General features: G+C 42.0%; 2 protein-coding genes across 4 annotated transcripts; one reads left to right on the forward strand and one right to left on the reverse strand.

Moving 5' to 3' along the window:
- Positions 1–4816: 4816 nt before the first annotated feature.
- On the reverse strand, positions 4817–32497 carry LOC132896384 (tumor protein p53-inducible nuclear protein 2). Of its 2 annotated transcripts, none has more exons than XM_060937166.1 (4): positions 32209–32497; positions 20487–20855; positions 17609–18071; positions 4817–11823 (listed from the first exon to the last, which is right to left on the reverse strand). In XM_060937166.1, the coding sequence occupies exons 2-4, from the start codon at positions 20608–20610 to the stop codon at positions 11574–11576; spliced, it is 837 nt and encodes a 278-aa protein (XP_060793149.1). In that variant the 5' UTR covers positions 20611–20855; positions 32209–32497; the 3' UTR covers positions 4817–11573. The 2 variants fall into 2 exon arrangements, with proteins under 2 accessions (XP_060793149.1, XP_060793148.1); XM_060937165.1 differs by having other exon boundaries at positions 4817–11826; positions 32209–32496.
- On the forward strand, positions 28794–120788 carry snai1b (snail family zinc finger 1b). Of its 2 annotated transcripts, none has more exons than XM_060937168.1 (3): positions 28794–29069; positions 118703–119245; positions 119405–120788. In XM_060937168.1, exons 2-3 carry the CDS (start codon positions 118717–118719, stop codon positions 119584–119586), a joined length of 711 nt encoding a protein of 236 aa, XP_060793151.1. In that variant the 5' UTR covers positions 28794–29069; positions 118703–118716; the 3' UTR covers positions 119587–120788. The 2 variants fall into 2 exon arrangements, with proteins under 2 accessions (XP_060793151.1, XP_060793150.1); XM_060937167.1 differs by lacking the exon at positions 28794–29069 and adding an exon at positions 117227–117760.
- The last annotated feature ends 1108 nt before the right edge of the window (positions 120789–121896 follow it).

Consider the following 121896-nt stretch of genomic DNA (forward strand, 5'->3'; position numbering starts at 1 on the left):
AGAAGATCAGCAAAGCTTTACTTATCAGTCAGAATACTGTAGCAGAAGTGGTATGAAAATTTAAGAAAGATGGAACTGCAACCATCTCACAGAGACGTCCAGGTCGTCCACGGAAGTTAACACCTCGACAGGAGCGTCTTCTGATGAGAAGGGTTGAAGAAAATCGGCATGCAAGTTCACTGCAGTTATCTAAAGAAGTAGAAAGCCAAACTGGGGTGACTATTTCCCGTGACACAATACGGCGTACACTGCAGAGGAATGGCATGTATGGATACCGTCCATGAAAGAAGCCTCTCCTAAAGCCCAGGCACAAAAAAGCCCGCCTAGAGTTTGCCAGGGCCCATGCTGACAAAGATGAAGACTACTGGGACTCTATACTCTGGAGTGATGAGACCAAGATAAATGTTTTTGGAACTGATGGCTTCAAAACTGTATGGCGTCGCAAAGGTGAGGAATACAAAGAAAACTGCACGGTGCCTACAGTGAAACATGGTGGTGGCAGTGTCCTTATGTGGGGCTGCATGAGTGCTGCTGGTGTCGGGGAGCTGCATTTCATTGATGGCATCATGAATTCACAGACGTATTGCTCTATACTGAAAGAGAAGATGCTACCATCACTCCGTGCCCTTGGTCGTCGTGCACTTTTCCAAACGCACATCTAAGGCCACTGTTGGATTTGTGAAGAAGAACAGGGTGAAAGTGATTCAGTGGCCAAGTATGTCTCCTGATCTGAACCCAATCGAACACCTATGGGGAATTCTGAAGAGACGAGTTGAGCATCGCTCTCCATCCAGCATCCAGTCACTAAAAGAGGTCGTTGTTGAAGAATGGAAAAAGATCGATGTTGCAAAATATCGCCAACTTGTTCATTCCATGCCTAGAAGACTTGGTGCTGTCATTAAAAATCATGGAGGCCATACAAAGTACTAGATGTAGTAGTTTTTGTTGTGGGGTGTACTCATTTTTGCACCACCCTAATTTGAGTAAAACTGAAAAATGTGTAATCTAAGTTATATTATTAACCTTACTTTCCCGTTATAAGTTAAACAGATGTTATATTAAACTTTGTCTTGTCAACATTTTGGAAATTGTTTGTGTTCGTTGACATATTAAAATGTTACTTTTCAAAGGGGGTGCACTCATTTAAGCTCAGCACTGTACATTCACTTATTCAGAATCACTTTCTTTCTTCCTCAGTACACCTCAGACTCAGCGAGGAGATGTGGACAAAGCTTTTCTCACAGTTTAACCGCAATAATAATAATATACAGTACACACCGGCCACCTCATCATCTCTAGCCGCTTTATCCTTCTACAGGGTCGCAGGCAAGCTGGAGCCTATCCCAGCTGACTATGGGCGAAAGGCGGGGTACACCCTGGACAAGTCGCCAGGTCATCACAGGGCTGACACATAGACACAGACAACCATTCACACTCACATTCACACCTACGCTCAATTTAGAGTCACCAGTTAACCTAACCTGCATGTCTTTGGACTGTGGGGGAAACCGGAGCACCCGGAGGAAACCCACGCGGACACGGGGAGAACATGCAAACTCCGCACAGAAAGGCCCTCGCCGGCCCCGGGGCTCGAACCCAGGACCTTCTTGCTGTGAGGCGACAGCGCTAACCACTACACCACCGCATAAAATCATCTAGAGACAAATCAAAAGCTTCAGTTAATGTCGGGGTGGACAGTAACGAAGTACATTCACTTGAGTACTGTACTTAAGTACACTTTTTGAGTATCTGTACTTTACTTGAGTATTAATTTTTTTGGTGACTTCTGACATTTGAAAGACAGATATCGTACTTTTCACCCCACTACATTTCTATCAAGGTCCTCGTTACTATGAAGCGGCTTTGGATGTTTTTTTCTTTTCTTTTCTAAAACGTGATTGGTTTTTTCACAGGTGACACTGAGACAGCCGATCAGTAATCACTAGGGTCAAGTCACGTCCATAGACTATAAAATCAAGTTCACTTATTTCTCAGCAGCATTATTTGAACACATTCAGTTGATGGCAGAATGGAAGGAGGCGGTTCTGCTGGTAAATGCACACACCCATGGCTTTACCTGGAACCCATGTTTCAGTTTTCTGAAAGGATTAAAGATTCGTTTTGTTTTAAATGTTTACCGAAAACGAACCACATCAAGGCCTACAAAAACTCGTTGTCCAACCCGCGGAAGCATACTGAGGGATGAAAACGTTTTATTCCAAGAGAAAGCTTGCAATGAAGTTGTCTGTGCTTTTAGAGCTAGTGATAACGTTGCAATAGCCATGCAGTCTTGTTAGTCAAATGACTTTGTGGATTTGCCCGCCAAGTTGCCATAACCTTGTCCACAGCTAACGTTAACACATAGTTAGCATGTAAAACCGGAGTTACGCTAACATGAATAACGTTAACTTATCTGAAGTGCTTTCAGAAATGTTTAAGCATAATCTTGCCAAATAAACAGAATATAGAAATCTTTCTTTTCTAGTAGCGTTAGCTATACAATATGATTTCGAGTTTGAAAAGAGTTTGCTAGCACGTCAGGTGGTGTTTCACTGACTAGCTAGCTTAGCGTTAAACCACCATGATAGCACAGCATGCGTTCATTTTGTGAATTCACATTTCTGTCTTTGGTAACGGCATTAGGTATTATAAGTGTTGTGGCAATAATACAACAACGCATTGACAGAAAATGTACTTTTAAGTATTTTTAAAAGCAAGTACATCAGTACTTTAACTTAAGTAAAAATTTGACTGGACAACTTTCACTTGGGGGCAGCACGGTGGTGTAGTGGTTAGCGCTGTCGCCTCACAGCAAGAAGGTCCTGGGTTCGAGCCCCGGGGCCGGCGAGGGCCTTTCTGTGTGGAGTTTGCATGTTCTCCCCGTGTCCGCGTGGGTTTCCTCCGGGTGCTCCGGTTTCCCCCACAGTCCAAAGACATGCAGGTTAGGTTAACTGGTGACTCTAAATTGACCGTAGGTGTGAATGTGAGTATGAATGGTTGTCTGTGTCTATGTGCAGCCCTGTGATGACCTGGCGACTTGTCCAGGGTGTACCCCGCCTTTCGCCCATAGTCAGCTGGGATAGGCTCCAGCTTGCCTGCGACCCTGTAGAAGGATAAAGCGGCTAGAGATAATGAGATGAGATGAGAACTTTCACTTGTATCGGAGTCACATTTGACCAGCAGGATCTGGACTTTGACTTAAGTAATGAAGTTGGGTACTTTGTCCACCTCTGGTTAATGTTCACAATGTTCAAACATCAGAACGGGAAAAATTGTGATCTCACAGTGAAGTGTGACTTTCTTTCACTGTGGCATGGGTGTTGGTTTGAGCCAGATAAGTATTTTTGGTTTGAGTATTTCAGAAACTGCTGATCTCCTGGGATTTTCACACACAACAGTCTCTAGAGTTGACACAGAATGGTGTGAAAAACAAAAAACATCGAGTGAGTGAGTGAGCGACAGTTCTGTGGGCGGAAACAAACGCCTTGTTGATAAGAGAGGTCAGAGGAAAATGGCCAGATTTGAAGTGGTTCATCTCATCTCATCTCATTATCTCTTGCCGCTTTATCCTGTTCTACAGGGTTGCAGGCAAGCTGGAGCCTATCCCAGCTGACTACGGGCGAAAGGCGGGGTACACCCTGGACAAGTCACCAGGTCATCACAGGGCTGACACATAGACACAGACAACCATTCACACTCACATTCACACCTACGCTCAATTTAGAGTCACCAGTTAACCTAACCTGCATGTCTTTGGACTGTGGGGGAAACCGGAGCACCCGGAGGAAACCCAAGCGGACACGGGGAGAACATGCAAACTCCGCACAGAAAGGCCCTCGCCGGCCACAGGGCTCGAACCTGGACCTTCTTGCTGTGAGGCGACAGCGCTAACCACTACACCACCATGCCGCCCTGAAGTGGTTCAAGCTTTTTTTTTTTCCTGCCAGGAAGGATATAGTAACTCATATAATCACTCGTTACAACCGTGGTGAGCAGAAAAGCATCTCAGCATGCAACAGCAGAAAGAAGAACAGATCGGGTTCCACTCCTGCAGAATCAACAAGTTCCTGTTAAAGTGGCCGGGGAGTGTAGTGCCAATGTGATAAGAATCTGTTCTGCTAAGATCTTCATCTATTGAGCCAAACAATTTCATTTAAGTTGAGATTGTGGTTTAGGCACGCACTGTGCACTGGTAAACTGGAGGCTTTCAATAAGTGTTAGCAACTTTAACCTTTAGTTTAACTGGAAAAATGAAAAGTATCATGTCTGTGGATATGGACTGATGGACTGAATTTGTCAGTTGCATAAATTCATTTTTGGCTTAATAATCTCAGAGGGCATTTTATTATCATCGCATTGAATATTTAAAAATATTTTAAAATCAAATTATACTGTTTTCCTCCCTCTGTGTTTTTGCTTTCTACAATAACTTAAATCTGTATGACATTTATTGTTTATATTTTCTGTTGTATTAAATGTAAATTTTCATTTTGTATTTTATACCAACTTGGAAAACATTATGAATTCTTATTTATTTTTTTTTTACAGTACAGGTTTGCCCATGTGCTATGTAATAGAGAATGCCTTCAGGATATGTTTTTATCCATCTATCTATCTATGTTTCTTTTTTTGTATTTTAATTGCATTTTCAAGTTTGGTTATTTTTTTATTGGCACAGCAATTACACGCATATAAATCATCAGCTTTTTGGTATTAGGAAAGCAATTATTAATAAATTACAATATCATGCATCTGTGACTAAAAATAAACAATTCTTATACATTTCTTGAAAAAAAAAAAAAAGACAAGATTCAGGTTTCATCCTGAGAGGGTTTTTTTATTTTGTAAATTTTTTTTTTTCCCGGTCCCTGCATTTCTGAATGGATGCTGGAACCCCATCCTTGTATTTTGCATAGGTCTCTACTACTGCGTACGGACCAGGAGAGAAACATCAGCTAATCGCCAAAAAAAAAAAAGGGGGGAGAAAAAAGAAAACATGCAGAATAGTGAAAGGCACGATCACCATAGATATCAGATATGTTATTCTTTTTTAATATATTCTATTTGTGTTTTTTTTTTGAAAGGGGGTGTATGTAGGTTTCAGAGAGGACACCCCCCCATAAAGGTAAACCCCTACATTTGAAAAAGCTGCCATAGTTTCAGGGCGCAAGAACCAAACAGAAGTGTGCAGTCTCGCTGTTTGATGGTCCACCCCCTTCATTTTTCACAAAAAAAAATGACTATGAATGGTGAATAAAACAAAATTTGCATCTAATCATAAGGAAAAATACAAGCACACTTATAGATCTATTTTAGTTAATTAATCCCCCCCCCATTTACCTGCCCTGTTTAGGTTCTCGCATCAAACACAGTCAAATAAACCCCAAGCTGCCCTGAGGTGTAACACACTGCTCCCATAACCACACACATTTCATTACACACACACGGGGGGGAACAGCCCTATACAACAGGAAAGACAGGATGTGGTGCAGGGTTAAAAACAGAAGTAACATAAGCAGTGATGGATTTGTCGAAGGTAGAGGCGCTGTTAACTCCCGTTTGGTTTAATTGATGTGTATGATGTTGCGTCACCTCTGTACGGACTGGCACAGTAGGCGAGAAGCACCACGTTGATAAAAAGAGACACTCAAAAGGAACGCACTCTGGTAGCAAACTAATGTTTATCCAGTGTCTATTTTGGGCCTCCCATACAATGTTGCACTAAATGTTGGCAAAGGTGAAATTTTCATAACAACCCTGTAAACACTGGTCTACTGCTGGCCCAATGGTTATCCAACGTTCGCCAAGGCACACTTTTATAAACAACTCTGACAAGTTTGGGCCAGTGATGGTTAGATAGATCAAAAGGTGGCTAGAGGTTGGCCCTGGTGGCTCAGCATTACATTGTGTTATATTACGCCAATGTTGGCACCCAGTGTTGACCCCTAGTGGCATGGCTGACATTTGATCAACATTGGCAAAGTCAAGTTAAAAGTGGCTGAAAGTCTGTCAACCCCAGTAGCTCAATGTTGGGCCAACATTGGGTTAATATAATGGCCAACACTGACCCAACATTGGCAAAATGGTTTTCAAGTTGACCAAAAGCCTATCACTTCTAGCAGCCATGTTGGCCCATCACTTTGACCCAAGACTGGCACCCAACACCAATTTGCTACCTGGACAGGAAGTGCCCTAGTTTTTTTTTGTTTTTAAAACAAAATATCCCAAAACATCCACCTCTGACATTCATCCATGAAGAATAAAAATGTGCATACAAACCTTTTGGAAAGAAAGAAAAAATATACGGGAGAAGAAAAAAAAAAAAATCTCTGAATATGTAAATATCAATTTTTGTGAATAGATTTCCTTTGTGTTATACAGAAGATCATCTCCGCAGTCAGGTTATGTCTAAATAGCCCATTACATGCAGGTACATAGTAAAAGAATCATATGTAAATTTTCAGGTACACCCTTATTTCCAAAAAATAATAATCAAGAAACAAACACCTTCTGGGGTCTAAATCGTTTGGAGAAAAAAAAAAAAATTAGGTTCAATTCTGTGTGTTGAACTTTAGTTTCTTAAAGATATTTTCGAAAAATGGCGACATCATTCAGATTAAACACGCATCACTCAAACACTGTACTGTAAATAGCTGTGCATAATATGTACATAAATGTGAATAATTTAAAATATTTTTCCAACTCATGCACATCAGCATCACCCGCTCATTCATATTGATGTTTAAAACAAACAAATCGCACACAGCTTAAAAACAAACAAAACTAAATTCATCATAAAATGTAAGACAATGCAAACATACATCCAAGTTGAACTTTACAGTCAAACATCTTCAGCACCATCATTAATCTAATCAGCATCAACGATACGTGTGACGCAGAGGATCTCATGGAGGAACGGAACACAGTGATGGAGGAGGAAGGATTCTGCACATGGACATGCGTGCGTGTGTGTGTGTGTGTGTGTGTGTTTACATCCCACAACTAGTGAGAACCATCCTGGTAGCACTGATGTACACACACATGAAGAGCTCACATCTCTCTCACACACACACACGTTAGAAAACATCCCAGTGGTACAAATATGTTTAAAAGCTGTGATGTCTAAATTTTCTGCAACATCGAACCAGGACTGACCAGTAGACAAATCACGGCATCCTTAATGGAATAAATTACAGGAATGCCTTGCAAACTCTGATGTCAGACATTTGCTGTTACAAGTAATGAAGGTCTATCTCAAGTATGCATTGTAACGTAGCTGAAAGCTGTGATGTTATGAAGGCAGCCATCTTGGAGAACTGGAATCGCTTGGGATCATTCAACGTCAGTTTAAAAGTGGACTTGTAGTGGAAATATTGCTTTACTTAACCCCGTTTCCTTCCAATTTGGCCATTTTCCCAATTCCTATGCACTAGCTAGCTCTTGCCTAACCAAAGAAGGTGAACACTAACACATGCTTCCTTAGAGATACATGAAGCCACCACATCTTTTCAAATTGCTGTTCATGCTACATCATGAGCAAAGTGCTGTCTGCCCTCTTCCTCATCCTTCCCAAAGAAAGCATGGCCAGTTTTAGCTCTGAGCTCAGGATAAGCTCAAGCTTATGATTTCCAAGAACTTGCTCGCTACATTAGGCAAAATATGCTTGCTTTCTAATCAGCTATATTTGAGCAAACAGGAAGTATCAGTAACGTTCATCACTGCTGACTGGGACAGATTTCTGAGAATGACATGAATAATTCAATCTAGTGCCATGGCGACTGATTTGATATGAGGATGGACGACTTTTGAGATCTTTTGTGTCTACAAATATGATCACATTGATTTTTTTGGGGGGGTTTTAGATGCAGGTCTGACACTGAGCATGGAGAGGAAGCTCAAGAACATGCCTCTGAAAGGGGACTGCTTCGCCACTTATGCCCCTTTTCCACCAAAGCAGTTCCAGGGCTGGTTCGGGGCCAGTGCTTAGTTTGGAACCGGGTTTTCTGTTTCCACCGACAAAGAACTGGCTCTGGGGCCAGAAAAAACGGTTCCAGGCTAGCACCAATTCTCTGCTGGGCCAGAGGAAAGAACCGCTTACGTCAGCGGGGGGGAGTTCTTAAGACCAACAACAATAACAAGACCGCGAAAGATCGCCATTTTTAAGCGACGAGAAGCAGCAGCTGTACAAACGTGAAGTCATCCATTATTATTGTTGTTGTTGCTGCTTCTTCCGTGTTGTTTTTGCTTCGATATTCGCGCCAAGGTTTATGCAAACGTAGCGACGTAACTGACGTATACAGCGACGTAACTGATGTGGCTTCCCTTAGCACCGCGAGCTATGGAAAAGCAAACTGGTTCTCAGCTGGCTCGCAAGTTGAACGAGTTGTGAACCAGCACCGGCCCCGAACCAGCCCTGGAACTGATTTGGTGGAAAAGGGGTATTAGAGGTGCAACAGGTTTGCAAAACAATTGATTGTTCTCTCAAATCAGAGTCTGGAGCTCATTCGCATCCCCTTTGTGACGCCAGATTTAAGTCAAGGATTTGCGCAACCTAGTTGCTGTGTTTATTTGTTCTGTACCAACTATAGGCAGCGATTCAATTCTTTCATCCTTATCCTGGACCCTCTATAAACCAACAAACCCTGTAACCCACAGCAGCCTCACACCGGCTCTGAAAAATATTGATGATGATGGCTTTATACTCCTCTTTCTCGGCTGGACATCCATCTATCAGTATGTGACCAGCACGTATGCACATAAATGGGAAAAATGCCTGAAACTGGGTGAGATTCAATGAATATACCATCCATCCATTATCTCTAGCTGCTTATCCTGTTCTACAGGGTCGCAGGCGAGCTGGAGCCTGTCCCAGCTGACTACGGGCGAGAGGCGGGGTACACCCTGGACAAGTCGCCAGGTCATCGCAGGGCTCAATGAATATACATTCAACGTAATTAGATCTTAAGCTGTAGTTGCTAACTCAGCACCCAGTATTCAATATTACATGCATTCTTAGCATAAAAAGACGACTGATTAGGCATAACTGGAAAGTAAAAAAAGTAAACTTGTGTACACTTGAACAGCATCTGTATTATTGCCATTGATACAGGAAAAGAACCTGCACATGTGTTTAAGCTTGTACATCTTTTCTTGTCTCGTTCGAAACCTGTAGCTTTCAACTCTGATTTATGAAATCTATTTTTTTTCTTGGTTGACTTTTTCAAAAAAAAAAAAAATAAATAAAAATCGGTCATTATGCTGATTTTTGCCAGCGTGCCTTTATTCAAAATATAGAATTCGTTTAGCTTGGATTTTACTGTTGGAAAACTTAGTTTTCTGCATTGCGGGCAGCTCGAGTTAGCTAGCATATTAGCAAATACAGTACAAACTCATAATATGGACTGATCTTACCTAGCTGTAACATTTTTTGGCCACAATGGCATGAAATCAGCTATCAATAATCTGAGCAAGTCACATGATCTCAACTCCTGACCAAATTATTTTACTGCGTGCGATTTTTGTCTGCGACAGTAAAATCAGATAAAAACCGACTTTAGTCAAGAATTACAGCGCAACTCCGCAATAATGAACTCCTTGGGGGACGGCCAAATGGTTCGTTATACTGAAAAGTTCACAAAACTGAAATGGAGCCACTTGTCACGCCAAATGCTCACTCTTACGTAAAACAAGACTGTGTGTCTAATTTATATTTATGCTTAATTCACTTACAGTACATATTTATGAAATAAAGGAAATAAGATAGACTTGCTGTCGTTTGCTTGCTGCATTTTTTTCCCCCAGCCCATCATGTTGATCGCAGTTATGGACGAAGTCTCAGAGATCTTTTTCTTTAAAAGTTGAAATTGAATTTTCAGGATACTGTACTCTTTAGACAAATTTGTTGCTTTCTCACGACGCCTTAGATGCTCCAGGATATGTCTAAGTGCAGTGGCGCACCTTGAACTGCTGCTCACGTGCACGCATGCATCGCCATTAAGGCTAATTGCCATGCACCTGTTCCAGATTAGAGAGCAATCACAGCGTGCGCTTAGAAGGACTCTCAGTAACACACAGACTTTGCGAAGTATACGCACTGTACCTTGTGTCTCACATTACCAATCCTTTTGTAGCACCATGTTAATATTCTGGTTTCTGTTTCGTATTTTGCTCTTTGTCTCTGCCTTTGAGATCATGTTTGTGCCTCGCTTGACCATTACCAGTTTCTTGACTCTGATATTTGATCGCTGATTTGGATTTGTTTGCTAGTGTGTTTTTAAATAAAACTCTTCCAGCGATTACATCCGTCTATCGCCTGCATTTTCTGATAGATGGAGAGTATCTTACGTTTACAAGTAGCCATGACAACAATGCTTACGGAGTAAAGATTCGAGTAAAACTGCTTTTAGCTCATGAAATAAAGTCCTTTTAAGGGATTAAGTCAGTGATCGCCGTTTTTGACAATTGTTACTGATCAACACCTAAGCAAAGCTCGTTAAGCTTTTCTTTTATGGCGTAAACAGTGTTAACTTGACTGTGGACTTGATTACTTATTGTTCGTCTCTGGTGAGAAGAGGAACGCATGGCTCAGTGATGGTTTTTTTGAAGACTCTGACTCAGTTTGTTATTTGCGAAAGTTTGTAGTAAGAGTTCATTATAGCACAGTTGCAGTGTATTTTGGAAAATTAAAACTGCATTAATTACGACTTGTTGATATAATCAGTCAGTCAGTCAGTCATAGTGGCTTTGGTTTCTTAACCTTAAATTGACCCAAACATGTTTGAGGAGGCACCAAAGCATTTTAATGGAAAACGCAACATACTGAGTTGCGTAAATTAATATACAAAATGCAAGAAAAGAATTAAAATCTAAATTCTCAATCCATAGTAGGTTGGATTTTCCCTTTACGATGCTACGGCAATACCGTGAGCTATGATACTTACTTACACCCTTTTCAATTCTCCACCAACATCCCACACTCTAATCTGTTTTATCCTCACGTTCACTTTCATCAACCTACTTTACCATTCTGTGCGTTGTTAAAGCCCTTTTCTCCGTCTCAGAAACAAGAAGTTAGCGTTGTGTATTTTCTCTCTCTGAAGTGATGTTTTAACTTCACAATATATCTTAGCCTCTATGGTATTTTCGTTCACTCTTACAAAAAAAAAAAGAAGAAAACTGGACTTCCAACACAAATGTAGGATGAAAATTTGGACTCAGACCCTTGTTTGAGTTCTTCCACATTAATGCTCAGTGTCTATGCTGCTGCCGATTTTTTCGTTTTGACTCAAAATCTATGCTAGTTTTTGTTATTAGCCATTCTCACTTTCTTCTGGGTGTCAACTCGCTGATTTTTGAGACATCAGAAAATGCTGCGACTACTGAAAGAGAGCCATGCTAGTTGGAAAAACAAAACGGTTTGACCATAACAGATGGGGTCTCAAAAATTTAAGCTAAAAATACTCCTGCTTGTGACTGGAGTAACGACAAAACTAATATAAATTGAGGGCTTTGGTGAAAGACATGGAAGACATGTTATGGGAGGTGATGTGGGATGATGCCGGGATAAGGTTGGATCAATGGTAGAAGCCACGCTGGCATGGTTGGTGCAGGAAGGAGTTGCGTGTGTGAGCCACGTGGCATGGGATCTTCTGGCGGATGCGGTTTTGGCGCTGTGTATGACCACGCCCCAGGTGACGACGCTCCATGCGAGCTTTGGCCCTCTGAACACGGCTCGCCTGAGTCACTTTGGCAAGAGGAACTGCCTGACACCCCGATCCTCGCACCAGCCGAGGGGTAACAGGGGCTGGGGCGGATTCAGACATCCTGCTGAGAACCCGAAAGAGAGGAAAATGATCAGAAATTGAACACGTAACTGCCAGGAAATATTAACCTCCATATTCAGAGCATAAAGAACCAAAAGTCTGATTCCACAACCAAGAACTTTTTTTTTTTTAAATCACTCATCAAAATCTAAAGCTGTGTTCATTATTCAGAATTACAGAAATTATAAACTGATAATGTTTACAAACTCATCAATAACAGTTGCTAAATCTTTTTTTATTGCTTGCTTCCGTGAATTTATTTTCTCTTTCTTGTTCTTTTCCTTTCATCTTGTCTGCATTTGCTTGTTTATTTTCCTTCTTTCATTTTTCTGTTCATTTTAAAATTTTAGATTTTTTCTTGCATTTGTTCGCTCAATTACTTGTTTTCCTTCTTTCATCTTATTGCAGCATTATTTTAAATTTCTTTCATCCATCCATCCACAATCCCATTTCCAAAAAAAGCTGACACACTAAGCTAGAAATAAAAACAGAATGTGATAATTTGCCTAGATTTCATTATATGAAGGCAACACATCAAATTTAGAAAACTGACAACTTATTGATTTGTTTGTTTGAATACATGCTCATTTGGAATTTGATGTCAGCAACACAGTTTCAAAAAAGTTGGGACAGGAACATGTTTACTACTGTATTGCATCAATTCTTCTTTTAACAAACACTTCGTAAACATTTGGGAACTGAGGAGACCAATTGCTGTAGTTCTGAAAGAGAAATCTTGTCCCATTCTTGCCTAATATACAATTTCAGTTGCTCAACAGTTCAGGGTCTCCTGCAGCAGGCCAGTTTAGCACCTAGACTCTTACTATGGAGCCATGCAGTTTTAATATGTGCAGAAAGCGGTTTGACGTTGTGTTGCTGAAAGAAGGAAGGCCTTCTCTGAAAAAGATTTTGTCTGGATGGCAGCATATTGCTCTGAAACGTGTTTATATCATTCAGCATTAATGTTGCCTTCCCAGATGTACAAGCTACCCATATCATGTGCACTAACGCACCCTCGTACCATCACAAATGCTGGCTTTTGAGCTGTGCACTGATAAGCCGGATGGTCCCTCTCTTCTTTAGCCTGGAGGACGTGGTGTCCATGATCTCTAAAAAGAATTTCTACTTTTGATTCATCAGGGCTCAGGACAGTTTTCCACTTTGCCTCAATCAATCATAAAAGAGCTCAGGCCCAGAGAAGGTGGTGGTGTTTCTGGATATTGTTTATATCTGGTTTATATCAGTGATTTCCACTACAGACACGTGTCTGCTTTTAATGCAGTGTCTCCTGAGGGCCTGAAGATCACAGTGTCCATTTTCAGCCTTGTCTCTTGCATACAGAGATTTCTCCAGATTTTCTGAATCTTTTAATGATATTATGGACCATAGATAATGTGATCCCAGAATTCTTTGCAGTTATACATTGAGAATGTTACATCATTCTTAAATTGTTGCACTGTTTGCCCACGCAGTCTTTCACAGAGCAGTGAACCCTGCCCCATCTTTACTTCTGAGAGACTCCACCTCTCTGGGATGCCCTTTTTATACCCAATCAATCATGTTAATGACCTGTTGCCAGTCAACCAATGTATTTGTTTTAAGCATTACACAACTTTTTCTGAAACGTGTTGCTGGCATCAAATTCAAAATGAGCTTTCAAAAAACAAAATTTCTCTGTTTCAGCATTTGATATGTTGCCTTTGCACTAGTTCAATGAAAGAGTTTCCATGATCTGCAAATCTTCACATTCTGTTTTTATTGACAGTTTATACAATGTCCCAACTTTTTTGGAAATTAGGTTGCATCTATCCATTTTGTCAACACATTTGTCCATTTATCTTTCAAAGTGAGTATCATTAGTATGTCTGCCCTGATTCGGTCACCCTTCACCTTATTGTGCACCTTCTCCGTTTTGTCTTTCTGTCCCTCGCCTCTGTCTCTCAATTTCTGTTCCCTTCTCATGAACACTCACTACTTATAAACTCTCTCTCTCGTATTGTGTGTCTCTGGTTTTGACCCCTGTCTGGTATTTCTTTTTTGAGAAGTTTATGCTTTTTTTTTTTTTAATTAACCCTGAACTCATGCATTGCACAGTGTGCACTACTGCATGCAAGGAAAAATTCCCCACCAGCATCTTGTTATTACAAGAAAATCATCTTGTTACGACAACTCTAAATCAGAAAAAGTTGGGACGGTATGTTGAAATTGAAATTAAAACTGAAAACAATGATTTGTAAATAATCTTTGACCTGTATCGCATTCAAAATAATACAACCGCACGTTATTTGATGTTCTACCTCATGAATTTTAGACTTTGAGGTTTCCATTCCTTCTCACAACACTTAAGATGTTTAGGGGCTGAAGACCCCAAGTGACGAAGTGTTTCAGGTGTTATTTTGTCCCGTTCTTCCTGCAAACTGTCTTCACTGTCATGTTTTTCATTTCTAAATTCTCCACACATTCTTTATGGGGTACAGAGGAGACACGCCCTCTTCTTCCACAGCCACACCTTTGTAATGTGTGCAGAATGTGGTTTTGCATTGTCTTGTTGAAATCTCCCTGGAAAAGATGTCGTCTTGAAGGCAGCATACAGTGGGGCAAAAAAAGTATTTAGTCAGCCACCAAGTGTGCAAGTTCTCCCACTTAAAAAGATGAGAGAGGCCTGTAATTTTCATCATAGGTACACTTCAACTATGAGAGACAGAATGGGGGGAAAGAATCCAGGAAATCACATTGTAGGATTTTCAATGAATTAATTGGTAAATTCCTCGGTAAAATAAGTATTTGGTCACCTACAAACAAGCAAGATTTCTGGCTCTCACAGACCTGTAACAACTTCTTTAAGAGGCTCCTCTGTCCTCCACTCGTTACCTGTATTATTGGCACCTGTTTGAACTCGTTATCAGTATAAAAGACACCTGTCCACAACCTCAAACAGTCACACTCCAAACTCCACTATGGCCAAGACCAAAGAGCTGTCAAAGGACAACAGAAACAAAATTGTAGACCTGCACCAGGCTGGGAAGACTGAATCTGCAATAGGTAAGCAGCTTGGTGTGAAGAAATCAACTGTGGGAGCAATTATTAGAAAATGGAAGACATACAAGACCACTGATAATCTCCCTCGATCTGGGGCTCCACACAAGCTCTCACCCCGTGGGGTCAAAATGATCACAAGAACGGTGAGCAAAAATCCCAGAACCACACAGGGGGACCTAGTGAATGACCTGCAGAGAGCTGGGACCAAAGTAACAAAGGCTACCATCAGTAACACACTATGCCACCAAGGACTCAAATCCTGCAGTGCCAGACGTGTCCCCCTGCTTAAGCCAGTACATGTCCAGGCCCGTCTGAAGTTTGCTAGAGAGCATTTGGATGATCCAGAAGAGGATTGGGAGAATGTCATATGGTCAAATGAAACCAAAATAGAACTTTTTTGGTAAAAACTCAACTTGTCGTGTTTGGAGGAGAAAGAATGCCGAGTTGCATCCAAAGAACACCATACCTACTGTGAAGCATGGGGGTGGAAACATCATGCTTTGGGGCTGTTTTTCTGCAAAGGGACCAGGACGACTGATCCGTGTAAAGGAAAGAATGAATGGGGCCATGTATTGTGAGATTTTGAGTGAAAACCTCCTTCCATCAGCAAGGGCATTGAAGATGAAATGTGGCTGGGTCTTTCAGCATGACAATGATCCCAAACACACCGCCCGGGCAATGAAGGAGTGGCTTCGTAAGAAGCATTTCAAGGTCCTGGAGTGGCCTAGCCAGTCTCCAGATCTCAACCCCATAGAAAATCTTTGGAGGGAGTTGAAAGTCCGTGTTGCCCAGTGACAGCCCCAAAACATCACTGCTCTAGAGGAGATCTGCATGGAGGAATGGGCCAAAATACCAGCAACAGTGTGTGAAAACCTTGTGAAGACTTACAGAAAATGTTTGACCTCTGTCATTGCCAACAAAGGGTATATAACAAAGTATTGAGATGAACTTTTGTTATTGACCAAATACTTATTTTCCACCATAACTTGCAAATAAATTCTTAAAAAAAAAGACAAATGTGATTTTCTGGATTTTTTTCCCCTCATTTTGTCTCTCATAGTTGAAGTGTACCTATGATGAAAATTACAGGCCTCTCATCTTTTTAAGTGGGAGAACTTGCACAATTGGTGACTGACTAAATACTTTTTTGCCCCACTGTATGTTGTTCCAAAATCTTAAAGTACTTTTCTGCATTAATGCTCCATCACAGAAGTGTAAGCTACCTTTGCCAAGGGCACTGACCCAACCCCATACCATGACATACCATGACACACCTTGGCTTTTGGACTTGTTCATGATGGTCCCTTTTGTCTTTGGTCTGGAGCACACAGCGTCCCTTTCTTAAAAAAAAACAAAACAAAAAACCCACACCCGGAATATGGATTCATCTGACCACAATACATGTTTCCACTGTCTGATCCATCCCAGATGCCTCCAAGCCCAGAGAAGTCAATGGCGCTACTTCTGGACACAGTTATCATCAGACTTCCTTTTTACACAGTAAAGTTTTAACTGGTGTTTGTGGATGTAACTCTGTATTGTAGCTTGATAAAAGTTTGCCAAAGTAATCCAGAGCCCATGTGGTTCTATCAGCTGTAGTTAAATGATGGTTCTTGATGCAGTGAGGAATCAGAGATCATGAGTGTTCGGATTAGGCTTGAGCCTTTGCCCTTTACACACTGAAATTCCTCCAAATTCCTTGAATTGTTTAAATGATATTATGCACCATAGAGGGTGAAATATCCAAATCTCTTCCTATATTTCTTTGCAGAGCATTGTTTTTAAACATTTCAATTACTTTCTCATGCATTTGTTGATAAACTGGTGATCCTCGGCCCATCGTTGCTCCTCAAAGTCTAGCCCTTTCTTGGGTACTGATTTTGTCCCAAATCATGATTACAGTCACGTGTTTCAAATCACATCATTATTTAATTGTTTTACCTCATTACGAGCCCTAAATTTCCCCCGTCCCAACTTTTTTGGAATGTGTTGCAGGCCTGAAATGCAGGAATGGATGGATATTAACAAATGAAACGAAGTTGACTGACAAAACATGAAATATCTGCAGACTGAATGAACCGGAATGAAATACAAGTCAAAGTACATTTAGAAAAATCACTGCTTTCTTTCTTTTCACTTTGCATTTTCTATACCATCCCGACTTTCGCTGATTTGGGGTTGTACAAAAGACCTCATTATTATGAGAAACAGCTTCTTGATTTTTCAAGAAAACATTTCATTTTTTCAAGAAAAGTATATGTTTTGAGAAAAGCATATTTTTATTACAAATCAAAACATCTCATTATTATCCGACAAAAGGAAACTATTATTCTGAGAAAAGCTTCAGTTTATGACGTGAAAATGTCTTATTATTACAAGAAAAGCATCTCATTACTACAAGAAATCTACTCATTATAACAAGAAAGAATCTCATGGCAAGAAGTTATCTTCTTATAATTAAAAAAAAAAAAAAATTATGACATGAAAAGCAACTTGTCATTACAATATATCAGCTCATCCTGATGAGAAAAGTACCTTGTTATTATGAGAAAAGACTCATTACTATGACGAAGCATCTCACCATTTATCTTCTTTTTTCTGAATTTAATCAATATTTCTTTCTATAAGAACAATTCTTGGTAGTGTTTTGAACCAGATTGGAGGTTGGACATGGGGGGTGATGCGGAAGCGGCTTGTGCGTGAGGGGCGACATGGAAGCAGGTTGTTTTTGTGATGCTGAAGCCTACCTCATGCTGTCAGCCATGTTAGCTGTGCTCTGCTCCAGGTTGGATGAGGAGACGTAGACGGACATGCTAGGATGCTCGATGAGCAGGTCCTCCATGGGGCTGGTCTCAGCTGGCGCTCCCTCTGCAGTGAAACAGGGTGGAGGAGTGATGAACCAGCTCTCATCCAACCCACAGGGGGTGGGGTCAGACGGCACATTCGCTCCACCTGACCCAAGCGGGGAGGGAGAGTCGAGGGAAAGCGGGGAGTGAAGGGAACGAGACGAGGGAGGACACGCCGCCAGAGAGCGGCCTGCTCTAGTCCTGCGCCGTTTGCATGAGAAAGGGGCGGCGTCACCTGTACGAGAGAGGGGAGTGGCTACATCACATCCAGATTCCACCCTCGGACACTCACTATGTGGAAGAGATTGTGCTATCGATGGGACCTCCGCCCCGTCCTCACCCAAAGGGGTACAGTTGCTATCACCTGATGGGGGAGGGGTGCAGATAGGGGTGCAGGGTATAAAGTAAAGGGTGGAAAAGGCAGCAACAGGAAATAAAAGCCATGCAAGTAGGGGTTGCCATAAAACATCAACATACAAAACACACAGCAGAGAGAGGAACAGAGTCAAAACGGGGAGACAGGAGAAGGTTAAAAAAAAGAAAAAGAAAAAACAAAACATAAGACATAAAATTGTCATTAGTTAAATGAAGTGTTTGTGATTGTTTTACAGAAATCTCAAGTGAAAGGTTGCACCTTCTTTCTCTTTTTCATACACCCATCATTTAGCTTTGACTAGGGGTCGACCGATAATCGGCCTGGCCGATATATCGGGCCGATATTCTGCATTTTTAGGGTTATCGGTATCGGCCATAACTTCCACCGATATGCCGATAACATGCCTTTTTGCAGCCATTTCATTCCTAACACGACCGTCACTGCACGTCCTTTCCTGCACTCGCCTCTCTGAGTTCAAGAACACGGTCCTGCCCACCACAACATCTGATTTGTTTGGCACAAGAGATATAGCCAATCGACACGTGTAGCTAAACGCTGTGAACTGTTTCAAGGCGGTCGTACGGGCACTCGGGCAGAAGCGGCACAAGGGATACAGCCAATCAACACGCGTAGCTAAACGCTGTGAACTGTTTCAAGGCGGCCGTATGGGCATTCGGGCAGAAGCAGATCCCACTTCAAGGTAAGGACACGCTGCTTTTGCCGCAATAAGTCACAAACACACAAGTTGCAAAAGCACAACATCATTATATGTTTACATTCTTCATCTACTACTCGTTAAAATTGTCCGTTTGCATCTGTGTAGCCAGGCAAACTTCGCTTACGGAAGGAAGCACTTGAATTAGCCTACAACCAACTAGTCTCGCTGAAACTACATGTAATGCTTCCTTCACTACAATATAATCCTCCTAAATTGGGAATATTAGGCTTGGGCATTAAAAGCATTAGAATGTAGACGGTTACTTGTTAAGTTGTTACACAATAGGGAGTGATAGCCGACTTTGTTTGATTTTACTTTTTAAAAAATGCTGCAGGCAGCTCCCTACACTTGATTTGTTATTTAAAAACTACTTGAAGTTGGTAAGTCTTACTTAGTTCTTCGTGTAAAAGAATCCAGAATGAATTTTCATTTATTTTCCACTGAAAATGGTGAGCTGTATTATAGTAGGGAGTGATTTATTTTTCTATTGGTGAATATTTATTTTATTATTTTATTTCTCATTTTATTCTAACTAATGTTTGACTTTATTGTACAAATGCTGCTGGCATCTCCCTGCACAAAATTTCATGTTCAATTTTACAATTAAACATACATTTCATGGATATGAAGGTCTGTGTCAGTGTGTGCTATGTTTAATTTCATGAGAATTATAATGTTTACATTTATCGGTTATCGGCATCCCAATTCCATAATAATCGGTATCGGCCCTGAAAAAAAATATATATATATATCGGTCGATCCCTAGCTTTGACCCTATTCTGCATTTTTCTCCCTTTTATCGGTTTCTGTTCTTCATTGTTTACTTTCATCCATCCTACAGTCTTTCTTTCCAAACACTCTTGATTTAGCTTCGTATTTCTTCTGTCTCTTTCTCCATTTTCCCACACCCATCTTCCCTTCAAGCTTTCTTTCTTTCCTTACTTGTACAGTTGCTCATTTTCCTTCATCTTTTTTTTATTATTTCAATTGATTCTATCTATCTATCCGCTTGTTTTCTTTCCTTCCTTCTACACACCCTTTATTTAGCTTTGACTCTCTTCCGTCTTCTTTCTTTGGTCTCTTTCTGGATCGTTTTCTACTTTCCCACACCCATCTTGCCTTCAGGCTTTCTTTCTTTCTTTGCTTGTACTCATTTTCCTTCATTGTTTCATCTTTTTAGCATTATTTTAATTGATTTTTTTTATTAATTTATTTAGTTGCTTGTTTTCTCTCTCTCTTTTTCTTTCTACACACCCTTTATCTTTGACCTTCTTCTGTCTTGTTTGTCTCTTTTTTTTATCTCTCTCTCCCCCCTTTCCCACACCCATCTTGCCTTCAAGCTTTTTTTCTTTGCTTGCTTGTACGGTTGCTCGTTTTCCTTCATTCTTTCATCTTTAGCATTATTTTAATTGTTTCTTTTCCCCTCTTTCTCACAGTGGGCCGAGTGAAATAAAGTCAACCATACAATATAGTGGATCAGTCATGACATGATCTCATTCAACAGCCCACTGTGGACATGTCCCAAACCAAACACTCGGTGGAATGGAACATTGCACTAAAAACAGTGAAGATGCTGAAGTTCTGGACACATTATTACTTTCTACCACCATGGTACTGACCCCTAAAACCTGCGGCTGGTTCCACAACCAGTATTTAATGCCACTACCCATGATCCACCTACTCACCGGGGACGCTGACCAGAAGCCATCCCTCATCGTCCACCTCGGTCACACAGGGCTTGGGTCCATTGAGCTCAGCAGAGACGTCCTCCACCGCGCCGAACAGAAGGTTGCTAAGTCGCTGGAACATGGCCGCTTTGGAGGTCAAAGGGCAGATTGTGTAGGTATCCTGAGGGAAAGCTGCCTTGGAATTTGTCTTGGAAGAGACACTGGATCTACAGTTACTAATGCCGATGGTCTTCTGTGGCGGGTTGTGAAGAATCAGCACAGTGCGTTATTGGCGTCTTTTGCTTTTCAAGCACTTGTTGGTGGAAGGAACCTTGGAAGAGTTGATAAATTTTGAAGTGCAAATTTATGGTCTTTTACTGCAAAGGCCTGCAGGACACAAAGATGGAGGAAAATGTTAACATAAGAAGAAAATTCTCCATCTTTCAAAAAAAAAAGTTTTTCACACAAGATGGATTTCAATCCTCTCAAATTAGCAGTGCATCACTGATAGCTTTGAAGAAACATTGAGAACAATCCAGAGGAAAAGTTACTTACTTAGAATTCTCAGAAGATTTGATAGTTATTCTTACTTGTAGGGAACAAGAACTTTTTTGGGAAGCTAAAAACCCTTAACTATACAAAGAACCCTTGAGAACCCTTTTTCTAATGCCGCTTTTCCACTACCAACGCGGCTGAGTTGGGCTGAGCCGTGCCGTGCTGAGTCGGGCTGAGTCGAGCTGAGTGGGGCTGTTGGAGTTGCATTTCGACTACAACCGCGCTGAACCGTGCTGGCTGGAAGTGGGTGGACACATTGGGTGGAGTTAGCGAAAGTGGGTGGACGTCACGTGATGTCGTTAGGCGGCGCAAACAGTGACATCAGTGACCTTTTAAGCAGTAGTCTCACGACCCGAATAGTAAACAATAAACATGGAGGACATGGAGTCGTTAGTGTTGCTGGTCTTGGTGCTGTGGCTTGTTGTCACCGACAACGCCAACAGATACTGGCAAGAGCGTATAGATGAGGCGAGGCGCATAAGGCTTCAGAAATTCTCGTAATTCTTCTTCCGGGTTTACAGATCCCAGCGTGCTCGCGGGGCGTGTGGGCATGTGAGGACACTCCTCCTCACCAATCAGTGCACAGGGGAGTGTCTCCTCATGCCCCTAGCCCCACTCGGCTCGGTTTGGCTCGCTTCAGCCCCACTCCAAAACTGTACGAGTTTTGGGTGCTAAGCAGGGCTGAAGCGAGCTGAGTCGTGCTGCTCTGAGGTAGTCGAAACGCAAGCCGTGTCGGGCTGAAGTGAGCTGAAAAAGGGTAGTGGAAAAGGGCCATAAGAGTATACATTTGTAAAAGAACTTCATTCCATCACTGGTTGTATGATGTGATGAAGTGGCGTTACTGTTACCACCCCAAAGTTGATTTTTTTTCCCTTTAATAACACATCAATGAGTGGTTTTTCTTCTTTTTATACCACAGCAATTTATTTATATTTATTAAAATTTTATTCGTTATCCATTCATAGCCATGTTTAATTTACAAGTTACACTTACTCCTGTGTGTGTTTCTCATCGAGTGTACTTGTCTCAACTTCATGAGTATGCTTTAGTACATTTGGTTAAGCAAAAGAGTGTCTTGAATACACTGGACACAAATTTAACTTGGCAGATAGGAGCACAGAAATGTGCGATAGGTGTAATGTTCAGGTCAAAAAGAAACGACTTGGCATATATGTTTGGCATTTGAAATGAGCCAGGGAAGCTTTTCTACATAACAGAGCATCTATTTAGGGCCCGAGCACCGGAGGTGCGCGCCTGCCAGTGTCCACCAGAGGGCAATGCACAGCGGTGCAAGGCCCTATTGTTTTTCTAAGGATTCTTATTCTTCAAGACTTGGTCATTTTTGAGGTGGTTCCCATGAATGAAAATTCATAAAATTTGGTACACCCATCAGTCCTGGCCACTGCTACTCAGTGATAGATGCTTGGCCCCGGGTGTGTCTGGGAGCTCCATAGCCAGGGCTCTACAGTGCGCACATTTCACTCGCATTTGCGAATTAATTTTTCGGCATGCGAACAACGAAAAAAAAAAAAAAAAAAAAAAACCCACGCGCATTTATGCGAGGGCTTCTTGCGGCCGACAATTTAGGAAAGCACTGAGCACAGACGCGACGAGTTTAACATTCTAAAATGTATCAAACGTTAAACTGCAAAGTACAACCCCGATTCCAAAAAAGTTGGGACAAAATACAAATTGTAAATAAAAACGGAATGCAATCATGTGGAAGTTTCAAAATTCCATATTTTATTCAGAATAGAACATAGATGACATATCAAATGTTTAAACTGAGAAAATGTATCATTTAAAAAGAAAAAAATGAGGTGATTTTAAATTTCATGACAACAACACATCTCAAAAAAGTTGGGACAAGGCCATGTTTACCACTGTGAGACATCCCCTTTTCTCTTTACAACAGTCTGTAAACGTCTGGGGACTGAGGAGACAAGTTGCTCAAGTTTAGGGATAGGAATGTTAACCCATTCTTGTCTAATGTAGGATTCTAGTTGCTCAACTGTCTTAGGTCTTTTTTGTCGTATCTTCCGTTTTATGATGCGCCAAATGTTTTCTATGGGTGAAAGATCTGGACTGCAGGCTGGCCAGTTCAGTACCCGGACCCTTCTTCTACGCAGCCATGATGCTGTAATTGATGCAGTATGTGGTTTGGCATTGTCACGTTGGAAAATGCAAGATCTTCCCTGAAAGAGACGTCGTCTGGATGGGAGCATATGTTGCTCTAGAACCTGGATATACCTTTCAGCATTGATGGTGTCTTTCCAGATGTGTAAGCTGCCCATGCCACACGCACTAATGCAACCCCATACCATCAGAGATGCAGGCTTCTGAACTGAGCGCTGATAACAACTTGGGTCGTCCTTCTCCTCTTTAGTCCGAATGACACAGCGTCCCTGATTTCCATAAAGAACTTCAAATTTTGATTCGTCTGACCACAGAACAGTTTTCCACTTTGCCACAGTCCATTTTAAATGAGCCTTGGCCCAGAGAAGACGTCTGCGCTTCTGGATCATGTTTAGATACAGCTTCTTCTTTGAACTATAGAGTTTTAGCTGGCAATGGCAGATGGCACGGTGAGTTGTGTTCACAGATAATGTTCTCTGGAAATATTCCTGAGGCCATTTTGTGATTTCCAATACAGAAGCATGCCTGTATGTGATGCAGTGCTGTCTAAGGGCCCGAAGATCACGGGCACCCAGTATGGTTTTCGGGCCTTGACCCTTACGCACAGAGATTCTTCCAGATTCTCTGAATCTTTTGATGATATTATGCACTGTAGATGATGATATGTTCAAACTCCTTTGCAATTTTACACTGTCGAACTCCTTTCTGATATTGCTCCACTATTTGTCGGCGCAGAATTAGGGGGATTGGTGATCCTCTTCCCATCTTTACTTCTGAGAGCCGCTGCCACTCCAAGATGCTCTTTTTATACCCAGTCATGTTAATGACCTATTGCCAATTGACCTAATGAGTTGCAATTTGGTCCTCCAGCTGTTCCTTTTTTGTACCTTTAACTTTTCCAGCCTCTTATTGCCCCTGTCCCAACTTTTTTGAGATGTGCTGCTGTCATGAAATTTCAAATGAGCCAATATTTGGCATGAAATTTCAAAATGTCTCACTTTCGACATTTGATATGTTGTCTATGTTCTATTGTGAATACAATATCAGTTTTTGAGATTTGTAAATTATTGCATTCCGTTTTTATTTGCAATTTGTACTTTGTCCCAACTTTTTTGGAATCGGGGTTGTATGTAAATCCAGCACTGGATAGCCTACCTAATATAGTGTAACGAGTAACGGCCTGTATTGTTGTAAGTGTGTGTGTGTGTTCAGTGTTGTGTACATGTGCTCTGCCTGCGCCTTGCTCCCTGTCTGTAGTTGCGTGCATTGCCTCTGTCTTGCACTGAAAAAGTTACTTTTTTTGCCGTTCTGCCATGCTAGTGCATTTTACCGGGACATGAGATTTCAGCATTTTTATTCTTCTCGGTCTGTAGCTTGAATAAGTTTAGGCTACTGAATAACACCTTCAGTTAAAGTTGAGTCTGGTGCTTTTGTGCTAACGCTACAATAGCCTACTATCACAATAAATATCCCCCGTAACACTTCCCGTGGGCGGCACGGTGGTGTAGTGGTTAGCGCTGTCGCCTCACAGCAAGAAGGTCCGGGTTCGAGCCCCGTGGCCGGCGAGGGCCTTTCTGTGCGGAGTTTGCATGTTCTCCCCGTGTCTGCGTGGGTTTCCTCCGGGTGCTCCGGTTTCCCCCACAGTCCAAAGACATGCAGGTTAGGTTAACTGGTGACTCTAAATTGAGCGTAGGTGTGAATGTGAGTGTGAATGGTTGTCTGTGTCTATGTGTCAGCCATGTGATGACCTGGCAACTTGTCCAGGGTGTACCCCGCCTTTCGCCCGTAGTCAGCTGGGATAGGCTCCAGCTCGCCTGCGACCCTGTAGAAGGATAAAGCGGCTAGAGATAATGAGATGAGATGAACATTTCCCGTTTTCTACTCATCTTTCTGTGATTGCCCCTCTTTCCCACGGTTGTATGTTGTGGGTGTGGCATTAGGTGGGAAAAGTGCTTTTTAGGGATTCATCAGATCATTCAACTGAGAGATGACTGAGAGCTGGTTCGGACCGAGCTGAGAAATATATTCGCTATGCAGAGAATAACGACGTTTTTTAAAAGCAATGATGGTGGAAACAAGAATAAAAGAACGGACGAGGAAGAATGTGTAGTGAAGAAAGCTAGAACGACGGGAGAAGGTGCGGGAAAATTATATAAGTTCAACCCTCAGTGGTTAAAAGATTTCGAGTGGCTGGAATATGATGCTACTACTAATATGATGAATGAACAAACAGTAGCTAAACAGAGAGCAGAGCTTACGCTCTGCTCTCTGTTTAGCTACTGTTTGTTCATTCATTCAGTTGTTCATTATTCATTTGTTTGTTCATTCATTCATTCTCAATTGAATTTTGCGTTTTATGTGTTGGTGTGTCTAAGGTTTGCGCTGCAATAAACCTTTAAAATGAAAACCTACTTGTGCTTGTGCCCCCATTTTTTTCCATGTGCTCCTAAAATTTTTAACTTAGGAGCATGTGTGCTCCTGAAAAAAAAAAAAAAAAAAGTTAGTGTAGAGCCCTGTCCATAGCACCCCCCACATCATTGAGACTTTTTCCTGGTATATAGTTTCACCTATCCGTGTTAAATTTGGTAGGTGTGTGCGGTGCCCCAAGACAAACAAAATTGTAATGTATATTGTATTACATTCATCGTCACTTGTGGCTATATTTATTTTTAATGTTGCCGGAAAATGATAAAATCATGAACAGTTTTCAGTTTTATTGGATACGTTTTCTAGCTAATCCGTTTTTTGTTTTAAAAAAAAAAAGTGCAAGAGAAGTGCTTTGCCATTTAAAAAAAAAAAAGTTAGTGCTAGCATTTGATTGGTTTATACCAGTGTTTCGCAAAGTGTGGTCCGCAGACCACTGGTGGTCTGCGAGAGACCTCAAGTGGTCCGCGAGGTGATCTACAAATGTAGTCAGCGTTTTCAAGATAAGCTAGCGTATGCTTTGTAACATTATTAGAAAGTTAAATTTATCCAATCTTGTTTTTAACAGCAATCAAACGGGCCTGTAATTTCATCATTATTATTATTTAAAAAGCGTTCTGCATCTGAATTTGCACCACATAAAACTGGGTTGACAGGTGGTCCCAGAAATTTTTTTTTTGGGACAAAGTGGTCCTTGGTCTGAAAAAAAAGTTTGAGAAACACTGGTTTATACTTATCAATGCAAGTTACAGTTATATTCATGCATTATTATGCACAATGGCACCAATATGAATTTTGGGTTAATGCACTTGGTTGGGTGAGCGTCATTGGCATCCACCGTTCGACCTTTTCTGTCCTTTATGTGCCGTTGATTATTAGTGATGCACTTTCCAATACTCATATTTTTTATATGGGGGGGGGGGGGGGGGGGGGAGACACCAAAACAAAACTGGAGATTATCTGCAAATGATTTGATCTCCTTTGGGCTGTTGTGACTAAAATATAGTCCAGATGTTGGATAAGAGCAGGCATTTTTCCTCTAAATGTTCAATGAATGTAAAAGAAAAAATAATAATCCTGGTAACCTGTGGAAAAAGACACCTGCCAGTCAGGAGAGGTTTCCTGACAGGAAGTGACTCCGACAGGTCCAGGTATTGGAACTAAATCGAGCAGAATGACTAAGCATTATATATAATTTAGCATGAAAGCACATTTACATGTTGGGCCCTTTAGAAATGCTCTTGGCCCTCAGCTGTTCAGTCACTAAAGCATCTACCAAATCAATAGATGCAAATATTTTTCCAAGCCACATACCAATCCCAGCCTCACCCTGTCAAATTTGCATCAACATGTTGGCACACTCGCTCACTGCCTGCGCTTGATCTCATGTCTGATGGGCTTTAGATCCGATTTAATTGAATCTATGAATTTGAAATGATCAGGGTGTATTGAATAAGATATGGAAGTGTTTAAAGAATTACATGTGCAAAGGAAGCATGGACTTAAATTCAGCACATTTGCAAGGCAAGAAGAGAGGACGCAGAGGGTGGAGAATGCTACTTCCTGATTAAAAGGCTAACAGGACACATGAGGACAGAAATAACATCTTCCTCATGACAGCCATGACTAATGCTGCACTATGCTAATGCTGCTGTACACGCAAATCTAGAACCATTCATGGTTCTCTGGTCTGATAGAATCCCTAAAGGTCCAGGAAGCTGAAAAGCCTTGATGAACCTTTTGAAAAACCCTTAAAGGAAACATGTCATGGCAAATCAGTGTGGTGTGTGAGGAATAAAACATGTCATGTTGTGCTGTTGGCGTTGCATTTCGACTACAATCGCGCTGAACCGTGCTGGGTGGAAGTGGGTGGACACATTGGGTAGACGTCAGGTGATGTCGTTAGGCGGCGCAAACAGTGACATCAGTGATCTTTTAAGCGGTAGTCTCACGACCCGGATAGTAAACAATAAACATGGAGGACATGGAGTCGTTAGTGTTGCTGGTCTTGGTGCTGTGGCTTGTTGTCACCGACAATGCCAACAGATACTGGCAAGAGCGTATAGATGAGGCGAGGCGCATAAGGCTTCATAATTCTCGTAATTCGTAATTCTCCTTCTTCCGGGTTTACGGTGTTTACAGATCCCAGCGTGCTCGCGGGGCGTGTGTGGGCGTGTGAGGACACTCCTCCTCACCAATCAGTGCACAGGGGAGTGTCTCCTCACGCCCCTAGCCTCACTCAGCTCGGTTTGGCTCGCTTCAGCCCTACTCCAAAACCATGCGAGTTTTGGGGGCTGAGCAGGGCTGAAGCGAGCTGTGTCGTGCTGTTCTTAGATAGTCGAAACGCAAGCCGTGTCGGGCTGAAGTGAGCTGAAGCGAGCTGAAAAAGGGTAGTGGAAAAGGGCCATTTTACCAAGGTTCCAGACCTTAATTAGCTTATTGAGCTGTGGCTTGTTCAAATTCTTCGTTAGGAAAGGTCAGATGATGCAGATTTCAAAGCTGTATAAATTCTCTGACTCCTCAAACTTGTCCCTAAAATCAACAGCCATGGGCTCCTCTAAGCAACTCCCTCGCATTCTGAATAATAAAATAATTGATGCTCACAAAGCAGGAGAAGGCTACAAGAACGTAGCAAAGTGTTTTCAGGTAGCTGTTTCCTCAGATCGTAATGTTATTAAGAAATGGCAGTTAACAGAAACAGTGGAGATCAAGGTGAGGTCTGGAAGATGAAGAAAACTTTCTGAAAGAACTGCTCGTTGGATTGCTAGAAAGGCAAATAAAAACCTCTGTTTGACTGCAAAAGACCTTCAGAAAGATTTAGCAGACCCTGGAGTGGTGGTGCACTGTTCTACTATGCAGCGACACCTGAACAAGTATGACCTTCATGGGAGAGTCATCAGAAGAAAACCGTTCGTCCTAGCCACAAAATTCAGCGTCTGAAGTTTGCAAACGAACATCTAAATAAGCCTGATGCATTTTGGAAACAAGTCCTGTGGACTGAGGAAATCAAAATAGAACTTTTTGGCCACAATGTGCAAAGATATGTTTGGAGAAAAAAAAGGGTGCCAAATTCCAGGAAAAGAACACCTCTCCAAATCTGAAGCATGGGCGTGGATCAATCATGCTTTGGGGTTGTGTTGCAGCCAGTGGCACAGGGCACATTTCATTGGTCGAGGGAAGCATGGATTTGAATAAATACCAGCAAGTTCTGGAAGGAAACATCACACCATTTGTAAAAAAAATAGAAGTTAAAAAGAGGATGGGTCCTACAATAAGACGATGATCCAAAACGCACATCAAAATCTACAATGGAATACCTCAAGAGGCACAAGCTGAAGGTTTTGCCCGGGCCCTCACAGTCCCCTGACCTAAACATCATTGAAAAATCTGTGGATAGATCTCAAAAGAGCAGTGCATGCAAGACAGACCAAGAAACTTGTAGAACGGGAAGCCTTTTGCAAGGATGAAAGTGTGAAAATCCCCCAGGTAAGAACTGAAAGATTATTAGCTGGCTACAAAAAAAAAAAAAAAAAAAAAAAAAAAAAAAAGTGTTTACAAGCTGTGATACTTGCCAAAACTTTTGCTTCAGGCCCTTTGTCATTTAGAAAATGTAAAAGATGAAAATTAAAAAAATTGTTTTTGCTTAAAATATTAAGGGAATGAGTCATCTTTAACTTTATGCCTTTTGGAGATCATTTCATCTTCAACTTGCTTAACTGTTCACAGTAACAGCAATTTTGACCAGGGGTGCCCAAACTTCTGCAGACCACTGTATATAGATACAAACAAAAAGTACCCAAATTTATGAAAACAATTAATCGATTTCCTCATGACTGATATATAGAGATTTGTGTCATGGTTTTGGTTCTCCATGTCCTGGATGAATGGAGCCTAGATGAAAAACACGAGTGGCGTATTTTCCAGTAAAAAAACACTCGCATCTATATAATAATACAAGACTTGATTGTCATTGTAGTTATATAATGAAACTGTTTGGTAGCACTTAGAGAACAGTAACAATAAAACAAATATAAATAAAATACACAATAAAATTAAATCTGCTTGACCTATTATCCCAAGGAGGTAATAAGTGTCATTTTGGGAGATTTTAATGAAGATACTTTAAAAACTCAGTGCCTTATTGACTTTATGGGAGCCAAAGACGTCACACAGTTTGTTTCAGTACCTACCACTGAAGCAGGTACATTAATAGACCATGTATATGTGAAAAGAACATGCATTTACTGTGTAAAAGCAAAGGTTATGCCAGTGTACTTTAGTACACATGAAGCTATTGTGTGTACATTTTCCATTTAACAATATATTTAAGGTTCAACTTTCTAACATTTTTGCTTAGGTATATATTTGTACTTCTGTATGTATGTATGTATGTATGTATGTATGTACGTACTTGTGTGTGTATTTGATCATGTGTATGTGTAAAATAAGGACTGGACTCCGTATGAGTGTGCACAGAATTGTAACAGTATCAGAATCAGAATCCTATTACAAGATATCGAGTTCAACATTCAGCAATATCTTGGCATATTATGTTATAATATTTCAACATATCAAAAATCCCTTTGCAATTCAACTTCAGCAATATCTTGGCATCATGTTTGCCAAGTTTGACATGAATTTGATGAACCGTCTAGGAGGAGTACGTTAAAAATGACCATGTGTAATTTCACTCCAAAATGGCCTTATGACATCATCACTCCAAAGTTCTACCCATTCATTTCAATGGGGAATAGAAAAAGGGGCGCTATGAAGTCCCTGGGCCATGCCTGGGGCCAAACGTCTGTGGCTAAGTAGCGATTACAATGACTGACGTGTGTATCAAATTTCACGAGTATTCGTGCATGGGAAATGTCTCAAATAAGACCAAGTGTGACAAGAAAAAAAAAATCTTTCAAAAAACAATAGGGTCTTGCACCGAACGGTGCTCAGGCCCTAATAAGTTAAAAAAAAAAAAAAAGTGCAGTGTGAAGAGATCTCATCTCATTATCTCTAGCTGCTTTATCCTGTTCTACAGGGTCGCAGGCAAGCTGGAGCCTATCCCAGCTGACTACGGGCGAAAGGCGGGGTACACCCTGGACAAGTCGCCAGGTCATCACAGGGCTGACACATAGACACACAACCATTCACACTCACATTCACACCTACGGTCAATTTAGAGTCACCAGTTAACCTAACCTGCATGTCTTTGGACTGTGGGGGAAACCGGAGCACCCGGAGGAAACCCACGCAGACACGGGGAGAACATGCAAACTCCACACAGAAAGGCCCTCGCCGACCACGGGGCTCGAACCCGGACCTTCTTGCAGCGAGGTGACAGCGCTAACCACTACACCACCGTGCCGCCATATGGAGATATTACATAAAATTGTAATAATTATATTACAGTCCTGAATGAATAATTTTTATATTGAGAAACAAATACAGTAGGTATTTTTAACCTAGATATTTAATGAGATGAGATATCATGATGCTGTTTCACCTTTTAATCAATCAATGTCTAAATTGTCACTTTATGGTCAGTGATGACAGTTTTGTAGTTCTGTAATCTTGGAACTTTTCTTAATATGCCGTTTGTCCTTAAAATCCTGAAAATAAAGGGCTTTTTAATCAGTAAACCTAGATCACACCAAACCAAAAGCTTGGCACAAACAGCCATTTGGGATTCAGCCAAAAGCAGCCGTGTGGGCGGGGCTTGGCGGGGGCGGCGCACAGTATTGACGTCATTGTCGCAGTTAGCCCCGCCTTCCGGAGGCCAGAGGACGGAAAAATACCCAGGACAAAAAGGAGAGAGAAAAATGGACGCATTTTGAGATAAAAACAGTGCAAAGCGTTCATCTCGTATGATGATGCGAGGGAGAAACAAATCAAAAACACTTTTTAGGTTGCAATTGACGATTTTGTTTAGACAGACAGAGAAAGAAAGCGGAAAACACTTCCACCGGCAACCCCAGTGTTTACATTTCTGGAGAATAAAAAAACAAAACAAACAAAAAAAACCAGGATATAGACAGATAATCGGAATGATGAATCTGTATTTACAGAAGGGATGTTCCTGTATGTGCAGGGTGACATGTTAGGGGCTAAACGGCTCAACAATAGCTCAGATAAACCAGATTACAGCTGACCTGTAAAATACACACGTTCAAATTACACGAACAGTTCACACACACACACACACACACACACACACTAATATATAGATAGATATATAGATAGATATATCGAGATATATGCTATAGAGGTGTTGGTGCATAAATGTTGCTCATCACACTGAAACGAAAAGAATAATCCCCAACTGTAAGGTTTATCTGAGCTTATCTAAAAAAAAAAAAAAAAATACACAAGGTGTTAAAAAAAAAGGACATCTGATATGAGATCAGGTTATTCTAAGGCAACGCGAGAGCACTATAAAAGGCATATCGACGCCTAATGATCAGCAGCAGATGATCTATCCATGTATGGCAAAATATTTAACACTTTATGGCTCAACACACACACATTAAAACCATAATGCTTCATTCTGACCTATGCATATTACAGCCTATATGAGATCAGGATGGAACGAGAAACAAATATGTATAAACGAAAAAAAACCAAACCTTACCTGCCTTTGCTCAAGCACCTTGTAAACGTGTAAGAAACAATAAAAAACACGACTAAAGCCCAGGTTCAGGAGCCTTTCTGTGAGGTAGTGTTAATGCACCAGGATTATATTAACATCAAAATCCTTATAATAATAAAAAAGGCTTTCTTCTTAGAAGAAATGTCTTTAAACTACACGACAAGGTGGGTGTGCAGTCTTTATTTATCCTTGCGTTCTTCTGTTGTTGTTGTTGTCCTGCTTGTTATTGCTTCGCCCAGCTGATCCGCAGATCACAGCGTAGACACTCAGAACAGCTGATCGTGACGTAACGAGGAGTCAAGCCACGCCCATGTCCCCGCCCACAACATGTCCTTGAGCCAATCATGATGTTCCACAAGGTCGCAACGAGGCTCGTGCACAATAACAGAGGAGACGAAGGGGGAGGGGCGAGGAGCTTAGCAACCTGCCTTAGATGTTGTGTTGTATTTAAATAATGAACTGATATTGATAATGAATATAAACTTAAGAGTATTATTATTATTATTATTATAATCATTATTAGTAGTATTAGTGGTGATATAAGTATCATTATACACACTCGTTTATGCAAATATCCAACCAGCCAATCATGTGTCAGCATTACAGTTATACAGTTACAGATAACATCAAAGTGAAAAAAAAATCTCAGTGATTTGTCAAAAAACAACAATTATTCTCCAACCTGATGAGCTGTTTTTTTCCCCTCAGAAACTTCTGCTGGCGGCACGGTGGTGTAATGGTTAGCACGGGCGATTGCTCTAAGGGCCTCTGCGTGCTCTTGCGACAAGGCTTTCGCAGATAGCTTTTCGCAGACAGTTGTAATTTATCGTTGAGCGGGGAGTAATAGGCGTGCGCGACGTTATTCACCGCCACAACGCAAGGGGGCGCGAAGTCACGAAATCGCTAGGAGTAGTTGGTGGGTGTGGTTAGTGGAGTGTTTATCCTCCGGTTACTTATAATGACTAGAACTGGAGTCGTATAGATGTACGTACTTCCTCACTTCCTCGATCAACCGCTCTTCGTGCTGCTCCATCTTCGCTCGTGTTTTTAAAAATGGCAGTAGTGAAAACAAACCAAACCGGGAAAGTAGGGAAGCGGAAGTGCGTGTACAGCGGATGTAGAGTGGACCAATCAGAGCCCTCTTGTCTGCGACGCTGTCTGCGAGGCTTCTGCGGTGGTCACAATTTTTGGGAGGTGCGCGCAGAGCGTCTGCGAAGGGGGGGGGACTACGCAGACGCCATCTGCGATGCCATCTGCGAGGACTGGGTTGTCAGCATAAATTGGCCTTAAGACAACGAAGGAGGCTCAGCCTCCTCTAAAAATGGCGAACATCGTGTAGGATGAATTGCGCTAGGCTTATGTTATAGCCGACCTTATAATATTGCTATTTCAGATCCAGAATCATAGAAATATATGTGCTCAACCCAACTACAGTGCAAAATCATTCCCTTATAACTTATAATCCCCAGTTCGCCTAATGTGTGCGTGAGTTTTTCCCCCTCGTGACAGCGCGATGCAGCCCAGCCTCGGTGGACTTCAATGGCATTTGGGAGCTCTGCGCTTTTCAATCTCAAAATGCAAGACGATTATTGGACAAATGCTGCGAAAACGCCCGCCCACCGGACTCCCAGCCTCACAGTGGGAGCTTTCCGCGAGGAGACTTCTGATTGGTGAAAGCGGCCGGATATTTTCTTTGATTGACAGCTCGTTTCAAATATAGACAGGCAGCGGTGAATCTCAGTTCAGTCCCATGCGGATTCGCAAGTGCTGTGGTGTATTGTAAGAGATCAGCTTACATTTCGATTTCATTCATTACATACGGTTTCTACCAGCTTTTTTAATTTGTATATATTTTCATTGTAAATAAAGTGTAAATATAGTGTTGTCAAGTTTGCTATCTTAGTTCCAGAAATTTTGTTTATTTGAGTGACTGAACTTGAACTTGAGGGGGCTAGTCAGCTAGCAAGAAAGCTGCGCACGGATGCCGAGCATTGCTGATTTAATTTTGGCAAAGCCATTTGCCAGTCTTCCTTTCGAGGAAAAAATTAAAATTAAAGAGCAGGGTAGACCAACGCCTCAAATTGACTTGGTGAAAAAGGTAGGGAATAATACTCGTTCCTTTCAGCTCTCCTGGTACGAGAAAGTGAATTGGCTAACAGCAAGTGACCCACATCAACAACAGTAAATAGGCTACTTTAGTAATATGTCATGGATGGACCAAAAATATAGAATCTATTTAAAATGTTTATGCTGAGTATATTATATTGGAATATATATTTCTCTGGATATGAATTAAACACAGCTACAATTTGGAAAACATTTTAAACAAAAACACAGCTGAGAACATTTCACACTACAGACCTGGATTAAAAGTGAAGGGTTATCAAAATTGTCAATAAAACATTTCTCAGTCAAAATAAGTAAAATATAGGGAAAGTGTCATTGAATGAAATGTGTGGCCCCCAGCTCTATGTTTGGCTCCCCAAGGTCAGTGCTTGTGCCTATTCCAGAACACTCTGCTGTTACTGCTGAGGTTCCTGACAAAGAGCTGCTTTCAATAATAATCAATTTTTAAACAACATGCCGCAATTTTAAAATATAAAATGTTAAAATATACCCCCCCCCCCAACACCACCATCATGTATATTGGACAGTAGGCTAATGGGCCAAAAGAACCTGTTATTTCACAGTTTGTGACCCTGCCAACAATCAGCCAGATCAGAGGCAAGAGTATGGGCAAAACTGATGTGTTTTTTCTTTTTTCTTTTAAAATCTGGAAATATCGTAACCGACCAGCCTCCCCTGTTTGAAAGACTACCAGCCACCACTGGTAGTTAGCGCTGTTGCCTCACAGCAAGAAGGTCCGGGTTCGAGCCCCGTGGCCGGCGAGGGCCTTTCTGTGTGGAGTTTGCATGTTCTCCCCGTGTCCGCGTGGGTTTCCTCCGGGTGCTCCGGTTTCCCCCACAGTCCAAAGACATGCAGGTTAGGTTAACTGGTGACTCTAAATTGACCGTAGGTGTGAATGTGAGTGTGAATGGTTGTCTGTGTCTATGTGTCAGCCCTGTGATGACCTGGCGACTTGTAGTCAGCTGGGATAGGCTCCAGCTTGCCTGCGACCCTGTAGAAGGATAAAGCGGCTAGAGATAATGAGATGAGATCCTGGGATCTTCACACACAACAGTCTCTAGAGATTATACAGAATAGCAACGGGAAAAGACATCTAATCTGTTGGAGGAAACGCCTTGTTGATAAGCGAGGTCAGAGGAGACCAGCCTGACTGATTGGACCTGACTCATATAACCACTCTTTACAACCGTGGTGAGCAGAAAAGCATCTCAAAATACATGACATAGCAAACCTTGAGGTGGATGAGCTGTGACAGGAGAAGGTTTCACTGAAAACTGGACAGATGTGTGACATGTTAGGGGCTAAAGGGCTCAACAATAGCTTAAATAAACCAGATTACAGCTGACCTGTAACACACACAAGTTCAAATTCCACTAACAGTTCACACAAAAAGTCCAGGTGATGATGATTCTTCAGTCTTCAGAAGGTGTTTGATAAGCATAATACACACAAATAAAATATTACACAGACACGAGTGTTTTACTGGGAAATATGCCACTCATATTTTTCATCCAAGCTCCATCTGATACATGGAGAACCAAAACCATGACATAAATCTTTATCTGTCACTCGTGAGGAAATCGATGAGCAAGTTGTTTTGATAAATTTGTGTATTTTCTTTGTTTGTGAATGTGTCGATAAAATAAAAAGAAAATCACACGTTGACTTGAAGAGATGAAGTTTATCTTCTTGTGTTGAAAAATTTGCATTTTTCATACGAAATACGTTGCGAATCTGAGTGACGCATTTAAATAACATTGTCTGGCTTTTTTTCATGGTATATCAGATATATTCCATTCAGCGAGCATGATAGTGAACGAGTCGAAATCGAGTATCTGAATGGAATATATCTGATAGACCACGAAAAAAAGCCAGCCAATAATATTATTACTATTATTATTATTATTATTATACATATATGTTCCTTTTGGGTATTCAACATGTCTTTCTCTTTCAAAATTCTCTCAAAATCTTCCGTATTTAACGACGCAAACCTGGCGACCATGTTTTTTGTCCAAGTCACTCGCTAGCGTGGAAGTTTTACGTCTCTGACGTGTGACATCATGTTGTCTTGACAACCATGCAATATCATAAACCATATTCAACACTCATTCTCCACTGGGTAGACTGACATAATACACATTGGATAAGCGATATGCTAACAATATTGCATGCTTTCGAACTAAATGAATGAAACCTGCTAGAAGGAAAGAGCATGTTTTTATTCCAACGGAAAAGTGTCCTGTATGTATAATAATTCCCGATATTTCACTCCAATGATGTCACTTCCAGTGTTTTCCCACTGCGTTGTCAAAATGGCGAACCAGTTCAGAATTAAAATTCTTTTGATTAACTTGCGTTTTGTTGTGTGTGTGTGTGTGTGTGTATGTGTCCATATGATATAAAGAACATTACACAGTGGAGCGAAGATATGAAGTTTATCTTCTTGTGTTGGAAAATATTTTCACTCGTTCACTTGACTCGCTCGTGATATGTACATTCACCACTCGAAGATAAACTTCATATCTTCATGCAGCCATGTAATCTTTTCTATGTCTTAATGAAATATTAATATAATTTATATACAGTAATAATTCCACAGTTTCACACATACATTACTGAATGAAAGTATGCTAACGGACATGAGAGAAATTTATCAGCATAGATATGTTCCGCACTAGTTTTCCTTCAACATCATGAATCCATTCATAAATTAATCATTTTATTTTACAGCACAAGTTCATTTTGGATAAAAATGGCTCTACAGACAATTCGCTGGTATAACCCAATGTTAGCATAAACCAGTTTTAGCCCAATTCACAACAGATTTTTTTTTCAAAAAGTTGGCATATTGAAGTGTTTGCCTCAGAGTATTACTGACTGAGTACTGAACATTGAATACTTTGCTCAGCACTACACTGCACGTTTCTTCACAACCTTTATATTTATTATAATATTATTATCAGTAATCATTTCCAGTACAGCATATAATATTATTTTCATCGTATTTAAATAGCCCATTGATTTGATTTGATGTTTATATATGATTAGGACCAACATACTGTTTAATATTTCTACACAAGGAGGGTTTCCATTAACCTGGGCCTGAAGGATAGAGAAGCAGCCTTGGGCCCAAAGGGTCACCAGTTTGATTCCTGGGACCAGAAGAAAAAATGTGAGGGGAGTTGAATGAATGAACAGCACTTTCCCCTCCCTCTGTATCACGGCTGAAGTGTTCTTGAGCAGGGCACCGAACCCCCAACTTCTCCCTGGGCGCTGTAGCATAGCTGCCCACTGCTCTGGGTATGTGTGCGTGTTCATTGCTCACTTGTGTGTTCACTGCTTCAGATAGGTTAAATGCAATTTCACTGTCCTTGAGTGTATGTATGACAAAAATAAAGGCTTCTAATGTGCAATTTGAAACTGCAAACTAAAAAATTAATTATGGAAAATAGTGGTGAATTCTGAAAAAAAAATGTATCGCAAAAATATCGAAAAAGTTTATACGCTTGCATGAGGTGATCCGTGAAGATCCCTGGAGATCCGTCACCATGTTTAACTGGAATGACTTTTGCGAGAGGAGAAAACTCAGATTTAACATCGCTCAGTGGAAACACAGAACATTTGCAATTGTGTTTTGTTGATTTAAAAAAAAATAAATTCTATTTTGTGCAAAACTGCAGTGGGAACCTGCCTAGAGTTGCGACAAGCAAAGAAAGAACAACTTTATTCATCACACGCTTGTGAAATTCCTCTCTGGATTTAACCCATCTGAAGCAGTGAACACACACATGCGCACACACGTGAGCAATGAGCACACACACACACACACACACACACACACACACACACACACACACACACACACACACAGAGCAGTGGGCAGCCATGCTAACAGCGCCCGGGGAGAGCAGTTGGGAGTTCGGTGCCTCGCTCAAGGGCACCTCAGCCCAAGGCCGTTCCATATTAACCTAACCGCATGGCTTTGGACTGTGGGGGAAACCGGAGCACCCGGAGGAAACCCATGCAAATATTTTAATTCAGTTTGCTTTTACCAAGTTACAAAATAGCACAGAAAGGAGATAGATAGAGATAGATAGATAGATAGATTAAAAAAGAAAAAATTCCAATAAAACAAAACAAATGAGCATTTATTTCCTTTTCAGCTTTCCTTAGCTGTGTGTGAGTCCTGTCTCTTTAAACAGCATCTACCACCTTTTCCTTACTGTAGGAGGGACTTCACGTGCCACAGCAGTATTTCAGCCAATCACAGTCCCTTGTATGTATGCAGCATTACACCAACCAATAGGATTACAGACATTTGAAAGCCCTTGACTGTTGACTTTGTTTCTTTGGCTTTTTTTTTTAAATAATTTTGAAATGTATATTTAGTCACTGCATAAAATCAGAGCTCCTGATGAGTTTATGAGCAAACTATACCATGGTGCTTGAAAGTTTGTGAACCCTTTAGAATTTTCTATATTTCTGCATAAATATGATCTAAAACATCATCAGATTTTCACACAAGTCCTAAAAGTAGATAAAGAGAACCCAGTTAAACAAACGAGACAAAAATATTATACTTGGTCATTTATTTTGTTGTTTTTTGCTCATTTTCTCATGAGAATGAGCAAAAATCCATGTTAAATATATGAACTAATGAATTTATCTCTAATGGTCAAGGCTGTGGCGATGGTGATGAGGAAAAAAACTCCTGAGACAACATGAACAATCCAGACTCAAGAAGGAACCCATCTGGCTGATAACAGATATCCATCCATCCATTATCTGTAACCACTTACCCGGTGCAGGGTCACGGGCAAGCTGGAGCCTATCCCAGCTGACTGTCGGCAAGAGGCGGGATACACCCTGGACAAGTTGCCATGTCATCACAGGGCTAACGCATAGAGACAAACAACACTCACATTCACACCTACGGTTAATTTAGAGTCACCAATTTAGGAGCTAACCTGCATGTCTTTGGACTGTGGGGGAACTGGAGCACCCAGAGGAAACCCACACAGACACAGGGAGAACATGGAAATTCCACACAGAAAGGCCCTCATTGGTTGCTGGGCTCGAACCCAGGACTTTCTTGCTGTGAGGCGACAGTGCTAACCACTACACCACCCTGCTGCCCTGTGATAACAGATAGTGTGATTATAAATAACTCGCTTCTATGACTGTATCCTATAGAGTCACAAAGTACAACTGTGTAACCAGGAAATTAATTCTAGTTTTAGCATGCAGTCTGTTTTGTTGAAGTTATTAACTGTTCACTGATGGAGACTTGAGTGCAAAAGTGTTCATGACACTGAAATGTTTACAGTGAATTACACATGCATTTTATTATTTTCAATAATAAAAGTGTTATTTTGAGCTTAACGACATCAGATGCTTTATGTTTTAAATAAATTGCACATGTTGGTTATTAAAAACAGGTTTTTAATGGTCACCCAGACATCCTGTCGCCTTCTCAGTCACAATTTGTTTCAGTATATAAAAAATAAATTTAAAAAAGTATTTTATTTCAGTTGACTGAGTGAAATATTTGAGTTATTGTGTGCCAAATGGCATGCATATATATATATATATATATATATATATATATATATATATATATATATATATATATAAAACCCTGATTCCAAAAAAGTTGGGACAAACAACATATCAAAATGTCGAAAGTGAGACATTTTGAAATTTCATGCCAAATATTGGCTCATTTGAAATTTCATGACAACAACACATCTCAAAAAAGTTGGGACGGGGCAATAAGAGGCTGGAAAAGTTAAAGGTACAAAAAAGGAACAGCTGGAGGACCAACTTGCAACTCATTAGGTCAATTGGCAATAGGTCATTAACATGACTGGGTATAAAAAGAGCATCTTGGAGTGGCAGCGGTTCTCAGAAGTAAAGATGGGAAGAGAATCACCAATCCCCCTAATTCTGCACCGACAAATAGTGGAGCAATATCAGAAAGGAGTTCGACAGTGTAAAATTGCAAAGAGTTTGAACATATCATCATCTACATAGCATAATATCATCAAAAGATTCAGAGAATCTGGAAGAATCTCTGTGTGTAAGGGTCAAGGCCGGAAAACCATACTGGGTGCCCGTAATCTTCGGGCCCTTAGACGGCACTGCATCACATACAGGCATGCTTCTGTATTGGAAATCACAAAATGGGCTCAGGAATCTTTCCAGAGAACATTATCTGTGAACACAATTCACCGTGCCATCCGCCGTTGCCAGCTAAAACTCTATAGTTCAAAGAAGAAGCCGTATCTAAACATGATCCAGAAGCGCAGACGTCTTCTCTGGGCCAAGGCTCATTTAAAATGGACTGTGGCAAAGTGGACAACTGTTCTGTGGTCAGACGAATCAAAATTTGAAGTTCTTTATGGAAATCAGGGACGCCGTGTCATTCAGACTAAAGAGGAGAAGGACGACCCAAGTTGTTATCAGCGCTCAGTTCAGAAGCCTGCATCTCTGATGGTATGGGATTGCATTAGTGCGTGTGGCATGGGCAGCTTACACATCTGGAAAGACACCATCAATGCTGAAAGGTACATCCAAGTTCTAGAGCAACATGTGCTCCCATCCAGACGACGTCTCTTTCAGGGAAGACCTTGCATTTTCCAGCATGACAATGCCAAACCACATACTGCATCAATTACAGCATCATGGCTGCGTAGAAGAAGGGTCCGGGTACTGAACTGGCCAGCCTGCAGTCCAGATCTTTCACCCATAGAAAACATTTGGCGCATCATAAAACGGAAGATACGACAAAAAAAGACCTAAGACAGTTGAGCAACTAGAATCCTACATTAGACAAGAATGGGTTAACATTCCTATCCCTAAACTTGAGCAACTTGTCTCCTCAGTCCCCAGACGTTTACAGACTGTTGTAAAGAGAAAAGGGGATGTCTCACAGTGGGAAACATGGCCTTGTCCCAACTTTTTTGAGATGTGTTGTTGTCATGAAATTTAAAATCACCTAATTTTTCTCTTTACATGATACATTTTCTCAGTTTAAACATTTGATATGTCATCTATGTTCTATTCTGAATAAAATATGGAATTTTGAAACTTCCACATCATTGCATTCCGTTTTTATTTACAATTTGTACTTTGTCCCAACTTTTTTGGAATTGGGGTTGTATTTTATTTCAGTTGATTGAGTGAAATGTTTGAGTTATTGTGTGCCAAATGGCATATATATAGTTGTTTTTTTTACTACAGTTTTCTTTTTCCCTTTAAAAAATAAAGGTACCAATAAATGTACAGTTGCATGGAATAGGTGCAAAGTATTTTCAGAGGGTTTTTTTTTTTAAACTCTGAACACTGTTCCATTGTAGTGCCTGGTTTATTTCTGTTGAAATTAACATAAGATTAAAACACTGAACAAGGTTTCTAGTCAGGCCTCATCCACATGCCGAAAACTTTATCTATGTGTGTGTAGTGAGACTCATTAAAATTAAACACTTCCTCATGACTCAAAACAGTGCCTCTGTTTCATCAGACTGCAGCACGGTCCTGTTTAAAACCCTTAGTTCCTGCTCTGGCGTCCTTGCCCTTTCAACATATTTGAAAAATGCATGTTTGGGGGTTGGTCAGGTGTCAAAGTGCGTGTGGAGGCGGGGCTTAGTGTGTGATGAGTGTACAGAATTGAAGGCGAGATAAAGGGATGGTTAGTGGCTCATACTGTACAGTACATCCTGAAATAACAGAGATAAGTTTATTCTGTCTACAACGCTGCTGAATCCTGGATTGTGATTGGTCAGAAGGTGTTGATTAGTTTTCTATAAGAGCAGCTCTTCCAGGTTGATATTAATGTTCTCATTTAAATGCATTACCGTTTCTATAGGAACAGCTCACTGGGGGTACGTGTATGACTGACGTGGCGTGTAAATGTGTGTAATTATTTATATGGTGACGTTTTTCTGTAAGGAGAAATGCATTTATTTAATATTTATGGCGTCTCCAGTGTCAGCGCTTTGTAACCATCAGAGATAAAGCTGTAACTTTAAGGAGTTTAAGTTTCCAGTGTCTCAGTAACACGGAAAACTGTGGGTTGTGTGGGTTTTTTTTTTTGGTCTTATTAACTTCATGAGAGAGAATAAAAGAGAGGCTGGTGAAGGAATGACTGTTTATAGCTGCTATAACATCAGTACGAACAGGAACTAATGTTCCACATCATGAAATGTAGCTATAAACAGATAAAAAATAAATTACGTATCATTCTCTCATCAATCAATAAGAGGAATAAAACACTTGAGAATTTGCTTTTTATGTTTATATTAATATTTATATTCTTTTTTTAATATTGATATTTAATTTCATATTTTACCTTTGTGCATGTTTAAAATCTCCTTACACTTAACAGTTATTCCACGAAATCGAGTCGTACATGAGCTGATAGCCGACGAGGCGCGTAGCACTGAGTTGTCTATAATCCATGTATGACACGATTGAGTGGAATAACTGTTTTATTCTCTCCACATTCACTGGATTTTGAGAAACAGAGCAATTTTATTTTATTTTTTGCGAATTCATTAAATAAAAACTTTATACTAAACGTCCGACAAAATAATTTCTGCTTAGAATGTAAACAAACTGGCGAAATGACAGGAGCAATTTGTGAAAAATGTGATAATAATAATTCTTGAAAAATTTTTTTAATTGTAATACTTTTATTCCATATATATATGGTTTTTTTTGGGTTTTGTTTTCGAGGAGTTTTTATTTCGTCCTTGGTTGGTTCAGCAACACTCTCTGCCATTTTGTTTTTCTCTACTCATGGTATATGAGCTGATATCCTTGTAGTAGAGTAGCCAATCAGAGCATGCGATTGCTCATATCCAGTGAACGTGGATAGAAAAAATTTTTTTCTTTTTTTTCCACTTCATCTTTTATTGTATTCTTGTGCACTCTACTATATTATGTTTTAATAATTTAATTTTTTTCACTACTTGATTGCACAACACTTGAGCTACCACAAGTATGAAAACTGTTCTTATTATACTGTATAATATAATTGTTTAATTCCTTCAAACTATGGAAGAATTCAGGCCAGGAGTCCGATACCGAGAAAGAAAATGATTCAGCTTCAAGGTGGAGCTACGACAGGCTGTAACACTCTGATATCTTTTTTTTAAAACTGTTTTTAAGTTCCTCTTAATTATAATAAGTCACCTTGAAGGTCAAGTGGTAAAACAGCAGGACACTCCTAATGACAAATATGTCAGGAACACTCCTGAGATGGATCAGAGTGTGTTAGTAATTAATATTCTACATAAGTGGTGTTGTTTTCAGTTCGTGCCTGAACACGTAATGAGACATGCTGCACCTCGGTGTGACCCCGTCTCACCACACCTGAGCTCACGGAGCAGAAATGAACAGCAGGACAGGAAACCTGAGTCTTACACCTGTCGAGTACAAAGGTGGTTCAGAAAAGTCAGAAAAAAAACGTCGAGCTGCGTTAAGTCAACAGTGGGAGCGTGGAATTCAGAAACACAAATTATTTACACACTCTGTTCACTTGAGTCGGGTTTCTGTGTGGATAAAACTGTACACTGTACACATTCAGTCTTTATATTATATCTCTCCTCCATGACAACTACCACAAAATACTTAAGAGACTTTTAGTTCAGAAATGTAAGAAGAAAAATTGCTAAAAAACTAAGAAAGAAAATAAAAATCCATGCTCTGTGCAAAAAAATAGGTTCAATTAAACATAATTAATATTATTCTATAGCTGTTGCTAATATTAAAATATGAAGCTAGACAATAATTTCTAAAATTACTGTATATTTATATTAGTGAGTAATTAATAAGTAACAGTAAATTCTGACGCCAGCTAACAAGTCGTTGTAGGGTCTGATGCGAAACACAGAGTTACTGTTACCATCACGAATTATTGATTATTTTCTTTTAAAAATTAATTAATTAATCGATCTATTGAATTAATTTTTTCTGAATTAATTTTTTTAAAAAGTTGATTATTTTCTTACAGCAGCATTGTGTTTTATTCCTTTTGTACCACAGCAACAAATAAAATATTTTATTACATATCAACAATTTAATAAAACATTTAAATTCAACATTTTTAATTTTTAATATTCAATAAAATATTTAATTTTAAAATATTAAATCTCTCATCTCATCTCATTATCTCTAGCCGCTTTATCCTTCTACAGGGTCGCAGGCAAGCTGGAGCCTATCCCAGCTGACTACGGGCGAAAGGCGGGGTACACCCTGGACAAGTCGCCAGGTCATCACAGGGCTGACACATAGACACAGACAAACATTCGCACTCACATTCACACCTACGCTCAATTTAGAGTCACCAGTTAACCTAACCTGCATGTCTTTGGACTGTGGGGGAAACCGGAGCACCCGGAGGAAACCCACGCGGACACGGGGAGAACATGCAAACTCCACACAGAAAGGCCCTCGCCGGCCACGGGGCTCGAACCTGGACCTTCTTGCTGTGAGGCGACAGCGCTAACCACTACACCACCGTGCCGCCCCTAAAATATGAAATATTGAATTAAATATTTAAACAATTAAAATATTTTATTTATTAAAGAACAATCATACTTTTTATCCAAAAGTTTGGACACACCTCAGTAATAATAATAATAATTCAATGTTTTCTCTTTATTTTTTATTCATTTAAAGTCACTTCATGTCTTAAAGTGATGATGGATGTTGATGGAATGCACACACGCGAGAGTGTGTGCATTCCATCAGTAGCTCTCATAGCACAGTGTGGGAGGTGACTGAACTGGTATGACATAGAAATAAACAATACACAGTACTACCTGTCAAAAGTTTGGACACGCCTTCTAATTCAGTATTTTTTCTTTATTTTCATGTCTTAAAGTAATGATGGATGACTTTTCTCTTTACTTAGTCGAGTGATTCTTGACATAATACTGTATGGATTACTGTAGTTATAGTGTTGAAGAGGGCTATTTTATTATTTGTATTTACTATTTGATCTCAAATGCATTAAGAAGGAAAGAAACTCATCCACTAATTATCTTTTGACGAGGCATACCTGTTAATTGAAAAGCATTCCAGGTGACTACCTATGAAGCTGGTTAAGATAATGCCGATAGTGTGCAAAGCGTCATCATGGTACACGCTGGCTACTTTGAAGAATCTAAAGTATCAAACATTTTTTGTTTACCACATAATTCCACATACGTTCCAGATTGTTCTACAAGTAGAAAATAGTCACAATAAAGAAAAACCTATGAATGAGTAGAGTAGGGGTGTACAAACTTTTGACTGGAACTGTTTGTCTGTTAAACAAGTTAGTTCGTGTTGTCACTTATGTTATAGCAGCTATAAACAGTCGTTCCTTCACCAGCTTCTCTTTTTAAGTTAATAAAACAAAACAAAACAAAACATAGCTTGTCATGTTACTGAGAAATTGCAAAGCGTAAACTCCTGGGTCCTGAAAATGTCGGAAAACGTAAAGTTCCAGCTTTACCTCTGACACTGGAGACTCCTTCCATAATATTAATAAACAAATTTTTCACACAAAATGTCACCATATCAACAATTTACACACAGATTTAATCTGTTTAGATGGAGAGTCCGCTGTATGATTCCCTACGAATGAGTTGTTGCTGTAGAAGCAATAACAGTCCCCTCCCACAATGTCACTGTAACCAATCAGAAACCAAGTTCCTGCCCACAATGTCACTGTAACCAATCAGACACCAGGTTCCTGCACACAGCGTCACTGTAACCAATCAGATTGTAATCCCGGGGCGGCATGGTGGTGTAGTGGTTGGCGCTGTTGCCTCGCAGCAAGGGGGTCCTGGGTTCGAGCTCCGGGGCCGGCGAGGGCCTTTCTGTGTGGAGTTTGCATGTTCTCCCCGTGTCCGCGTGGGTTTCCTCCGGGTGCTCCGGTTTCCCCCACAGTCCAAAGACATGCAGGTTAGGTTAACTGGTGACTCTAAATTGACTGTGAGTGTGAATGGTTGTCTGTGTCTATGTGTCAACCCTGTGATGACCTGGCGACTTGTCCAGGGTGTACCCCGCCTTACGCCCGTAGTCAGCTGGGATAGGCTCCAGCTTGCCTGCAACCCTGTAGAACAGGATAAAGCGGCTACAGATAATGAGATGAGATGAGATGAGATGAGATGAGATGAGATTGTAATCCCACCCACAATGTCACTGTAACCAATCAGAAACCAAGTTCCTGCCCACTATGTCACTGTCACCAATCAGATTGTAATCCCGCTCACAATGATACTGTAATCAAACAGACAAGTTCCTGCCCACAATGCCATTGTAAACAATCAGATTGTATTCCCACCCACAATGACACTATAATCAGTCAGAAACCAAGTTCCTTCCCACAGTCATTGTAACCAATCAGAAACCAAGTTCCCGCCCACAATGTCACTGTAATCAATCAGATTGTAATCCCACCCACAATGACACTGTAACCAGACAACAAGTTCCCATCCCCAATGACAATGTAACCAACCAGACAAGTTCCCACCCACAATGTCACTGTCACCAATCAGATTGCAATCCCGCCCACAAGGACACTGTAACCAATCAGACAAGTTCCCACCTACAATGACACTGTAATCAATCAGATTGTATTCCCACCCACAATGCCACTGTAATCAATCAGACAACAAGTTCCCACCCACAATGACACTGTAACCAATCAGACAAGCTCCCACCCACAATGTCACTTTAATCAATTGGATTGTATTCCCACTCACAGTCTCCCTGTAACCAATCAGACAACAAGTTCCCACCCACAATGTCACTGTAATCAATCTGATTGTAATCTCACCCACAATCTCTTAATTTCCCTCTTAATTTCCCTGAGGGAACCCGCCCAAAGGGATCAATAAAGTTTTATCTAATCTAATCTAATGTCATCAATCAGACCAATCAGACAAGTTCCCACCCACAATGTCACTGTAACCAATCAGACAACAAGTTCCTGCCCACAATGTCACTGTAATCAATCTGATTGTATTTCCGCCCACAATGTCACGATAATCAATCGGAAACCAAGTTCCTGCCCACGATGACACTGTAACCAATCAGACTCCTCTGTCCTGAAGATACTGGAAAACTTAAAGTTACAGCTTTGTTACAAAGCGCTGACACTGGAGACTCCTTCTTACTGAAAACATGCACGATTTTTCAAGCCCTTTTATATGAATCATCCACCATAAAACTCCCTGTGATGAGCTGTTACTATAGAAACGATAAAGTATTACAACCAGCGCATTAAGATAAACCTGCACCATTGTCAGAGCTGCTGTTATAGAAAACAAATTAACACCTTTGGACCAATCAGAATCCAGGACTCAACAGCTCTGTGGTGTAAAGCTTCTGTATGTATTGGTATAAAGCTACTGTTATTGTTAGAGACATAAATAACCATCTTTAAGACCAAGATCCAGAAGAACAGCGCTCTGTGGAGGTCTGTGTTCAGTCAGTGCTCACCTGCTAACAATCTGCTCACTGTGCAAGACGATATTCAGGCCTGAGCTGATCAACCAGCTGAGTCAGGACTCGGTTACCAAGTGCAACACAAAACCCCAGCTAGCATTTCCTCCCTCCTGACAGGATAGCGCAACGCCATTAGTGCCCAAGGTGAGAGCAGTTCTGTCTTTTCTAATAATGATGAAGGTCATGGTTTGTTGTGGAAACAGATTCTTTATCGGCGCTAAAGGGTAACTCTTTACCTCGAGCGGTAGGACAGTGAGCAGAACAGTGAGGTCTTCTGGAACTACGGCGTTTTATAATGTTTATCTGGAAATCACGAAGCCATATCATATCAGTTATAAAACCTCAAAAACACGAAGTATTTTCAGTATTTTTTTTCCTATAATGTGATGCATTTCCATGAAAAACAGGATTGAGTCAGAATCATGAAAGTCAGGGTGGACTTAACCATCAGGACTTTTGTTCATTACATTATAACAATTCAATACAATTAAAGTTAATTCAATAAAGAAGTTCAATACTTTTTTACAACCCCGATTCCAAAAAAGTTGGGACAAAGTACAAATTGTAAATAAAAACGGAATGCAAAAATTTACAAATCTCAAAAACTGATATTGTATTCACAATAGAACATAGACAACATATCAAATGTCAAAAGTGAGACATTTTGAAATTTCATGCCAAATATTGGCTCATTTGAAATTTCATGACAGCAACACATCTCAAAAAAGTTGGGACAGGGGCAATAAGAGGCTGGAAAAGTTAAAGGTACAAAAAAGGAACAGCTGGAGGACCAAATTGCAACTCATTAGGTCAATTGGCAATAGGTCATTAACATGACTGGGTATAAAAAGAGCATCTTGGAGTGGCAGCGGCTCTCAGAAGTAAAGATGGGAAGAGGATCACCAATCCCCCTAATTCTGCGCCGACAAATAGTGGAGCAATATCAGAAAGGAGTTCGACAGTGTAAAATTGCAAAGAGTTTGAACAGATCATCATCTACAGTGCATAATATCATCAAAAGATTCAGAGAATCTGGAAGAATCTCTGTGCGTAAGGGTCAAGGCCAGAAAACCATACTGGGTGCCCGTGATCTTCGGGCCCTTAGATGGCACTGCGTCACATACAGGCATGCTTCTGTATTGGAAATCACAAAATGGGCTCAGGAATATTTCCAGAGAACATTATCTGTGAACACGATTCACCGTGCCATCCGCCGTTGCCAGCTAAAACCCTATAGTTCAAAGAAGAAGCCGTATCTAAACATGATCCAGAAGCGCAGATGTCTTCTCTGGGCCAAGGCTCATTTAAAATGGACTGTGGCAAAGTGGAAAACTGTTCTGTGGTCAGACGAATCAAAATGTGAAGTTCTTTATGGAAATCAGGGACGCCGTGTCATTCGGGCTAAAGAGGAGAAGGATGACCCAAGTTGTTATCGGCGTTCAGTTCAGAAGCCTGCATCTCTGATGGTATGGGGTTGCATTAGTGCATGTGGCATGGGCAGCTTACACATCTGGAAAGACACCATCAATGCTGAAAGGTATATCCAGGTTCTCGAGCAACATATGCTCCCATCCAGACGACGTCTCTTTCAGGGAAGGCCTTGCATTTTCCAACATGACAATGCCAAACCACATACTGCATCAATTACAGCATCATGGCTGCGTAGAAGAAGGGTCCGGGTACTGAACTGGCCAGCCTGCAGTCCAGATCTTTCACCCATAGGAAACATTTGGCGCATCATAAAACGGAAGATACGACAAAAAAGACCTAAGACAGTTGAGCAACTAGAATCCTACATTAGACAAGAATGGGTTAACATTCCTCTCCCTAAACTTGAGCAACTTGTCTCCTCAGTCCCCAGACGTTTACAGACTGTTGTAAAGAGAAAAGGGGATGTCTCACAGTGGGAAACATGGCCTTGTCCCAACTTTTTTGAGATGTGTTGTTGTCATGAAATTTAAAATCACCTAATTTTTCTCTTTAAATGATACATTTTCTCAGTTTAAACATTTGATATGTCATCTATGTTCTATTCTGAATAAAATATGGAATTTTGAAACTTCCACATCATTGCATTCTGTTTTTATTTACAATTTGTACTTTGTCCCAACTTTTTTGGAATCGGGGTTGTAAAACAAGACAGTATTATTTTAAATTAGTTCATAATTAGCCCTGTGATGACCTGGCGACTTGTCCAGGGTGTACCCCGCCTTTCACCCATAGTCAGCTGGGATAGGATCCAGCTTACCTACGACCCTGTAGAACAGGATAAAGCGGCTAGAGATAATGAGAATGAATGAGTTCATAATTAGTTTTATTCAGTGCTATAAGTGCATAATATTGTAATGCAACAACGATACAGATTTTTCTTTGTTAATTAAAAGCATTCTTTTTAAATTTGTTTATTTTTTATGCTTAGGTTACGTCCTGTGACTGTCAGAGCTGCTGTTATAGAAAACTAATCAACACCTTCTGGCAAATCTTAATCAAAAACTCAACAGTGCTGTGCTATACACTCACCGGACACTTTAATAGGAACTTGTTGTTGATTCTAAGATCCCTGTTCTTGGCTGCAGGAGTGGAACCCAATGTGTTTTTCTTTCTGCTGTTGCATGCCGAGATGCTTTTCTGCTCACCACGGTTGTAACGAGTGATTATATGAGTTACTATATCCTTCCTGGCACCAACCTTGAACCAATTTGGCCATTTTCTTCTGACCTCTGTTATCAACAAGGCGTTTGTTTCCGCCCACAGAACTGTCGCTCACTCACTCGATGTTTTTTGTTTTCTGCACCATTCTGTGTCAACTCTAGAGACTGTTGTTTGTGTGTGAAAACCCCAGGAGATCAGCAGTTTCTGAAATACTCAAACCAGTCCATCTGGCTCAAACCAACACCCATACCACAGTGATAGTCACACTTTGAGATCACAATTTTTCCCTTTCTGATGTTTGAACATCATGAACATTAACTGAAGCTCTTGATTTGTATCTGCATGATTTGATGCATTGTGCTGCTGTCAAGGGATTGGCTGATTAGAGAACTGCATCAAACAGCAGGTGTACATAATGGGTGTTCCTAATAAAGTGGCCAGTGAGTGTAATTGCTCAAAACATTTTTGATTAGTGAACAGATCTGAATCTCTGATCTCAGTGCAATCTGAATCCAGTCACAACTAACGAGGAGGAATTCCTGCCAGTCTCCAGCTGAAGGTGGAGGATGGGAAAGTGCGTGAAAGCCAAGAGCTGCGATGGATTGTTGTGGATGCCATTATATTTGCTCATGGTTATAAGTCATGACTATAAGTAGTTATTCTGTTTTGATTGAGTGCCTCAGTCTTCTTGGCCTGTGGTTTGAGCTGCCCCCAGCTGATGCGATATCCCAGGCACTGCACCTTGGTCAGCCCCAGGTGGCACTTGTGAGCCCACCAGGGAGCCACTTGTGACAGGAGGCCACCCTGTCTTTTTGTTCTTGCATTTCCGTCACATGCTTGATGGTGGTGCGAAATGGTGATGGCTGCTCCTTCCAGGTCTCTTCCAGTAGGCCCCAGGGTCTTCTCCCAAACAAGAGCTCAAATGGGGTGAACCCAGTGGAGCCTTGTGGGGTTTCATGCACCGCAAACAAGACATAAGGGAGGAGAAGGTCCCAGTTCCTGCCATCTTCATCCACCATATGCCACAGCATCCTCTTCAGGATCTGATTGAACTGTTCTACCAGACCATCAATTTGTGTATGGTAGACCACGGTGTGGATCTGCCTGACCTGCAACAACTGGCACACATCTGCCATTAACTTTGACACAAAGCATGTACCTTGGTCTGTGAGGAGGTCTTTTGGGAGACTCATGCAGGAAAACAGTAGAACCAGCTCCCTGGCGATGCTCTTTGGCATGGTCTTCCGGAGGGGGACATGGTTGGCATAGTCCATGTTGACCAGGATGTACTCGTGGCCCCAGGAAGACTTGGGAAAGGGACCTACTTGATCCATACCCACTGTCTCGAAGGGGACACAGATAATGAGCAAAGGTATGAGTGGAACAGGTGCTGGCTTCTTTGGGACAGTGCGCTGACACTGAGAGCAATGTTGCAGACGTTTTTCACTTTGGCATTCATCAAAGGAAGTGGTCTCAGTTCCCTTCTCAGGTCATCTGCTTATACACAAGAGAGAGGGTTAGTGGTGGTATTCAACTGACCTTCGGCGGCTTGGTCTGCGTCATCCTTACAGTTGCCAGCCATGCACACACAGCGGAGCGGCGGAGCAGAGACTGGGTGGCAGCTTGATGTCCTCCTGTCAGCTCCTGCATTACCTGCTGCTGCTGGAGGCTGGTCTCGAGGAGGTGTTGCAGGAGGGGACTGTGGTCTGATTGGTTGTAATGACACTGTGGGAGGGGACAGTGGTCTGATTGGTTGTAATGACATTGTGGGAGGGGACTATGGTCTGATTGGTTATAATGACATTGTGCGTAGGGACTGTGGCCTGATTAGTTGTAATGACATTGTCGGAGGGGACTGTGGTGTGATTGGTTATAGTGACATTGTGGGAGGGGACTGTGGTGTGATTGGTTATAGTGACATTGCAGGAGGGGACTGTGGTCTGATTAGTTACAGTGATATTTTGGAAGGGGACTGTGGTCTGATTGGTTATAGTGATGTTGTGGGAGGGGACTGTGGTCTGATTTGTTACAGTGACATTGTGGGAGGGACTGTGGTTTGATCATTTACAGTGATGTGTGGTAACACAATCTGATTGGCAACAGTAACATTGTGGGCGGGGACTGTACTGGGATTGGTTAGTACAGTGTTTATCATTTTGGGCAGAAACTCATCTCATTATCTGTAGCCGCTTTATCCTGTTCTACAGGGTCGCAGGCAAGCTGGAGCCTATCCCAGCTGACTACGGGCGAAAGGCGGGGTACACCCTGGACAAGTCGCCAGGTCATCACAGGGCTGACACATAGACACAGACAACCATTCACACTCACATTCACACCTACGGTCAATTTAGAGTCACCAGTTAACCTAACCTGCATGCCTTGGAAACCGGAGCACCCGGAGGAAACCCACACGGACACGGGGAGAACATGCAAACTCCGCACAGAAAGGCTCTCGCCGACCACGGGGCTTGAACCCAGACCTTCTTGCTGTGAGGCAACAGCGCTAACCACTACACCACAGTGCCGCCCATAAATGAGGATAAGAAATATAAATAAATCTAGATTTTGAAACCTCTACAGAGCTTCTTTCTGAGGTGATAACATTAATATTAGCAGTTTAACACAAATGTGTGCATTTGGATTTCAGTAAAAGATCCATCATTATTGCTGAATGAGGTTTTTTAGGTGAGTCTGTTCTCCATTGTACCAAAAGATCTTCATGTTCTCCTAAAAAATGCATGTTGGTGTGAATTTAAACAGCAAACAAAGCTCTGTTTAGAAAGTAAATACCAGCACTGGTTCCGTCTCCTTGTATCCTGCTCACGCAACCTCAGGAGCCCTCTGAACCCTGCAGCTAAAAAAAGCCTCGGTGGGATTTCCAGACAACAATCCGAGCAGGAACTTGGTCTCGCCTGGGGGAGGAGCTTCAGCTGCCCCGTGACATAACATTGTGTCCAAGAGGGCATGAACAGACACAGCTCCTGTACAGTCCTGCGTGAGGAACCAGGCTTCATACTTTTTGACCCATTTGCAACTAATTTGTTTGAATATTCCTGTGATTATCTACCTGTGAGGAACGTCTCACGCTCATATCTATCCCTTGCCCTCTCTCTCTCTCTCGCTCTCTGTTTCTATATTCCACTTTCTCTCTCTATGTTTTTCAGTCTCTCTCCTTTGCCCCACCCTCTCTCTCTGCCTGCCTGTCACCCCCGCCTGTCTGTCTATCTATCTGTCTGTCTGTCTCTCTCTGCCTGTCTGTCCCCCGTCTCTCTCTCTGCCTGTCTGTCCCCCATCTCTCTCTCTGCCTGCCTGTCTACCCCCCGCCTGTCTGTCTGCCCCCCCTTCTCTCTGTCCCCCCCTCCCCTGCCTGTCTGTCTGCCCCCTCTCTCTCCCTCTCTCTGCCTGTTTATCCTCTCTCTCTCTCTGCCTATCTGTCGTCTCTCTCTCTCGCTCTCTGTTTCTATATTCCACTCTCTCTCTCTGTCTTTCAGTCTCTCTCCTTTGCCCCCCTGCCCTCTCTCCCTGCCTGCCTGTCTGCCCCCCGCCTGTCTGTCTGTCCCCCCCGCCTGTCTGTCTGACCCCCCTCTCTCTCCCCTGCCTGTCTGTCTGTCCCCCTCTCTCCCCCTGCCTGTCTGTCTGTCCCCCCTCTCTCTGCCTGTCTGTCTGTCTGTCCTCTCTCTCTCTCTGCCTGTCCTCTCTCTCTCTCCCCTCTGCCCGTCTGTCTGTCCCTCCCGCCTGTCTGTTCTCTCTCTCTCTCTCTCTCTCTCTCTCTCTCTGTCTGTCTGTCCTCTCTCTCTGCCTACCTGTCCTCTCTCTCTTTCTCTCTCTGTCTCTCTCTCTCCCTGTCTGTCTGGCCCCCCTCTCTCTCTGCCTGTCCTCTCTCTCTCTCCCCTCTGCCTGTCGGTCTGTCCCCCTCTCTCTCTCTGCCTGTCTGTCTGTCCCCCCTCTGCCTGTCTGTCCTCGCTCTCTCTCTCTCTCTCTCTCCCCCTTTTGCCTGTCTGTCTGTCCCCCCCTCTCTGCCTGTCCTCTCTCTCTCTTTCTCTCTCTGTCTGTCTGTCCCTCCCGCCTGTCTGTCCTCTCTCTCTCTCTCTCTCTCTCTCTCTGCCTACCTGTCCTCTCTCTCTTTCTCTCTCTGTCTCTCTCTCTCTCCGTCTGTCTGTCTGCCCCCCCGTGTCTCTGTCTCTCTCCCTGCTTCTCTGTCTCCCCTCTCTTTCTCTCTCTCTGTCTCTCTCCCTGCCTGTCTGCCTGCCTCCCCACCTGTCTGTCCCCCTCTCTCTGCCTCTCTCTCTCTCTCTGCCTGTCTCTCTCTCTCTCTGCCTGTCTGTCCCCCCCTTTCTCTCTCCCTCCCTCCCTCTCTGAGTGTGAGTCAGTGATAAGACTGAGGCCGGCGCTTGTCATATTTAAACCTGTCTCTGTTTATCGACGTGTTTCACAGTGTTGTATCATGAAGGAAACATGTTTCAACATCATCCTCATTAACCAGTCACTCACACACAACTCTCTGTCTCTCTCTCTCTCTCTCTCTCTCTCTCTGTCTTGCATGCTTTATAAACCAGGAATCAGGTACTGAGAGCAGAATATGTTTGAGGTTCAGTGTGTGCAGACTTCTCTGAAGGACACACTGCATTCACTAGGGATCACAGCTCCTCAAGTCTGGAGCCCTGGATATGAACGCACACACACACACACACACACACACACATACACACACACACTTACATCAGGGAACATTTTCAACATAACCAGTGAGCTATTTTAATGGCCCAGTGGATCCAACTATCACATATCACAGCTGATGGGAAAGAGTGCGCACACACACACACAAAGTTTTTAAATACCTGGAGTTGCTTCCCGTAACAGTTAAAGCCACATTCAAAATAAAGTGTACAGAATGACAATTCAATTATAATTAACACCAACAGGAAGCACTTTTCATACTCGCTGTAGCTCAACATCAACACCGCAGTGTGTATAAATATAAATACAAAAACAAGTCGAACACTTAAATTCCTTTAAAATCTACTTCGAACAGGAAAGAAGCTATTGAAGAAAAACTACTTCAGACATTTGACTGACATTTGCTGAGACCTTGACCCTGTTTGGATCTGATCTGATCTGATCTGATCTGATCTGATCTGATCTGATCTGATCTAATCTAATCTAATCTAATCTAATCAGTTCTTCTGCTGGTTATGATGATAATTCCACAGAAATCCTACAAACATTAAACCGCTCCTTCTTGAGATATCACACTAGATATCAATGAGTGGTGGAAGGATAAGTGTAAGGAGATTTAAAAAAAGTATGTGACTATCGAAATATAGAATCAAAACAATAAACTTGGCCACTTTCAGAGAATACGTTATGAAATTTTTCACTTCCAGACAGCAGCAGTGAACCGTTACTATTAGAGCTGGGACTTGAGCTCAGCCAAAACTTAGCCAGACACCAAAAAAGCAACAGGGCAAAGGATTTTGTAAAGGATTAGTGGCAGGCTGCCAGGTCGCTCTGTTGTGTGTAGCTGTCGATGTTGATTTTAAAAGTAACTCAGTAAATTACGCAAGGAAATGAATACTTAAGTCTGAGTGTAAAATACTGTAGCGAGTGTGCAGCTTGGAAGAAGAGTCTGGAGACAGAAATCTTAGGGTGTATTCAGACCAGGATAGTTCGATAGTTCACTTGCTTTGGTCCGAACCAAATGTTTTTTTTATTTTTTCATTTTGGTGCGGTTCGCTTTCACACTGTACATTTTAGTAAGCGGACCAAAATCTGTCAACAAAGCCACGCGCCCTGAGGTCGTTCAACTATTGGTCAGAGATGACATGCGCACAAAGCGCTGTTCTGGGGAGCGCATGAACCCCTTCTCCTTCATTTTCTCACTGAAAACAGCAAACACGTCGGCATTTTTGTGTGTATTCTCCAAAAGCTCAGATATGTGAACATCTGCCCATATATCCACAAGGGTACGCGTTTCTTCCTCGGCCCACGTTTGCCCCCTACTCATTTTTTGTACTCTGTAGTCTAGCCTACCACTGGTCTGAATGACTGAACGACTGTTGTAAGGTTCCCTTGACAACCGAAACAGTGTTTGCACTTTGCGGTGGAGTGTCAAGACTCTGTTTCCCATAATGCTCGACAAACGACGGAAGCTCCTGAGGTACAAAAAAGCAAAACTGTCGGATTAGGTCCGGTCTGCTTTCACACCTCCAAAAGATCCGCACCAGGGTTCCTTTGGTCTGGACCGAGTCCGACCTTGTAGCTCGGTCTCGGTCCGCTTGTTTGGTCCGGACCAGAGTTCGGTGGTTTGTATTCAGACCAACCCAAAAGGTCCTGACCAAGGGAAATTTGGTTCGTTTGGTCGTTTGGTCCGGACCAAACAACGTAGGTGTGAATACGCCCTTAGTTTCTCAGTCGTTAGCTTGTAGCTCTCAATAGCGCTAATACGAATAATGAACGCTACACCGGCTGGAAGGTGACTTCACTGCTGTGTTGACAGCACCGACTCGTGGTTAAGCTCGCGTTGGCCTTTGGAAAGGCTGAGGGTGATAAATTTTTGGTCCTACCCAATATAAATCAGAATCTGATTGGTTAATTAATTCATCTGTCACTTCCTACATAAACATACACTGCCATGGCCTTCTGTCCCGGCAATGAAGTCCGAACCAATGAGTGAGCAGCTCCAAACTCTTCTCAGCCTAGAGACAACATACAAAACAATCTCATTGGTTGGATAACTCAATTTTAATGTTTTCAGGACAGTCAATTCTGTCCTTTCATTTCTGAAGCAAATTTGACAGAAAATGAGGCCAAATTAGAATTCGAAGAGAATAATTATTATGAAATTATGAAAGAATGAAAGAAATGAAAAATAAAATTTGAAATGCTGATATGTTTGGGCTTCTCTGAAGGCACAAAGAGAAATGTGTTTATGTAATATTTACGGAAGGAGTCTCCAGTGTCAGTGTTTTGTAACAGTCAGAGGTAAAGCAGTTTCAGTATATTTTAAAGCGCTGATGACACGTTTTTGACATCTTTGGCGATGTTTTATAACATAAAAAGTAATTCCCGATGATCCATATATTAATTCACGAAGGCGCCTATTTTACAAGTTATGATAAAAAACGCGGCTATTTGGGTAAATTTGACGGCGCTGCAGCACCCAGGAGATGAAAGAGGAGGAGGAGCTATATGACGTCAGCGAAAGAACCTTCCTCCTAACTTACCAGTTTGTTGTTGATGCGGCAGGTGTTCAGTTTATCATTATTAGTATTTTTATTATACATTATTATACATTATATATATATATATATATATATATATATATATATATATTATGCCTTCGTGTTGTGTTGCCGGCTTTTGCTCCAAAACCCACAAGGATGGGGTAAGTTTATTCAAGTTTCCCAGAGATCCCGAGCTGCATGCGAAGTGGGTGAAGCAAGTCAGGCGCACTCGTGACAAGTGGGAGCCCTCACCAACATCCGTCCTGTGCTCTGAACACTTCGATTTGGATTGTTTTGACACCCTTCCCAGCTTAAAAGAATCTCTTGGGTGTTCAGTTCAGAACAAACGTGTGCTGCTACCATCAGCAGTGCCTACAGTATTCCGGAGGGGGTCTACTAGTAGCTATGCCGGATCCAGCAGTCGCCTGGGACAAGGCGACTCCTCCAAAGACAGTCCAACTGTCAGAACATGTGTTGAGAAACGACATAAGATAAAGGTACGTAGAGCTATAGAGTGCTCCGACATGATGCTAAAAATAGTAACCATGCGGTCTGCGCGGCCATCTTGGAAGTGACTCGCTCCAGAGCGCTCATAGAGTACACATCATAGAGTACACATTCATGATAATCATAAATGTAATCATAAAGTCGGCGTGATATCAGTCATGTATTTGCTTGTGAAAGCTTGCGGCTTTCATGTAACTGCCGCCTAGCAACGAGAGGCAAAGGGTAAAGAGGGTAGGCTATCATAGATTGCTTAAAAATTAGGTATTTTAACAATTTGCATATGTTTTGTGATTATCGTGACACTTGTGTGTTCTATAGAACTGTATGTCTTATCAGCACATCGAGGATCTTCCACCGGAGGCTTTAGCAAGTACTCGTAACAACACTACACTTTACCCTTTGCCATGCGTTGTTAGGGAACGGTAGCAAGTACCCCGATGACCGACTTCAAGAATATGTAGAAAAAATTTAGAAATTATACTTTCCAAAAGTCATTTGAGCTTAGTGTATTGCATTTCCATTTATATTGTAGGTTCTTGCTGATGTTTTTGCGGAGTATGACGCAGCTGCTGAATCAGAAGCTGCAGAGTTTGTATGTACTAGTTGTGAAAATTCACATTATTATCAATCTCATTTATTTAAAATCAGATAAAATCATGCCATCATGATCACTGCTTAAAGTACCAGTATTTGGTTGTTGAAGAGCTAGCACTAGAAAGTTCACCGGCGTTTTCATGCGCCATTTCCATTGAGTAGAACCAGAGTAGAACAGCCAGTGAACCGCAGCGTGTTCTTCCGCTGACGTCACAACATGGCCGCGAGCCACGGACCCAGTTTTCTTGTGCTGTGCAATTAAAAGTTGGATATTCGCGTAACAACAGCTTCTTTTCACGTAATTATAACAGAAATCTAACATGTTTGCCATGTTGTATAGTTTATTTAAGAAATTGCATAGAGTCATGTTCGTGTCATCAGCACTTTAAGTTTTCTGACATTTTCAGGAGAGACGAGTTTACGCTTTGCGATTTCTCGATAACATGACGTGTTTTTTTGTCTTATCAAGTTGGAAAAAAAGACAAGCTGTTGAGGGAATGACTGTTTATAGCTGCTATAACACAAGTGAGAACAGGAACTAATTTGTTTTGTGGTCGTTCCTCATCTCATTCTCTTTTTTTTTTTTTGTTTCACCATTATTGATTTGTAGGCATATCAGGTGAAAATTCAAATTCAGTCCAAACTGCTTGAAACTGCTCTCATTGAATTCAGAATTGAATGCAGAACAACATTTACAGGATTAAAATATGTTTATCCATTCTTGAGATATTACAAATCAAAGACTGAAAAAAAAGGCTTAATTTTTTTTTAGAAAACTGCTGTAATATTCTGTATGAGCATCACATGGTCCAAAATGGGCCTCATGAACCAATGAGATCAAATGTTTTTTCTTAATAACTTTTCTATTTTTCAAAATATTTACATGGAAATTGGCAGGAACATAGATGGTTGGGTACTGAATACAAAGTTTGAAAAATTAGTAAAAAAAATTATGCAAATTAGTATTTAATTAGTATTAATTATCCGAATTAAATACTAATTAAAATGTCAAATCGGTACGCTCTCTTCTTCAAAGTTTCACCAAATGGCTTTATTTGTGCAATATAAAACTGATCTTAACTCTCATTTATACATCACAAAGAAGGAGAAATCAGTGTTAATTATAAAATATGCACAAATAAGCACTGAATGTCTCACATCTGCCATTCTCTATCAAAATAAAAAAGTAATAAAAGATTATTTCTAATCCCCTCTTTATGCTCTGTAGGCCTTTGTATTTCTAAGTCAGGCCTACTCGTGTTTATATGAAAGAATATAAATTATTATTTCGATTAATATTCACAGCTTTCAATGCGAACCTCGAAAAAACTGTCTGATCCACATCCAATAAACAATTCACATTAACTCGACTGAAATTGACGCTCGCATTTCTGACTTATGGTTTTTTAAAATCTCATTCCGACCACTAAGATCTCAATATTTTTCATCAAAACAACTCCAGTTATATTCTAAAATAGTTATTTATTTACAGGAATCGGTTTGATTTGAAAAAAATAAGTAGGTAAAGCTATAAAAACTCACTTCAAAGTCTCGCGTGAATCATAACATCAAAACTAGCAGAAGGAAAATTTTGCTGAATACTTCATCAGAAACAGTGAGAGTGAGAGAACATCCTTAAGTGATCTGATTGATATTGACGAGTAATCCAGTGGGAAACCAATCAGGAGAGAGAGAGAGAGAGAGAGAGCGAGCCTGAGCGCTTTCCCATGACTCAAAAAGAAAAGCACCAGCAGTTTCCTGACGTCCCGTGAGCAGAGTTTTTACTCTGTTGTACCGACTTCAACCTGCCATTACTCCCAAAGTACTGAACAGATCTTAACCAGATACATTTCTTTGGAAAGCAGAGATTATAAGATTTTTTAATGATCATATTCAGGATAGAAAATATTCAAGAGTTAATCAATGACAGACTTGGAAACTTAGATGAGCGTCTGGATGGACAATTTTCACAGCACGGCCAGCGAGCGTCTGATACGTCTAATATTTGTTCAAATAATTTGATAAAGTATATGAAGGTCTCACAGTTAACATCTACATTAAACTATTCCTCATTCTCTGTTACTAATCCGTAATGTCTGGTAACGTCACCGGCCACCGCTTTTTCAAAAGTTTGACCTACATAACAAGAGCAGTAATGAAGCGTAATCAGGAAATATGTTGTGTGCTCCAGCTCAGAAATTTTAAGCCAATTGCTCAGCGAAAGATGGTTATAAAGACTGATCTTTTGTGTATACATGTAAATAGGCTTCCTTCAGGGAATACTACAAAACACACTCACACACACATTCTGCAGGCCTTTTTCTCTTGTTCTTTGTGTGAACTTGAGTGACCTTTCCATGAGTTCACCAAGTGCACTGTGGGAACATGAACTTTATCCAGGACACAGTGTTGGGGTAAAAATAGTACATTTAACCAGGAATGTAGACTTTACTGTCTCTCCGTCTGTCTGTCTGTCTATGAATGCTTACACAGAAGAACAGAACAAACACATATCAGTATACACTCACTGGCCACTTTATTAGGACCACCCACGAGGTCCACCTGCTGTTTGATGCAGTTCTCTAATCAGCCGATCCAAATCAAGAGCTTCAGTTCATGTTCACAATGTTCAAACATCAGAACGGGAAAAATCGTGATCTCACAGTGAAGTGTGACTTCCTTTCACTGTGGTATGGGTGTTGGTTTGAGCCAGATGAGTATTTTTGGTTTGAGTATTTCAGAAACTGCTGATCTCCTCCTGGGGTTTTCATACACAACAGTCTCTAGAGTTTACACAGACAGAATGGTTCGAAAAACAAAAAACATCGAGTTGAGTGAGTGAGGGACAGTTCTGTGGGCGGAAACAAATGCCTTGTTGATAAGAGAGGTCAGAGGAAAATGGTCAGATTTGAAGTGGTTCGTGCTTTTTTTTTTTGCCAGGAAGAATATAGTAACTCATATAATCACGCTTTACAACCGTGGTGAGCAGAAAAGCATCTCAGCATACAACAGAAAACAGAACACACTGGGTTCCAGTCCTGCAGCCAAGAACAGGGATCTTAGAATCACCAACAAGTTCCTATTAAAGTGGCCGGGGAGTGTAGTGCCACTGTGATAATCATCTGTTCTGCTAAGATCTTCCTATACGGAGCCAAACAATTTCATTATTTTGGTGAATGGTGTAAGCCAGTGGGAGGGGCTACAGCTAGCTTTAAGCTGTATGGACCCTTTTCACTCACGTGACCTTCGTAAGCGCGACCGCCATTTTGGACATGAAGAAATAACGGTTTATGGCACAGACCCTTTCGGCTCTCGCTCATCTAGCTGCTACAATGACTGCTTAGACTGCAACAATAATACCTAACACACATTAAAGTGTCCGTCGTAAAGACGTGAAACTCGTCGAGTGACGAGTGTGTTCATTGATAAGCTAACACAATCTAAAAGTAGACATACCATCACACTGCCCTGGCGCTGTGTACAGTTTACCTTCTATGGTTTGTGCACTCACTATTTGCCATTACCTTCTCCAACCTAGTGTTTGAACTATGCCGATATTTTCGGGGGGTCCTTTTTTTCCCTTGGGTGTGTGTGTGTGTGTGTGTGTGTGTGCTTGCGCTTGTCTCAGAGCGCGGATCTCCAAACACATGAGAAGCCTATCTTACGCACATATCACGCGGACTCCACACCTCCACACGCATCGCGTCTGAAGTCATAACTCATCAGGGGAAATCGTGTCCGCATTGGCATGTTCAAAAAACAACCTCGCGTCAACAATGATACCACACGCAAGAAAAAAAAAAACAGTCAGGCTACTCAACACATCTGATCCACAGCAGCACCAAAGCATCACTGGAAATCATGTCAACAACCAATCTTCCATTTCAACACGCGTCAACAAACAAATGGCACCACAAACATGAACGAATCGGTCAGGCTACCGATTCCAAACCCACAGCAGACGAATAATTAAATGCATCTTACCTTAAAGCAGAATCGACCACAAAGGAAGTGTGTTGGCACTGTTGGCACACTTCCTTTCTACTAGTTTGTGTCCCCAACCTGGCAGCAGCAGTCGTTGTCACATCGGTTTATTTTATCTTTGATGTAAACACAACACTTCGGATATGCAAATGCTTCCCGTTACACACGATTGCTATGTCAATAAACATCATTTTGCCAATATTTTAGAGACCATCCATCTTCTCCGTCGGTCAGCATCTGTCGGGATCCGATAAAATGATAAATCTTGCCTTGTGTGTTGATGGTTACTACATCCAGGTGCACAACAATATAATGGCATTATGGAAGTCTTGCTGAAAGTAAAAACTTTCTTTGATGGCTATATTCCTTTCGATGCTTCGCCGTCGTTCCTTGTTGTTGGCTGCGGTAGACTACTGGTAGTACATGTCCAAAATGGCGGCCGCGTTTGTTGTGACGTCATGTGAAAAGGGTCCATAGACCCCTTGCACTGATGTCACATTTACCTTAGCAAACATCGCTACCCTATACCGGGGGGCCAAGTGAAATTTGTTTACATACTGAAGCCAAGCGAAGGTGTCTGGCGTCTGTTGCTGTTGTCCAAAGAAAACCACAGCTAAAAAGTTCTACGACCAGATTACTTGGATAATCTTAGTCAGAAAGAAGCGAAGGATATATATGGGTCTGTCTCAGAAACTGGGTACTGTGGGGGTCTCATCTCATCTCATTATCTGTAGCCGCTTTATCCTGTTCTACAGGGTCACAGGAGCCTATCCCAGCTGACTACGGGCGAAAGGCGGGGTACACCCTGGACAAGTCGCCAGGTCATCACAGGGCTGACACATAGACACAGACAACCATTCACACTCACATTCACACCTACGGTCAATTTAGAGTCACCAGTTAACCTAACCTGCATGTCTTTGGACTGTGGGGGAAACCAGAGCACCCGGAGGAAACCCACGCGGACACGGGGAGAACATGCAAACTCCACACAGAAAGGCCCTCGCCGGCCACGGGGCTCGAACCCGGACCTTCTTGCTGTGAGGCAACAGTGCTAACCACTACACCACCGTGCCGCCATCTACAATTATCACTAATTGTATTTTAAGTTGTAACTTTATACACCTAAGGATTGGTGCGCTCACAGAATAATCATAACCGTAATAAAACATCACGCAAAATATTTGATCACCGTTGTAACTCCATTTTCCGCAAACCCAAAACCAATACAATCGTGTGTTTTGATCTAAATGGAAAGCCTCAGGGTCAAGGTCACGACCTCACCAAAAGTAGCAACTTAAAATCACTACGCCATATAAACATTTAGTTATAAACCTGCAATTTTGTTTTTTAAAACGAAAGCTGAAAGTTAGGTATAGAATATGTTTCTTACAGAATATGTTACGATGGTAGCTGGTCTTGTATGAATTTCTGAGCTATAAAATGAGTTGCGGTCTATTTTTTACCGTAGCGTGTTATTTGTGTGCGGGGAAGGACACACATTAACAATTTGCATGTGTCGAATGGAATTTTCCACTCCAACAGTTAGAAGTTGATCGTGCTTCCATTTGCGGTCTTTCTGTTACGCGAGTGATCTGTTCGGATGTTATCGCTGAAAAGGTGAGTTTTGAGAGTTTTATTTTGTTTTAGTCTTGCAGTATAAGGCAATAGAATGTTTCTTTTTCATCTTACTTTCTTATTTCATAGTGTTTGCGTATTTTTGGCCAATATTTTGCAACCATGGTCAATTTAGATCGAACTTTTGATAGAATCTACGGCCAGTCATTTTGCCCCGCCTCGCGCTCCGTCCGGTGCGGTAGTGATGTCCCGTTGCTCGCGCGCCGCAGCAGAGACCCGCACGACCTTCAGCCGGTACAGTCGCTGTTCTTTTACCACCGCCGTTATTCTCATCTTTCCGGTGTGTTCTTGATTTTTCCATTGTGTCCTATTTCACCATATCAAATACCCAAAATGTATCATATTATTCATATTTAAGTGAAAAATCAATTCAGTCATCATAACTTGGCATTTTTAACCCAAGCAATCAAAAAGAGGAAATTATTCAATATTTTCACTCCTCTGTGAAGGAGCGGCTTTAATTCTTCATGATGGAGTTATTTTATATGGAAATCAATTTTACAAAAGCATTTGAATTGTAATAAAAAAAAAATTCCACAGTGGAGGCCAGATAAAGCAAGATACTATCTTTATTCTTATTAAACATGACAAAAGAAACATTGAGTGTTAGGTAAATGCAAAAAAAAAGAAAAAAAGTAAAATTAGAAAATGTATTTTTTGACCATAATGTCCCAAATGAGAGACCCGTTTCTGAGACGGACCCATATATGCAGAAATTAGAATTTATTAGCGGTTATGATCCGTACAAAATTCCTCAAAACGACTGGAGTGACGGTGTAGATTTGTGACCTAGCGTTAGCATTAGCTACATGTTGGAATATACATTCTTTTGGTCTCATTAATCCACCAAACATTTTTCCAATAGCCTTCTGGCTTGTCCACGTGATCTTTAGCAAACTGCAGACAAGCAGCAGTGTTCTTTTTGGAGAGCAGTGGCTTTCTCCTTGCAGCCCTGCCATGCACACCATTGTTGTTGTTCAGTGTTCTCCTGATGGTGGACTTATGAACACTAACATTAGCCAATGTGAGAGAGGCCTTCAGTTGCTTAGAAGTTACCCTGGGGTCCTTTGTGACCTCGCCAACTATTACTATTACTATTACGCGAGCTCACGGATATGGTGAACACAGATATTACATATATGAGCTCACGGATATGGTGAACGTGTTCAGTGTTTTGAAACAGTGAAAATGGTATTGAGACAAGTGTGAAAATGATTGTAAAAAAACCCACCCTGTAATACTCTGTGGATTAATTTGTTAATGACTGACCATTTTTAATTCTTTTGTTGTGGCTGTCAAGCTAACAAGTTGATTAGCCGTTGCTGATTGCTGTCAGTTAGCAAAAGTGCGTTCACATGGCGAAGCTAAAATAACTGAACCTGATTATATTATACAACACAAACCACATTAATCTAATAACAGACTGAAAAAAATGTTTATTTTTAGCACCATGTTCTTCAGATGTCCATGAGGACGAGAAAAGCACAAGGCATGACAGAGGAGCTGGTGAAAGAACACATCTATCCACTCAGCACTGTACTAAACTGAACACACACACACACACACACACACACACACACACACACACACACACACACACACACTTCTTGCTGACCTTCACACACACACACACACACACACACACACACACACACACACACACACACACACACACACACACACACACACACTCTGCAACCTGATCACCATTGCTGGCCAAAGTGTGTGTGAAGTGAGGTGTGTGTATGGAGTGTGTGAGGTGTGTGTGTGTGAGGTGTGTATGGAGTGTGTGAGGTGTGTATGGAGTGTGTGAGGTGTGTGTGTGTGTGAGGTGTGTGTATGGAGTGTGTGAGATGTGTGTATGGAGTGTGTGAGGTGTGTGTATGTGAGGTGTGTGTATGGAGTGTGTGAGGTGTGTGTGTGTGAGGTGTGTGTATGGAGTGTGTGAGGTGTGTGTGTGAGGTGTGTGTATGGAGTGTGTGAGGTGTGTGTGTGAGGTGAGGTGTGTGTATGGAGTGTGTGAGGTGTGTGTGTGAGGTGTGTGTATGGAGTGTGTGAGATGTGTGTATGGAGTGTGTGAGGTGTGTGTATGTGAGGTGTGTGTATGTGAGGTGTGTGTATGGAGTGTGTGAGGTGTGTGTGTGTGAGTTGTGTGTATGGAGTGTGTGAGGTGCGTTTGAGGTGTGTGTATGGAGTGTGTGAGGTGTGTGTGTGAGGTGTGTGTATGGAGTGTGTGAGGTGTGTGTATGGAGTGTGTGAGGTGTGTGTGTGAGGTGTGTGTATGGAGTGTGTGAGGTGCGTTTGAGGTGTGTGTATGGAGTGTGTGAGGTGTGTGTGTGAGGTGTGTGTATGGAGTGTGTGAGGTGCGTTTGAGGTGTGTGTATGGAGTATGTGAGGTGTGTGTATGGAGTGTGTGAGGTGTGTGTGTGAGGTGTGTGTATGGAGTGTGTGAGGTGCGTTTGAGGTGTGTGTATGGAGTGTGTGAGGTGTGTGTGTGAGGTGTGTGTATGGAGTGTGTGAGGTGCGTTTGAGGTGTGTATATGGAGTGTGTGAGGTGTGTGTATGGAGTGTGTGAGGTGTGTGTGTGAGGTGTGTGTGTATGGAGTGTGTGAGGTGTGTGTGTATGGAGTGTGTGAGGTGTGTGTGTGTGAGGTGTGTGTGTATGGAGTGTGTGTGAGGTGTGTGTGTATGGAGTGTGTGAGGTGTGTGTGTGAGGTGTGTGTATGGAGTGTGTGAGGTGCGTTTGAGGTGTGTATATGGAGTATGTGAGGTGTGTGTGTATGGAGTGTGTGAGGTGTGTGTATGGAGTGTGTGAGGTGTGTGTGTATGGAGTGTGTGAGGTGTGTGTGTGTGAGGTGTGTGTATGGAGTGTGTGAGGTGTGTGTGTGAGGTGTGTGTATGGAGTGTGTGAGGTGTGTGTGTGTGTGTGAGGTGTGTGTGTATGGAGTGTGTGAGGTGTGTGTGTGAGGTGTGTGTATGGAGTGTGTGAGGTGTGTGTGTATGGAGTGTGTGAGGTGTGTGTGTGTGTATGGAGTGTGTGAAGTGCGTGTATAATCACAGCAATTTGCCAACAATGTTATTATTTATTAAAATATCACACGTCATACTTTTTATCCATTTATAATTACATTACTCCCATGTGATATCCCGCTATAAATGTTCCTTCCCTCGCCAACCATTTTTTCTCTCTTGAAATAAATGCACAAAAAAACACAGTTTGTCATGTTACTGAGAAACCGCAAAGAAGCGTAAACTCCTCTATCCTGAAATGTTTTATCTCTAGAAAATTCTAGAGTTCTACAAAATGAATCAATACCTTCGGACCAATCATCCAGAATTCAAACATCACTGAATATAAATTTAATTACATTCAGCTCTCTGGCGCCTCCTGGTGGCGTAAATATAGCTGTTATTATTCCTCACCACCAGATGGCGCTGCAGCACTACAAATACCACACACACGCCATATAAATCTGTTGTACATGCATTTAATGAAAAATTAAATATAAAAATAGAAGTATTATCAATTGGTAACTCACAATTATGATACATATTTGGAGTTTAGATTAATTTGTATTGAGTAAGCACTGAAACAAACACGAACACACAGCCTGTATCAGCACAAGATTCTGTTTTTGGCAGTTTCTTGCTAATTTTATATTTATCCAAACTGCTTTCCAGTTTGAAATTAACATTTTAAAGATCCTTTAAGGCAAATCTACTGTAGGCGAAGCTGGATCTAGTTTCATGGGCAGCCTGCAGTACCACAATGAACCACTGGGGGGAGACAGACCACAGTTTTAAATACACACAAACTATTATTATTATTATTATTATTATTATTATTATTATTATTATTTCTTCTCAATAACCTTGTTAGTGTTTGGATTTCAATGCAGGTTTGTGTCTGTACATAATCTACATACTGCATTCATAATAAACAGGAAAGCGCAATCAGGAAAATTAAAAAATAGAAAATAAATTTTAAAAGTCATAATGACATACAAATGGTGTGCATCAGTAATAATAAACCAGACATTTTCTCGTCACAAGAATCTGCCTTTTTAAAGCTGTAATATGTGTCTTTTATCTTTAACGCTTTACTCGAAAAACACTCCATTTAAGCAACTTAAATAATTTTTAAAGTTACACTATATTCACATTTCCAGGTGAAAGATAAAAATTAAATGTACAAAAGGTAAGTGTACCACCTCAGCAACAAGATAAGGTCCAGTTTAGTACCTGAGTATTTAAGGAAATCGGCTGGGAGTTTGTTTTTCAGCATCTTGGAGAACATCCACAGTTCTTCTACAGGCTTTGTCTTTCTGGATTTCTTCCTATCTTACTGTCTCCACAAGGTTTTTACCTTTAAACACCTTTGTGCAACATTGGGAAATTAAATTAATTATCTACTTTCTACTGATTCTTGAATTTCTACTGAGCCTCTAAGTCAAACATGCATAAACAAAACATCACAGACAAATTTTTTTTTTAAATTACTTTTATAGAATATTGGAGGGCGGCACGGTGGTGTAGTGGTTAGCGCTGTCGCCTCACAACAAGAAGGTCCGAGTTCGAGCCCTGTGGCCGGCGAGGGCCTTTCTGTGCGGAGTTTGCATGTTCTCCCCATGTCCGCCTGGGTTTCTTCCGGGTGCTCCGGTTTCCCCCACAGTCCAAAGACATGCAGGTTAGGTTAACTGGTGACTCTAAATTGAGCGTAGGTGTGAATGTGAGTGTGAATGGTTGTCTGTGTCTATGTGTCAGCCCTGTCATGACCTGGCGACTTGTCCAGGGTGTACCCCGCCTTTCACCCGTAGTCAGCTGGGATAGGTTCCAGCTTGCCTGCGACCCTGTAGAACAGGATAAAGCAGCTAGAGATAATGAGACGAGAAGAGAATATTGGAATCATGAATCACCTCATGTTTCATCATCTCTCTCACACACACACGTACAGTTGAGGCCAGAAGTTTACATAAACTCATCATGGACGTGAATGTCATGGCAGTATTTGGGTTTTCAATGATTTCTTTAACTGTTCTTTTACTGGGGCAGAATGATTGTACGACTTTAATAGGGGAAAAAACAGAATTTGGTGCACAATTTTTAAGTTATTTTGGATTTTCTGAAATTAACATAGGGTCAGTTGTGTTTATTATACATACACTCACTTCCTATTATTAATTCAGTGGTGCTGAAAGCTCCAAACTGTCTTTTAACTTATCAAGACATCTTAATTTCCTGTTCGTCATCATGACTGATTACAGCTAGTAGCTTCTCTGTGCAACATAAAAAGTGTCTGTTTGACAAATATAAGTTATTATGAGGTGTAGCCTGGAAGAAAACCCGAACTGTCCCCCTCAGCTGAAAGGAAAGTAGTTCAAATGGTCAGGAACAACCCAGGAACCACCATGGGAGAGGCCGACTATGAACTGGAAGCTGCTGGAACACCAGTGTCACAGTCATGGCAAGTTTTACATCCCCATGGAGTGAAAGGCTGCCGTCCAAGAAAGAAGGTCCTGCTCCAAAATCTATGCCTCCATCTTTACGGCTGACAAAGAAAGAGACTTCTGGAGGAACGTTTTATAGTCCAATGAGACAAAGATAGAGTTGTTTGGAGGAGTAAAGGTGAGTCATTCAATCCCAAGAACACTGTAGGAACTGTTCAACAAAGAGAATGGAGTAATGAAGAAGGCCGACCTCAGAATTTTTCAGTACAACTTTAAACCATCAGCTAGATGGTTGAAATTTGGACTCAACTGGGTGTTCCAACACACATCAGAGCTGGTTGTGGAGGAAAAAGCTAGACGAACATTAAACTTAAAGCAAATTCTGATCTCAACCCAATTGAAAATATGTGGATTGTGTTCTTAAAAGTCGAGTGCATTCCAGGAAAAATGTACGTTTTTATTGAACCCTAGCAATTCTGTCAAGAAGAGTGGGCAAATATCCAACCAGAATTCTGCCAGAAGCTTGTTGATGGTCACCAAAAGCCAAAGTGTGGTCAAGGTGAAACTTAGGGACATTTATCCAAATATTATGTGTGCTGTATGTGTATATATGTATATTTTTGTCCCTGTGTTCACCAAGTACAATTATGAAGAGCTGAATCTTATATGATTTTCTCTGGTCATTGTTTTGTTGGAACCCGACTCTTAATGCACCGCGTATAAAGTGGATCTCTTCTCTTTTTCTCTACAATTTTCTCTCAAATCCGTCAGTGCACCTGTGAGGTTCAAAGCAGCTGTAACTCAAACACATAGCCTTCTGAAACGCCGACAAGATGCAGACGACACCGGAGTGCACTTGTAGTTGCTCACACACACACACTTAGGCTACATCCACATGACAATGGCAACGAGATTTTTTTTTTAAATATCGCGTCCACATGGGCAACGGATCAGTAAAATATCAGGTTCATATGGCAACGCAACGCTTGCTGAAAACGATGCAATACACATGCCACACCACTACGTGCGCTGTAAGACGGTCCCATCGGAGACACCAGAACAATAGAAGAAGTAGACGCATGCGCATAAACCCCTTCTTCTGTAGCATCAGCCACATAAAGTTTTGATTATTAGTCAGTAGCGTAAAATAGTATCTATTGTCTAAGACACTTATTTATATTTCATATTAAAACGTCTATGTAAATTAATACATAGAAAGCCTGGCCAGGCGCTGAACGTTCTTCTGCCTTCACTTTAAGAGAAATTCAGGGCGAGCATGAGCCTGGGTTCTTCCCTGTCACTGTCACACGTGCACACCTTCTCACTCCCTGTCCTATGGCTATAGTCCCTTTAAATCACGTGCTCGTTTTTTGAATGGAGACACGGAAAGAGGAATGAACAGGGGTAGATGGAGAGAGAGAGGAATGAACGGGGGTAGATGGAAGCCGGTACGCCAACATTCTGATATCCTCCAGAATTCTTTAATGGTCCGGAATAAATTGAATGTTACACGTTGATGGATTACTTTGTTCTTCTACGCCCTTTTTGAGGAATGTATTGTCGGACTTAAACCAACATCTGAAGAGGTGAGATCGCTCCTTTTTTTTCCCTATTTTTGCTGGGGTGATTGTCATGTGGTTGTGACGTCATCGTAAACAAATACATTCTACTCATCCAGACGACTTCGCAACAGCGCCATTGCCAGATTTTTCCACTCTGGAACCCGTTCTCAAAAGATTTCGTTTTGGGGCACCCAAAGCGCCGGTGCCGTGTGGACGCCAGGCTGAAACAATAAACAATTTTATCAGATTCACCTGAATCCGTTGCCGTGTGGACAGGGCCTTAATTACGGACCGGCAATCATCTTTACCTCGTCTCTGGCACCCGAGTAAAGTTAAACCACTGATCAGATTCTCTTTGTTGATTTGAAAGCAAATTTTTATTTATTCACTGCACAGGGCTAGAGTTAGGGCTAGTGTGTGTGTGTGTGTGTGTGTGTGTGTTTATATACAACTGAGAACCAAATGTCCCCACGAGGATAGTAAAATCTGACAATTTTGACGTTGTGGGGACATTTGGATGGTCCCCACAAGGAAATTAGTGTTGCTGTGTTTAAAAAAAAAGAGCTAAAAAGTTTTCTTTTCATTACTGAGGTTAAGGTTCAGGGTTAGGTTTAGGTGCAGGCACAGCATTAATTAACTGCAATAATAATTGTCTCAATGGAAGGTCCTCACAAGGATAGTGAGACGTGTGGGTGTGGGTGTGTGTGTGTGCTAACTCACTTAGCTTGTTTTCTAGATTAAGATTTATTTTCCTCAGTATGCTAAAGTCACTATAAATCATCAGGTGATGTCAGAAAATAATTAATATTCATTATTTCCTCATGATTATTTGCATATATCAAAACCTGTCACATGTTCCATGATTTTTGAAAATAGAGTCGTTTGATCAGAATGTCATTCCTGTAGCCTGTGTGTGGCAGGGGTGTGTTTAGCCTATTTTTGGGGGTGCTCAAGCACCCCCCAAAACGAGCTGAGCACCCCCTAGCTCAGCACCCTCAAAAACACTGCTTTTGGACGTAATTTTCAGAAATAAGTGCCCTTGCGCACTGCGCAATGAATGTGTGCGCGGGCGTGTGTGTGTTCTTGAATTCACCTGTTACGTGATAGTTCTATGACCAGTAAAATACCTCTCCTCCTTGCCTCCCCTCTGATTGGGTTGCCTGTCCGCGCGAGCGCTTGCTACGACATGGTGTTTTTTTTTACTGGATTCCACGCCGATGAGGAACTCGAAGTAGCACCTGAGTATTACTGGCATAGCGAGATGTGAAGGTACGGACTGGAGTTACAATTGTTAAACACAACACAATAATATGCATAATGCAATATTGATGTTCCCTGGTCTATGAACAGAATGATAAAAACGACATTTATCATCCATATCGAGATACTTTTGTGCAGAGCTGTACAAGTGCTACGGTGCTAGACCACCGTGTGTTAGTCAATTTTATTTAATGTAACATAGCGTTTACTAATGTAAAATCATAATAATACACACTATTATTACACAATACACAACAACACATTAATTGACAATTACCACTGTTCAAAAATGAATAGCTCCAACATTACAAATGCAGTAGTAGGTCTTGTTAAAAATATAACGTAAATATTTGTGTCAGTGGTTGTAAATGTGTAGATATCATAGTTTATTGGGTCAGCTTCTGTTAAAACATTGCAGAATTGCTAGTCTAGTCTTCTTGTCTAGTTAAGTCTGTCTAAATGTGGAATAAACGTGGAAACACTGTTGTTCAAGCCAGGTGCCTCTGTCAGCTCTGGGGGCTAAGCACCCCCAAAGATCAGATGCTAGAATCGCCCCTGGTGTGTGGAAAGGAAGGAGGAAAAAAAAAAGGGAGTGGGAGCTAAATGGTGGCTACTTTGAAGAATCTAAAATATGATTTTTTAAAAACATTTTTTGTTTATCGCATAATTCGATATGTGTTCCAGATGTTGTCTCAGAGTTTTGGTGTCTTCAGTGTTTCTCTGCACTGTAGAAATTGGTCAAAATACAGAAAAAAATAACTATGAATGAGTAGAGTAGGGGTGTACAAACTTTTGACTAGTACGGTATATACTACAAATCACTGATATTGTATAAATCACTTAAGGATTTATTTTACACTTTACAAATCGACCTCTTCCCGTTGCTCATTACGCAGATCTTGTATTCACTGTCTAAAAATATCGGAGTGGAAAATAATATATTATAACATTCTTTTTTTTATAGAAATAAGTCAGCTTCGGTCGCGACACCGTAAACAGAATATTTACACAGTATTTACAAAACTCGATCATTTCTATCAAGAACGCAGACAAATCGAAGCAGTAAACATGTGAGGAATTGAATCAGGAAATACAACAGAAATATGGAATAACTCGCTTTTATTACTTTAAATATCAATAAAAAGAGGCACGTTGTTGTTGTTGTTGTTGTTTTTATAGCAGCAGTGAAATATTTTCTGTCCAATGTGTCGTAAATCTCCTCGTATTTGCTCGCCTTTTTCCACCGCAGGTTCGTTCTCCATGTCTGTTTTTCTCACTTGTGACCTGATTGGTCAAGAAGTTTACAAAAATAAATAAATAAATAAATAAATAAAAGTGTGATATCACCCTTTTTTTTTTAAATATTTGTGTTTTTTTTTTAAACTTTCTGTATCTACAACATGGGCTGGTGGTTGAAAAAGCAGTTTAAGAGGCTTTAAAGGGGAACTGAAGTCATTTTTAAACTTGCTTTATTTCTTAATTAACGTGTTATTCAGTTTTCGTAACCTTATATCGTGACTCGTATTGGCAGCTAATCGCAATTAAATAGTATACCGTATTTTCTGGACTATAGAGCGCACCTGTATATAAGCCGCATCCGCTCTATTTTTAAAAAAAAATAAAAAAAAAGATATACAAGCCGCACCGGGCTATAAGCCGCAGATATCTATGTTGAAAAATTAGATATTTACTGCATGTACAGAACGATTTTGTACTGTAAATGTACATGTATGTACCTGAACAGATTCTTTCCGAACAGTGCCTTTTAACACGGCAGCAGCTTTGCTGATTAAAACGGAACAGAACCAAGAGAAAATAACCGGTATTTATTTACCTTCATTTCTCCTGTGTTTGAAACCACAAGTCACTTTAATCATCTTCGCTGGATTTGAAAATAATTACCAGTTAGTAATTTGTCGTGCGTGTTCTATCTGCTAAAGATCTGCTAATTCTTCTTTGCATTGATTTTTCGTCTATCTTATTTTTGATTCTACTTCCGGTTAGAGCGCCCCTAGCGGTGGAAGAAAAATCCACAGAATAGCCGCACCTTTGTATAAGCCGCATGGTTCAAAACCTAGGAAAAAAGTAGCGGCTTATAGTCCAGAAAATACGGTACTTATCGGCCTATTCGGTTTTTAGCCGTGTTGAATGTAGTTCGTTTGGTCCACGGCAGGCGTCGCTTATCCGCACGATCTTCACGAGACTTGTGCGAGACTTCGAAATGTGACGTGTCAGCCAGGTGTCAGTGCTGCCATTTTGAAAACTGTTTTCCAAACGAAGTATTGCACAGAAACGAGTTTAAATGACGATTACTGCTGACTTTTTTCAAACTTTTCTGATTGCTATCAAAACAAACAAAACTTCCGGCTTGATTACATCAACATTCGAAAGAGGGTGTGCGCATCTTTTGACGATCCCTGTGTCCGAAATCGCTCCCTACTTTCTATACAGGGCACTATATAGTGAGGACGCCATTTTGTAGTGCTGTCCGAAACCTTAGTGAGGATTATTTACACCCTATATAGTGCACTCAAAGTATCCCACAATGCATCACGAAAAGTAGTGTACAACGATGGTCACTAACCAAAGCAATATATCCCATCACGCATTGCGGTCCCACTGAAAGAAATCAAATTAAAAGTCTCAGATTTGATTTAATAAAAGGCAGCGGCAAAGAAGAAAGAAAGTATTCAGGCTTGATTTAAAAGAACTGAAAGCTGCAGGTACTGTGTATTGATTAATACGTGAAATGCGCTCAGTATAATATGGATTTATCACAAAAACACACGCATGTGTTTATTATTTTGAAACCCACCAGCCGACTGATCTGGCACGTTTTAATTGTGCGACAGTAATGACGTAAATACCAGCGTGACGGACTAGTGTCCGAAAGCGTTTTTTTTATTTTACCAATGAGCTCAATGTATAGTCCTCTATATAGTAATTCCCTATATAGGGAGTAGGGAGTAGTGAACGAGTGAGCGATTTCAGACACAGGGAACTTTGGCAGATGTCGGTCACTTTGATTTCCACTGTACGTTTTACTTCCGCCCTACGATGTCTCGCACAGGTCTCAACAAATCTCGTTTATGCCCATTGCTTTGACATATGGACTGATATATTACAGAGCATATTTCAAACACTCATAACTTGCTATAGCAGTGACAACTATCAAAAATGCATTCCTATATTTAATAAAATGAGAGAAATAGAATTTTGATTATAAAAAAATTTGCCTTCAGTTCCCCTTTAAGTGCATCACACACAATGGTCTCAGGCTACTTCCTGTCCTTCATAACATGAAACGCATGACTGTGTTCCACTCTTTACTCCAACTGTAATTCCACGTGGCTCAAACAGAAATTATTCATCAATACGTCTCATAAACGTTTCCCCGGGCCGAGTCCTGAGCCACACATGGACTCACTGGGAGCTCTTATCACCGTAGGACACCTGAGGACCTGACTCCATCTGTGTATTTGTTTGATGCAGGTTGAGGGGGGTCTTTAAGGCTCTTTAAGATCCCAGAGGTCATTAAAGGAAATTCCTGGGCTCCCTCTGAGAAAAGTGGGAGTGTTTGGCCATATGGTCGAGCTTAAATTCCAGAGGGGGTCAGCATGCGAGCGGCACGTCTACAGTATCTTATCTCCACCTGCTGAGGAGAACAGGAGAGCCAGACACCTCCCCCATACACACACACCCACACACACACACACACACACACACACACACACACATACAATGCTTAAAGAAGCACTCTCGCCAGGGGTCCGAAGGTCAAAGTGCGCTGTCGATTCAATCAGCTGTGAATAACTTTGTCAATTTTATAGATACTTTAAAAAATTATATTAAATATTTACTTATCGTTCGAACACACTGAGTTGGAAAAAACGTAGAGTTCAGGGTAAAAGCAGACAACACATTCTTTCTGATTTTCTGGAAATTTTTAAAAAAAATCTGAACAACTGAGTAATTAATTATCATAATCTGAAAAAAAAACCAACCCCAAACTTTATTAAAAGAAAACGAAAAAGAGGTTTTTGATCATGTTTGGCAGCAAAAACACACAACTCTGTAATTAATAAATAAATAAATACATTCATTCATTCATTATCTCTAGCCGCTTTATCCTTCTACAGGGTCGCAGGCGAGCTGGAGCCTATCCCAGCTGACTACGGGCGAAAGGCGGGGTACACCCTGGACAAGTCGCCAGGTCATCACAGGGCTGACACATAGACACAGACAACCATTCACACTCACATTCACACCTACGCTCAATTTAGAGTCACCAGTTAACCTAACCTGCATGTCTTTGGACTGTGGGGGAAACCGGAGCACCCGGAGGAAACCCACGCGGACACGGGGAGAATATGCAAACTCCGCACAGAAAGGCCCTCGCCGACCACGGGGCTCGAACCCGGACCTTCTTGCTGTGAGGCGACAACGCTAACCACTACACCACCGTGCCACCAGGGACATATCAGTTTTTGCATAATTAATTAATGCAACGCTTTCCAGTTCCTCCTGGGGGATCCTAAGGTGCTCCCAGGCCAGATGAGATATATAATCCCTCCAGCGTGTTCTGGGTCTACCTAACCCTCCGAAGAATCGCCACCTTAACATGGTGGAGGGGTTTGGGTGTCCCAGTGATCCTGGGAGCTGTGTTGTTGGGGGCATTAGCCCCTGGTAGGGTCTCCCAAGGCAAGCTGGTTCCAGGGGAGGGGCCAGACAAAGAATCAAGACCCAGATGAAATGGCAAAAAAGGAGCTGAAGTACCTCAGCTGGGAGCAGAATACCGGGGCCTCCTCCTGGAGCCAGACCTAGGAGGGGAGCTCGCCAGCGAGCATCTGGTGGCTGGGCCTTGGCCCATAGGGCCTGGCTGGGCACAGCCTGAAGAAATTACATGGAGCTGCCCACAAGGACAGGCACCGGGGTCAGGTGCAATGTGAGCCGGGTGGCAGACAAAGGCGGGAGCCTGGGGGTGCTGATCCTCAGCAGTGCAGACAGATTAATTAATTAATTAATTAATTATTTTTTAAGCTTCATTCTTATTGCGTATATTGCATACATATCACATCTTCTCACCAAACAGTTAAACGATGACAGGGTCCTTCTTCATGCTCACGTAAACCATTCTCAACGATCTCGAGAAACACGACTCAAAAGTTCAATTTATTCAGCAGAAAACAGCTTTAATGAGTAATGAACTCTTACCAGATATAAAGTGGCCACCACACACACACACACACACACACACACACACACACACACGTGCGGGTGTAATTAGCTTTTTCCTCAGTTAAGCCCTTACGATGTATGCTTTTGAACCACAGTGTACGCACGGTGTTCCGTTCTCTGGACAGTTCTTCCTGTTTAGTCATCATTTTTAATTATTTTGGGAATTCTTTCTGAAGAACCGTTTGTGACGAGTAGGCGTTGTCTTTCTTCAAAGGCAAAGAAATCAAAAGAAATCACAAAGTGTTGCAGCAGCTCACACGTAAAGTGCTGCTATCTTTGTTTGTTGTTGTTATCAGCCAACATGGCGGACTTCCGGTTTGGAGAATAAGTGTGATGTCACATGCACATGAAGAATATGATTGGAAGATGTGAATGATCAAGCTGGGTTGTCTGTGTATGACAGGGAAACGTCAATGGGTGATGAAGCATTACATCACTCATGAGATGAACTTTATGAAAACAGAGAGCAGATGTGCGAGCGAAGAAAAGATCCACAGATTTAACTGGAACCAGCCAAAACAATTAGCAAGTAAACTGGCCAAAACAATGAGCAAGCATGCCAAACAGATCTCTGGATCCATTAGTGTAGCTTGGGGGACAGAAATTGACTCCTATTGTACCTCTATTTCTGTCACTGTAAAAACGTTCTAAAACAAGCTTTAGATAAACAAACTTACTCAGCTATCATCCTGAAAACCTTGAGCTATCTGTCTCTCAACCTTAACCTCTGTAACTAGAGGGGAAGACTTTGGCTCAAGAAAGAAAGAAAGAGAAAAAAGGGAAAGAAACGGAGAGAAAGAAAGAAAGAAAGAAAGAAAGAAAGAAAGAGAAAAGGGAGAGAGAAGGAAAGAAAGGGAAAGAAAGAAAGAAAGAAAGGAAAAAGGGAGAAAGAAAGAAAGAAAGAAAGAAAGAAAGAAAGAAAGAAAGAAAGAAAGAAAGAAAGAGAAAATGAGAGAAGGAAAGAAAGGGAGTGAAAGAAAAAGGGAGAAATAAATAAATAAATAAAGAAAGAAAGAAAGAAAGAAAGAAAGAAAGAAAGAGGGCGGCACGGTGGTGTAGTGGTTAGCGCTGTTGCTTCACAGCAAGAAGGTCTGGGTTCGAGCCCCGTGGCCGGCGAGGGCCTTTCTGTGCGGAGTTTGCATGTTCTCCCCGTGTCCGCGTGGGTTTCCTCCGGGTGCTCCGGTTTCCCCCACAGTCCAAAGACATGCAGGTTAGGTTAACTGGTGACTCTAAATTGAGCGTAGGTGTGAATGTGAGTGTGAATGGTTGTCTGTGTCTATGGCTACATCCACACGACAACGGCAACGAGATGTTATTTAAAAAAATATCGCGTCCAAATGGGCAACGATCAGTAAAATATCAGGTCCATATGGCAACGCAACGCTTGCTGAAAACGATGCAATACACATGCCACACCTCTAGGGGCGCTGTAAGACGGTCCCTTCGGAGACACCAGAACAATAGAAGAAGTAAGGACGCATCCGCATAAACTATTATGCGCGAGACTTCATATTAACCACAAAGTCAGAAAAATCTGTTCGTAAAATTACATTATAATGACCAAATACAATGAAAAGTATTTTTCCAGTCTCACCTGTGAAAGGTAATCCCATGTGATCTTGTTTGGACGGTAAACCTGTTGGTACAGTTAAACGCAGCACATGAATGAGGCATCTTTATTCTCCGCTTTGACCTATCCAATATGGCGGCGAGGATGACGTATGATTCTACGCGGAAGGCGGCGTCTTTAATGGTCCGGAATAAATTGAATGCTACACGTTGATGGATTAATTTGTTCTTCTACGCCCTTTTTGAGGAATGTATTGTAGGACTTAAACCAACATCTGAAGAGGTGAGATCGTTCCTTTTTTTCCCCTATTTTTGCTGGTGGGATTGACTCTGCCCTAAGGGCTATTCTCTCTCTCTCTCTCTCTCTCTCTCTCTCTCTCTCTTTCTCTCACTTTGCACCATTACACAATAAATATTCACAGTGAAAATATTCTGTAAGCGCGTTTCATGAACCAAGTTATAGGATTTGTTGACAACTCGCATCGAGTTCATTACACTTCTACCCGGCGTGAAGCACTGACAGTCATGTGGTTGTGATGTCATCGTAAACAAATCCGTTCTACTTATCCAGACGACTTCGCAACGGCAACGTTGCCAGATCTTTCCACTCTGGAACCCGTTCTCAAAAGATTGCGTTTTGGGGCACCCAAAATGCCGGTGCCGTGTGGACGCCAGGCCGAAACGATAAACAATTGTATCGGATTCACCTGAATCCGTTGCCGTGTGGACAGGGCCTATGTGTCAGCCCTGTGATGACCTGGCGACTTGTCCAGGGTGTACCCCGCCTTTCGCCCGTAGTCAGCTGGGATAGGCTCCAGCTTGCCTGCGACCCTGTAGAACAGGATAAAGCGACTACAGATAATGAGATGAGAATGTGTTCGCCAGACTCAACAGGAAGTGAGTTATTTTTGGTTTTGCGTGTTTTGACACATGTTACAGTTTGACGTTCTCCTCCGAGGCACTCTGTTGGATTCATACGAGATTCTTCTTCTTCTTCTTCCAAAAAAGTTCAGGCCAACTTCTGGTGTATTATTGAACTTGTACGATGTGATTTGGTATAACGGAGGTGCTTGGGCCCTCCATCACTGCTTGCAGCTATATTGTTTTTCTTAATACAAAACTAGCTTTTATTAAAAAAAAAACCTTCTAAAAAAGCCTTATTTTGGTTTCTGAGTTACTACTGTTCAGACCTCACATGACACCCCCCCCCCACGCACACACACACAAACCTTGTTAGATCTTGACTCAGAACAGACTCGAGACGAGGTGTTTATGGGCCTGTAATTTACCCTGATGAGAGACAGTGTCCCGTCTACAGAGCACTGGCATTTATCACAGAGAGACTACAGACTCCATCAGGCTGCCTGTTTGTAACAACACAAAGTGTATTTCTCGTTTCAGAACAGGTATTGTCCTGATGACTTGACCGGATCGTTCGCAGTGTTAATGACCGAGTGTTTAATCCACCATCAGCGCCGCTCAATAACACCAATTAACACAACACTCCAGCACTGATGGGACATTCAGTGGCATGGCATGCAGGGATGTGATTTATAAAACACACACACACAGAGAGAATGCAAGTCTTCAAAATCTAGTTTAAACCTGCTATTAGCAAAAGACAATTATTTTACATGTAAACATTCAGGGACTTGCACTACTACCTCTACTACTATCAGCGCTGTCGAGTCCTGGATTCTGATTAGTCAGAAGAAAAGGTGTTGATTTATTTTCTATAACAGCAGCTCTGACCGTAGCGCAGGTTTCTATTCATACTTTGGTTCTAAAATGTTATCGTTTCTATGATGAGCACCAGCTCATTTACGGGGACGTGTACAGCAGACGCTCCACATAAACAGATTAAAAAGAAAAACACTGATACGGTGAAGTTTTGTGTAAAGAGAAAAGTGTTTATTTCATATTTATGGAAGGAGCCTCCAGTGTCAGAGGCGTACTTGCCAACCCCCAGAGAATGAAAAGCAATAGATAAAGTTGCATGACACACTTGTGCCCTTCTCGGAGGGGTCTGGGGCCAGTCCCCCCATAAAAATGTTGGGGAAAAATGATCTAAAATGGTGAATTCTCCTAAATTCTGAGTGCCATATTTGAAGAAAACCTCGATGCTTTGATGCTGGATGATCCGACGACCAAGTCGCCTTGAACTTCTCGTCATAACGAATCTTTTTTTTTTCCTTCCGAGTTTTCATTGTTCATGATCACCAGAGTGTGTTTGGTATTTACACATAAATATTGATGCGATTTCTTGTAACATGTGAGCTCACTGCTGATTGGCTAGTACCATAACGAGAACCAATGGAATGGAGCGATAGGATAGAGTGATACAATTTAGATTCAACATCATTATCATTATTGTGCCGTTCCATTGGTTCTCGGCTTCACGTAATATGACTATTTGACGCTGTAGACTTGGGCCAAAAACAGCTGAAGCGAGATCAGAAGATCGACTCCAACAGTGTTCACTGATTATATTGTAATGTGGTATTTTTTTAGAACTAAAATCGGTCGGCGGGATTCACGTGTCAAAATCGGTAGACTCCTGTGTGAATCGGTAGAGTTGGAAAGTACGCAGAAGTGTAAAGCTGTCATTTTTCCAACATCTTCATGACAGAGGAAGCTTTTAATGAAAACTTTTTTTTTTGGTCTTATTAATTTCAGACTGGTGACAGAACGACTATAGCTGCGATAACGTAAGCGAGAACAGGAACTAACTTGTTTCGCAGACGTTCTACAACACTAACATAACTCAGCATTACATTTCACAGTTATTCCACAAAATCAAGTCGTACATGAGCCAATAGCCGACGAGGCGCGTAGCACCAAGTTGGCTATAATCCATGTACGATGAGATTGAGTGGAATAACTATTTTATTCTCTCCACATTCACTGGATTTTGAAAAACAGAGCATTTTTATTTATTTTTTGCAAATTCAATTTATACAAAACGTCCGACAAAATCATTTCCGCTTTGCGGACACGTGACAAATTGCATACATGCGTAGTAAAATATTCAAATTTGACAAGATTTACATCAACAGCTGATCAGTGAAAACACCTTTTATTGAAAAAAAATAATCTTCAAACTTTCTAAAAGAAGTGAAAAAGTGTCCAAAGTTCATCGATCGATTAAGAAGAGTTGTAGATGTTGACATTACAATTATAGAAGGTGAAGATTGGTGCTTGGGGCAAGAATGTGAAACAAACCGGCAAAATGACAGGAGCAATTTGTGAAAAACGAGATAATAATAATAATTCTTGAAAAATTATTTTAAAAAAGATAAGTTCTTACCATCAAATAATTTTATTCCATAATTTGTTGATTTTTTTGTCATTTTTTTGTGGTTTTGTTTTCGAGTAGAGTTTTTATTTCATCCTCGGTTGGTTCAGCAACACGCTCCGCCATTTTGTTTTTCTCTACTCACGGTATATGAGCTAATATCCTAGTAGTAGAGTAGCCAATCAGAGTGCATGATTGCTCATATCCAGTGAATGTGCATATAATAATAATAATAATTATTATTATTAGCATTTAATAACACTGTTTTAGACAAAATATATATATGTTATTTACCAGCTGGGAGGTCCAAATCGTGAAATACCGTGACCGAGGTCTTGAAAGTACTGAGCGAGGCCCTCTGGGTCGAGGTCAGTATTCAAGGCCGAGGTCACGGTATTTCACCATACGGACCGACCTTAAGCTGGTAAATAATATATTTATTTTTTTCTTTGCCAAATTCTAAGAGAAAACGAGAGCGCCCGAAAGGGAAAACCGAGCCGAGCCGAGCCGCCATTTTGAATCCTCATTCACGGCTGTAATGCAAATGGCTTCCTCCTCGGTATACAAGTGCACTTCCATGGCAGGAAAAAAACTACATTTTGCCGCCTATGTAGTCCCCTATTTATACAAATAGGAGTCATTCAGGATTCAGCCATGTTTTTGCTCGGCGTTAGCAACAGTTAGAGGTTTTTAGCTTTCTCCTGAAATGTTTTCTTTTATTTCTTCTTCCTCAGGGTAGTAAAACTCACTTTCACTGTGAACACTGTCGTTATCGCTATCCATGCTGTAAAATTAATGCTATTCTCCTGATAAATGCTGGTAAACATTTATAAGATTTTTGATAATCTTATAAATAAATCTTATAAAAAAAGATAAACATTGACAAAAAATTCTACTATGTTGTTGTTGTGAACGAGCGAGTCGCCAGAGGTCCATAACCGGGGTCCGTAACTGGGGTCCGTACCATAGGATACAGACCCGCTCGCCAGCCAATCAGAGCGCAGGATTTGGACCACGAAAAAAATAATAAATATTCCTGAACTAAATATACCCAAATAAAGCCATATTTATAATGAGATTGTTCACATCATAGTATACAGTACTGTGTAAAAGTTTTAGCCCCGTAACTTTATTACATAAATTTTGTCTTTTGTTTATTCTGTGTTCTTCTGCATTGGTGTTTTAGTGCTTAAATCAAACGAAGGAAAGGAATGGAATGGCTCATGTGGAAATAAATTCTTATCTGAGTTTTTAAAGAGAGAGTAGCGCAGGATAGAGGAAGAGCAGGTGTCGGAACAAAAAAGGTTTCCTTGAGAAAATATATATATTATCTATTATTATATATATATATATATATATATATATATATATATATATATATATATATATATATGAACTGAACACACACACACACACACACACAAATCTCACTAACGCCCCTAAATGTCCTCATTAACTTGCTGTAAGGAAGTGAGCGAAGGAACATGGCAAAGCGACGTCGTAGATGAGCGGCTCGTCTCCTCTTTGAGTAAAACAAGACAGCATCTGTTCTTAACGCAGAACATTTTTACGCTTCTCAGTTGCCTTGGTGTCAGGGTCAGGAGGTCATACCCGGCCTGGTCAGAAAACACGACCTGTGGCTGTTTTCTAACGCAGAGTGACGGGTGTAGCACCGAGTCACATTTACATAGGAGACAGATTCAGCATTGTCACTGAGATGGGCTTTACAGTAGTCGGGTTATCTACAGATACAAGCTATGAGATAGTGGAAACGTGTCTGTATTATATTTCAAACAACAAATCAGAAAAAGTTGGGATGGAATGTTGAAATTGAAATTAAAACTGAAAACAGTGATTTGTAAAGAATATTTGACTTGTATTTCACTTAAAATAATACAACAGCACATTATTTGATGTTTTACCTCATGAATTTTACAATATTTACCATGTAATAACATTTCCATTCCTTTTCACAGCACTTAAAAGATGTTTAGGGACTGAAGACACCAAGTAATGAAGCGTTTCAAGTGTTATTTTGCCCCGTTCTTCCTGCAAACAGGTCTTAAAGTGTGTAACAGTACAGGGTCGTAATTATCATATTTTTCATTTCTGAATTCTCCGCACATTCTCTATCTGGGACAGAAGGGACGCACCCTCTCCTTCCACAGCCATGTCTTTGTAATGCATGCAGAATGTAATTTTACATAGTCTTGTTGGAATCTCCCTGGAAAAGACATTGTCTTGAAGGCAGCACATGTTGATCCAAAATCTCAGTGTACTTTTCTGCATTAATGCTCCATCACAGACGTGTAAGTTACCTTTGCCAAGGGCACTGACCCGACCCCATACCATGACAGAACCTGGGTTTTGGACTTGTTTCTGGTAAAAGTCTGGATGGTCCTTTTAGTCTTTGGTCCAGAGCACATGGCGTCCATTTCTTCTAAAAAAAAAAAAAGGACCTGGAATATTGATTCATCTGACCACAATACAGGTACATTAGGTAGCTTTTCCATCCAATCATATGGAAGATGTTTTTATTTAACTTGACTCAGTGAATGGTTCCAAGGGTTGTGGCTGCCCTCAGAAAACCTGGCGCCAAGTTGTTGATCAAGATCTATGATCCAAAGGAATATCCAGTCAGGCTTGTAGTACTTGAGTCCAACTAAGGCCCTGTGACTTGACTTGGATTTGAGCACTGATGACTCAGACTTGTGCATTAACTGCATTCGGACTCGTAAATTGGAGACGAGGACTCGGATTTTTTCTTTATTTTTTTGTGACATGCCATAATAATTGGCACAAGATATTTATATCTACATTAATTTTTATACTAATTCTGTGCAAGAGAATGTCCATTCACCTGTTCAGGAACAAACTAACGTTAACGGCGCTAAAATGCCTGGAGAGAACGCCTAGGATTGTCCGCTTTGCTTATACAGACTTCTTGTGCAGTGGGAAAAAATGCACTGCGATGTGTTCCATATGCAGAAGAACTATTGAGGAGACGACGGGGACAACCTCGAACTTCAGTCGTCATTTGGCAAGACTCCACCCAGAGAAGGAAGTGACACGCTATGTTCATTGCTCTGTTGATAGTGGGTGGGACTTGCTTGCTGAGCGATGAACTAGCTAATGTTAACCCTCTCTCGTGTTATTTGCCCTGTTGATAGTGGGCAGGGCTTGTGTCGGACTCGCCTCGGACTCAATTTGAAATTTTCTTTAATGACTTGGACTTGACTCAGACTTGAACACCGGGGACTCGAAACTGGACTCAGACTCAAGGATTAGTGACTCGACTACAACCCTGTATCCAGTTGCTTTGCACAAGATCAAGTTGAATGGAAGAAAAGCATCAGATGATGGTCCAACCCATGTTTGCATGGAATAATAAAGGACTATGATGATGATGATGATGATGGCTTCCTTGAGAAAGGATACAATCCAGGCAGCTAGACCATAAATAACTGCTGAATGAATCTGAGTGAAAATAAATGCCACAAACTTGCTGAGTTATAATAAAATAGAATGTAATAGTAACATATAACGGTGCATATAAGCCAGCGGGATCAAGCTAGTGAGGAAAATTGCAGCAGCTAGCCTTGTAGTAGCTAGCAAAGCAATATTCCTTCATACCTACCAAACAATTTCACACATACAGCTTACTTGTTTTTATAGCTTTACTGTTGATCAGTGGCAAACTGTTACTATTACAGCTGGGACTTGAGCTCAGCCAAAACTTAGCCAGACACCAAAAAAGCAACAGGGCAAAGGATTAGCAAGGGATTAGTGGTAAGCTGCCAGGTCGCTCCATTGTCGATGTTGATTTTAAAAGTAACTCAGTAAGTTACACAGGGAAATGAATACTTAAGTCTGAGTGAAAAATACTGTGGAAGAAGAGTCTGGAGACAGAAATCTTAGTTTCTTGATCATTAGCCTGTAGCTTTTGATAGCACTGACTGCTTTATTAGCATTTGCTAACACTACTGATGAACGCTACACCGGCTGGAAGGTGACTTCACTGCTGTGCTGATGGCACCGACTCACGGTTAAGCTCACGTTGGCCTTTGGCTGAGAGCAATACATTTTTGGTCCCTCCCACTATAAATCAAAATCTGATTGGTTAATTAATTCATCTGTCACTTCCTACATAAACATACACTGCCATGGCCTTCTGTCCCAGCAATGATCTTGTAGCGGTTCGTAGGAGGGGGAGGAGCACAGAAAGACGGCAGGCCAGAATAAAGTTCCATAGTTATATTTATTTGTTCTTTTCAGACACAAATATAGTCCAGTCCTACAGAACACACCAGTTGGCTGGTTCAGGAGAGAGCTGCCTTCCTCTGCTCTCTCTCTCTTTATATAGGGCGTGGTCACTGGGAAGACACACAAACACAGGTTAATTGACATCAGGTGTAGTGATTCTGCCACTTACCATCCCTGACTCCACCCTCCTGTCACAGACCAGCGCTTGACCACGCCCCCGCTACCACATACCCCCACCGCCCGACTCAGGCCGGGCAGCCGTCTGGCCTGCAGCCGACTCCCCCCCTTGACGGGAGAGAAAGTCCGCCACAACCATCTGCGCCCCCGGCCTGTGGGTCACCTTGAAATTAAAGGGTTGGAGTGCCAGATACCAACGGGTGATCCGCGCGTTGGCATCCTTCACGCGGTGGAGCCACTGGAGGGGCGCGTGGTCCGAACAGAGGGTGAAAGGGTGTCCCAGCAGGTAGTAGCGGAGGGCGAGGACCGCCCACTTGATCGTGAGGCACTCCTTTTCTATTGTGCTGTAGTGCCCCTCGCGAACCGACAGCTTTCTGCTGATGTACAGCATGGGACGATCCTCCCCCTCCACCTCCTGGGACAACACGGCCCCCAGCCCTCTGTCCAATGCATCTGTCTGTAACATAAAAGGGAAAGAAAAGTCAGGGGAGTGTAATAGTGGCCCCCCGCACAGTGCAGCCTTTACCTCAGAGAAAGCCCGCTGGCATTGCTCCATCCACTGGACCGGATCTGGTGCCCCCTTTTTAGTGAGATCAGTCAGCGGGCTGGTGACATCCGAATAATTAGGTATAAACCTACGATAGTAGCCAGCCAGCCCCAGGAACTGTCTCACCCCCTTTTTGGTCTTGGGCCTCGGGCAGGCCGCAATTGCTGCTGTCTTGTTAATTTGGGGACGCACCTGCCCATTGCCCAAGTGGAAGCCCAGATACCGTACTTTCACCCGCCCAATCGCACACTTCTTTGGGTTGGCTGTGAGACCCGCTCGCCTCAGCAACTTAAGGACGGCCCTCAGGTGTTGTACGTGCCGCTGCCAGTCATTACTATAAATAATGATATCGTCGAGGTATGCGGCCGCATAGGTGGCGTGGGGGTGGAGGACCCTGTCCATCAGCCGCTGAAACGTAGCGGGCGCCCCAAACAGCCCAAAAGGAAGTGTGACAAACTGGTGTAAGCCGAACGGTGTGGAAAAGGCCGTTTTTTCTCAGGATAATGGAGTCAAGGGGATCTGCCAATAACCCTTTGTCAAATCCAGTGTTGAGTAAAAGCGAGCCGTGCCTAGCTGATCGAGCAACTCATCAATACGAGGCATTGGGTACACGTCGAATTTAGACACCGCGTTGACTTTTCTGTAGTCCACACAGAACCGGACCGACCCGTTGGCCTTGGGAACCAAGACCACTGGGCTGCTCCAGTCACTGTGGGACTCCTCGACGATGCCCATCTCGAGCATGGCCTCGAGTTCTTCCCGAACCACTTTTCTCTTGTGTTTGGGCAGCCTGTAAGGGCGGCTACGCACTACCACCCCCGGGGGCGTCTCAATGTGGTGCTCTATGAGGTTGGTGCGACCGGGCAGGGGCGAGAACACGTCCGAAAACTCGGTCTGCAACTGGGCGACCTCCGCGAGTTGGGTCGGGGAGAGGTGGTCTCCACAGGGGACCGGAGAGGTATGCAATGCCAATGCGCCCTTTTGAACCTCCGGCCCCAGCTCCGCCTTCTCCGGAACCACCGACACCAATGCTACGGGGACCTCCTCGTTCCAGAGTTTGAGTAGATTGAGGTGGTAAATCTGTAGCGCCCCACCCCTGTCCGTTCGCCTCACCTCATAGTCAACATCCCCGACTCGCCATGTGACCTCAAAGGGTCCTTGCCACTTGGCGATCAATTTGGAGCTCAATGTGGGCAACAGTACGAGTACTTTATCTCCCGGTGCGAACTCCCTAAGGCGCGTACCCCTGTCGTACAGGCGGGTTTGCCGTTCTTGGGCCTGCCGCAAATTCTCCTGGGTTAGTTGTGTGAGCGTGTGGAGTTTTGCGCGCAGGTCAATAACGTATTGAATTGCATTTTTACTTGCTGAAGGTCCCTCCTCCCAATTTTCTCGCAGCACATCTAAAATGCCGCGCGGCTTACGCCTGTATAACAATTCAAATGGGGAGAACCCCGTGGAGGCTTGGGGGACCTCTCGCACTGCAAGTAACAAGGGTTCGAGCCATTTATCCCAGTTACGTGCGTCCTCACTTACGAATTTTTTAATTATATTCTTGAGGGTGTGATTGAACCGTTCAACTAAACCGTCCGTTTGTGGGTGATAAACGCTGGTGCGGATCGGCTTAATACCTAATAGCCCATACAGTTCGCTCAGTGTTCGTGACATAAACGAGGGGCCTTGGTCAGCAAGAATCTCTTTTGGGATTCCAACTCGGGAGATGACACGGAAAAGTGCCTCCGCAATACTGCGTGCTGAGATACTGCGAAGAGGCACCGCTTCCGGGTATCGTGTTGCATAGTCCACCAGAACTAATATAAAGCGGTACCCTCGTGTTGACCGATCTAATGGCCAGATGAGATCCATCCCAATTCTTTCGAACGGGGTCTCGATTAATGGTAGGGGGGTGCAAAGGCGCTTTTGGAATGGCCACTGGATTTACTAACTGACATTCGCGGCACGCCGTACACCACCTACGGACATCGCCGCGAATCCCCAGCCAATAGAATCGGGCCATTATTCGGGCTAGTGTCTTATCCTGCCCTAAGTGTCCAGCCATGGGATTAAAGTGAGCCGCCTGGCATACCAATTCCCGGCGGCTTTTTGGAATCAAAAGCTGGGTGATTTGCTCTTTCGTCTGAGTGTCCTGCGTCACTCGGTATAATCTATCTTTCATAATAGAAAAATAGGGGAAGGATGGGGTGGCGTTCGGCGGGAGCGTTTGACCATCAATTACTCTCACTTGGTCAAACGCATGCCGCAGAGTCTCGTCTCGCGACTGCTCTAACGGGAAATCCACAAGGGATTCCCCGAGAGAGGGAGGAGGAGCCTGGGGCTCCTCACTCTGACGCAGAGATGACGTAGACGGCTCTGCGACAGCTGCTCCCGCCAAAGCGACACCGGGACCTCCCCCTGCTGACCTATGGCAGGACCAACTCTTCAATAGATGACTCATCAACTCCCCGAATCCCAGCCAATCAGTCCCCAAAATTATCGAGTGGGTGAGGCGAGGATTAACCGTCGCCTTTACTATAAATTTTTCCCCTCGGAACAAAATGTGGACTGACACCAACGGGTAGCTGTGAACATCCCCATGCACACACAACACCTTCACCCCCTGTGCTCCCTCCAATGCCTCGTCTTGCACCAGGTGAATTGAGGTCTGATTACAACCGGAATCCACCAACGCCTGATATGTATCCCCTTGGATACTCACCGGTATGAGATATGCTCCGGCCCAATTGAGGGCAGCTCCTGGCGCATCAGGGATCCGAACCACCGCGCCCACTTCCATTGCCGAACATTGCTGTTGGAGGTGGCCCGGCTCCCCGCAGCACCAGCAAACCGGCCCGGGCTTCCTCTCTGCACCGACACCCTGGGGCTCACTCACCTGAGGGGGGGAAGAGACAGACACAGAAGGGAAAAACAGGAGGACACCGCGGGTGCGACGGGCTGGCTGGGGTGGGGCCGGCCCCTGCCTCCGCGGTGGGGGAACGGGGCGAGGACGAGACACAGGAGGAGAGAGGGGGAGAGAGAGAGAGGAGAGGAGAGAAGAGGATGTCCGCTGTCCTGCCGTCGGAACAGCTGCCAGATGGTCCTCTGCCAACTCGATGGCCTGATCCAGCGACGCCGGGCGGTGGCACTGGACCCACTCCACGGTTCCCTCTGGCAGGCGGCCGATGAACTGCTCCAGCACCACCTGATCGAGGATTCCCTCGGCGTCGCGGTTGTTGGCCCTCAACCACTGCCAGCAGGCGTCCCGGAGCTGCTGGCCAAACGCAAATGGCCGGCCGACTTCCTCCAGCCGCAGAGCATGGAAGCGCTGTCGTTGTTGTTCGGGGGTGCGCCCCACCCGCTGGAGGACGGCCCGGCAAAGGTCCGCGTAGGCCAGCCGGCGGTCGGCGGGGAGCTGTAGCGCGGCCAGCTGCGCCTCTCCCGTTAGCAGGGAAAGAAGGCGCGCCGCGCGCTTCTCCATCGGCCACCTCGAGGTCTCCGCGACTTGCTCGAAGAGCGTGATGAATGCCTCGGGGTCGTCCTGCGGGCCCATCTTGGTTAGTGTGAGGGGGGACGGGCCCGCGATGGGAGCGCTGGTGGACCCCGCCGACGCGAGGAGGTGCCGGAACGCCTGACGATCTTCCTGCTGCGCCAGCACCAGGGCCTCGAACCGGCACTCTTGCTCCTTCCGGAGGGTGATTAGCGCCTGGTGCTGGCTCTGCTGGGCCGTGGCAAGGGCGTGGACCAGGTCCGTGAAGGGGGAGGACTCCATGGGGCTATTCTTTTCCTGTGCTCCGTCCCGAGTTTCGGCACCACTGTAGAGGTTCGTAGGAGGGGGAGGAGCACAGAAAGACGGCAGGCCAGAATAAAGTTCCATAGTTATATTTATTTGTTCTTTTCAGACACAAATATAGTCCAGTCCTACAGAACACACCAGTTGGCTGGTTCAGGAGAGAGCCGCCTTCCTCTGCTCTCTCTCTCTTTATATAGGGCGCGGTCACTGGGAAGACACACAAACACAGGTTAATTGACATCAGGTGTAGTGATTCTGCCACTTACCTTCCCTGGCTCCGCCCTCCTGTCACAGACCGGCGCTTGACCACGCCCCCACTACCACAGATCCGAACCAATGAGTGAGCAGCTCTAAACTCTTCTCAGCCTAGAGACAACAAACAAAACAATCTCACTGGTTGGATAACTCGATTTTAATATTTTCAGGACAGTCAATTCTGTCCTTTCATTTCTGAAGCAAATTTGATAGAAGATGAGGCCAAATTAGAATGCGAAGAGAATAATTATTACAAAATTATGAAAGAATGAAAGAAATTAAATATAACATTTGAAATGCTGATACATTTGGGCTTCTCTGAAAGCCTAGAAGGCCCGGACGATTCCTCACTGGTGTTGATGCATCTTTACTTTTTTCTGTTGTTCATACTGCATACCGCAATGCAGACTGTCCTTTTAACCACTTTGTAATGTTTTGTTGTCAAAGTGCATTAAATCGAAAAAGAGAGCCACAATCAGCAAAATAGAACACACAAATATCAAATCTATATCAAATAACTGTACAGACAGAAGTATAAATGTGCAGCTTCTACAAGCCAGTTTATCAGCACTGTAGAGTCTATGGTTTCATTGATTTAAAAAAAATATATATATTTTATTGTAACCATGATTATAAACCACAAATCATAATTCTGAATATGTACTATCTCCTATCATAAGATAACAACAACCCAATTACACCCACGAGGTCCACCTACTGTTTGATGCAGTTCTCTAATCAGCCGATCCAAATCAAGAGCTTCAGTTCATGTTCACAATGTTCAAACATCAGAATGGGAAAAATCGTGATCTCTGTTTTTGTGTGACTTTCTTTCGCTGTGGTATGGGTGTTGGTTTGAGCCAGATGAGTATTTTTGGTTTGAGTATTTCAAAAACTGCTGATCTCTTCCTGGGGTTTTCACACACACCACTCTCTAGAGCTTACACAGAATGGTGCGGAAAACAAAAAACATCATAGAGTGAGTGAGTGACAGTTCTGTGGGTGGAAAAAAACCAAACGCCTTGTTGATAAGAGAAGGTCAGAGATCAGAAAATGGACAGATTTGAGGTGGCTCGAACTTTTTGGCCAGGAAGGATATAGTAACTCATATAATCACTCTTTACAATTGTGGTGAGCAGAAAAGCATCTCGGCATGCAACAGAAAACAGAAGAACAAATTGGGTTCCACTCCTGCAGCCAAGAACAGGGATCTTAGAAACAAGTTCCTATTAAAGTGGCCAGTGAGTGTGTATGATAAACACATTTCTAGACATTTTTATTCATTTCAATCTTGAAATAATCTTGGCAGCTAATTATTCTAATTCTAATTGTTTATTTTCAGAAAGAAAAAAAAAATATTTGGATTATGATAATCTCATACTTAGAAATATTAGATTATTTTTTTCTCAGGTGATTCATTTCTTTTCACATTTAATATATCAGTCCATATGTCAAAGCAATGGCCGTAAACGAGATTCATTGAGACCTGTGCAAGACATCGTAGGACGGAAGTAAAACGTACAGTGGAAATCAAAGTGACCGACATCCGCCAACGTTGTCAAAAGACGCACGCGCCCTCTTTCGAATGCTGATGTAATCGAGCCGGAAGTTTTGTTTGTTTTGATAGCAATCAGGAAAGTTTGAAAAAAGTTGGCAGTAATCATCATTTAAACTCGTTTTTGTACAATACTTCGTTTGGAAAATAGTTTTCAAAATGGTGGCACTGACCCCTGGCTGACACTTCACGTTTCAAAGTCTCGCACAAGTCTCGTGAAGATCGTGCAGATAAGCGACGCTTGCCGTGGACCAAACGAACTAAATTCAACACGGCTAAAAACCGAATAGGCCGATAAGTATCATATTTAATTGCGATTAGTTGCCAATACGAGTCACGATATAAGGTTACTAAAACCCAAAACGTAATTGAATAACACGTTAATTAAGAAATAAAGCAAGTTTAAAAATGACTTCAGTTCTCCTTTAATGTAAGTCTACGTACTCTGGATTAATATTTTAAATCAATATTTCTGGACCAAGAGATCCACCTGTAAACTGACCCATTATTTTTGAAAAATAATTCAACTATTCACATATTTGGCTCATTATTTAAACCTACAGTCCTGTGCACAAGTCTTAGTTACATGTAAAGAAATGCTGTCGACCAAAAATAGCTTAAAAAATAATGAAATGAAATATTTCAACATTAAAAAATACTATAAACAGGAAGCGCTGTAATAAATGAAAGTTAATGTTTAGTGTGAGACGACCCTTTGCTTAAAAAAAAAGTAGCCTGAGGTCCAGCGAGTGCAGTTTTATGTGGAAATGAGCTGTAGGTTTTACTGAGCTTCTTACAGAACCAGCCACAGTTCTTCTGGACACCTTGACTGTCACACTCACGTCTTCATTTCGCACCAAAACTTTTGCACCAGTAGCCTTCAATAGGTTTTCTTTTTTAATCTGAAAAGTGCTCTCTTATGGAATATGCTGCTCAGATATAAACAAACATTTTTTTCTGTAACATTTAATTTTAAAATAAATAATAATAGGGTGCCTAAGACTTTTGCACAGTACTGTGTGTGTGAGACTAACATTCTGGCAAATCCATAGAATCCTGAAACTTCCAACAACAGGAAACATTCGATCCAAATGAACATTATTTATGTTATTTATTTGGTCCTTGGAGGAAGAAAGAACCGTGTGGGAAGCTGTCAGCATGTGGGCGTGTCGTCCTGCTGGAAGACCGAAAGGCCAGCGGCGGAGAGCCGGCCTCATGCTGAGTGTGAAATGACGTGATGTGGAATGAAATGCTGTAAAACCAGGTCCAGTGTCGACAAATAGTTTTTTGTTTGTTTGGGATGTTTTTTTTTTCATGCACCTTGATTGAGACTTTAATGATTCTTTAACCGCATTTGTGACGGTGATTCAACTTGGTATCATGTCGAGCTGTTAAAAATATTAATTGTTTCTATAACTGATTTATACACTAAAATTCATGCACTTTGGGAACTTTTTTTTTAACCTAATAGATCTCTCTGGTTGTCTTGAAACATGTGGTTCGGAGAAGCTCTAAGATAATTGGGCCTTGATGATGCTGTGATGAAATTTCATGTTGTCTTTCAAGCACCATCGCTTCTGTTAGTGAGTTATTTATAGGCATTTATACCTTCATATATACAGTTGTGCTCAGAAGTTTACATACAGTGACATGAATGTCATCTTGGATATGAATCTCATGGCAATATTTGGGCTTTCGGTCATTTCTTTGAACGGCTCTTTTTCTGTGGCAGAATGATTGTACAAGTATTTCATAACAAAGCGGCCAAACTAATCCTGAATCGATCACCGTGGTCCTCCTCTACTGACGCACTCAAAGAGCCCAAGAGGCTGGACTGATCTCAATGAAGAGAACTCCATCGCTGTGTCCACATGTAGAACAAAGTATCTGAAGATCTCATCTCATCTCATCTCATTATCTGTAGCCGCTTTATCGTGTTCTACAGGGTCGCAGGCAAGCTGGAGCCTATCCCAGCTGACTACGGGCAAAAGGCGGGGTACACCCTGGACAAGTCGCCAGGTCATCACAGGGCTGACACATAGACACAGACAACCATTCACACTCACATTCACACCTACGCTCAATTTAGAGTCACCAGTTAACCTAACCTGCATGTCTTTGGACTGTGGGGGAAACCAGAGCACCCGGAGGAAACCCACGCGGACACGGGGAGAACATGCAAACTCCACACAGAAAGGCCCTCGCCGGCCACGGGGCTCGAACCCGGACCTTCTTGCTGTGAGGCGACAGCGCTAACCACTACACCACCCTGCCGCCAGTATCTGAAGATACATCAAGTTTCTCTAAAGGTGCAGATTTCCATAAGTACAGTACACACAATAAAAATATACTGAGAGCAGTTAAATCTGACACAAATTGGGGTCTATTAAGGCCCACTTTACACGGGGACGGTCTGAAACAAAAACGCAAAAGTCCGTTTTCGTTCTCACTTTTTTCCGCGTCTACACGACCGTTTTCAAGGAGGAAATCTGCGTCTATACGGTGACGCATAAATGTGTGGAATTCAATTGGATGTGCATGCCAGGCGGCTAGGTGGTGCTGTGAAAGACCTCCGCTATGTCTGCACGCATGCGCAACGTCTTCCGTCTTGTCTGATCTGCACATCTGCGCCGCGAAAACTTTGACTACTCTGGCTATGGCTACTCGTGAGGTTAAGAAAAACTTCGTCTGCATGCCTCCGACGAATCGGTGTATCCAAAAATTCATAAAGGTAATTGCATACCCGCCTCTGTTCATTAACGGTATATGTGCAAATTCGGTATAGATGTTCGAAGGACTCCTGGACGTTTATTAAAGCTGCCAGAGCAGCTTGAAGGTCTGTTGGATCGATGTAATCAGACATGCTCTTACTTTTTTACTTACTTTCTTACTTCCTGGGCTGGCATGTACAGTATATGACATATGTATGACGTAAACGCGTACCCGACGTGAGCAGATCCGAGCAGAGTTCCGCGTATTGGGTAGTTTAGACGGATATGCAACGGGGGCTGTTTTTAACTTATCCACTCTGGAAGGCGTTTTCAATTTTTTCCGTTTTTCAGCCTCGGAAACGCCGTCCCCGTGTAGACGAAAGGCACTTCCGATAAAATATTTAGTCGTTTTTACCCGACAGCGTCCTCATGTAAACGGGCCCTAAGATCAAATCTCGTGTCTACACAGCTGGAACTCTTTACCGGATCACATTCTGTTACTATTAAGAAATTGAAAAGAGTGGTGAAAAGTTCCTTCATAGTAAATAATTAGACTTTGTTCTTTTTTTAAATATTTATTTTATCAACATTGTTGCTATTTTTTGTCATTATCATGTTCATCATATTATTATTTATTCAAATGACTTACTAACTGTTTACTTAAACCTAGACGGCGTTTCGATTTCATAAAATCGGTGAAATTTAGTTCCGTCTGAAATGTGTTCATTGTGATATCTGTTTATTTCTGTAATATCTCACAAAATATCAGGTCATTCTGTGGCTGGGAAGTTATTTAATTTGAAGGGATTAAAGCAAATAATGTGCATGAAATTGTTCGCTTTGCTTCACGCAGTCAAGCAGACAGAAGAAGTCCATGTGTATGCACATGCGCAGGTTTCCCTTTGAGCGTGCACTGACAGTTCCATCATTCTGTCGCTAAACGAACAGCTGATCACACCGAGGTGCTCGCTGACCGCTGATATTTATTAGCTTGGTCCTGCGTTTCCTTTCCTTCATTTATAACATGACGTCTTTTCTTCTCGCTTTCTTTCCGTTACCATAGTCGGTCTTTCAAGTTTCATTCGCACACTCACATCCTCCATTTTCTCTCCTGTTTCAAATTTGTATCCCACAATGCCTTGCGTGAATGGGGAAAGCCCACCACGTGACACATGATGTAGTATCTTGAATTGAGTCATGGTGAAGCAGGAAAAAATAGCAGAGAATTTAGAGCCATGTGGCCTTAAATTCATTAATTGTTCTGTTTAAAAAAAACTAATAAAATTGGAAGTCTGTGATTCGAATTTAGTCGCTTTCAGCCACTAAACAAAAATAATTGGGTGTCGGAAAAATTATTTTTATGACCTACGCTTGAAAAATCTGAAAGGCAGTCTACCTTTAAGTGTAGTCTTTAATGATGTTTTTTTTCCCCAATTTTTCCAGAGCTCTACCGAAAATCATATTGTCTGCCGTAGATCTTCTGAATAAAGATCAAACCTACTAATAATATTGAAAAAAAAAACCCCACACACAATTGCGAATGGTCTGTTGTGTGATTAAAGATTAAAGGAGAGGTTTTCTCCTCTCGTGATCGTCATTCCGTTACCTGATGTGCTGTCATGGTGATTTTCGATGCGAAAAATGTGTTACAATTTCGATTTTGCGAGATATTGAATCATCACTGAATTGTCGGAAAAACCACCTCATGTGAGTGTACAAACCTTTTGAGATATTTAAGATTTTTTTTAAATATTCCTGGCTAATAACTAGTTTCAACATTTTGTCGATGTTGAATGTGTGTTGTAGCGTGTACTTGTGTTGCGTTTTTGTCAGTTTTATATCTTTTATGGTGAAAGGTCGCTCATGGAAATGAGATTTTCATCTCAATGATCTCACCGTCTTGTTTATGCCATAATTTCTAAAATCAATAGTTTGTAAAGTCTGTGATGTACAGCCAAACAATCCACAAATTTTATTCAGTTAATCTTTATTTTAAGTGAGTGACATCAGTTCAGTTCAAGTTCAAGTTTTATTTGTCACATATAATTATAAGTAATTACAGTGAAATTCTTATGTACCTTAGGTCGTTGAGGGTATAAAAATATATAGATAAAATAAGATAAATTAAAACAATAGAAATAAAGGGAAAAAATCTCTAAAACTATATTAATGAGTGGAAACATGGCAGAGATGTGATGATTGTGTGGTTACGAGTCCTTAAAGTCCAAAGTGCAGTAGTGCATCGTAGTGTACATTGTTATTGTTACGAAGAGTTCAGCAGTCTGATGGCCTGATGGAAGAAGCTCCTCCTCATCCTCTTAGTGTTGGCCTTCAGCTGTCGGTAGCGTCTCCCTGAAGGCAGCAGGGAGAACAGTCTATTATTTGGGTGGCTGGGGTCTCTGGTGATCTTCCTGGCTCTGTCCCTGTAGCGGTTGGAATAAATGCCCTGCAGGTTAGGAAGGGTGGTCCTGATGGTCCTTTCAGCAGATCGAACCACCCTCCTGAGAGCCAGCTGGTCTCTCCTGGTGGTGCTTCCCATCCAGTTAGTGATGCTCCCACTCAGGACACTCTCAATAGTGCAGGAGTAAAAGTTCCTTAGTGCCCTGAGTGGGAGTTTGAAGTCCTTCAGTCTCCTTAGGAAGTAGAGGCGCTGGCGGCCTTTCTTAACCAGGTTGTTGGTGTGACGGGACCAAGAGAGGTCCTGTGAGATGTGGACACCCAGGTATTTGAAATTGCCCACTCTCTCTACCTGGGCCCCGTTGATGCAGATGAACTCAAAAAAAATAACTTGCTCAGTGAACGTAAAAAAATTATGGAAAGTATTTCCACCCAAGTAAAACACGTTAACTTAGCCAGAAACAATTTTGTTGAGTGACCTAAATGTCAACCGTTACATGTTAGACTTAGGTTCATGTAACAGACACCCATGTTGGTTTTTTTGAGTGTGGGTTGGAGGTCCCTCTGCTGCTTCCTGCTGAAGTCCACTATCAGCTCCTTCGTTTTGCTGATGTTGAGTGTGAGGTTGTTCTCCTCACTCCAGTCCGCGAGATATTTAATCTCGGTCCGGTAGGCAGACTGATCATTATTGGAGATGAGGCCCACCACAGCTGTATCATCAGCAAACTTAATGATGGTATTGGAGTCTGAGGTGGCCATGCAGTCATGAGTGTACCATACAGGGAGTACAGCAAAGGGCTCAGAACGCATTCTTGGGGGGAGCCAGTGTTGAGGGTGAGGGGAGATGAAGTGTAGCGGCCTACACGTACCACCTGCGGTCTGCCTGTAAGGAAGCTGTGGATCCACCAGCACAATGAGGGTTGCAGACTGAGATCACACAGTTTTTGGACCAGCCTGGAGGGGATTATGGTGTTAAACACTGAGCTGTAGTCAATGAACAGCAGTCTAGCGTAGGATCCCCTCTTGGTGTCCAGATGAGCCAGGGTGGTGTGGAGTAGGTGAGAAATGGCATGATCTGTGGATCTGCTGGAACGATAGGCAAACTGTAGCGGATCCAAGGTAGCAGGCAGGGAGGAGGTGATGAGGGGTTTGACTAGCCTTTCAAAACACCATCACCACAGATGTTAGGGCTATGGGGTGATAGTCATTCAGGCAGCTGGGCTCAGGTTTCTTAGGCACAGGAACTATAACAGACTGTTTGAAGCAGGTGGGGACAATGCACTGAGAAAGGGAGAGGTTGAATATTACCATGAGGACACTTGGTAGCTGGTTAGCACAGGCCGTAAGGACATGACCTGTGATCCCATCCGGACCTGCTGCCCTCCTGGGATTCACTCTCCTGAGTGCCAGCCTCACGTTGTGCTCCATCACGGTGAGCGCCATCTCCTCTCTGCCGGTGATTATGTCGGCTCGTTGGCAGGTCGTCTTGAAGCGGACATAAAAGTTGTTCAGTTCATCGGCGAGAGATTTGTAGGCGTTCGTCAGAGGAGCATGAGCTGATTTATAGTCCGTGATGATCTAGTCCTTGCCATAGCCCCCTGGGATCCTGCTGGTACAGATGATCCTCCAGCTTCCTCCCATACTGCCGTTTAGCCTCCTTCACTGCTTTGTGAACGTTGTAAGAAGCAGCCTTATATTCCTCCATGTTCCCGGTTAACAGCCTGGTGTTGTAGGCAGCGGTGTGTGATCTCAGAGTGTCGCGAACGGTGTTATCCACCCACGGCTTCTGGTTGGGAAACATCCTGACTATGCTTTTGGGAGTGCAGTCCTCCGCTAGCTTCCCAATGAATCCCACCACCGTTTCCGTAAACACGTTGATGCCATCACCTGAGCTGTGCCAGAACAAACCCCAGTCTGTGATGTTGAGTGCATCTTGTAAGATCGCCATTGATTGGCCAGAGCATCGCGCCACCTCCCTGCATGCCGGGGCTTCCACTTTCAGTTTTTTAATGTACTTAGGCATGAGGAAAATAGCGGAGTGATCCAACTTACCGAAGGGGGGAAGAGATGTAGCTTTGTAGCCCTCTTTGAACAGCGAGTAGCAGTGATCTAGAGTCTTGCTTCCTCTGGTAAGACAAGTGATATGTTGCCGGAGGTCCGGTCTTATCGTTCTTAAAGGACCCATGGCATGGTGGTTTGTTGATGCTTTAAACGGGCTCGTGGAGGCTTCCGGATGTTATATCTGCAGCCTTTCTCGAAATGAACCCTCGGCACGTAGATATAGCCTCCTGGGAGAAAGCCCCATTTCAGCCCTTTTCCCAGTGCGTCGTTTTGCTAATGAGAAGCATGGAGGCAGGGAAGGGTAGAGGGTGGGGGTGGGCCATGGGGGGAGGGGCTTGACCAAGCTGCGGGCATGAGTGAGAGTGTTTGGAGTGGTAGTTTACGAACGTATAATACCCTAGGCTTGAATACGCACTCCATAACCAAAGAGGATAGAAGCAGCAACTACAGCAACATATCGCTTATCCAACAGAAGACATGCATTGCGGAGCAACAGTCAAACATAAGCTCATAAGTTACAGTCAATTTCCAGACTAAACTCAGTTTAACAGAGCATGCTGCATGCTTTTTGGTTTTGTAGCACAGAGTACCTGGCTAACTGCAGGAAGCGGTTAGCTGCACAGCTAATGTAGCCATTGCAAGGCTAACGCACTGATTTTAAAACATGGCAAAACGACTTAACAGTTATACACTTACTTGTTCGGTGTTTGTGGCTGATGCAGCAGGGATGCTTGGTACGGACCCAGGCTTCAGTGACAGTTGATGTGCAAAACCTGCCCTGTACTGTCCCAAGTTGTGGAAACATTCATCAGGAAAATGCTTCCGACAAACATACACCGTCTTAGGTAGACTCGACGGCGTATTATTGGAGTAAATAAAATTAAGCCACTGCGTCTTCAGGGGCTCTCCCGTCGGCAGTAAAAACAGACTCCTTTCTGTGTTGTCACATGCATGTACAGCGCAATTTCCATGTTTCGCTCGCTTAGGTGGTGCCATGTTGTTGTGTCCTCTATGGTCTCCTCACTACAAAATTGAAGTGACGTATCTATGGTGGCAACTTTTGAGCTGGGCGGGCAATCCATACAGTGGGTGGGAATCCAGAGGGGGGGTGTGGGGATCATCTCCCTTGCTGACGTAGTAAAGGGAAGAGCCTATCAACGCGCCATTTTGACGCACCATTCTCAAATGTTGACAAAGGGTGGGCATAGTTTGGTTTACACATTATGACATTTCTAGCCACTGGGGTGACTTAAGAAGGTCAGAGGAACTCATTTTAACGTTAAAAAACCTCAGAAAGTGAAAATTTCATGCCATGGGACCTTTAAGTTGGATCGATTGAAATCGCCAGCTATTATGAGAGCTGCGTCCCTGTGATTAATCTCATAGCTGGAGAGGGCTTCGTGAAGTTCAGATAGGGCAGTGTCTGTGTCCGCTTTAGGTGGGATATAAACGGCGCTTAAAATGACTGACGAGAACTCTCGAGGGAGATAGAATGGCTGGCATTTGAGAGTTAGGAGCTCCAAGTTGGGTGAACAGGAACGGGTTAAAGGTGTTATGTTCCTGGGATCACACCATCTGTTGTTGACCATTAAGCACACTCCCCCTCCTCTCAACTTGCCTGACTCCTTGGTGCGGCCCATGCGGTAGACTGATAGAAACTCCGTCGGTTGCACAGCATGGTCCGGAACCGAGGGGGGCAGCCATGACTCAGTAAGACAAATAATGTTACAGTCTCGTATATCCCGCTGGTATTTGAGTGTAGCCCTGAGGTCGTCGAGCTTGTTTTCCAGGGACTGGACATTGGCTAGCAGAATGCTAGGCAGAGGTGGACGATGTGCCCTTCTCCTCAGCCGGTTCCTGATTCCCGCTTGTTTGTCTCTGGGTCTTTTTCTTGGGCTGAACTTGGCGTGCCCTCCATTGTTGTTGGACCCCCGTAATATCTCATCCGGCAGTGAGGAGCTGAATTCCCTTAAAAATGAAAAACCATTGAACTTCGCTCCAATGTCAATCAGAGTCTGTCTGGTGTACGTAGTTAGACAGAGTGCAGGCTGTGCAAAAAAGCTAAAAATAACAATAATTAACGCTAAATACGCAAAAACGACCGGAGCAGGTACGAAGGCTGCCTGCCTCACCGGTACCATCATCATGATCGCCATGTCAGTGGTGATCACAGTCAGCTACTACCAAAGCGATTGTGTTATTTTTACAGTTATAACCTTAACTTAAATTGAAGGAACATTAAATTTAATTTTGGAACATTTTCTAATCTAAAGCTCAAGATCAATGCGAAATAACGTCAGCTTGAATCTCACCGCATTATAAGCTGCAATAACACTATATAAAGTATAAAGTGCTGTTTAATAATCAAGATTCAAACTCTAACAGCTCAGAGTAAATACGATGTATTATTATACATACAGGACACTTTTTCCATGGAATAAAAACAGTGGCGGTTCTAGACCAAAATTACTAGGGGGGGCCAAGGTGGGGCCAGTGTTTTTTCAGGGGCGCACATATGGACAAAACATGGCAATATTTAAGTGTTCAAAATGTTTTGTTTAGTTTATTTAAAACCAAAACAACATACATTGAACATAAATACAATGAGAAACATTCTGTCTCAATAGCCTAAACATAAAATAAATTGTGCTCAATAAATCTTAAAACCATGTTTCTCTTTTTTGTAAAATAAGATTTCTATTTTTGCATACAATGAACCTTTTCTTCAGATGTGGCTGCACTGGAGTGTCGTCCAAGCACTTGCTGATATCTGGAGAAAGATGAATACAGTAAATATGAGAGTGCGACTGAGAACAACATTTATTTATCATTATTCATTTATTTATCATTATTCATTTATTAATTTATTATTATATCTGATTTTTATTTCATATTTATTAATTATTATTCAGACTTCACACTTTCAGGGGAGGCTATATGAATTGTAGGCCGACACTAGCCTGGGAAATCCCATGCTGCTTTGCACAATCGTTCCGATCTGAAAAGACAGCATGGAAACTATGGTCTAAAGGCTCGCCTGAGTTAGGGAGCCAATCAGAGAGTGGGGAGGGGTGGAAAGACGGTGACGCGTCCTACTCGACAAATGGAAGCTTGTAGTTTATTTGGGACTGTTTACGGATCACATTTAACATGGCGGCGAGCGATACGAACCAAACTTTCAATCAAGCTTTAGACACTGTTCTGAATAGTTTAGAGCGAAAGTTTGTTTTAAAAAAAGAACAGCGTTTGGCGTTACAGTCTTTCTTCGTCTTCTTCGTCGTTCTAACTACGTCACCGGGTACAACTGCCATGATTGGCCATGGGCTACGTATACGCCAAATGATAGACATTCGCAACGTCCAATAAACGGCCGTTGACAATCGTAAACCACACCTCCCCTACGAGAAATTCAATAGGCGGATTCCAGACCATATTTCACTTGTGATATGGTCTGGTATTAACCAGACTACGCCGACACCGCTCACACACACATTTGTTCAACATTACAAACCTGATGGTGCTGTACTTGATATGCATGGTGAATCTGGTTGTCCCAATGACTCGTTGGGTTGTCCCTCATTCTGTCCCTCAATCTGATCCTGAATGTCTTCATCCTCACTCTCAGATTGCCTTTCAGATGCCTCACTTTCCACCTCTCCAACCACCACCTCTGGCTCTCTCTCCACCTCTGGCTCTCTCTCCTCTTTCATAATCTTCATCTTCCTTACTCTTTCTATGTTGCTTTTTGCCAACAGGGGCAAAAAAGGACATAATGTCCTTCTTGCTCCTTTTCATGATGATAGCCTACAGTAGGTCTATACTAAAAAGTAAACGGAGAGGAATGTAGCCTCTACATATCACAAGGCCATTCGAGTTTTACAAGAAGGTTAAACACTGTCGGTTATTTTACCCATTTCCCAAAAATATTAAGTTAGGCTACTTATTGCTGTGCAACGCACTTTTAAGAAAGCGCAATAAAACGGATTTATTATTGTAGTGAACAACAACAGTAAAACACGGATATGTGCAAACACTGACGTTACAAAATTGAATAATTTTTCTTACCTTCGCCTCTTTGCAGTAGCCTAGTCCTTGCAGGGCTGCAGCTGTTATCTCTCACGTCCAAAGTTTACAATTCGCGCTGCTGCTGGTCTTTCTGCTGCAGGTAACAGTGTGCGTGTAGCACTTTAAGGAGTCCGTGTAGAACACTCCGTCATGTCAGTTCCGATCTTTGAGCCAGCGCACGTCGAAATTAATAAAGCTTATTATCTGTTCAGCACAGGGGCCACAACAGGGGCCAGGAGCAATTTTACAGGGGCACTGGCCCCCCCGGCCCCCGTTTAAAACCGCCTATGAATAAAAACATGTGTTCTAGGCCCTTCTAGCGGGTTTCATTCATTTGGTTTGATAGCATGCAATATTGTTAGCATATCGCTTATTCTATGCGTATTACACCACTCTACCCAATGGAGAATGAGCTTTGAACAGTGTTGTCCGAGTCCAGTCTCAAGTCCCCAGTGTTCAAGTCTGAATCAAGTCCAAGTCATTAAAAAAATTTAGAGTCGAGTCCGAGAACAAGACTCCAACCGCACCATGTGACGGTGTCTGTTTCAGCGCCATTAACATTAGTTTGTTCCTGAACATGACGTATGAACAGGTGAATGTGCTTCTCTTTGTCAGGGATTGTGAAGTATTCTGTCAGAGATGGTTGGGAGATGGATGGAAGTACATAAGGTGTGTTTATTAATACAAGTGAAGACAGGTAAACAATCCGGAACGACAGGCAAAATTGTGAAACAGGCGATAGGTCGAGCGAGGCACAAACAGGCTATCAAAGATGAGAAACAGGAAATCAGGGATCAGGAACTCAAACAAGGAAATAAGGCTCGATAATGTGTTAGCAACGCAACTCAACTCAATACTTCGCAAAGTAAGTGTGTTTTTGTGTTTTTTTTATATAGGTGCACTGATTGGGCCTTAATCCTGTGCAAGTGCGAGTCGTTTACAGCGCACACGAGAGTCCGCTTGGCACACGTGCTGTCCGAAGTGCGCCTGAGTGTCTATCTGTGACACTCTTGCACAGAATTAGTACAAAATTAATGTAGATATAAATATCTTATGCCAAATTATGCCACATTACAAAAAATAAAGAAAAACTCCGAGTCCTCGTCTGCAGTTTATGAGTCTGAATGCAGTTAATGTACAAGTCCGAGTCCAGGTCTGAGTCATCAGTACTCAAGTCCAAGTTGAGTCACAAGTCCTTAAAATTAGGGCACGAATTGGACTCGAGTACTACAAGCCTGGTGTTGAATACGGTTTACGATATTGCATGATATCACACGTCGGAGATGTAAAACTTCCGCGCTAGTGAGTGACTGGGACAATTGGTAAACAAACATGGCTGCCAGGTTTGCGTTGTTAAATACGGAAGATTTTGAGAGAATTTTGAAAGAGAAAGATGCATTGAACACCCGAAAGGAATGCGTATATATATAATAATAATAATAATAATAATAATGAGCGCCACAGTAGTGTAGTGGTTAGCGCTGTTGCCTCACAGCAAGAAGGTCCGGGTTCGAGCCCCGTGGCCGGCGAGGGCCTTTCTGTGTGGAGTTTGCATGTTCTCCCCGTGTCTGCGTGGGTTTCCTCCGGGTGCTCCGGTTTCCCCCACAGTCCAAAGACATGCAGGTTAGGTTAACTGGTGACTCTAAATTGAGCGTAGGTGTGAATGTGAGTGTGAATGGTTGTCTGTGTCTATGTGTCAGCCCTGTGATGACCTGGCGACTTGTCCAGGGTGTACCCCGCCTTTCGCCCGTAGTCAGCTGGGATAGGCTCCAGCTCGCCTGTGACCCTGTAGAACAGGATAAAGCGGCTACAGATAATGAGATGAGATGAGATAATAATAATGTCTGGCTTTTTTTCGTAGTCTATCAGATATATTCCATTCAGCTACTTGTCTTCGACTCGTTCAGTATCATGCTAGCTGAATGGAATATATCTGATATACCACTCAACACCAACCAATATTATTTAAATATTTGCAGTAGTGTATTATCTGTATATTTATCATACTGTATTGGATTTATATTGTTTTAATCATGCTGCTGTATCACTTTAATTCCCACATGAGAGTTATACAAATGATCTTATTTTATAAGAATATTATTATTATTACTATTTAAGGTCACATGACCTTAAATACAACCTTAAAGGTTCTGCTGTCGCCTCATAGAGTAATAATTTAGAAAAAGGATTCTGGTCGTGGATCACCGAGGCCCAGTGAAATCTCAGGAATGTTTAGACTGTGGTTTTCCGACTCTGTTATTTGTAATGACTTTTACAGCAGTGTGGCTCCTTCTGACCTCCTGCGACTGTGTGGCATCTGAATGAGCACTGTGTGTGGTGTGTGTGGTGTGTGGGGGGGTTTGAGTGAGACCCTTAGCGTGTGTCACACTAAAACCTGTCCGGATGTAAACGGCTCAAGCGGAACTGTTATTGTGCAGAGCTTGTTTTTCTGTAGTGTTACAAAACGTACTGTGAACCAAAACACACACACACAAAAGTAATGTATATCAGTATACCGTTATTTTATTTATCATCCTGTAGATATCCTAAGTGTAATCTGTGGTTTGAAGACTTTTTCTTTTATTTATTAATATACTTATAAATTAAAGCAACTTCGGATTTGGGCCTTGGATCCTCTAAGCCAGGGGTTCCCAAGCTTTTCCATGCCAAGGCCCCCCAAACAGCAATAGCTTCTGGCCGGGGACCCCCTTTGCAAACCCACAGACAATGCTACAAAATATGTAAAGAAACATCAACTTTTAGAATGTTTTCTCTTACTTTTATTCAATAGTCAATAATTGTTACATTTGTTTAGCATAAGAATATTATTAACTAACATGTTTTCAACACAAATATTTTCGCACTGAACAATAAACTGCATAACCTCCTGTAGTACCTGATTCAACTCGTTATCCATCCTTTTTGCGACCAGTGCCTCGCGATGGAGCGTGCAGTGTGTGGCCCCTACATGCGGGGCCTTCTGCTTAATGAGAGCGGTCACTCCACACTGTAAAAAAAGAATAGTTGAGAATACTTGAAATTTCAAGGCAACAGTCTGCATTAAGAATTTTATGTTTTGCCAACGATGTGCCCATGATAATCCAAACTATGATAAAACTGTTATCTTTATTAAGAATTCTTAATTAAGTCAATTTTCAATTCCTCATTCTGCCAACATAGATTTCTCTTTTTGCTGAACAGTGGCATTCACAGTAGTACAAAAAGGCAATTGAGGTTATCAGACTTTTTTGGGGGGCTTTTTTCACCTTTATTTGGATAGGACAGTGTAGAGACAGGGAATGAGCGGGAGAGAGGGATGAGGAAATGACCTCGGGTCGAAATCGAACCCAGGTCCCTGGATTTATGGTATGGCGCCTTATCCACCTGAGCCACGACACCATACCCGTGATGTGGGTTTTAAAAACCTTATTTCAATATTGAAGTTTTGTAATTGTGTAGAACAATGAAAAAAGGCATGTATAGTTTAATGATAAATTGTGATACCCTTGGAGGCGTCGTGGCTCAGGTGGATAAGGCGCCATACCATAAATCCCGGGTTCGGTTCCGACCCGAGGTCATTTCCCGATCCCTCCCCGTCTCTCTCCCACTCATTTCCTGTCTCTACACTGTCCTATCCAAATAGAGGTGAAAAAAGCCCCCAAAAATTGTGATAACCTCAATTGCCTTTTTGCACTACTGTGAATGCCACTGTTCAGCAAAAAGAGAAATCTATGTTGGCAGAATGAGGAATTGAAAATTGACTTAATTAAGAATTCTTAATAAAGATAACAGTTTTATCATAGTTTGGATTATCATGGGCACATCGTTGGCAAAACATAAAATTCTTAATGCAGACGGTTGCCTTGAAATTTCAAGTATTCTCAACTTTTTTTTTTTACAGTGCACTGATCTTCCCGGTCATTGCCGCGGCTCCGTCCGAACACACCCCCACACAACGGGTTCAGTTCAATCCGTTAGACTCGATGTAATCGTCCAAAACTTGAAAAATGTCTTTCCCAGTAGTTCTTCTTTCAAGTGCTTTACAAAATAGTATTTCCTCACAAATCTTTCCTGTGAAATAAATCTGATGTACACAAGCAGTTGGGCCTCATTGGATAAATCTGTGCTTTCATCCAGCTGAAGTGCGAAGTATTCGCTGGCTCTCACCTGCTCCAACAGCTGAGCAGATACGTCTTGAGCCATGTCACCAATCCGTCGGCTCACGGTGTTATCAGAGAGTGGGACAGCATCGATTTTTTTTTGGCAGCATCCTCACCAAGCAATTCTCAGACAATGTCTTTGGTGGTTGGTAAAATCAAATCTTCTCCAATTGAGTGAGGTTTTTTAGCACGAGCAATGTGGTACGAGGCTAAAAATGATGCCTTCAGGGCCCGCTCGGGGACAGTAGCTTGCTGGGTGAATGCAGCAGATTGCCTGACCAAATGCTCTTCTTTGTGTCTGAAGAAATCGACTGTTTTTTCGGCATCTGTCGGATGTTTTTGTACCAAGTGACGCTGAAGTTTCAAAGGTTTTAAGCACTCGTTTGACAGGGTCTCCAGACAGAGGATGCATTTCGGGCAATCATGGCCATTTTTCTGTATGGCTGTAAAGCCATACTTAATGTATGCTGCCTCATATTTTCGGATTTTAGTTGGCCAGGACTTCTTAGTTTTTTTCGCAGCAGTGTCCTCCACAGCAGGACTGTTGGTTTGTTCCTTCGGTCTCTTCTTCAAAAACCTGTCCATTTTGCGCTAGCAATACGCTAGCTTGAGGAGCAAAGCAGCTTGATAAATGGCGCAAACCGCAACGTCACAGGCAATCGAAGAGATGAGCAAGGCAAACAACGTTTCGATATGAATTATATTTTATAATAATGATTAAAAAACGAATTACAATATATTTAATAATAATTATTTTAAAAAAGCATATTTTTTTCCACAATTTTTTTGTTATTGTCCCTCCAACTTTCTGAGGCCCCCTAGCGGGCCCTAGGCCCCCACTTTGAAAACCACTGAGTTAACCTAACCTGCATGTCTTTGGACTGTGGGGGAAACCAGAGCACCCGGAGGAAACCCACGCGGACACGGGGAGAACATGCAAACTCCGCACAGAAAGGCCCTCGCCGGCCACGGGGCTCGAACCCGGACCTTCTTGCTGTGAGGCAACAGCGCTAACCACTACACCACCGTGCCACCCATTATTATTATATATATGCATTCCTTTCGGGTGTTCAATGCATCTTTCTCTTTCAAAATTCTCTCAAAATCTTCCGTATTTAACAACGCAAACCTGGCAGCCATGTTTGTTTACCAATTGTCCCAGTCACTCACTAGCGCAGAAGTTTTACATCTCCGACGTGTGATATCATGCAATATCGTAAACCGTATTCAACACCAGGCTTGTAGTACTCGAGTCCAATTCGTGCCCTAATTTTAAGGACTTGTGACTCAACTTGGACTTGAGTACTGATGACTCGGACCTGGACTCGGACTTGTACATTAACTGTACAAGACTGTACTCAGACTTGTACATTAATTTTTGAGTTCATCTGCATCAACGGGGCCCAGGTAGAGAGAGTGGGCAATTTCAAATACCTGGGTGTCCACATCTCACAGGACCTCTCTTGGTCCCGTCACACCAACAACCTGGTTAAGAAAGGCCGCCAGCACCTCTACTTCCTAAGGAGACTGAAGGACTTCAAACTCCCACTCAGGGCACTAAGGAACTTTTACTCCTGCACTATTGAGAGTGTCCTGAGTGGGAGCATCACTAACTGGATGGGAAGCACCACCAGGAGAGGCCAGCTGGCTCTCAGGAGGGTGGTTCAATCTGCTGAAAGGACCATCAGGACCACCCTTCCTAACCTGCAGGGCATTTATTCCAACCGCTACAAAGCCTATTTATAAGTATAGTCTATGCTTTAAATGCGCTTTGTTTTGTTTTGCTTTTATTGTCACTATGTTTATGAGGCTTCCTTCCTACAAAGTACACGAAGCGGAGTTCCGTACTTAAGAGAATATGGTAACGCATCGACCTGATTTTTGATAGCATTTGCAACCGTATGTACGAATGATGTCCGAGTTCTACCACATGGAACCCGATCATAAGAGCAAGGCAACATCTCTCATAAACGCTTCACCACCAGACAAAGAAATTGGTATCTTTATTTCCATAAGATAGATGGGTTTTTATCCAGTGCTTACTTTTAAATAACGTGGGATTGTTTACTAACACACTTTACAGAAACTATTCATGACAGTTTTATATAAAGCTAGTTAAAACAGTTTTATTAGTCCACTAGCTTGTTGGACAGTTGACTGTTGTATCCGGAGCAACCAATTATTTAGTTCAGTCACAATTATGAGCATCTTTCCACTCGCAAACAGATCCAAAATGGAAACAAAGGCAGAGTCAAAAACCAGGCAGTGGTGGAGTGAGGCACAGACAAGATATCAGAGAGAACACAATACTCACAGTCCAAAAACACAAACAGGGTCAAAACAAGAAAAGTGATACAAAATACCAGGCTTTCGCAAAGTCTGTGTGTTACTAAGAGTCTTTAAATAAATGTCTGCGCTGTGATTGCACTCTAATCAGGAACAGGTGCATGGGAATTCGTCCTGCGCATGGATGTGACAGATGTAACCAGACAGCTGCTTGATGTATTGAGTGTGGATGGTAACTCTACAGTAGTGATATAAAGTGAAAGCGCTGGTTCACTGCTGTCCCCCAGGCACCCAGCAGAGTCACACCATAATAAATGTAGTGGTGTTGTTTCTGGCGCATGGCATGCGGCATCAAAGAAAGGAATAAATATATATCGTAACTGCAATGCGTCTCTCATTATTGGTTTCACTGTAATGTCACAAGGCAATGCAGTGATTTATTGAGGTGAAATACACGAGACGATACAATTCGATGATTCTTTCATGGAGATGTAACGTTATTCTATTCAGGGGGATTTTGTGCTCTTGCACAAAACATATTTTGTTCATAAACTCATCAGGAGCTCTGATTTTAAACAGTGACTCAATATATATATGAGTGATTCCACGCTTATGGGTACTGAAATGGGGACATGAACTTATTTTTAAAAATTCACCTAAAACCATTTCTTTTTTTTACCATCAGGTCACAAAACATGTAATCTTTAATGAATGATATGTTAAAAGATAACTTTAATTTTCTGAGATGTAATAAAAACATATTTATATCCCAAAGTCAAGCCTATGAGTTCCAAAATGATGTCTGTTCCATTACTTCTGTTACGATTGTCCATCTCGCGTCTGTTACAAATTAATTACAATCTAGCTATATACCATGTTAATCTTATTGAAAGAATGTGTATGTTTATTCTACTACACATGTTTATTAATTATATTTGCTAAAACATCACCTTCCTATGTTTCAAAAAGCCAACCAGTCTTTTTACATTTTTGTATCAGACAATGTCATTCTATTGGTGTCAAACATTATTAAAAAAAGCTGATGTAGATTGCTACATTAAAAAAAACCCTCACTGTTATATTCTAATATATCATTACTTTATCTATACATAATAAAATACAGTTATAAAATAATTCTACATTGTTAAAATTGAGAATCTATATGTCCACAACACTTCTGTTACGTTCTGACTTTGGCATATAAATATGTTTTTATTACATCTCAGAAAATTAAAGTTATCTTTTAACATATCATTCATTAAAGATTACATGTTTTGTGACCTGATGGTAAAAAAAGAAATGGTTTTAGGTGAATTTTTAAAAATAAGTTCATGTCCCCATTTCAGTACCCATAAGCGTGGAATCACTCATATAAAAACAGAAATTAACATTTTCATTCATGTGAAGGCGTGAAATCATCATCTATCATACAAACAGCCTAATATTATCGTCTTGTTTATTATAAAATATTTAACAGTTATTCCATGAAATCGAGTCGTACATGAGCTGATAGCGCTATAAGCCATGCACGACAAGATTGAGTGGAATAACTGTTTTATTCTATCCACATTCACTGGATTTTGAGAAATGGAGCATTTTTATTTTTAATTTTTGTAAATTTGATCAATAAAAACTTTATCCAAAACGTCCGACAAAATCATTTCTGCTTAGAATGCAAACAAACCGGCGAAGTGACAGGAGCAATTTGTGAAAAATGTATTAATAATAATGATTGAAAAATTATTTTTAAAAAGATACGTTCTTACCAGGGTGGCACGGTGGTGTAGTGGTTAGCGCTGTCGCCTCACAGCAAGAAGGTCCTGGGTTCAAGCCCCAGGGCCGGCGAGGGCCTTTCTGTGTGGAGTTTGCATGTTCTCCCCGTGTCCGCGTGGGTTTCCTCCGGGTGCTCCGGTTTCCCCCACAGTCCAAAGACATGCAGGTTAGGTTAACTGGTGACTCTAAATTGAGCGTAGGTGTGAATGTGAGTGTGAATGGTTGTCTGTGTCTATGTGTCAGCCCTGTGATGACCTGGCGACTTGTCCAGGGTGTACCCCGCCTTTCGCCCGTAGTCAGCTGGGATAGGCTCCAGCTTGCCTGCGACCCTGTAGAAGGATAAAGCGGCTAGAGATAATGAGATGAGACGTTCTTACCATCAAATACTTTTATTCCATATTTTGTTGCACTTTTTTATTTTTATTTTTTGGGGTTTTGTTTGCGAGTCGAGTTTTTATTTCATCCTCGGTTGGTTCAGCAACCATTTTGTTTTTTTCTACTCACGGTATATGAGCTGATATCCTAGTAGTAGAGTAGCCAATCAGAGTGCGCGATTGCTCATATCCAGTGAATGTGAATGGGATAATAAAGAATATATCATATTTGCTTATAGAAATATGAATACATTTTAAAAAAGTCACTTTTTTTTACACTTGAAAATATTTTAAATATACTCAAATTTATCTTATTAATTCCTATTTCCCGTTATAAGATTACAGCAAAACAAATAATATGAGTATCAAATTGATTTCTAGACTTTATTAAGTTTGTGCTTGAAATAATCTAGTTCTATTGGCAGATTGTTAAATGAGATTCTTCTCATTTTAAGTATTTATTTCCAGGAGGAAAAAAAATGATCTGGCAATATAATATAATAAGAAAAAAGTTTTTAAAAAAAAAGTAAAGCTTGAAATGAAGCTGAATAATCCTGCATTTGATAATCTCATAATTTTAGATTAATTTTCTTATGTTAAAGATATTTTTACTTGCTAAAGTGAATACTTTTGTTTTTTGTTTTTTGTTTTCCCCCCACATTATTCATTTATTCTCATGTGTACAGCATGCAGGTTTTATTTATTATTATTTTTAATTAAACTGGATTAAATTGTGTACTTTCAGGGAACAGCATGATGAAATGCACCATGTGACTATGTACAGTATTAGTCATATAATCATACATTAAGAAGAAGAAGAACCCTTCATTTGTCACATGCACACTTCAAGCACAGTGAAATTCATCCTCTGCATTTAACCCATCTGAAGCAGTGAACACACACACACACACCCAGAGCAGTGGGCAGCCACACTACAGTGCCCGGGAAGCAGTCAGGGGTTCGGTACCTCACTCAAGAGCACTTCACCCCAAGGCCGCCCCACGTTAACCTAACTGCATGTCTTTTGGACTGTGGGGGAAACTGGAGCACCCGGAGGAAACCCACGCAGACACGGGGAGAACATGAAAACTCCACACAGAAAGGCCCTCGCCGGCCACTGGGTTCGAACCCGGACCTTCTGGCTGTGACTAAAAAAGGTGAAAATGTTAAATCTATAGCCGTATAATAATTCAAAATTCCCTTCTTATGGCATTCGAAGTCACGATAAGTCTGAACATCAAGACTTTACATTTGTCATTCGGTAATAGCATCAGCACACTTCACATTCAGGCTCACTCTTCATCAACTGAAAAAAAAAGATAACTGAAGGTGTTAACGTCGTTACCTGATGAATCACTATTAAACCTGTACGAGTGTTCAATGAACCTAATTAACACACCACATTCCAGCCTGATGGTCACATTGACTGACACTGGAATGCAAATCACACACTCACACACACACACATTGGTGTGTTTTGCTTTTAAATCCATGAATCAATTGTGCCAAACTGCATCAGTTTTATTTACATCGATTCCAAGTGTGAGATTAATTATGATGTGTATGAGCAACTGAACTGACCCCCAGCTTACAGCAGGCCTGAGTGTGGGTTTGTTCGGTCCGTTGTGATCCCTTTATCTGGTGTGAACAGCACGGCTTTTCATACAGAACCAGCCGAGTCCTGGAGTGTCGAAGACTTGAATGGAAAGCATTGCTTCTTTGTTAGAGAACAGGCCGAAAAACCGCAGGAGGTTATCTTCGCTGCACTCGTAAAAGTTGCTTTTTAGAAGGGACATGAATTGAGCATTGTACAAAGTTATTAGCCGTAGACTTACTACACAACATGTTTAATTTACTGGCCATGATAACAGATATACTAAACAAAAACCACTCATTACTCATTATATATGTATAGGGACGGAATATTAAACATCATCAGAGAATAAATACAATGTGGGGGGGGGGTGTAAGCTGTGCATAAGTGAAATAATAAATAAGTCAATAAATCACAAATAATTTTGTCCTACCACTTTTTAGGACTTTTGCATATACCATAAACATGCTGCCTTTATTTTTCTAAATATTTGTCCTGATACTGATAATTTATATCCTCCAACAGAGGGCGCTATAGATCCAGGGACTAAACTACTCCACAAATTTGATGTGTCGTAATTTGTCTTCTTTGCCTCTCATTTATAGCCAACCTAAAGAGTTTTATAGTTAACCACAAAACACAAAGTTCTACTTCGAAACTAAGATGTAGCTGAATAGCGTGGATTTGAAATATTTGGTCAAATAAACAAAACCTCCTGTTTTTTTCATGCCCATGATGGAAGGTTGGTCTGTGAACAGAGTGTAAAAGGTTTAGCTTTAGGATACGACGCTATAATCAAGTTGATTAGCTTAATCTGGCTTGGAATGCACCTTAAACAGTCTAATGATCTCTCATTAACAGGATTCGTGGTAATCTGTAGTGAATAAGTGTTGCAAGAAGGAGAAGAAGCGTTCCCTCAGGGCACCTGCTGGACATGATTTCACCTCATAGAGCTTTAACAATCCCAAGGGTTCTGTGGACTCAGCACTAAAGATAGTCACATTTCAACCTAAAAGCACCACTTTTTCCACCCGTTTCTATCCACAACCATCTTTACACCAATGTTCATTCCAACTCAAAACATCTTCATATCCATCTCAGAACCAGTTTCGACCATATTTCCACCTCAACATATCTTACCTCAGCTCAACAACATTTGAACTCTGAAACCAATCGCTAAAAAACAGCAAGAGAAATGTGTATCAGTGAGGTAAATAAATAAACTGTTAGCATCTTATAGCGGTAGGTTTGAAGGACTTCCTGGTACCTCAATATTCCTTTTCCTTTTTTCAACCTCCATTCCACATTAAACCATTTTTCTACCTCCAACCCTTTCTGTCCATCCCAAAACCTATTTCCACCCCTTACTTTCTGTAGACTTGGGGATAAAAATGGTTTTTGGAACCCATTTCCATCTAAACCCACCAATTTTCTATAGCTATCCCCTTCTATACCGTACTCTCTTACCCCCAAACTCCATTTCACCTCAAACCTTATTTTGACCCTAAAGCATTTCTAACCCAAACTCCTTCCATTCTAAATCCAATTACACCACCTTTTCAACCCCAAACCATTCCCACCTCAACACCGTTCCTCCTCAAACACACTCAATGGTGGTCAATTTAACCTTCTTCTTTTCTCTAAAAGCAGCTTCTTTCCCTCCACTCCTTTCTATCCAGTACTACTTTACCTCAACCTTTATTCTACCTCAAACAATTTTCTACCAAAACCATTTCTAACCCAAGCCCTGTCCATCCCAAAACCCATTCCCACCTCTTACTTTCTGTAGACTGGGGAATAAAAATGGTTCCTGTAACCCATTAACATTCAAATGAACCAATTTTCTATATCTATCCCTTTCTGTACCGTACTCCTTTACCCCCAAACTCAATTTCTCCTCAAACCTTGTTTTGACCCGAAACCCTTTCTAACCCAAACTCCTTCCACTCGAAATCCAATCACACCATTTCAGAACATTCCCACCTCAACATCGTTCCTCCTCAAACACATTCAATGGTGGTCAGTTTAACCTTCTTCTTTCTTTCCTCTAAAAGCACCTTCTTTCCCTCCACTCCTTTCCATCCAGTACTTCTTTACCTCAACCCTCATTCTACCTGAAACAATTTTCTACCAAACCCATTTCTATCCCAAGCTCTGTCCGTCCCAAAACCCATTTCCACCAGTCTAAAACCATTTCATCTTTTCCCTTTAACCACTTTCAATGGAAACAATTTTCCACCTCTTTTTCAGACTAAAAAATCCTGTTTTACCCCAACCTGGATTCCATTTTATTTTCACTCCAAATTCATTTCTACCATCCTAAAACCCATTTCCGCCTCTTTCCTAACACCCCAAACATCTTTCCTCTGAAACCACTTACTGGCCCAACCCACTTTCCACCCCAAACCTTTTTCCACCCCATTTTCAGCCCAATCACTTTTCTACTTCAGTCATTTCTCCAGCCCCATCACTAGCCAAACCCTTTTTCTTTCTAACCTGCCCAAATCTCACCCTAGCCCAGCCTGTTTTGAGTCCAACCCCTTCCAAAGCCCAACCCCTTCCACCCCTGCCCTGCTATATGAGGCTGCTCTGAGCTGAATGGGTGTACTTTAATCACACATAACACAGAACTTTATTCACTTTGGATACAGAGGATATTCCAAGAGGACCTTGTCTTATTTTCTTTAAAACTGGTTTGAAAGTTTTTTTTTTCCCTTCCAACTTTTCTGAACTTCCACATTTCTTGGAGGTCAATTCCTGAAGTTGGTTGAAAAGTTTGTGCAGCTGGTTTAAGACTGCTGCAGTGAGTTCACGCTGAACTGAGGAGGAGAATAACGGTCACCAAGCTCTCAAGATGCCACGTTCGTTTTTGGTGAAGAAGTATTTTACAAGCAAGAAGCCAAACTACAGTGAACTGGAGAGCCAAAATGGTAAGCGTCAAACTTTGCCAAGCCTTTGCAAGTTCGTTCTTGGACGTCTTGCCTTTTATGCAGAGTGTGTGGGATTGTGTGTGTGTGTGTGTGTGTGTGTGTAAGTGTTTTGACTTTCTTGCTGATTTTATGGTCGAGAAATGCTTAGTCGTATCCATACTCGTTGTAAATTCTTTCCAATAAGAACCACATCCTTGCCATTTTGAGTAATAATAATTAAAAAAAACGGTTACAATCCACCAACCCAGCTGCATTTGCATGCCGAAATTAATATTTGCATTGCACAACCTGATCAGCAAGTAACTGTTGTTTTTTTGTCAGGTATTTTAATTTAATTTTCAGCTCTTATTAATCCATAACATATGTGGATTCCTGAAGGGAGCAACAAACATCTCGAACGAGGACTTTTTTTTCCTCTCCCTCTCAGCAGAGGCTCTTTTCCACTGCTGCTGCTGCTGTCCTCAGCTGCAAATTACATCCTCCTGAATCTAGTTTAGCACTTAGAGCTGCAGTCCTCTGGCACTCTTGTGTCAATAAGTGGTGGAAATAAGACCCATTACCCCATAGTTGGTGTGCATCCAGCAAATCCACATAAACACACATACACATAACCACACGAGCCAGACTAATCTAATTCATATGAAGCCATGTCCAGATATTTCCACTGAAACCCTTCGACACTAAGCTAAATTCAGATTTGTCAATGTTATTACAAATTCACCCAGAGGAAGGTGTGGCGACGATCCAAAAAACCCCTGGCACTGTGGGCAAACTCTAAACTCTAAATAATCAAATCTGACTGCCTTTCTTTGTGACAAATCAACCATTTGACTGTAACATGAAACTAGAGCATCAAAACAACTTAACCGTTTAACTGGATTAGGCTGGAGTCAACAGCCACCTGACTCTCTTCTTTTGCATTCTCTTTTTTTTTTCCTCCAGGTCCAATCTCTGCCATGGTACCAGAGCGCTACCCGCTTGCAGAACTACCAACCAAAGAAGACGGCTCCCTGGTGACCACCTACACTTCGGCTCTTGTATGGACCACCAGTGCCCTTCCGCTTTCCTTCCCTCCTGCATCCCCTACCACGCCATCTTCCATCGCACCACTGGACCTCAGTTCTCCATCCAGCTCAGGTGAGGAAGACGAAGGCAGAACTTCTGACCCCCCGAGTCCGGATCCATCAGATCGTTTCCAGTGCGCCCATTGTGGGATTTCCTGCAGCAGCCGTGCCGCACTTTCACGCCACCAGCTGTCGCACTGCAACGCAGGCACCAATGCTAACCTGGTTGAAAATTCCAACATGGCTGACACTACTACAACAAGAGCCGCCTTCCGGTGCAAACACTGCCCTAAAGAGTACAACAGCCTGGGAGCTTTGAAGATGCACATCCGCTCACATACGCTTCCGTGCGTCTGCACCACCTGCGGCAAGGCGTTTTCCAGACCATGGTTACTCAGGGGACACATTCGTACACACACCGGTGAGCAGCTTGATGCTTCGGAGAACATAGAAGTGATCAGCATTATAGAAATGACTCATTAGCATTACTGATAGAAAGATTTGAAGCGAATGTATGAAACTCGTTCCTGCTTAACCTTGCTTTGCTAGCACTTAACATGTATCTCTTTTCTGTCTCCAGGCGAACGTCCGTTCTCGTGCCCTCATTGTAACCGGGCTTTTGCTGACCGCTCCAATCTGAGAGCTCATCTTCAGACCCATTCAGAGGTCAAAAAGTACCAGTGTGGCACCTGCTCGAGAACCTTCAGCCGCATGTCACTCCTGCACAAACACACCGTGTCCAGCTGCTGCCCGACCGCCTAGACGCTCACACACAGCCACCCATCCTCCCACGCACCATGGAGGTTAGCAGCGTTTAACCACCATCCAGTTGACTGAGTCTGATCCTGGCATGGTGGAGGAACTCAGGTTAAGGGGCGAAGCAAAAAGTATCTGCTGGAATGAACCCGAAAAAATGTTTCCTTAAAAGTGCCTTATATTGTGTTTCTTTTTCTTTGCTGGGTTTCATACCAGACAAATGTTTTCTTAACCCAGTTCGATCAAGGTTAAGGGGTGTGTGTGTGTGTGTGTGTTCTGCAGTTGGACTATGCGCCTCATTCTCAAGATGCCCGGCGGTGCCGGCTGGTCCGGCCCTTTCCTTTTTGCGTGCAGCTGCTGGTGTGTGTGTGTGTGTGTGTGTATATGTGTGTGTGTGTATATATGTGTGTGTGTGTGTGTGTAAGGGGGGGGTTATCTCTCACCATGCTCCACACACTTTGCAACGATGTATTGGGACAGCTGTGTGAGCAGAGGTGGTGTGTCGACAGACGTTTCAGCCTGGTAGAGTTGAAAAACTTCTTCTTCACGCTGTCAGATTGTACCAACACTCATCCCTAACGCATTTTATTTCCAAACATTTGTATCATGTTTCTGAATGTGTATTCTTTTTTTTTTTACTCGAATAAAATGTTAAGTGTGCACTAAAGTGTTGCAAAGCACAATGTTACAGGAAGCGACATTAGAGAAGATGGACGGTTCTTTAAACAATTTTTCCTTGGTGCCATTGTTTAAAATATAAAATAAAACTATTAAAAAAAATCCGTGTAAGGTATGCATTGATGATGATGATGATGATGATGATGATGGAAACTGTTGATTGTTCAGTTCATCAGTGCCAATAGTAAAATGAAAGGAACAAAATGTAATGTTCTGAATGGAACCAGCTTTATCTGAAAAGAAGAAAGAAGCCAAAGATCTGTTCCATGAACTTTTTGTCTTTTGCAAAAATGAATAAAATGCTGCCTGGGTCCATGGACCCTCTTCAAGCCATTGTGAGATATGACCTAATCTGCCTGTACATGTGCCTTTTCTTCTTCTTCTTCTTAAATGTATATTTATATACAGTATATACAGTGATCCTGTAACAAAGATGATCTACAATTACTTTTTTTTTTAATTCAGGTCCATTGTATCTATCTCAATTGACTTTTTTTTGTATCTCCATTTGAAGTGGGTTTTCAATAAACTAATTTATGTTTGGATAAAAAAGAAACGTCTGTTCACTGTGTGATGTGAGTAAATACTGATGAAAGGAAGGATGACAGCACTTGTTGTAAAGCGTGTGTGTGTGTGTGTGTGTGTGTGTGTGTGTGTGTGTGCAAGAACGAAAGACGTGTCGATGGATGAATGGAGCACCTGCGCACACCTGTCGTGCTGTTGGCTCTGGGATGCTATAAAGTAGCGCTAATGACACAGTACACCTAATGCTACGGATAAAAAGAGGCAGAGAAACTGTCAAGAAAAAAGAAGAGAGAGGAAAAAGAGAGAGAGAGAGGAAAGGCGAAGCTCGCCAGCACCACGCTAACCAGTGCATCCAGCCTTGAGCTTGTCCTCGATGCTGGAATCGGTTAAATATGGGAAGCCCCAACAGGCTGAGGCTCAATCCTGGCCTGAAGTCCAGGGGCTTTCCTGGTGTAGGACGGCCTCCTCCATCCCTCCCTCTCTTCATCCCTCGCTCCATATCCCCCCCTTTTTTTTACCCCCTCCTTTCCCCAGAACCACATGTTGGATCTACAATGCCCTTGTGACCTGCACACTGACGCCAGCCAGTCTTGCCGGAGTAACGATGCACTTCCTTCACTGCTTGTGAGGCAAGGAGCTTGCAGATTTTGTGTGTAATCGCTTATTATGCCCTCTCCAACACACACACACACACACACACACACACACACACACACACACACACACACAGCATACGTCCTGTACAGCAAAACGACCTGTTTTAGATTGTTGCTAACTGCAGATCATTTTTCCACGATGACGTTTTTTGGAAATCGTATTTATATATTTGTGTCCATATTGACGCAGGTAAATAAATAAAGCAGTGTCTATCAACTTTTGATACAAAAGCCTCTTGTTACTTCACCGGGAAAGTGTGAAGGGGTTTTGGAGATCTGCCTTCAACTCAAACAAGACAGAGCGAAATAATACACACTACGTATACACAGTAGGCTATATCAAGTAAAAGGGCAAGAACTAATCTACTACTAAAAGTCAAAAGTATGCTCTTGAAGTCTGGATTGTGATTGGCCAGAAGTTGGAACGTGTTGATTTATTTTCGAGAACAGCAGCCCT

This window comes from Neoarius graeffei, chromosome 13, assembly GCF_027579695.1.
Source record: "Neoarius graeffei isolate fNeoGra1 chromosome 13, fNeoGra1.pri, whole genome shotgun sequence".
In the NCBI taxonomy this organism is placed as follows: domain Eukaryota; kingdom Metazoa; phylum Chordata; class Actinopteri; order Siluriformes; family Ariidae; genus Neoarius; species Neoarius graeffei.

Excerpts from the sequence above, each read along its gene's own strand:
- LOC132896384 (XM_060937165.1), bottom strand. The coding sequence starts at position 20,610 with ATGTTCCAGCGACTTAGCAACCTTCTGTTCGGCGCGGTGGAGGACGTC. Across the intron at positions 18,072-20,486 it reads GCTTCTGGTCAGCGTCCCCG|GTGATAGCAACTGTACCCCT; the intron begins GTGAGTAGGTGG and ends CTCCCCCATCAG. Across the intron at positions 11,827-17,608 it reads AACATGGCTGACAGCATGAG|CAGGATGTCTGAATCCGCCC; the intron begins GTAGGCTTCAGC and ends TCGGGTTCTCAG.
- snai1b (XM_060937167.1), top strand. The coding sequence starts at position 117,685 with ATGCCACGTTCGTTTTTGGTGAAGAAGTATTTTACAAGCAAGAAGCCA. Across the intron at positions 117,761-118,702 it reads TGAACTGGAGAGCCAAAATG|GTCCAATCTCTGCCATGGTA; the intron begins GTAAGCGTCAAA and ends TTTTTCCTCCAG. Across the intron at positions 119,246-119,404 it reads ACACATTCGTACACACACCG|GCGAACGTCCGTTCTCGTGC; the intron begins GTGAGCAGCTTG and ends TTCTGTCTCCAG.